A 144,179-nucleotide genomic window follows, 5' to 3' on the forward strand; every position below is an offset into this window, starting at 1 on the left:
TTGGTTGAATAGATGCTATAAATTTTTTAAAACTTTGATTTTCAACAATGGTAAATAGTTGCTGGTCTGTGATAATTCAATTAACAAAAAGATTATGCTTTTCTTGTTGTATATCAACTGTCCAGGGTTTTGCATTAGATTCAACTTGACCTAAGTCTTTATATACATTAAAATGTTTAGCTTTTAAATGACGTTCAAGAGTTGTAGTAGAATTGTTTGCAGAGAAATGGCCTTCACAAATATGACATAAAATATAAGTTTCAGTTTGTTCATCATCTTTTTCAATTGTCTTTTTTTCAAAATATTTCCAAACACGAGCTTGTCTTAATTCTTTAGATCTAATACTAGAAGTTTCAGTTTCAGTTTCAGTAATTTTTCAGCCATTTCTGTTGTTATTTCACTATTTCTTTCTTGATATTCCTCATCCTTATAATCAATAAAAATTTGATCTTCTATAAAGGATTCATATGGAAAAGAGTTGTAATTATCCTCTTGTTCTTGCTCTTCAGCCATAATTCAAAAAAGGAAAAAAAAAATTTAATAAAAAAAAAAATTGCGATGGGAAAAATTTTTTAACTACTGTGCAAGTTTGAACACAGTGATGCATTTTTGCATAAATACAACTAGTTTTATCATGCTTAACTCATATTTAGCTAAAAGGTTATGATTACCAAGTGTTTGATTAAATGAAAATGATTATATGATTGTCACTAATACAATAATAGTAAGTGCATGACGTATGTGATGATCATAAATTCAGGTGATTTGTAAAAAAAAAATTTATATTAAAAATCATCACAATTAGTGTTCATTTATAAAACAAGGCTATTCCTAATAAAGTTAAGGAAGAAAATCTTTTTTTATTTGCAAAAAAAAGAAAAAAGACTGATTGGTCATAAAAAGACTGCGGTTCTTAAAAAGACTAATGGTCTTATTATATGTGATACGAAGGCAGAAGGCTAACGATTAACATTTAAGACGGACCGGTCTGTCCTTTTATGGTGTAGGACCATAGGACCACGATCTTCTAGAACTGATGACCATCCTTACTGCAATTTGACCTGACAGATTAGGTGACCTAACGGGTTGATTTAAAATATTCAGATCAAGTCATCAAATTCATGACCTGATACAGGTCAGGTCAGTGCTAATCGGTACCTGACTTGACATGTTAACCTGACATATATTTGAGTCAAATAAATTAAAAAATACTGAAACTAATAATAATTCCAGTGTTTTTACAGGACCCCGGATATCTCCAAAACAGGTCATAAGTCACACTTTCGGCAGATTGGCCCATTTTTCAGGGGCTCAAAAAATCGTTTTTTGTAAATATCTCGGCATCCAGTGGTCCAATTTTGATGAACTTTTTTTTAAATTGTAGAGCTAAATGAGGGCTACAAAATAAAAAAAAGTTCATTAAAATTGAATTACTGGATGCTGAGATATTTACAAAAAACGATTTTTTGAGTTTCAGCAAAAAGGGGTGTTTTTGGCCAAAAGTCCATTATGACTTTTATATTAGATATCCGGGGTCCTGTTTTTACATGTAAAATCAAAAAAAATGCCAAAACTAATAGTTTTGGCAGTTTTATATGTAAAATCAAAAAAAAAAATGCCAAAACTAACAATTCTGGCATTTTTACATGTACAATAAAAAAAAATGCTAAAACTATCAGTTTTGGCATTTTTACATATAAAATCAAAAAAATGCTAAAACTATCAGTTTTGGTGTTTTTATATATAAAATAAAAAAAAAAATGCCAGAACTAATAATTTTAGCATTTTTACATATAAAATTGAAAAAAAATGCTGAAACTAATGGTTTTAGTATTTTTATACTTTGGAGTAAAGCTAATTTCTTATTAAGGAGTCTTTCAGTATAAAATTAAAAAGAAAAATGCTGAAACTAATAATTCTGGTGTTTTTACATGTAAAATCAAAAAAAAAATATGCTAAAACTAACAGTTTCAGCATTTTTACATGTAAAATCAAAAAAAATATGCCAGAACAGGATCTCGAAGAATACATATACAACTCAGATCTAAATCCAAAATTTTAATATAACTTTATATGCCTAATTTTATTAGAAGCTTTATACAAAATCATCACATAAATTCAAATTTTATTATAAATTATACAATTATAAATTTGAGTTTATATAAAAAAAAAATTTTTAAAGAAAAATTTCAAATAAATTTTATTGAAAACATTATTAAAAATTATTTAAAAATTCTAACAAATACTTAAAAAATTTCTTAAAAAAAAATTATTAAAAAATAACTTAAATAAAATTTTTAAACAAAATTGCATGTTAAAATTTTAAATACCTTATAGATATTGATGCCCAATATGTATAATATAGTAAGTTTTATGCAAAAATTTGAGTGTATACTACAAAATAAAAGAAAATACATTTTGTTATATATCTCACCACCCAGTGATCGTAAAAAGATGAAACACAGCTCGTTGGATTCGTCTTGACAAGACGAATCGAATGGTAGTAGTTTCGTGTTTCTAGGTGTGATAGATGTTGAGCTATACCACACATTGGCACTTTGTATTTTCGTCCACTATGCATTTTTACATTTTATCACATAACTCGGCATCTATCATACCTAGAAATATGAAACTACCACCATTCGACTCGTCATATTGAGACGAATCTAATAAGCTGTGTTTAGTTTCTCTACAATCACTGGATGCCGAGATAGGTAATAAAATGTATTTTTTTTTTAATTTTGTAAATGAATTTTAAAAAAATTTCTTCATTTTTATAAAAAAAATGTCTTTAAACGAACCCTTAAAAACTTCTCAAACAAAAAACAATTTCTACTAAAAAATATTTCAAGTGTTTTTTAAAACAAATAAAAAAACTCTTTATTAAAATATATTTTAAAAATTTCTTAAACAAAAAATAAAAAAAAAACTAAAAAAAATTTTAAACGTACAAAAAATTCTAATATCCGTTATACAAAATGAAAATCTTACTTATAGTAAAAATCATTATTGTTATACAACTGACTTTTTGTGTAACTGCTATTTGGTTATACAATTTTGAACATATGACTTATTAAGAAATTACATAATAAGTTTATACAAAATTGGATATCAGTATTATATGTATTCTTTGAGGTTCTGCCAGAACTAATTATTCTGGTACTTTTACATGTAAAATCGAAAAAAAATACCAAAACTATCAGTTTGGGCATTTTTATATGTAAAATCAAAAAAGAAAAATACCAGAACTAATGATTTCAGTATTTTTACATGTAAAATCAAAAAAATGCTAAAATTATTAGTTTCAGTGTTTTTACATGTAAAATCAAAAAGAAAAATGCTGGCACTAATAATCCAGTATTTTTACATGTAAAATCAAAAAAAATGCCAAACTATCAGTTTCAGCATTTTTACATGTAAAATCAAAAGGAAAAACGCTAAAACAAATAGTTTCAGCATTTTATATATAAAAACAAAAAGTAAAAAATGTTACAAACCGTTTTTTTACTTGAAATATTTAATTAAAACTCTGAACGATTTGAGCTAAACTGGGAAACTGATCCAAAACTGGCTCAAAATTCAGTTTAGTTCAGTTCAGGTATTAGAACTAAAAAACTGGCAGTTCGATTCAGTTTAATCTAATTTTTTATAAAAATGCGAAAAATCAAATAGCTATCCATCTAGAAGTTAAGCCATATATCATTGGATTTGTTTCAACAAGACATATCGAATGGTGGTAAGATCACATCTTTAGTATTGATAGATCATAAGTTAACACACACTAAATGATTTATAAATAATTGGAATTAGCAAGCTATCTATTAATGCTAGAGATATGATCTTAGCACCATTCGATACATCTCAGTGAGATGAATCTAATGAATATAAATTTGTCCATATACAACCACTGGATGGCGAATAATGTTAAGTTTCGCATTTTTTTAAAATTTTTAAATGTTAAAAATTAAAAATTCTGATATATAATTTATTTTTCGTCCAATAATCATATAAATATGAATTAGGACTCATTGGATTTATCTCAATGAGACAAGTCAAATGGTAGTAAGATTAAGGTTGCTTGCTAAAACCTAGGGGTTTAGACAAGATGGCGTTTCGCCAAAAAGTGAAATTCTGCCGAAACTATATTAAAGTTATATTAAAAAACTGGTGAAACTTTGGATAAAGGCGAAACTGCTGAAACTTATTATAAATGCCGAAACTGCCAAAACTCTGCCGAAACTATAATAAATCTATAGTAAAATTTTGATAAAACTAATCATAGGATTTTGAAGAGGTTTAGACAAGCAACCTTAAGTAAGATCACGTCTCTAGCATCAATAAATAGCTTGCTAATAGAACCCCGCTTACTTCTAATAAAGGTCTCTGGGCAAAATTTCAGATTTACTAGTAATTTTACCAACCTTTCTTATCTCATAATTTTACCATATATATAGTAACCTTTTAAAATTAGATTAAATTTTACCTTAAATTTTCAGAGACCTAAATTTTTTAAATATTAAATAAACAAAATATTTTATAATAATTACAATAAATTTTAAAAATTTTTTATTTTTACTAAGTTTAATTCTTATTCTTTAAGATAAATAACTTTTATTAGTAAAAAAAGTTACTTTGAATTACAAAAATACTATAAAAAAATCTTAAAGATACACATCTTTAACTTTACTTTGAAACTATTATTCACTTACTTTCTTTAAAAATATCTAATTAATTTTTTTTAAAAAAAAATAAATTCGTAATTGGTATTATTATGAAAAAATGCTCATACCCTACAATTATTAATCCAACTGCTATGAAAATATTTATCTAAATATTTTCGACCTTGCCGAACAACTTTACTTAAGCATGAAAAAATAATTTCATTTGATCAAAGTGCTCAAATTACACCCTAAAATCACTGATTAGGAAAATAAAAAAAATTAAAAGTGCAAAAATTGCTCGTATTCTGTAAATATTAAACTGATTCTTATGAAAATTAATATTCAGGTAGTTTCAACTTCGCCGAACAATATTACTTAAGCTTAAAAAAGTGATTTCATTTGACTAAAATGCCAAATTACGCTCCAAATTTAATAAACAAAAAATGTAAATTTTAAGTTAATATTAAAATAAAAAAATACTCGTATTCAACAAATATTATGCCAACTGCTATAAAAATTCAAATATAAGTAGTTCGACCTTACTAAACAACTTTCTTAGATAGTAAAATATGATTTGATTTAACTAAAGTACTGAAATTAAATTCTGAAGTTGCTAATTGCTGTACGAATTTTTATATTTTAAAAGCTAATTTTTATAATAATTTTAAAAAGATAGTGCTAATGCAAATAAAACTACAAATATAAAATAGTTTTTACAAGTATAAAAAAGAGAATAAATTTTTTATTTTGAGAAAAAATTATAAAACGTATATTACCAAATATTGTAATAATTGTTGTACAATATTTCAGATTAGTATATATAAGGTAAATATTAAATTTTATATACAATTTTACTTTATTATTTACTGAAACATTTGTAAACTTATATTTGATTTTACTTTATAAAACCAGAAACCTATTTTAACTTTACCTTACATATCCAGAAACTTTTGTTTGTTATATATATAATTTTATCTTTATTTATTAAGAGACCTAAAATTTTTTTTTAATATAAATTTTACCTTATATTTTCAGAGACCCCTATTAGAAATAAGCAGAGTCCTGTTAGAACCCGTTTGTTAAAGTAAAGAAAATTTAATTAAAAAAAATCTTACCGAAAACTTGTATCCAAAGAGCTCTGAAAGAACTACCTAAAAAAAGAAAGTAACAAGCTATTAACCATTTATTAAAATAACCCAATTAAAGAAAAAAAAGAATTTACTGAAATATTATGTTCAGAATGACTAAAGAATTGCCTAAAAAATAAAAGAAATTAACTGTTACAAACCAATTATTAAAAAGTGAAGTAAATAAATATCAAAACTTACCAGAATATCACCTCCAAAGAAATTTCAGTTAAAGTTCCACAGGTCGAAAAGTGAAAAATTAGGCACCAATCGGTCACCAATTAGGTAGCTGATTGGTACCTGATTGGTGACCGATTGGTGCCTGATTGGCATTTTCGCCAAATACTGTTACCAATCAGGCAGTTTGCTAACTTTTGATCCAGTGATCAGAAAAGGATGAAATATAGCTCATTGGAATCGTCTCAACATGAAGAATCTAATGGTAGTAAAATCTTATTTCTAGGATTAATATTTGATGAGAAATTAAGTAAAATATAAAAATAAAAATATATCATTTATATTTTATTTAATTTTTTATTAACTATTAATCCTAGAGATGCGATTTTACTACTATTAGATTCGTCATGTTGAGACGATTCCAATGAGTTATATTTCATTCTTTTCTGATCACTGGATCAAAAGTTAGCAAACTGACTGATTGGTGACTGATTGATACCTGATTTTTCACTTTTCGACCTGTGTTCAGTTTTGTGAACAAGCCAGTGTTCTATAAAAAAAAACAATGTGAAAGAAACATTAGATCGTTTCTTAACTTTAAAATATTAATAAAGTTTTCTTTCTCCCATTTTTTACTTTAATAAACAAGTCTGGTTTCATGTTAAAGCCAACGTTCTACAAAAAAAAATAATGAAAAAGAAATGTTAATTTATTTCTTAAATTTAAAAAAAAGGATAAAATTTAAAAAAAAAATTTTAAAAAAATAAGTAAGTTTCGAAATGAAACTTACATTACTTCTAAGAAAAAGAGGCGTGAGAAAAGGAGAATGAAAAGGGAAGGGAAGGACAAAAGGGAAAGGGAGTGATAAAGGGAAAGGGAAGAACGAAAGGGAAAGGAAGGGATAATAGGGGAAAGGAAGAATAAAGAGAAAAGTTTAAAAAAAGATTGTCCTTTTTTAAACTTTTAATATGCGTAATGCAATATGTGACGTTTAATTAGTGCACTATTCGACCAATGTCTAATTGTAGATTATAGTCAAATTTTTTCCTATAAATTATTTTTATAAATTTATTCACCCATTTGATAAATATTAAATTATCATTATTTAATGCTGCACATCATGATAAAAATCTTATTGATGATGTTCATTAATGTTAAATATTACATGTCTATTTAAAATAATGAATATTATAATATACATGACCTACAAAAATATACATATAATAAACATTTTTCCCATAACTTCCTGATAATAGATCTTACTTCTATAATGATCATTAGTAAAAAATATTATATTACATTGATGAATATAATTTGATCAGATTATTTTTCCATAATTGACTTTAAGAATATACTTAGGTGAAGGTATATAAATTTGGTATGACTACTGATATTTTAGACAATCATCTTTTACATCTTTTAAATGGAATCAATACCACTTTTTTATATGCATTTTTTAGGAATTTTCAAATTAGGTATCTGATTTAATTTGTTAACATTTAAAAAAACATGTTGTTATTTTTTTTTTAATGAAAAATCTTCATTTTTAATATTTTAATAATTATTTATATATATATTATATTTTTATTAAAATTAAATTGCATTTTTAGTTATAATTGCAAAATTTATTTTTTTTAATTTAATGAAAATACTATAAATATTTGTATAATTTAATATAATGATATGTTTGAAAGATTTGTATCTAATATTAAACTAAAAAACTATTTTTAAATTAAGTTTCTAATTGTTAAATTAGGAGTTTATAAATGTAAGCTATAGTACGTGAAAAAAATAATTATAATAAAAATTATATGTTAAAAATCTTTAATAATTCCTGCAATATACATCTGTTCAGCAATAATTTTACTTGATTACACAGTAAACATATTTATATAATAATCATTTTTTTGTTTACATACTATTTATGATTAGTTATGCTTTATTTATAACAATATGAATTATGGAATTTTATGCAATATTATACAAAGGTAGCTACATTATGGGAAAATGGTCTCTATCCTATAAAAAATTTGTGGACCATACTGAAAAGGTATGTAAAAAGACAGGTTAATAAGCTGATAGTAAAAAAAAAAATTAATTACATTAGATATTTTCCAGAATATAATTTGAAAAGAATGGAAAAGAATTGAACTGGAAATTTTTATTAATTTAATTAAAAGTATGTCATTAAGATTATAGCAAATAATTAAGGGTAATGGTAATAAGATAAATTATTAATTAAGCTTAGTCAAATTTTTTCACAGTGTAATAAAGCATATATGTTTAAATTTTTATAAATGTTCAATAAATATTTGTTACATAATGAACAAAAATATTATTATAATTATTTTTTTCATGCACTGTATATATAATATATACTTTGAATTGATTTTATTTTTATTTTTATCTTAACATAAAAGCAAAATACTATATAAGTACTATATACTTCCAAAATTAAGCACCTCCTTTTGACCGTAATGCTAGCCAGGAACAGCATAACGTAGGCTAAAATTAAAATTTTCATAATCCTGGCCAGGTGCTTATTTTCGGGAATACTTAATATCAGAAGTACAGTAGGCGATCAAAAGTATACAGACATTTTGATTTGCCAAAATTATGCCGATCATTACACAATGACATAATATAAACAATACGTCATTTAACGCTTAATATCATAATAAAAAACACCACAGTGTTTTTTTTTTAGTAAACATTCACCAAATATGAGGCCACTCACCCCAAAACCCGATATGCAATTATTTATGGTTATAATTGTGGTCAATCGGGTCGTATGATTGCAGAAAAATTGGGGTGTAGTAAAACTGCCGTTTATGATATACTTAAACGTTTTTGTGAAACTGGCTCTTTCACACCAAAAAAAAAATCAGGTCGGCCGCCACTCTTTAACTCACCAACGCGACAAGAACTCAAAGCTTTTGTTCAAGAAAATGGTGAAAATCATTGACTTTGTTCAAAAAAGATTGCAACTGTTTGGACAGCTCGTAAAAAGCAACCTGCTTCTGCAAGTACCATACACCGTAACCTTAGAAAGGTTGGACTTCGTGCCTGTATTCCCTGTCGCAAACCTGCAATGACAGAAACACATCGTTAGGCTCGCCTTGAATGGGCTCTTGCTCACAGAAATTGGACAACAAGAAAATGGAGAAGTGTGTTTTTTTCTGATGAAAGCACTTTTACCCAGTTTCAACAAGGTCGTCAGGGAAAGGTTTGGCGTGAACCAGGAGAAAGATTGAATCCTGATTGTGTTGCAGTTACCGTAAAACACAGCCCTAGCAGAATGTTTTGGGGTTGTTTCTCCTGGCGTGGACTTGGACCAATTGTTCCGTTAAAAGGTTCAGTTACAGGTAAAACTCATGCTAAAATTATTCAAGATTATGTCATACCTACTTTGGATGAGCATTTTCCATGTGGTAATGGAATTTTCCAAGAGGATAATGCTCCGCCACATCATTCAAAAGTTGCTATGGCCGCCCGTGAAGATGCGAAAATTGTAGTGCTTCAATGGCCAGCACAAAGCCCCGACTTGAACCCTATTGAGAATATGTGGGCAGAAATGAAAGCAATGGTGCGTCATCGTGATCCACCACCATCTAATATTCAAATGCTTGAGAAGTATGTTAAAGATGCATGGGACGATATTCCTCCAGAATATTTTAAAAAATTAATTGACAGCATGCCGCGCAGAATTGAAGCAGTTATTGTTGCAAATGGATATAATATTAATTATTAATATATAATTTTTTTTTACATATAATTAATAAAGGACAATCAGATTAATATATTTACTTAATAATTTTTATTTTTATTATATTATTTTATTATGAAATTTTTATTTTAAAAATGTCCGTATACTTTTGATCGCCTACTGTATATGGTAGATCAATTTCTAAATTCAAATGCGAACAAGATTAGCAAATCACGTAGGGAGAAAAAAATTTGGATTTCCCACGTGAAAATAAACTGTGTACTTCACGAGAGTCAAAAATTTTTAAATTTTATATTATTTAACTCGGACCAGATTATTAATAGTTAAAAAAATTTATCAAGTCCTAAAAATAAAATCAATACTCGTTTTTTATTTATAAAATTTTTTATTTATTATGCCAATACTTTGTGTGAAGATAAAAAAATTATATACATAATTATCATGCATCATCTAAGTGCGGAAATAACAGATTGAAACTTATTAAATTATGGGGGCCAATATAACTAAGATATTACTATGTTTAAGCGAAATTTAAGAACAAAAAATTATACGACAAAGAAAACGTCAATGAGAAGAATACATGGCATCATGGCATCCGCCGAAGTCCATCTCATCGAAACCCAGAAATTTCGCCGAAGAATGTTTCACCGAAGTGCCATTTTGCCGAAATACCATTTCCCCGAATGGACATTTCCCCGAATGGCCATTTCCCCGAATGGCCATTTACCGGAATGCCATTTTGCCGAAGGACATTTCGCTGAAGCCATTTCGGAAAAAGGACATTTCGCTGAAGATATGGAATTTTTTAATTTCCTCTTCTTTTTCAGAAGACAATCGGATTATTTACACATTGTAGGTCACGTTTGTTTAATTTTTTTTTTATTAAAGAAAAATTAATTTTATTCTGTCTTACAGTAAGTTCAAAAAAGCTAACAAATTCGTCGTATTCATTCATCAATTTCCGAAATATTTTTTTTTTCTTTGTATCGAATTGTTAATGATTAAGGAAATATGTTAATCACGGCGAGGTGTCTTTCGGTGAAATATCCCTTCAGCGAAACCTTCCTTCGGCGAGATGAATTCGAAACGTACCGTAACCCCTTTTGAATTTAATTTGTCGTATTTATAATTAAAAGATAGATATTTTCGAAATAAGTGTTATAAAGATTTTTCTTTGAATCAGTCTTCATTTATTTTTGAATAAGCCTCGAAATTTAAATATCAATTTATTAATTGTTAGATTTCAAAATAGACTTTTTTTTAAAAAAGTATAAATTCAAAACACTACTACATTATAATTAATGTGACTTTTCTATTTTAACAATAAATATTATTTGTTTATTTTGTTATATCTGATACAAGCCACCAGTTATATAATTTACTTTATTGGGTTTATTTGCTTATCAATTTTTAATTCTATTTTTATAAAACAAATTTACAAATTGCTGCGCAAACAAATCAATTTACATAATATGAAATAATTGTTACGCCATTTTTAAAATTGCATTACGTTTTACTAATAATGTAACTAGTTAAGGCATAATGCTGGCTAAAATTATAAATGTAATTCTGGCTGATTAGCATTTCCGCCCTGACGATTAATACTTTTAAGTTGTTAATCCTTAATTTTCACATGATTCATAATGTAGAACCTTTAGAGACAAGAATTCAAAGATATATTAGAAATGTAGTTAAATCAATTCACATGAATTTATCTAAATATTTCGTAATAAAGCGTGTGTATAACATATATCAACAGGAATTGTGCATTATATTGATAAGCCCTTCTTATTGTTGAAAGGAATATCAATTAAAAAAAAAGTCTTCCATTAAGAGTGGATTATTGGCACATGTTTTTAACAATTATTTATCGAGCCCCCATCAGTAAAAATAAAGGTTGATTCACATGAAACCCTTTTTTAGAGGAAATAAAAATAGCTTACTTTCAATGACGTAAATGATTGCCTTTGTCACGAGATAACATTATTATAATTACTTTTATATCTATTTTGTGAAAACAAATATTATGCACATATTGCATATAATCATATAATTAAATATATCCAATATTATTTATTGTATAATGACTATTATAGTAATTATAAAAAAAAATTTAAATCTGAATTTTTCTCCTACATTTAAACAAAACCAAAACTTATTCTCTTTCTTGTTCGTAAATTCTTATAATAAAACTTTTTTTTTAAAAAAAATAATCTCGTTTTTTTTTTCTTTACTTCAAAGATGGAATTTTATAAAACATATCACTTTGACACAAAAGGTCAACGAATATCCTCTGCAGCTTACCTTCGAGAATTATTATATTCCATGTTTACTATGCTTCAGCAGACGAGAGCACCATACGTTCCTCATCCTACGCCAAAATTTTCGTCAAAACCTAACGTAAGTCAAAGAGACTCTATTGCTTTTCAAATACTTCTTACTTGGCAAGAATTTCATGAAAAACTTATACAAAGTTTGGAAAAAGAGAATATTTCTTCATGGACAAGAGAAGAATTATTAATATGGTGGAACATGACAAGGTTTCTTCACGCATGTTTAATGGAATTCGCATCTAAAAATGGGTGGGGAACTACCTTTAAATATAATGAAAACCCGGAAAATCTTTATAAACAGTATAAAAATTGTGAAAATACGTTTAGAACAGATACATATTATGCAAGTTCAATTCATCCGAGTTATAATGAATTATTTGGCGGTTTAAGTCCTTGTATCTTGGAGAATGTTAAGGGTCATTTACCAGTGATAGAGGGAAAGGTGTTATTAAATTCTCAACATGATTTTAATTATTTATTTGGCATTGAAGAAAGTTCCCTTGATAATGGAACTAAAGTATCTCAGGAGAATCTTGAAGTTGAAAAGTTAAGAAAATTAGTTAAGATGGTACAAGATCATATTCAACCACTGAAAAAGATTTTATTACGAAATTTTTCTTAATATGCATATAGACAACTACTTTCTTTTTTACATATTTTTTTTTATTATAAAAACAATTTTTTTTTTTTAAAAAAAAAGGGAAGGAATAGACGTAATTTCACATCAATTTTTTTGGCGTAATAATGGCTAAAATTAGTTCAGTCAAATGATATGTCCGGTTAAAACATCGGCCGATGATAATCGTAATCCATATCAGTTTCCTTTTTTGTTATATTTTAATTATATACTCCGACAAAATGAACCACATAAAGAAGGATTCCCGAAAAATAGTTTTATTTCAAGAACATAACGTAATTTATAATTTATGGATTTGATCGTGGCTTCGTGGCGTAATTATTGCATACTTTCATGGACTTTATCCCAATTGTTTCCACATTGATTCCAAATAAAATTTAAACAAAGAAAAAAATTCTAACAGAAAAATATTCACTATTGTACATTAACTTTTAATTTGACAAAGAATAGTAACTTAATTACAATTGTACATTGATTCCAAATTTAACAATTTTAATTTTTAAACAAAGAATTAGGAATTGAAACGCCATATTAACTATTTTAGCAAATGTCATCATACAATAATTCCTTGTTCCACAAAAAAAAATAATAATAATTTTTATTTATTTGTTGTTTTTGGGCTTCAGCCAAGCCATCAGGAGTTATTTCTAATTGGGAAATTTGCCGTAATTAAGATGAGTCCAGATTTGCAAAGTCCAGATTTGCAAAGGGTCCATTTCCAAAAAAAAAGTCATAAATTCTTTATAATGTCCAGACCTTATTTTCCGATGCTGAGCACATAGTGCCAAGTGTGAAGGCTTTTCCCGAACTGAATGAAAAACTTTGATAATGTCAATTCCTAACTAATATTTTTTTATATTTATCAGTTTTATATGAATATGCTGTGAAATTTAAACATATGCAAATCAAAACGCAAACCCAGGAAAGTTGAAAGCATTTCAATAAAAATTATCAGAAGCAATGCATGGAACAATTCTTATTAATATCACACCGCAGGTGATTTTCACCGCATCAGCATTAGAAAATATTAATGGGCAGAGTTTCATGCCATTTTTAATTCTGCCCAAAATTCTATCCTAATTCTGGTAAGGTGATAATGATATTTAGTAACACTATTTTTTAATATTCCTTAAAAAAAAATGAATTACCATATTTACCAAAAATAAGCAAGTACCAAAAATAAGCAACTTGTAAAATTTATTGACAACCACAATATAATAAATGTAATATAATTGAAAATAAAAAAATTATGCTATTCTGACATTAAAATCAATGAAGGGAATGCCCTATTCTGTTATTAAAAGTATTATTATCCTAATTACTTTAATCATTAGTTTTATTGATTACCAATTTCTTAATTTCTAATGTTATAATCTATATTAATACTAATTTTTCACTTTTCAATTTCTGATTATAATAACCTTTATACAATTAGATGATTATAAAATAATGATTTAGTACAGCTTAATGAAAAAAAAAGTAGATTTTGAACAATATATTTGTATCCAAAAATAAGCAACTTTATAATAAAAAAAGGTTGGCAAAGATGGTAAAAATTTTTTAATAATATAAAAAGCTAAAGTAAATAAGTAATAAATTTTTTTATTAATATTTATAGAAATCATATATTGTAAAAGTATTAAAAGTATTAGGTGTTAAAAGGTACTAATAATTAATTATTCTATTAAAAAATCTAAAAAGATGATATGTAAAGCAATAAAATTTAAATTAGTAAAAAAAGAACTACTTTTATAAATAAAAATAATAGTGCAATATATAAATTGCTAATTCAGTAGCTAATCTATTTAGATAAGTTTTTTATATTTTTCATCTTTTTTATTAATTTGGCTAAAATTAAAAAAATTTTATTAAAAGTAAAATATTTAAATTTTAAAGTTTTGCTAATTTGCTTTTTGGGTTAAATAACTTAAGTTAAATTACCCTTCTAAAATTTATATTTTACATCAATAATTTTTTTTTAAAAAAAAATTATTTGTATTATTATTCATTTTACTTTGTATAGATTTTATTTATTTGAATATTATAGAATATAATGACCAAGTTATTTTACATTTTTGATAATAATAATAAATTTTTATATCTTTACATTTTTTTAATTATATAAAATCTATTAATAAGTTAAATTACCCAGATTAAATCACTCTAGGTTAAATTAATCTTATATTAAATTTATTAAATTATAAAAAAAGATATTTAATTACTTCATAAATTACTGATCACTAAAGGTAATCATTATTATATAGTAAATATTTTTTATATAAATTTATATCAAATGGGCTCATTAGTTCAAAATTAACTCAAATTTATGCAAAAAATAATTCAAATTTAAGCCAATTTAAAGCCAATTATATATGGATAAGTCTATTTAGTACAAATTTATACAAAAACTATTTATTGGATTATTAATTAGAATTATCAATTTTTACTGGCATTATATTTTTTTTAATACTGGTTAATTATTATAATTTCAGTTACTAGTAATTATCACCTTCTGGTAATAATTAAAAAATTCTTTAATTTTATTTCAATTAAAATTATCAAATGCATTTTCTTTATCAATTATATAATACTTATTATTTATTTTATCAAAATTTATATAATGATCTATATATTTTGTATCTATAAATTCTTTTAATATAAAATAGTACATAAAATATTTATGCTTATATTTATTTTTTAAAATATTTAATATTAATTGTATATAAGTTAATATATATATTTAATTATTAAATTTATATATAAAAAAATATTCTATAATTTCATATATATCTATAAATTTATAAGCAATTTTGTCTATTATATACCTTATTTAATATATATATAAAAATAATAATAATAAATTATAATAATAATAAATATTTAATTACTTATCTAAATACAATAAGTATTTTTTGATCATTTATTTATATATTATTTATTTTTATTTAATATTTTTAATCTCTTATATTTTATATTATCAAAATTAAAATTTTAAAAAATGCAATTAATTAATTAATATCATAATGAATTTAAATTAAATAATATTATTAATATTATATTTGAATCCTGTAATCACAAGATATTAAAGATACTTTACTAAAAATGGACAATTTTTTGAAATATTTATATAGACCTAAATATAGTGCTCCAAAACGAGTCGAGTTGACTCGTGAGTTGGTCGAGTCGAGTCGAGTCGAGTCGAGTTGAAAATTACAATCAAATCAAATCAAATCGATTCGAGTCGAGTTAATGATTTAATAAAATCGAGTCGAGTCGAGTTAAGCCGAATTAAACATAATTCCGGCCAAATTTATGGAATTTCCTTTTTTGGAAATTATGTTACACAAATTCCGAGACGAAAAATTTTTGAAAATTACAAAAATGGAATTTTGTGGAACGGCTATCGCCAGAAAAGGAAATGATCGGCATAGCCGAATTAAAATCACGTGATTTAATTCGACTCGACTCGATTCGGTTTGACGGGCCAACTCGACTCGAATCGAGTTGAGTTTATATTTTTATAATTTTAACTTGACTCGACTCGACTCGATTTAACTCAAGTCAAATCGAGTTTACATATAACTTGACTCAACTCAACTCGTTCGGCTTTCAAAACAATTGTGCAATTATTTTGTAAAATTTTTAAAATATATCAAGATATATTTGAGGTATTTTTGAGATTAAAATATTAAAATAATATTAAAATTAATTATATTATATTAATTATAATAATAAAATAATAACAAAAACATTAAAAAATTATTGTGATATTATTTTGAGTTATTTTTATAGACCTAGATACAATATACAGTCAACTTTCTTTATAGTCACACATTTGGGACAGTCTATATTTGGTGATTATGTGCAAACAGTCTTATGACTTTATCTTTTATTATAAATTTTAAACGAAAAGTACAATAATCAAATCGAACAATATTACAAAATATAGAAAATTAAACAAAAAATAAAAAAACTAGCTTCACGATTCATACAAGTAAAGAAATCTAAACAAAATAAAATTAAGTAAAGAAAAACTAAACTATTACAGAAACGCATACCCCATCTTTACCCGAAGGCCAGTGTGAGTCAACTATTCAGCATGTCCTAAGATCCAATCCGTTACCAAAAAGAAATCCTAAGTAGAGGCTGAACTGTTAAGCGGCATATTTGGTGATTATAAAGAGATGTGACTATATAAAAAATTTCTTATATTTGTATATCATAATTCTGGCCAAAAATTAACATAATTTTAGCCAAAATTATACTTAAAACTTTATTGTATCGTAACTTCGCCAATATTAATCGTAGAGAGATGATCTTACCGCCATTCGATTCGTCTTGATGAGACGGTTCTAATGGTATAAAATACGTCGAAATCCAATCACTAGATTAATTTCTGAAATTAAAAAAATATTAATGGTTTTTGTGTAATAACTCTGTCAATATTGATCCTAGAAAGACGATCTTACTACCATTCGATTCGTCTTGATGAGATGAATCTAATGGTATAAGATACATCGAAATCCAATCACTAGATCAATTTCCGAAATTAAAAAATATTAAATGGTTTTTAAGTAATAACTCCGTCAATATTGATCACAGAGAGATGAGCTTACCACCATTCGATTCATCTCGATGAGGCGATTCCAACGAGCTATAAATCGTCTTTTTACAATCACTAGGTACCGAGAAATCTAGCAAAATGTTAAATGGTGCAGTAAACGTAAATCAAGAAATATTATAATGCCGATGTTTAACATTTTGTTGAATAACTCGTCAACTAGTGATCGGAAAAGGATAAAACTGCCCATTTTCAAATTCTCTTTTATTACTACCTCCTCAAAAAATCACAACTCTTCTTTGGCGACAGTTTCTCAGGATTCCTGGATTTTTTGGATATCCTCTTCTATAATTCAGGATGGATCATGAATCTCGCACCTGGATTTTCTGCGCCGCTTAACAGTTCAACCTCTTAGGATTTCTTTCTGGTAACGGACTGGATTTTTGGATGTTGGATAGTTGACTTACACTGGCCTTCGGGTAAAGTTGGGGTATGCGATTCTGTAATAGTCTAGTTTTTCTTTGCTTTAATATTATTTTAGTTTAGATTTCTTTGCTTGTATGAGTCGTGAAGCTACTCTTTTTATTTTTTATAATATTGTTCGATTGAATTTTCGAAAGTTAAAATATAAATAAAAGATTAAGTCATAAGACTATTTGCACAGGAAAAGGATAAAACTACCACCATTTAATTCGTCTCAGTGAGACGATCCTAACAAGCTATGATACATTTTTGTACGATTATTAGATGCCAAGTTATTTAATATATTCTTTATATAACTGTGATTATAAACGGTTCTTTTTAATATAAGATTTTTGAGGATAGGTGTGATAGTGACCATAGATAGATTGTGACTATATAGGATAGTTTTTAATAATAAAGTGTTTTGAACATTCAACTGGTGTGACTATATAGTAGAATGTGACTATAACGGGAGTGACTATAGAGGGAGTTGACTGTAATTACAAAATAATAACAAAAATATAATAAAAACATTTTGATGTATTAAATGTATTTTTGTGGTATTTTAAAATTATTACAAAATCATTTCAAAAAATTGGCCATTTTTAGTAAAGTAGAACTTTTATAGCTAAGATAATCTGTTACTAAATAAAGTCTACCTATGGAGTCAAATAATCACTCAATAGTACATATATGAGGTACTGCCAGTATGACAAGTGGTTTGTAGTTTAATTATTTTAGAGTAGTTACACAGGTTGAAAAGTGAATAATCAGGCATCAATTAGTTACCAATCAGGTAACTGATTGGTGACTGATTGGCATTTTCGCTAAATACTGTCACCAATTAGACAGTTTGCTAACTTTTGATCCAGTGATCAGAAAAGGATGAAATATAGCTCATTGGAATTGTCTCAACAAGGCGAATCTAATAGTAGTAAAATCGCATTTCTAGGATTAATACTTGATGAGAAATTAAGTAAAATATAAAAATAAAAATATATCATTTATATTTTATTTAATTTTTTATTAACTATTAATCCTAGAAATGCGATTTTACTACCATTAGATTCGTCTTGTCAAGACGATTCCAATGAATTATATTTCATCCTTTTCTGATCACTGGATCAAAAATTAGCAAACTGCCTGATTGGTAACAATATTTGGCAAAAATTCCAATCAGTCACCAATCGGTCACCAATCAGCTACCTGATTGGTAACTGATTGGTGATTGATTGATGCTTGATTTTTCACTTTTTGACTTGTGTTATTAGGAAATTTTACTTAATATATATTTTCTTAATTTTTTTTACTTTAATAAAACTGCAAATGCATTGCAAAAAAAATTATTAATATTAGGTTAAACAAATTAAATTTTTTATTTTTTATTTTTAAAATCACATATTTCGATACAAGCGTAGATTTTTTTTTATTTTTTATATATATATATAAATCAATTTTATTGGTCCAAATTATTTCTATTTGTACAATAAAATGGGATGTACAATATATTTATAAAGTTATTGAATGTTTTGTAATCTTTCTATTTAATTGTTAATAAAAACATGCAAAAAAAATGTAATAAAACCACATTCTACATGATTATTATAATACATTAAGGTTCTTATTACTGAAGATATCAAATATACCTAATGTAACTTTTGCTAGTTTTTCGTTAAATTCTTTTCAACTTTTATTATATAAAAGTCTATTATTTGAGACATCTGTAATACTGTCTATGAAATTCAAAACGAAGGAATCACAATTATCTCTAACAAGGTCTGGAGCAGTTATTTTTATACGCTCCGCCAGATCCTATGGGATCACAATATTAATATAATACTCTTTGCTGAAAGTGAACTATGGTAATACAAAATACTATTTGCTAAATTACTCACCATAAAAAAGTTATATGCTTCTACTTCCAAAGTTTTCACCATTTCTGAATCTGCATAAATCACTTGACTAGCAAGTGGGATGTGCCATGATAAGTCTGAAGCACTTTTTTTCTTTAAATATTTACAAAAGTAGTAAGCATACAGAGCTTTACTATTTTTAAGATTAGTTTTCAACACATGCAAGTTTGTCTTGATTTCATTTTTAATGAGTGGTTTTTTCTATTTTGATTCTTTGATATTCTTAAAATTACTTACACTTTTGTATGCATCATCAAACTAACGCAAAAGCCTTATATTAGTACTAATGTAGTTAATCTTTTTGATATTAGAATCATGTATGCAGCGCATATCCATCAATATATTTCAAGTAAATTATCAACTATATGTGGCCTGCATACAATTGACAATGTACATGAATGCTATATTTTTTTCTTCATAAACTATAACTAAGCTCCAACTCCCATGTGTCTAAAGAATTAATATGTCTGATTAAACCTGTACTTATATGGCTATGGGTACTCATTTAATTTGGTTATAACATATGTACAGATCTTAACTCTAACTCCAATTTTTGAGACGCAACCCCATGATGACAGTCAACAATTGACACTGCAGTAACACACTGGTAATACTACATCCAAGCATTTTATTGGTTTTAAATTTAACTTAATCAGAATTTTTTTTCACACGCAAATAATATTGTATGCGTTTTATTCATTATTTTTGCAAATGGCTGACCAAGAAATACATAACTAACCTTTTAATCCAGTTATTCAGTTTAAACAAAAGGGACGTAGTTCTCATATAGAATTATAAAAGAAGGCGTCTATCCTAGTAAATCATCACTGGCATATACTCTCCGTCCTAATAAATATCGGATTCCAAATGACTATATAGTAGAAACAACTTGGGGTAGAAGCAAAAATCAGTGTACTGTTCAGTGTTCTATTAGTTATATTGAAAATAAACCAGTTTTTTAAATCCAATTTGGGCAATATTTTGAATATGAAGTTTCTTCAGCTAAATCAGCTATCAATGCTGCAAATTTATTTCATGAAGTATGTTATTTTGGATATTAATAATTAGTTTTCTATTTATTTTTTTATTTTTTTTAATTTTACTAATTTTTTTTTATTATTTTAGAAATACACTTTTTATGAAGGAACTAAAACATCAGGCATTTATTTGTTTGGCCTCCATCTTAAAACATTAGATACAGTAAGAGAAAGAAATGACATGCAGGTATGTTAAAGCAAGTTAATCAATGTGGCAATTCAATCCTTACAAAGCGAACTACAAATATTGGAAAACAAATGTTAATTGAATTCAATGAAAAAGCGCCAAAACTTTACAATTCAGAAGATATACCAGTATTGGAAAGTATCAGTTATTCTGTCAAAAAGCATACTTTTGATGTCAACTATAGGGATGGAGACAGAGCTAAAAAGAAACAAAAAAATGAATCAATGATTAGGGTGTTAGACGAAAGAAATATTTCACGAGATACTTATCGATATTTGTGTGCTATAGAGTTCAACCTACCTCGTGAAGGGGCAATAGCCAAAGAACGCTAAAAAATAAATGAGAAAATGGCCCAACTTATACCAATATCAATAATGGATGTGAATACTGAAACTCAAGTAAATCAATCTGAAGAGGTGGATATAGATGATGAACTTATAGTGCAAGAGGTAGTAGGTGCAGTTAGTAAAGGTGGCTATAGAAACGTTAAAGATATTTTGCAATATCTAATTCCTAATCTTGTTCAAAAAAAAAATTTTAAATCCATATGAGCCAATAATTCATCTTTGGATTTTTGAGGACGGGAGAAATGTTAGAAAAAAAGTCAAACATGTGATGATAACTATAGCTATTTTAGATGATAAACATACCTTAAATCAACCGAATTACCATTATACAACTGTACTTTATCCTGGCTGTGAAGACTATGAATCTTTATTAAATATAACAGCTCCACTTTATCGTGATTTAAAAAATTTAAAAGATCAGGGATTATTAATTAATAATATAAAATGGAATTTTCAATTATATTTCTCATTTAATTGGAAATTCTTAGCAATTTGTTTAGGTTTTAATGGTGTTCACAGTAAGAATTTCTGTCCCTGGTGTACAATCAGCAAATCACAACAAGGAGATCTATTTAAAAAATGGAATATTAATAAAGAAATGGGTAAATTAGTTGAAAAAAGTAATTATTATAAAGGTCATTCACGAAAACCACTTTTTGATATGATACCTCTTGATCACTGAATTCCTGATGAATTACATATAATGCTTCGAATTACTGATCGATTATAGAGTCTTGGTATAGCAGAGTTAATGGAATATGGTTTATTCAACGATTTTGCACAAAAAATTATCATAAAAGAAATGGAAAGAATCAAAGTCAAATTTCAATTTTGGCAGAATCAAGATTCTAAAGCTTGGAATTACACTTCTTTGATAAGGAATGATAAACTTAAGGCATTGCAGTTCTTTGATTTATCAATAATTCTTTCAAAAACACATGCTGATATGATATGAAACCTATGGAATAAATTCTATGAGCTTTATATTAAAATGAAAGATCCTTTAACAAATGCTGAAGAGTTTCAAAATGATGCCAAAAATTGGCTTACTTTGTTTTTAACACCTTCCGAAGGCATTCCAAACACTCAAGGATTTAAAAAAGGCCTGTACCAACCCGATAATATAACACCTTACATTCATGTATTGGTCTATCACATCTCTGAATTTATAATGATTCATCAGAAATGGGGATTAAAGTCGTTTTCCTGTAGTGGTGTTGAAAAAAAAAATCATGAGCATGTATCTTATTTTTTTCGTAAGACATTAAAAGATGGTGGAAAAAAAAATCTCAATCATCAGCAATCATTGAGATTTTACAACACAAAAATCGAACCCTCTTCTATAATCATAACAACACCCCTTTAAACTACCCAAAACCTTAAAAAATTCATGTCAAATTAAAGTAATTATTTTTTATTATTACTTTTATTGAATCATAGCCTGGCTGTTATAAAAATGGAAATAAATATGATCTGCTTGAGTAAAATTACCATTAAAATCAATATTCTTTTGTTTTTTCCATTTCACCACTAACTGTCCACGTTCATATTTTAGTTTACGTGACTTTTTTGTTATTTCAAAAGTTGATGCGGCTTGTGCAATGGGATTTTTCTCATTTTCAATATTATTATCATCATCACAAAGTACGACATAAGTACACTGCTGTTGATCATAATATTTGACTCCCCATGATTGCATTTCTAAAATATTAGCCAATACTTAATTTGATAAATCACCACGAAATATACACTTATAAATACTTTTTGTAGTAGAATAATAATGTATGTAATTTTTGAATACTGCAAAAAATTGGCTTTCAGTAGCAGGTACTGAAACTGTTTGTTTTCCTAATCGTTTGTAACCTCTCGGTAATCGCTTATGAATGTAATGAACTAAAATATCTTTAAATTGCTGTACAGTATTTTGTGGCAAAACGTCAAGGTCTGAACGTAAATCATTGTATTTTGTAACAGTATTAAGATGTCTTGTTAACCCTCCTTTATTTTTAAAAGCTTTCCCACATATATTACACTCAAATCTTGAACTAACAGTTACTGAAGGCGAAAAAATAGTACCAGAAACAATAGATTGACTCATGTTATTTAAAATATGAAAATAAAATGCATGTATTAACTATAGTTTAAAGGAAATTATGCTCAGCACAGCTCATATAAAACACTTTTGCAGAGATGGGTTTTGTAGAAGGGAGATGGGTTTGACGTGACAGTTGTTAATAATTTTTTTTTTCAGGTGCTTTTTTGTATGAACATCAAGTGATCGACATATGGATGTAGTGTAATGGTTACAAGATCACATGTATTTTAATAAGTAATTTGGGGTCTTAATTTAGGTCCAATTCCAATAATCAGCTGATATGAAAATATCATTATGCGCAATCATCATTTGGAATTATAAATCTGATAAATAATAGTAATAATTACTAACCTTCAAGGAAATATCAACGAATTTCAGATATTTTTCCAAAGTTTGATCATAATTTTTTTTTACTACTATAATTGCCTAATGAATTATTTCTTTTAACTTATTTTTTGGATATCATGTATCATCTTCTATTAGTTGAAAAATAACAGAAAATGCGGTAATATAATCTAAGGGTACTGGTCAGAATAGTCCATTTTGGCAAAATTTTAAATTGCTGAATGTTAGACGAAATTTGGTCTGACCTTAGCTGATTAGTACTAAAAAAATCGGCAACTAATTTTATAAACGATTTGCACTGTAACGCCTGCCACTTGTCAACAAATCGATCAGTAAAATTGGCAACAAATTGGTAAAATTAAATTGATGATTGTTAATAAACCTAATAATTATTACCGATTTTTGTACATTTAGCTGATTTTAATTTTTATAATAACAATTTATTGATTAAATTTTATTAATTCGTTTTATTAAAAATTGCATATTAAATTATTATCTATCTATCATTTATATATACCATTTACCATCCACCATCTATCATCCACCTATAATCCTCACCTAACCTGATAAAAGTCTGAAGAAAACTACTAAAAAAAAGAGAAAACGGCCAATAACTCATTTTTTAAATAAAAAAATTGGGTTTAAAAGAAATTTATCCGATCTGATAAAATCCGAAGGGGAAACTTACAAAAAAAGTAAAAAAATGGTTGGTTAACCATTTCTTTTAATAAAAAAAATGAAGTTTCAAAAATTTTTTGAAACTTACCTGAAATATCGGTATCCACACTGGAACTGATTTTCTATAAAAAAAAATATAAAAAATCATTTTTTAGCTAAAAACGTTTTTTTAAGTAAGTTTCAAAAATCTATCGAAACATTACCTGGGAAAATGGTAGAACTGATTCCTTATAAAAGACAATAAAAAAAAACGTTAATACAGTACGCGTCACCTATACTCTACATCGATTTTACCCTTTTTTAAAATTTTATAACCCTTAAAATTCAAATGATATAAAAAATCTAAATCACAAATATGAAACTTTAAGACACAAAGAACAGTTGTTGTAGTTTACTTTTTTCCGATAACAAATCTGTCAATAGTTATAAAGTTTTGAAGTTAGGTCAATTTATTAGTAAAGCCAGAAATTCAGAATCATAATTTTGGCCAGAATTAGTTCAGATTTCGTAATTCTGGCCAAAATTAGTAAATCACGTGAAATGTTATGAAACACATTGCATCTCTTTTTTTTTAATCGATTGCAAATTTTTTCTTTTTAAAACAAAATGACACATTCATCAAAAAAACACCACATTGCTTTAACTAAATCTTGTACTGCCAATGGTATTTTTACTGCTGAAAATCATAATGAAACAAATTTTAAGAAAGAAATAAGAGAAATTGAAAATTTTTTAGAAAAAGATTGGGGTAATGATGATGATAGTGAATGGGAAGAAGATATAGATCTAACGTTATCAGAAGCTAATTATAAAAGGCTTTTGGAATTAGAATTAATATGGAAGAAAGATGCTTACTTGGAAAAAAAAACACGTGGACCATATCTAACTGGATCAACTAAAAAATCTACATTTTATGATAATTATGGACCAAGTGGAAAATAGACTAAAGCTGCAGAGGGCACATCAAAATTAACGAGTTTTTTTCGCCCAAAAAATAAAGAAATAGAAATTCTTACAGAAGATGATGGATGGAATTTTAAAGGAGTTGAAATTAAAATTGAAGATTTAAAGGAAGAATTAAGAAGAGATCAATACAAAATGTCAGTAATTGAATATAATAAAAAAAGAGTAATATTTGAAATGTTAAAATGAATTAAATTTAAAGAAAATGAAAAAGGATTAATAAAAGCAAGTGTTGAAGCTGCAGAATTAGTCTTTATTAAAAGTCGTTTATATAAAGCACGATGTATTAGAGTTTAGGCAAAATATTGGCTTCAATATTTTCAACTGCCATCAACCTTCCAAGGTAAACATCAAAAAATTATTCGATTAGTTGATGATGATGAAGATGTAGCAGCAAAATGTCAAGCCTGGATTCGTAGTCAGGGAGGACATACAAGGACCCCGAACAATATATACACAAGCCTACAATAAATTACCAGATTTCTCTAAAAATGCTTGGTAATTTTCACATTGCATAAAAATACATAAGTTTTTGATGAAATCACTCAATTTTTTTTTTATTTGAAAGATAATCCTTCGTAGATTTTATATTTTAAATAAAAAAAATGTTTATAAGATATAAAAAAAATTATCTGATTATAAAATATGATAACTTTTTGAGGTTATTTTATATATTTATTTGCACATAGATAACTTTTAAAATTTCAAATATGTCAACCATTTTTATTTGCATTTTTAACAACTACAATTGATTATCTTTCAAATAAAAAAATAATTATTATAATCTGTTAAAATTTGACAGACTTGTATATATCTTAAAAAATGCCTATTTTACTATATTTTACTATTATTTTTCAAGTTTATTAGTAATTTTCAGTAAAATTGGCATTTTTCTAGATATACAAAAGTCTGTCAATTTTCAATAGATTTTAATAATTTTTTTTTTATTTGAAAGCTAATCAGTTGTAGTTTTTAAAAATGTAATTAAAATTGTTATATAATTGACATTCTAAAACCTATCTATATAAATAAATATACAAAATAATTCTAAAAAAGGCTGTCATAATTAACAATTAGACAATTTTTTTCCATACTATAAAATATCCTTTTTTTATTTAAAATTTAAAATCTACAATGGACTAGCTTTCAAATAAAAAAAAATCTGAACGATTTCATCAGAAATTTATAAACTTTTATGCAATATGAAAATTACCAAGCATTTTTAAAGAAATCCGGTAATTTATTGTAGTCTTGTGTATAAAGGTAGGTTTTGAGTTTGCTTAACCAACATATAAAAATTTTTCCTATGTGAGATTTATTATTGCTTATTTGATAACATAATTTTTAAATAGTCAGATATAATTATGCGTAGCAGAGTATTAAATTATTAATAGTCAGATATATATTTGCGTAGCAGGATAGAATTTTTTAATATATATATATAATATAATATATATTTACATTTTCACATTAAAAAAATCTAATAAAATATGTAAACAAAGTTATAAACATGTTTGTATAAAAAAAATTTACTATTTTTAATACAAAGAATAAGTTAATTGTATACGTAATACAGGAAACATTTTTAGATGTGATCGTGTAACATGTTTTCGATAAAACAAATACGCGTCTGCATAACATTAAAATCATAAATCATATACGCGTCTGTGTAATATTTAAAAAATATATATTTAAAATAAGAGCAAGAAAAATAAGTGTTTTTCTGTTTTTTTATAATTTTACACTATAAATTTTGTAATAATCAATAAAAGTTATTTCATTTTTACTTAGAAAATTTTTTAAAAATATTTTTTTGACAAATTTTACAGTAAATTTTAAAAATAAAAATTCCGCGTATTGGTGGCGTTACAAAAAACATGAATAAATCCATAAATATCTATTCAATTATGAAAAAAATTTATATGTAAGTAGATTCGAACCTGCTGAACAACTTTACTTAAGAAGGTTTTGGATGTTTCCTTTGACTAAAGTGCCTAAATTACGCTCTGAAGTCACAGAACAGATATACGAAATATTAATAAGAAACATTTATAAGTTGTAATATTACAAAAAAATAATAATAGCTTTATCCATACATTATTTCAAAAATTTTTGTTTTTTTAGTTTTTTTTATATACATACTAGTATTCACCTGTTAACTACGTTAACAGTTAGAGGTAAATCTGCTTACAGTCTGTATAACAATTCTCTATATTTATAGTAATATGCACTTTTCAATCTTATTACTTAAAAATTCTTAAAAAAAAAAAAATATTTTTTATTTATTTCTTTGAGTTTTGCTAAAGATCACCAGTAGTGATTTTCACTAATAGTGAATTTTCACTATATGTAAATTTTATTGGTTAATTTTTTGCATTGTGACACAATTTTTATTTTTTAGTGACTTTGAACTATTTTTATTATGCTCTTTTATTTTTTTGCCTAAGAACACAAAGATCAATAAAAAACGCAAAAATTGAGGATAAGATCAAAGGTAATCACATCCCAAAGATAAAGAACACAAAGATCAATAAAAATGCAAAAATCAAAGATCAGATCAGAAATGTTAGTAGTGTTCTCAAATCGAAAAAAAAAACCAAAAAAGAAACAAAAAAACAAATGCAAATACTCACTTTAAAGCCAAAATCTGGAGTCCAAGTCCATCCCTAAAGAAAAAGAAAGAAAAGGAACATTAGTAGTGTTCCAAATCAAAAAAGAAAAAGAAACAACAAATAACACAAATACTCACTCCAAAACTGAAATCTTGAGTCCAGTAATATCCAAGTTCATTTCTAAAGAAAAAGAAAGGAAAAGGAACGTTAGTAGCGTTTCTAAATCAAAAAAACAAAAACAAACAAAAAACAATTGCAAATACTCGCCCAAAGCTGAAATCTGGTGTCCGGTAATATCCAAGTCCATTTCTAAAGAAAAAGAAAGGAAAATGAACGTTAGTAGTATTCCTAAATAAAAAAAAAAATAAATAAAAAATAACGTGAATACTTACTTTAAGCCAAAAGCTGAAGTCCAAGTTCGTCTCTAAAGAAAAAAAAACAAAAGTTGCGCCATACAAAATCATAGCGTGATGCAAGCTTTTTAAATTTTAAATTTATATAATTTATATATATGGTGTCGATCACCACTGGTGATCTTTCATAGTAAACCTTCGGTACTTTCTTACAGAACAACGCTACGGGATTCTTTTTTTTTTGTAGGTCAGTTTGGTAGGTTCGTTCAGTGTTCTTTTCGCTCTGAGATTCTTTTTTTTTTTTGTAGGTCGGTGTTCAGCATTCTTCTATAGAATTTTCTTTTTTGTAGGTCAGTTCGGTATTCTCTTTCTTGTAGAATGACGCTCCAGGATTCTCTTTCTTGTAGGACGACGCCTTCAGGATTTTTCTCTTTTTTTGTAGGTCAGTATTCGATATTCTTCTATTGGGTTCGTAGGTTAAGTCATTTTCTCTTTCTTTTAATTTCCCTTTCGTTAGAGGATTCTAACCTCTTTTATTTTTTTTTTCTTTAGATCGGTCCTCTTTTCAGCATCGGATTTCAGGTAGATCTATAAAGCCCTCTTTCTTTCGTTTTCCTTTAGTTAGAGGTTGCTAACCTCTTTCATTTTTTTTTTTCTTTAGATTGGTCCTCTTTTCAGCATCAGATTCCGGGTAGGTCTATAAAGCCCTCTTTTTTTGTTTCCTTTAGTTAGGAGGTTGCTAACCTCTTTCATTTTTTTTCTTTAGGTTGGTCCTCTTTTTAACGCTAGATTCCAGGTAAGTCTTTCTTTGTTTTCGTTTGTTCCGTTTTGTTTTGTTTTGTTTCATTTTTCATACGTTTTAACCTTTACTCTCTCCATTTAGGTCTTAGCTCTTTAGCTCTAAGGTGCATCTTGTTTTCTTTTTTGTTTGTTTTGTTTCATTTTTTGTTCGTTCTAACCTCTACCCTCTCTATTTAGATCTCAGTTCTTTCGGCTCTTTGACCCTAAGGTGCATGTTTTTTTGTTTTTTATTTCATTTTATTTGTGTTGCTTGTATTGTTTCATTTTTCATTCATTCTAACTTCTACTCTCTTTCCATTTTGTTGAAAAAAGGGAAAGGAAAAAAAACAAAAGTAAGAAAAATAAAAAAAAAAATAAAAAAATTAAACGCGTAACATTTTTATTAAGATCAATGCTATTGCATCATGTGTGTCCCGCACTGCGGTTGCACAATTTGTAAATAGTTATTTATGTGAGTAGTCTAAACATAACGCCCACGTGATTGCAGTATTTTTTAAATATTAGATTTTATATAAAAAATTATATATAAATATATACATGTCATAAAATAAGTTGCTTAGCAGTGTAAAAAATTTATGGATTAGATAAAAGTTTGCTTAGCAGACATGAAAAATATCTGCTTATTGACCTTAGTAAATTTTGAATTTTTTATCTGACCTATATATATATTGTTTAGGGTCCTGACATACAACACCAAAAAAGTTCAAAGAATTTATAGAACAAACTCTTTTACCTGAAACTGAAATTACTAAACAAAAAACTATTTCTGATTCTACTACAAAATGGTGGTTAAATGTATTAGGTTTTTTTCATCAATAACAAAGGCAAGGAGTATATTATGATGGACACGAAAGAGAAGATATAGTGAAATACCGAAAAATATTTCTAGAAGAAATGGATAAATATGAACCATATATGGCAAGTTATGAAAGAGAAACAATGGATAAAATCTTGCCAAATCTTCAAAATAGTGAAAAAGAACATATTTTGGTAACACATGATAAGTGCATTTTTTATTCTAATGATGGCAAGCGTGAAGTATGAGCAAAAATAGGTGAATTGCCATTATGAAAAAAAGGGAATGGTCGATCAATTATGGTAAGTGAATTTTTAACAGAAGTATGTGGACGGCTTAAACTAAATGCTCAAACAATTGAAAATTACCCTAATATTCCACAAGAAGCTTGCGTTTATTAGGATTACTTTTTAGCAAATACTGCAAGGATTGAGTTTCAAAATTCTGGTGGGAATAGTTGAAATATTTATGTGCCAGTGTGTGTTATAGTGATCAGGCTGTTCTGATAAATTATATTGTTATTTATTTATTTACTAATACACTTTTATTCTTCCAGACATCCCAAAGCATATTTACAATATTAAGTAACTAATCTTTTGATTTTAAAAATAATTTAATGCAAGTACTTCGAGTTGGAAAGGCTCAGAAGTATCTGTTTGAATTTTAGAAGTACTGGTCGAAGGTTTACTGACAATAGTGATGAATTGTAGGGAGAAATAAAATGAAATAATAATAATATCTCTCATCCACTTTCTACTATACATTTTCTGGTTTGAATTTAAAGCAAAAAAAGTAATATTAGTTCAAAATCAACACATCTATCCGGTTTTCTATACACTAGAGATCCGCCGTGATTGTAGCAAAACATGAATGTTCCTAGATCTTCGCTAACAATCCAATTTACTGATCATGAATTAAGATTTTACCCTAAATTGTCCTGCATTAGTATGCAGACCTCTAAATGATCAAAAAATATTAGCATACAGATTCCAGAGTAATCATACCAATTGTTCACACAAAAAAAATATTTGGTTGCGTCTCATCAAAACATTGCCTCCTCAGAGGAGAAAATTCTCATCTTGAAAAGATATTTCTTGAGACTGGTAAATTGAATTAGTTAAGTAATCATGTTTACTATTCTCTTTGATTGGGCTAAAAGGTAATACACTAATAAATACAAAAGATGATGACTTTGTTCATAGTACATATTAAGTCTATCCTAGTATTTGCATCTATTCTACCTTCTGCCCACTCTATTTCATAATATTAAAGAGATCCTCAAATCCTGAAATGAAAAGATACTAGTCAGGTATTAATTTACAGCTCTGAAGACGCTTCTTGCAAATGTATAGCAAAGTCTTATCTCCAGTATTTTTTTTTTACCAGCACTTCTTCACATTGCGATATGTTGTGAGTATGCTGGTCCTATTTGCCTGCCTTCTTGCAAACTCAAAACCAGGAAACAAGTAAGATCATTATTCCATTTCAGTTTGATTTATATTTTACTGGCCAAAGATCTGGAAAGAAAAATTTTGCTGGAAGTATTTATCAAATACTTTTGTAATTCTATTCCTTTAAAATCTTTTATGTAAATACCAGAAGTAGAGCTCTGAAACAAGTCGAGTTGACTTACAAGTTAGTCAAGTTGAGTCAAGTCAAATCAAGTTGAAAATTACAATCAAATCGAATTGAGTTAAGTTGAGTTAATAATTTAATAAAATCGAGTCAAGTCGAATTAAGTCAAATTAAACATAATTCCGGCCAAATTTATGGAATTTCCTTTTTGGAAATTATGTTACACAAAATCTGAGATGAAAATTTTTTGAAAATTACAAAAATGGAATTTTGTGAAATGGCGATTGATAACAATAACTATATTGGAGAAAGTTACTATGGAGACTCCAATTCAGAAGAAGAAACTCCCACTACCGCTGCTAAATGTGAATTTCATATTAATCAACAGCCAGTTATTGCAGTAATTGATAGTGGAGCTGCAGTTAGTATTATGACTACTGTAATAATAAAAATAAATATTAAATAATGTTGTATAGCCGAAGAAAATTACATAATTTAATTTGCCTTAACTTGATTCGGTTTGATGGGCCAACTTAACTCGAATCAAGTCAAGTTTATATTTTTTATAATTTTAACTCGACTCGACTTGATTTGATTTAACTTAAGTCGAATCAAGTTTACATATAACTTAACTTGACTTGATTTATTCAGAGCACTATCCAAAAGAGTCTGAGATCTAAATATCCAGATTTTTACTGAAATCTGCTAAAATTTGTCAGACATGTATGAAGATATTTTTGGCCAAAGATTTGGAATATATCAGAGATTTTGGGTTTTGCCAGAATTTATAATATTATTTTCTCACGTTTAAAAATAAGATCATATGGATCTTTTGCAATAGAAAGAAGGGTAACTGCCAGGAAAAACAAAATTTACATTTATATGCCAAATATGATCTTTATGCTCAAAAATAATATTAACTCAAAAAAAAATTTTCCCAGCCTTTTTTATTGCAAAAAGTCCATATGACAAGTTATGAGATTATAACGTCATACCATACTATTTATGCGTCAGTTTAAACTTTTTTTGGTTATTGTAAGGATGGTTTTGACTCATTTTTTATCATTTTAGTAATTTCAGTATATTCCTAAAAGAAAATTTATTATGCAAATTCCCAAAACAATATGTACTTAAAATGCAAAATTAAAATTCCAAAGTTCTTAAAAAAAGGTTTTTATTTTATTTTTTCAGCTTTCAGAATCATATTGCATTTTCCGTGTTAATATACCAATCACCTACAGAAGTTAAAATGTCCAAAAATTCACCTGTAATAAGTTATTCGCATGAAGAACTTATAAACCTAGAAGATGCACTTGATCTAAATAGTATATCTGAATCCAAAACTCCTGATACTTCAAAACCTGAAGTAAAAAATAATCTCAAAAGCTTCGCTGAAAATCTAGGTCTCAAATTTGCAAAAAAAGAAGATTTAAAGAAATTTTATGGTATATAAAAAATCTGTTCCAGCTTGATTGCATTTTTACTAATGCTAATGTATCCTTGTTTAGATTTCGCTGGCCCTGACTTCATTTGGCCATCTAAAATGAGTGAAAATGATCACCTTGAAATTTTTGAATTCATTGTTGATCCCGAATGGGAAGATATTAGAATAGAGATCGCAATAAATGCTCTTACATATCATCGTCTAGTTGAATCTGGAGCTTTTAAAAATAAGCCAAAAGGATCATATGTGCTAATTGTTCATGGAGAAGTATTAAAGTATTATGAAAAAGATGTATCATCAGAAGACTACGAACAGCTTGAGAAAAAATATCCAGGGAAGTACTTTGCACCTATCACTAGAAAGATTGTTTTATTGCGCAGATTCTAAATGAGTGGCAAGTACATTTATAATTTATACACATTATGGCATTGGTGGATATTGTAGGACCCCGGAAAATACTTATATAGGTAAAGTCCCAAAAATATTTTTTATTAGTAGCTCTAAGCATAGGTTTTTACTATGATCGCTAAGCATTGTTAATATCTAACTTTAAAAATTATATAAAAATAAGCAAATCAATCTTCTAACCTAATTAAATTTTTATTATAACACATATAATTTATAAAATATATTTATTAATTAATATATTTTATTAAATCCAATTTTAAATATGTTGTGAAGCTAAACTAAACATAATATACAAGTAGATTAACAATATTCAATTAATAAAGTTAATAAACAGTAAAAGAAAAATTTGAAATTAATACTATTATAAAAAATGTAAATTTCTCCATAAGTATTATATTTACACCCATAAAAATTAATATGTAGGTAGTTTCGACCTTGCTGAACAATTTTCAATTAATTTAGAAAGTCAATTTCATTTGACCAAAGAGGTGTAATTACGCTCTGAAGTTGTAAACAGAGAAATGAAAAATTCAGAAGTTAGTACCGTTATGAAAAATGCACTTTTCTCCATAAGTATTATACCCACACTCATGAAAATTAATATATAAGTAGTTTCGACCTTGCTGAACAACTTAATTTAGAAAGTCGATTTCATTTGACTGAAGTGGTGTAATTACGTTCTGAAGTTATAAACGAAAAAGTGAAAATTTAAAAGTTATTTCTGTTAAAAAAAATATGCTTTTCTATATAAATATTATACTTAGCCTTATGAAAATTAAAATACAAGTAGATTTAACTTGCTGAACAACAAACTTACTTAAGCATAAATGATAATTTGATATAACCAAAGTGGTGAGTAGTGAAATTATATTTTAAAGTAAAACATATTTATAGTAATTTTATTTAATAAAATAAACATATATAATATAGTAATTTTATATTAAAATAATACATTGAGTTTAATAAAAATTAAAAAGATACTATTGACAGATAATTGAAAAAAAAAAATGAAATTTCATCTTTGTTTATGTATTTATATAAAATTGTGAAATGTAGTACAAAATTAACACTCACCGTTAGTGAAAATAAAATAAAAATTAATTATAAATTCAATATATAATATTTTAAAAAGTTATATAAATATGAAAAATAAGCAACTAAAAACTCTTAGTATTTTAAAATAATACTAAAAATATGCAATTTAATTATCTTATATAGTATAAAATTTTCTTAAAATTAAGCATTTATCGGGAAATTTTTTGGGGAGCAGATCTGTGCAGATTTTCAGAAATTATATCTGCGCAGATCTTATACCCTGGCGCAAAACATTAAAGGAAAAATCCAATAAAAAACTGCGCAGATTTTATAAATAACAAAGTTCTGCGCAGATTTTTAAATAAAAAACCTTTGAAATACCTCAGCAATTTTTTTCAGTAAAAATCTGCGTCACAATAATACAAATTAATTTATTGCATTAATTACTAATTTATTTATATAATCAAAATTACTTTTTTATTATATATTAATAAGTTTACAAATACAATTGAAATCTATTACTAGTCATTGCTATTTATCATCTCTTTACTGCACATTTACATGTTGTTAATGGTTTGGATATTGTTCCAGTTGGTTCGATTCTAACAAACAACAAAATAAAATAGAAAATCGGAGATGTTTGTTAGAAATAAGAAAATTATTTTGAAGTTATTACTTTCAAAATTTTTGACACGAAATCTCAAGAACTAAAAAATAAAGTAAAATGGACGTTAGTAGAACGTTCGTTAAAGAATAATAAAAAAAAATTATAAAGAATTTTGAAGATATACCTTCAAATTCTTTCGTTCAGGAGCTAGAGAAAAAAACAACTGAAACATTAGTAAACGTTTCGCAAATTAAAAAACATGAAAGAATTTCGAAGGAATTTTACCTTCAAAATTCCATCCAGAAGCCATAAACCTGCAAAAAGTAAAAAGAAAACACAAACGAAACGTTAGTAAATGTTTCGTTAAATATTAAAAAAAAATTAATTTCAAAGGTAAATACCTTCGAAATCCTGAAAAAATCTCCAAGTCTGGTTCGTCTAAAGAAGCCCAGCGTCCCTATATAAAGAAGAAAGAACGTTAAAAACGTTTTTTGAAAAAAAAAATAAATTTTAAAGTTTCGCAACAAGAGTTGTGAAACTTATCATTTACCCATTTCGAAAACCTTGGAGTATCGAAACCTACAACAAAAAAGAAAAATGAAACGTTAGCTAACATTTCGTTTAAATAAAAACAAAAAAAATAGAATTTCAAAGGTTACCTTCGAAATTCTGTTCAGGAGCGTTCAGAGAGTCGTGTTCTTACAAAATACAAAAACGAACGTTAGAAAATGCTTCATTAAGTATAATTATTAAAAAAAAATTTTTTCGAAGGTTTTACTTTTGATATGGAAGACCGAACTCATTTTCGGCTTCCTTTATCTAAAAAAAATAAAATACGAACGTTAGTTAACGTTCGTTTAAATAAAAAAGAAAAAAAAATTTCAAAGGTTTTTGATATGGGAGCCCGGAATTCGTTTTTGGATTCCCTTGCCTAAAAAAAAAGTAATACGAATGTTAGTTAACGTTTGTTAATAAATTAAATAAAAAAAAATTTTTTTTACGAAGATTTTACCTTCGTATATGAAAACCTTTGTATGGGAGTTCAAGCTTTATCTAAAAAAAAAGGAAATATGAACGTTAGTTACGTTTGTCAATAAATTAAATAAAAAAAAATTTTTTTTTACGAAGATTTTACCTTCATATAGGAAAACCTTCGTATGGAAGTCCAAGTTTTCAGCTTTCTTTATCTAAAAAAAAGGAAACACGAACGTTAGTTACGTTCGTCAATAAATAAAAAAGAAAAAAAATTTTGAAGGTTTTACCTTTGATATAGGAGTCCAGAACTCATTTTTGGATTCCTTTGCCTAAAAAAAAAGAGATGAAATGTTAGAAACGTTTTGTCAATAAATTAATTAAAAAAAAATTAATTTTTGAAGGTTTGTTTTACCTTCGATATAGAAGTCCAGAACTTGTTTCAGCTTCCTTTACCTGAAAAAAAAGAAACGAAATGTTATAAACTGAACATTTCGTTAATAAATTAATTAAAAGAAATAATTTGAAAGTTTTACCTTTAAACAGAACTTTCAAATAGGTCCGGAATATACCTTCAGCGTTCTGGACCTATAAAATACAAAAACGAACGTAATTAACATTTATTAAAGTTAAATTATAAAAAAAAAATATTTCGAAGATTTTTACCTTCAAAATAAATGTCCAGAGCCATTCTTCGGCTTCCAGGACTTATAAATATAAAAATGAACATTAATTAACGTTCGTTAAATAAAATATAAAAAAACAATTCGAAGGTAAAACCTTTACCTTCGAAATAAGAGTCCAGAGCCATTTTTTGGCGTCAGGACCTATAAAATACAAAAATGAACGTAACTAACGTTTGTTAAAGTTAAATTATAAAAAAAAAATATTTCAAAGATTTTTACCTTTGAAATAAGAGTTCGGAGCCGTTCTTCGGCATCCAGGAACTAAAAACATGAAAAACGAACGTTAGCGACGTTCGTTAAACAAAAATATAAAAAAAATTTGAAGGTAAAACCTTTACCTTCGAAATAAGAGTCCAGAGCTATTCTTTGGCATCCAGGACCTATAAAACATAAAAACGAACGTTAATTAACGTTCGTTAAACAAAAATATAAAAAAAAAATTTAAAGATAAAACCTTTACCTTTGAAATAAGAGTCCAGAGCCATTTTTTGGCGTCAGAACCTATAAAATATAAAAACGAACGTAACTAACGTTCGTTAAAGTTAAATTATAAAAAAAAAATATTTCAAAGATTTTTACCTTTAAAATAAATGTTCGGAGCCGTTCTTCAGTGCCCAGGACCTAAAAATATGAAAAACAAACGTTAATTAACGTTCGTTGAAATAAAATTAAAAAAATATTTCGAAGGTAAACTTTACTTTCGAAATAAACGTCTGGAGCCATTCTTTGGCATCCAGGACCTATAAAACGTAAAAACAAACGTTAATTAACGTTCATTGAAATAAAATTAAAAAATATATTTTGAAGGTTAACTTTACCTTCAAAATAAACGTCCAGAGCTGTTCTTTGGCATCCAGGACCTATAAAATACAAAAACGAACGTAACTAACGTTCGTTAAAGTTAAATTATAAAAAAAAATATTTCGAAGATTTTTACCTTCAAAATAAACGTCTGGAGTCGTTCTTTGGCACCCAGAACCTAAAAACATGAAAAACGAACGTTAATTAACGTTCGTTGGAATAAAATTAAAAAATATTTCAAAGGTAAACTTTACCTTTGAAATAAACGTCCGGAGCCATTCTTTAGAATCCAGGACCTATAAAACGTAAAAACGAACGTTAATTAACGTTCATTAAAATAAAATTAAAAAATATATTCCGAAGGTTAACTTTACCATCGAAATAAACGTCTGGAGCCGTTCTTTGGCATCCAGGACCTATAAAACGTAAAAATGAACGTTAATTAATGTTCGTTAAAATAAAATTAAAAAAATATTTCGAAGGTAAACTTTACCTTCAAAATAAACGTCCGGAGCTGTTCTTCGGCACCCAGGACCTAAAAACATGAAAAACGAACGTTAATTAACGTTTGTTGAAATAAAATTAAAAAAATATTTTGAAGGTAAACTTTACCTTCGAAATAAATGTCCGGAGCCGTTCTTTGGCGCCCAGAACCTAAAAACATGAAAAATGAACGTTAGCGACGTTCATTAAACAAAAATATAAAAAAAATTTCGAAAATAAAGGTTTTACCTTTGAAATAAGAGTTAGGAGCCGTTCTTTGGCATCCAGGACAAGAAAATAATAAAACTGAATGTTGGATAACGTCCGGTAATAAAAAATATTAGTTTTGAAGTTTTACCTTCGAAATAGAGTCCAGAACTGGTACTTTCAGCGCTCTGGACTTACAAAAAAAAAATAAAACGAACTTTAGCTAATGTTTTGTTAAATTTTTTTTTTTTAAAATGGAGTTCAGGACGTATCTTTTGTATTCTGGACTAATAAAACGAACATTTTCTAACGTTCGTTAAATAATATTAATATCAAAGTTTGAAATAGAGTACCTTCAGCGTTCTGTAAAATGTATTTTTTGAAGGAAATAAAGGAGTCCAATATCTTTTTAGTCCGAATCTTCTGCATATTGCAGATTATGTGCCAAATATTAGACGAATTTGCCTTAAAGACTCTGAACCTTGCAAATAAATTTTTTTTTTAAAAAAAAAAATTTCTCTGATAAGTTTCAAAGATTAAAAAACTATAATAGAAATATTTTTTCTTTGGAATCTTTAACAGATTATTTCCTAAATGGTGTTGTAAAAAAAATTATTTCACAAAGTTTTTTCTTTAGTAATAAGTGTTGTAGAAAAATTATTTTTTAAAGTCTTGTAAATTTTTTTTTTTTAAAGAGTATTGTAGAAAAAATCATTTAGGTATTAAATCAAGTTAGAGTTAATTAAAGTTTAAATGATGAAATTGCAGATTGAACTGATATTTTAATAAAAAAAAAGCAAATATCTGCAAAATTGCAGACTTCCGCATAAATTTCACATAAAAAAAAGCAGAAATCTGCAAAATCGCAGACTTTCTGCAAAAATGCATACATAAAAAATCAGAAACATGCAAAATTGCAGATTATTGCATAACTTTATAAAAAATAAAAAGTGAAAATCTGCAAAATTGCAGACTTCCGCATAAATTCACAAAAAAAATGCAGAAATCTGCTAATTTTACAGATCTCCGCAGTTCTGCATCTTAAAAAATTTCCCAATGTTATAAAATTCTTACATCATAAAACTTTTCTATGTTGGCTAAGCACCTTGGTACCTTACATATATAAGCATTTTCTGGGGTCCTGATATTATTTGGATATGTTTTATAATAAGAATGATATCTGCCAATGACCTACTAAAAATGGGTATTCTTTTACCAAAATGAATATGTTAGGTACACATCTGTATTCAAGATAAGGTTGCTTGCTGAAACCTTCTTAATAACTGCTGAAACCTATACGGAAAATGCCGAAACTATATTAAATCATATTAAAAATCCTGCCGAAACTTTGCGAAATGCCGAAACCCCCATTTGCCGAAACTGCCGAAACCCTGCCAAAACTATAGTAAACATATAGTAAAATCTTGCCAAAATTTATCGCAGGATTTTGGAGAGGTTTTGGCAAGCAACCTTAATTCAAGACACATTAAATATTTATAATGAAGCAAGAATGGCAGGTACTAATAATGGATGGCATTTGGTTATAGATACAGAAGCTGAAAAAACCACTATACCATTCTTTTTAAGGCAAAGATTACAAAACTCTCACGATGGTTGGTGGTTAGAATATGAAATGGCAGATGGATATGGGAAAGATTTAAGAATTTATCAGGCCTCAAGGCCATAATTAGTCTGTCTTGATGACAGAACTAACTGGTTAAACTGAATACGAACTCAATCAATTTACTCATAGCAAAAGACTACATCAGGAAATTTTATAGCGTAAAAAATTGCGTAAGTTTACGATTTTGTAAGTTTATGAAAGTTTATGGCATAATATTTCAAAAAATTTCAAAATATTATGTAAGTTTACAATTTCATAAGATTTATGTGATATTATGGTTAAAATATTACACAAGTTTCAATATCGTAAGATTTATGCAATATTACGGTCAAAATATTCTGCAAATTTACAAAACTGTAAACCTGCGTAATATTATGGTTGAAATATTTTGAAAATTTACAAAACTGTAAACCTGCGTAATATTACGGTTAAAATATTTTAAAAATTTATGAGACTGTAAACCTGCGTAATATTATGGTTAAAATATTTCAAAAATTTACGAGATTGTAAACCTGTATAATATTACTATTCAATTGTTAAAGCTGCGTATGCAGTAGAATATATACAAGGGCATGTGATACTATTGAATAATCAAAAATAATATAAACACCTTTTCTTTTATATAAACACCTTTTTTTTTAAGTTTGGGAAAGCAAATTTATTTTTATTTACGAATTTTTTATTATTTACAATTTTTATGTTAAAAATTAAAGTAAATTCTAATTTTTATTATAACTTAATAAAAAAATACACATTTGATACTTGTTCGCTACTATTTTATAAAATAGTACCCAAGCTGTATGACGTGGACGTCAGTATCAGTCATAGTCCAAAAAAAATGTGAGTTTCCAGCCGATATTTGATACAGACTGGGCCTAGCTACTCACTTAATAAATAATAAAAAAATAAAATAATTATCTTTTACAATACGTAAGTAAGTTTCTTCTTGTCCTACGATCATCACACGTGACTAAAATTTATCAAATTTATCAAACATATGTGCCGATTTTTGGAATTAGTCTAAATTAAGATTTTTATAAAAATTTAATATTTTAGTAAGATTAACATTACACAAATCTAAATTAAATATGTGTTACATATTTACGTAACTCAGATTTAATAAAAAATAAAAAAAAATTTTTTAATCAATATTCAAAATAACCACTTCTTTTTCCCCATCACTGCCCATCACTTTTCCATCATTTTTCTATTCACTTTTATTAAATATGACAAAAAAGTTTATAAGCAAATATAGCAGTTATTTTTAAGTGATAAGTAAAAGAAAAAACTTAATATTTTATATACATAAATAAGACATATTTTTTCATAATTTTTAGCTTTAATTTATTGTTTTTTCTTTGTAAAAAATACATGCAAATAAAAAATAATTATGATGTAAAATAGTTGTAAAATGAATAATAAGATATTCTTTTTTTTCAAAATAACTAATTATATATTTGTTTTTTATCTTTTAAAATTATTTTATTAGATTTATTCTACTAAAATCCTTAAATGGCAAATAAAATCTTTTAAATAAAGTAAAAGAATTTGGAATTCTCTTATGAAAGCATTTTTTGGTAAAAAATAAAATTTTCAGATCAGACTTTATGCAGGTGACAAAATCGTGCATTATTATTCCTGGAGATATGCTAACGTCATCATTTTACATTCATTTGAAAGCTGAGAATTTGCTCTATCATAAGAATCAAAGATCAGGAAAATTGGATCACTGGATGAGGCGTAATTAACGATCAAAGTCAAATCAAATTTAAAAATTAAAAATAAATATATTAGACGTAATTATTCACAATCCAGTGATTCAATTCATTCGATTTTAGGCTTATTAGATAGACCTCAATTTTCTCTTTCAAATGAATATAATTTCATTCATGTAGCTTGCATCTACAGGTATTTAATAATTTTTTTTATATTAGATTTTATCAAACTTATAAAATTTTATATTAATAATATAATTGATGATTCCTAAACATCTACATATATTAAACGAATTATTTTAAATTTATTTTAAAGATAAAAGTTGGCATCACCTTAGGGAGCAAAGATCATTCAAATTGAACTACATGTGAAGTAATTAATGATCAAATTTAGATAAAATTCAATAAATATACTGAACATGATTACTGAACAACTAGTGATTCAATTCACTTGATTTTAGATTCATTAGATAGATCTCGATTTTCTCTTTCAAATGAATGTAAATTTATTTGTATAGCTTATTTCTACGAAGAATTATCAATGATTTTGTCATGAGAGTTATATTTGATCTTTTAAATTTTAATGATATCTTATATTAAAAAAAAATTAAAACTTATATAATTAATTAGTTTTTTATGCATTATCTACTATAAATTTATTATTCTTATATAAATGATAATTTATATTTGCTTTAATAAAATTATTTTTGTATAAAAAAATTAGATTTCAAGGATCGGCCCATATGATTTAAAACATGAACGTAAATATTAATTATAAATTTTATTATAGTATAATTACCCAGCCTCTCCCAAAATCTCGTTCTAAATTCACAATAATATCTTTGGCCAGTACGCGTCTACAACCACCGCTCAGGGTTACCATTACGATAAAGGACATAGTTCTAAATATCAAAATCAGTTTGAATATTCGATAAATACATTTAATTTATATAAATGTAATTTTATTTATTTACTTACATAGTAATCCCTGACGAGGTTCCTCCACTTTTGGCTGCACTGTTACCCAGAAACCTTCGTTTAAAATATTCTATCTATTCTAATTCAATTAAATGAATTGGTTAATTTAAATTTAAATTCTTTCTTAAAGAAATTATAGATATTAGTCATATGAACCTATTGGCAACAAAGTCCCAAAAACTATGGCGGCTTCTACCATTAATATCATGATAGGCACGGTTTCTATCTTGGCGTATATCAACAAGTTCATCCATCATAGCTCAGTTCTAATGGACGTTATAGTGGGAACGACGTGAATGTGTGTGGCAAGGTATTATTAGATTAAATTTGATTTTTATAATTTGATTTTGGGATGAGTAAAAATTTAAAAGAAAGTCGTAAAATGCCACTTTAAATAAAATTTGAACAATACCTCTTTGGTTTGATTTTATTTCTCGTTTCAATTAAAATTTAATTTAATAGACTTTTCATCATTTAACATATTAATTAAATCTCATGTGGATATGGATTATCTAAATATAAATATCATGATTATCGCAGTTTTTGAATTAGTGTGATCAGGTGATTTGTTGATCAATTAAAATTATCTCACCGAAAACACTGAAAATCACCAAAAACAAAATTTTTTGAGCGATTATTGGCCAAATTATCTGTGTTTCACTAGTTCTGATCATTTCCCTAATTTAGTATTGATAATTTTAATAGATTTTAATAATGAACACTACGCGAAAAAAGAAGTTGAAATAAATTTCGCGTTTATTATAAAAATTATTCAAATGACAGAACTTAATTGCAAATACCTTCTAGGCATATGTTATTCATGTCAAAAATGCTTATATTGTTTTAAGCTTTCACAGCAAGAGCCATGTAAATGTGATAAAAATAAACAACCAAAAAGAACTAAATATCCAAAACGCAGACAACAAATATATCAACGAACTTATAAACCAGATTCATTATTTCCAAAAGCAAATAAATATCTGTTTGATGCCAATGACAAGTTTGGTTATAACAGTAACTTTGAAGAACCATTTTCTTATACCTTTTGTAGTACTTGTAATAGCCAAATTCAATGGTATAGAAATGCTGACAAAAAAGTCCAACAAATTCAAATAAAACAAAATGATAATAAAGTTACTCCAAGTGATTTATCAAATGAAAAAGAAGTTGAGAACATTGATAAAAAAGAAAATCATCAAATATTCTCTTTGGTAAGTAGTGATACTGAAGAGGAAGATGATGTTGATGATATCGAAGTTGATAATGATGAAGATAGTGATCTTGAAGAATTGAAAGTGCAGATAATTGTTAAAAGTAAAAATATAAAAGCATCTATAGCAAAAACTCTGAATATTGAACCTGCCAGCTATGAAAATATTATGGAAAAAATAAATTCAGTAGTTCAAAAGACTTTGAGGAAAAAAGTCATATCAAAAGATTATATTGTATCATATAAAGCAGTAAATGCACGTGAACCTTCAAATGAACTTGAAGATGAGTCAGATTTTCAAGAATTTATTGGTGAATACAAAAGAGTAGTTATAGCTAGCAAAAAATGTCAATGATAGTAATGGTAAGAGATAAGTTGACAAAGAAAAAAAAATTACACAAGGTAAAGTTTTTTTATGCAATATATTGTGTAATATACAAACAAATTTTTAATGTTTATAATTATTTTAGAGTTCTGATGAAAGTGGATTTTCTTCTGCTGAAGAATTACAGGGTAGAAAGAAGAAAAAATCACGTGCCATTCGTGAAGATGACTTAACAAAAGAAGAAAAAACAAGATCTGAAGTAATTTCTACTTTATGTGAGATGTATAAATGTAATATACATACAACGCCATGTTTTATTCAGGATGATCGGCATTTGCAGCTCAATCCTGCTAGATTACAACTTTGGGCACAAGAAATAGTAAGTTTTTCAACATAAATATCATTTATTTATATAAATTCAAATAAAAATTTATAATTTTTATTTAGATAAATAAAGGAGCTACCTACGAAGTACTTCTATCTTATCCAATATTTGATGCAAAATCAAGTGTATCTGTCAACAAGAATAATTTGACAACTCAAACACAAGTAAGTCAAACAGTACCTGCTACTCCTACTCCTATTATTATCCAATTACCATCCCAACTTTATCCCAATTCTACTCAAAAACAGTCAACATCATGTAATTCTAATAATACAAATAGTAATATTCATTTAGCATCACCAAATACATTACCTTCAATTGGTGATTTTCTCAATAGCTTAGATCAAAAACATAATTGTAATGTATACTCTAACTTTGAGAATGCTTTTCTTGAAGAGGAAATCACTGTAAATGTTATCAGAGATTTATCAGATGATCAATTAAGAAAATTAGGAGTAGTAAAAATTGTGTGGCAGAAAAATATCAAACAAGCAGCTCAACGATTTGAAATATATTAGAATATTGATATTTTTCTATAAATTGAAGTTGTACATTTTATTTTTCTAATAAATTGACTTTCTAAATAATATTTTTCTAAAAACTAATTTTTCTAAACATAAATTGATGCTTCAAAATATGATTTTGCCATTTGGGGTGTTATTTGACTACATGCAACTAATAATGCATATACGGGATCATCACAAGTTTTCATAAAATCATAATTATTTCTAATCTATGATTTGATAGTTGAAAATGCAGTCTCAATGGGTTAAAGTCAGAAGAATAAGGTGGAAAAAAAACAATATGACATTCTAATCCCTTCAATAAAGCCACTAAGTCATTATTATGATGGATTTTTGCATTATCCATTACAATAACACTGTTATCTCCTAGATATGGATTCATTATTGGGACCTAAAATAGCAATAAATTTGTCAATTACAATATAAAAAATAAAATCATTGTAATTGGTGTAATTATTACTTACTACTTGATCAAGAACAAAATCAACAAATTTTTTTTTATCACAAGATCCTTCAAATATATCAATAGCAACAAATCCTTCCATTGTAAGTGCAAGTAGAATGGTATATCGTTTTTCTCATACAAAAACTACTTTTTTTTGAGCACGTGTATTTCTGGGCGAATATCCATATAATCGAAATAAACTTCTTTCATCTTTAGCGCTTTCATCAATGAAAATAAGTTGATTTTGAGTGTAATGTTCACCAATTGTAGCTAGTGCTTCTAACAGATCGGTTCAGACCGGATTTAGCTTAAATCTGATCCGATTTGATTTTTATTTTAATAGATCTGATCTGATCTGAATCTGATCAGATCTGGTTCAATTTGATCCAAATCTGGTTCGGATCCATTTGAATCCGATTTGAATCTGATCCAAATCTGGTTCAGATCTGGTCCTTGTACTAAAAAAAGGAAAGGGAACGTTAATTACGTTCCTTAAAGTAAAAAAAATAAAAATAAAAATAAAAAAACGAACTTACCATAGTTTGTTCTTTTAAATCCTGGTCGTTCAGCTTCGTCTCGCGTCCAGGTTTCCTAAAAATAAAAGAAAGGGAACGTTAATTACGTTCCCTTAAGTAAAAATAAAAAAAAAACCTAAAAAAAAGAAACGAACTTACCATAGTTCGTTCTTTTAAATCCTGGTCGTTAACGTCTTAACGACTTCGTTCGTCCAGGTTTCCTAAAAAAAAAGAAAGAGAACGTTAATTACGTTCCCTTAAGTAAAAATAAAAAAAAAACTTAAAAAAAGAAACGAACTTACCATAGTTCGTTCTTTTTTAAATCCTGGTCGTTAATGGCTTCGTCCACGTCCAGGTTTCCTAAAAAAAGAAAGGGAACGTTAATTACGTTCCCTTAAGTAAATTAAAAAAAAAAACTTAAAAAAAGAAACGAACTTACCATAGTTCGTTCTTTTTTAAATCCTGGTCGTTAATGGCTTCGTCCACGTCCAGGTTTCCTAAAAAAAGAAAGGGAACGTTAATTACGTTCCCTTAAGTAAATTAAAAAAAAACTTAAAAAAAGAAATGAACTTACCATAGTTCATTCTTTTTTTAAATCCTGGTCGTTAACGACTTCGTCCACGTTCAGGTTTCCTAAAAAAAAAGAAAGGGAACGTTAATTACGTTCCCTTAAGTAAAAATAAAAAAAAAACTTAAAAAAAGAAACGAACTTACCATAGTTCGTTCTTTTTAAATCCTGGTCGTTAATGGCTTCGTCCACGTCCAGGTTTCCTAAAAAAGAAAGGGAACGTTAATTACGTTCCCTTAAGTAAAAATAAAAAAACTTAAAAAAAGAAACGAACTTACCATAGTTCGTTCTTTTTTTAAATTTTCGTTAATGGCTTCGTCCACGTCCAGGTTTCCTAAAAAAAGAAAGGGAACGTTAATTACGTTCCCTTAAGTAAAAATAAAAAAAAAACTTAAAAAAGAACGAACTCACCATAGATTCGTTCTTTTTTTTTTAAATCCTGGTCGTTAGGCTTCATTCGTTTAGGCTTCCTAATAAAAAAGAAGGGAACCGTTAATTAAGTTCCCTCAAGTAAAAATAACAAAAAAAAAGAAACGAACTTACCTAGTTCGTTCTTTTAAATCTTGGTCGTCCAGCGTCCGTTCGTCCAGGAAAGGGTTTTTAAAAAAAAAATGAATTTTTTTAAAAAATTTAAAAAAAAAATCTGATCCGAAATCTGTTCAGATCGGATCAGATTTTCTCGTGTTTGATCTGATCCGATCTGAATCTGATCGGATCAGATTTTTTTTAAATCCGATCTGATCTACGGATCAAAATTTTGAAAACCGAACCGATCTGACTCGGATCAAATCTGCGGATCCCAGATCAGATCGGATTTTTTTTGGAGCACTAATTGTAGCTAAATAATATGCTCGTACAATTTCATTTCTTTCTAGTGCTGCTTTTTGTAACTTCATATAAAAAAAAATATTTTTTTAAGATAACTAATAAATTGCATCAATTATTTACAACATATTATAAATCATAATGTTTACCTTTTTTCGTGTAATTCCTAAATATTGAAGTGACCTCCAAAGAGTTGCAATAGACGCTCTTTTCCCTGTTAGGCATTCCATTTCATATACTAATTCGTCTAAATACCAGTCTATCTTTTTTCCAACAAGACTTCTGAGTAAAGTTATATCTCTTCTGCTAAATAGTTTTCTTCGGTCAGGAATACCTTTGAAAGGATTTGTAACACATGCCCAACGGTTATATCTCTTTTTTATCTTATTTATAACGCCTTTACTCAAACGCAATGTATTGGCAATATTCACAGTTGACAAACCATCAGCATGAAGGTAAATTATACGCCAGTATAAATCTTCACTGAATTCTTGAGACATAGTTGAGTTTACCTGTGAAAAATAAAAACTTTTATTACACGTTATATTTGTAATTGTTTTGGGAATTGTGAATCTCCAGAGTCAAATTAGGAATCAGTTTATATGCTACTAGCAAAATGAACGTGACCACGATAAAAAATTATAATGAAAATGATACAACAGTGGCTTAGTATCACGTAGATCAAATAAAATTTATGATTTTATATGTGTATGTGATAGTTATTTTTGTAATTTCAAAATCAACATTTTTATTTAAATAGCAAAAATGCGGCCAATCATACTAATTCGAAAATGACGATAAATCAAAAAATAAAAAAAATCTTAGTTTGATTTCAGTTTCATTTCAATTAAAAATAATTGAAAATCATGTACATGTTTAATTCGTGATTTGCCGATCAGTAACATAAAATTCTCAGTGTAACGTGGGCAAAAATTTTGCCGATCACTAATTAATTCTGGAAAATTACGGAAATTAGCCAATAAGTAACACAAATTTATATGCAATTTTCAGCCACTTCCTTTTTGTAAATACGTCACCATAACCACATGTTTCAATCAAAATGACTTTTCGATAATTTTGTTTTTTAATTTCAAAAAGTTTATTAGTGGACAATGTCAGATTGTTGCCTCTAATATATAGGCTCTTTCATAATTTCGATCTTTACAATTCTAATATTTGTTCAAATTTTGGGGTTATATTTTAATAAACTTGTTCTAATAATAAAGAAAAAGATAAAAAAGTCATATTTTGTTTATTTTTGGCGAATTTTTATTGAAATTTCTGAAAGTCAAACGCAAATTTCATATTATCAAAAAAGGTATTTTTCATTGTAGCAAAACTATTGGTTGTCTGAGATAACCAATTTTAAAATGTAAAATTTATTACAATCTTTTATTCGCAATTTATTTATCAATGCATTTATTCTTCTAAAAACCGTTCTGCATGTTCTTTTTTCGATAAACTTGAATATCTAGTAATCCAATTTTCTATCATTTTTAGAGAAGGTATTACTTCAGTTGTAATTTCGCCATTCTCTGCCATTTCTTTCAACCCATCCAGCATATCCTTTGCAGTGTATCGGTCACTAGGATCACGTTGTCCAACCATAAAAAAGTGAGTTAACGCCGTTACTACTTCTTTTACTAGTCTTTTTCCACTGCCTTTTTTACCATATTTCTGATTGCATTTAAGTGCCCATCCAAGTTGTAGGTGAAATATTTGATTCCTATTATATTTTGAAAGTTTTTGAGCATTTGATCAATTATTTTACATAATAAAACCAATTTTTACTCACTCATCTATATCTGTTTTTGAGAAATCTTCTCTTGATTCTTCACCAATTTGTGATTCTTCTCCTATTTCTTGCTTCAACAAATTCACTAATTCACCTCGTCCCATACCAATATCAAAATGAATATTTCTTCTGTTCAATTCATCTTTTAATTTATCAACTGTCCATCTTCTTAAATCCCAATGATTAGTATTTGTCACTACCAAATGAAAATTGTTCAAATGAATCATACAATAAGTGTGATCTATTAAATTGAAACGCCATTAATGCCATTGAAAAAATAAGCTTGCCTGAAGCTCGATATATTGGCATTGTCCATTTTAAAAAAGCCTTGGAATGTTCACCCACCATTGGTTCAGGCTGTACAAGTTCTGTTTTAGTAAATTTACTCACAGAAAAAGTCATCATTTCTCCAAAATTGGGAAGGTCGCGTGCACAAATATATCCAGCTAAGGGACCCTCCGTTGGCCAAGACCATTCAAACCAATTAGAAATTCCTGGTATGGTTTTAACATTACTTTGACTCCTTTGATCACGATTAGGTTTCAAGTAAGCTATTGCTGTACCACTTAAACCATCTAATGCCTTTTCAATATCTTCACCAGTAGTTAAATCAAACCCTAATCGAACATATCTCTTAATAGCATGTGAGATCTTAGATTGATTGAATTAAAAGAGATGAGAATTGCTCGAATGAATATATTTGTCAAAAAAAGCAAAGTAAATATGATTATTACTTGTGCATGGTGACTATCAATTGAGGTTTTAGCTTCGCCTGCCTCTAAAAAACACCACTTTTTACATTCAATATTATACCATTCTGCCCATTTTGAAACCAATGCCATTGTTTCTGAACAATGGTAGTGTGGGCCATTATCACTCATTACGATAACCCATTTTGACTTTGGATCGAGTAAGGTAAATACTGCATCAAAGGATGAAGCAGTAAACCATGCGTCCTGTCTATTATCATTTGACCAATGGTCAAATGCTTGAATTTCTAATTCGTTGCTTTCTTGATTTTTAGAATATACCAAAACAGTATGCAGTGCCCATCCACGTTTTGCATAGAAGTCTTGTTTTGTTTCTCGAATTCGTTTTGGTAGTATTCGCATCTTATAGTCCACCACAATAAGAATACCATCGTTATTAAGTTGCAAAAGATTTGCATTGAATTGACTGTTCAAATACCCTTTTCTTGTTAGGTGCGCAAGGTAGTATTCTAGCATTTCCTGAAATTCTCTCAATGTTTCTTGTTGTTCATCTCCAAGTAATAATCGCAATTCCTCAAATAAATTGAAGATTTCGTTACATTCAACACACTCTGATATATTATCCTCATTACAATTACCAAATGCAAATGGTAGGCAATGATTAATACAAGGGTCATGCGATACTTTTCCATCACATGTCACATGTAAGTGTTTTGGATAATCACGTTTGAGAAATCGTTTAGAATTTTCAATACTTTTAAGTAAACGCGTCTAATTTACAATTTTGTTATTAGTTTTGAATATTTATAATTATAGAAACAAAAATTGGACGGAATAATACCTGTAGTTCTTGATTTTCAATATTTTGTATAATTAGATTCGCCAAATCCTTAAATACATCATATCCATATGTACTACAAGTACTACAAAGTCCGCCCAAATCCTCTTGATATACAAATGGTCCATTTCTCAATCTTTCCAAAAATGCTGATCTCTTCATTCCTTCAGGGTACAATTTGTGAAATTTTTCCCAAAGAGCTTCTTTCTGATCACTAAGGTATTTTAATGGCAACCCTGTTTTGGCATCGACCTTGTAAGAACTTAAATTCACATTTTCTTTACTGCTCATGAACCATTCGAATTGATCTTCATGCTCTTGAGGCATAATTTTTTTTCGCATTGGTGGCTTAGGTGCAGCTGGACATCCATGGCCAAATATACGTCCATGTATTTTTGCATTGTGAATTGTATGTGAAGAAACCTACAAAAGATAATGAATTAACTAGCGAAAAATTTATTCAAAGGTAATTATAAAATAATTACATGAAGTCTGGTTTGTAATTCCTTTATAAGGAAACTTATCTGCAATTATTGAAAGTATTCTTTGTTTTCCATTAGCGCCACGTTTATTTAAACTCAAACTATGCTCAAAACTTTCCCAGAATACTTCTGTAGCATTGAACATATTACTTGGTATTGTTCGTAAAAAACCATTTTGATAAAGCATATTTATCATTGCTTTATCTGATTCAGGATCAGATGATCGCGTCCAAAATTCATACTATAATAATTGGTAAGAAAATTTATTAGTTGAACATTATTTTTTATTTATAATAGAACAAAATTTAACATGTGCCGTTCATCACAGAATTTATATCACGATATACCACCATCATTAGTTATTACCATCACCACCAGATTCGTGAAATATTAATGCGAGATTTTTGCTATTGAAAGTAATAAATTTGTTTAAAAGCTTACCTCCGATTCTTCTTTATCAAATGGTGTTATATTGATACATCCTGTAGCACGTAACATCGCCCGCCATGCTCTCATTTCTCTTTCTGAGAAAATATAACCATTTGGATATAACGAAGCTAATTGACTATGTAATTCAATTATTGGACAATTATTTTCTTTCCATTCCCGAAATAATAAATACCAATCAACTTGACTACATGTTCTTTTTTGTAAATGATATCTGAATATTTGCTCCATTTTTGAATAATCGTGCCATTCATTATAAAAACATACAAATTTTTTCAATTGTTCTAGTTTTTTTTTTACGTTAGAATTATCTAAGCCAAATAAAGTCTCGCCTAACCATTCTTTTAACATGCCCATTTTTTTCCACACACTATTAGGATCTGATCCATGAAATTCTTCAGATAGTTGGTTTTCTTTGTAAATATAAATGGAACTTTCATTCTCATTGACAGTTTGGAAAAATAATGCACGTTCTTTAGACCTGGTATAGATAAAGGATGATGCGAATCCACTTCCAACTCCTTTGTTTGTTGACGCGCCAATTGAATGTATTGTTATATTGATCTTTTGCATATTTATTGAAAAAGGTAGAAAGGACAAGTCCGATACAATTTCACTTAGAATGTCATTGTCATCCATACCCATTACCAATGTTCCAGAAAAGCGCGTTTCAGTTTGAAATATTTTTTTATAGAGGTTTGAAATAGCACTAGTAGGGTCATTTTCAACTTCTTCATTAGATTCAGATAAAGATTCACAAAAAAATCCCGGTAACAAATTGTTATGTTTATTTCCTTGAACTATTCGAATAATAAAAGGTCTGTTTTTCAGCTCAACCTGCGTTTTCATACCAATTCGAAAAGGGATAGTATTGTTCTACTTTCATTCCGTTCTCCCGTAACGATCTAACATGCCACCAGTTTCTTAAAAAAGGCCCAAAGTGTAAGTCGGGAATAATTATACCAGTAGCAATCAATGTTACTGAAGGTTTCCACCGTTTTGACATGTTTAAACAGTTTGTTATAATATTTAATAACGCGTTGTCAGATTGTTACAAGTATACTCGTTCAAATATATTGATTATCCCCGCCTTGATTATTACATGCATATATGATCAACATCCCGTGATTGGCGAATCACGAATTAATTATTTTAAATATAAATATCAATATATCATATTTAAAAATAAAACAATTTATTATTAGCACATTCTATTGAATTTTAAATATTTCACATACATTTCTTAAAAAAATCAATTTTTTTTTAATCAATTTAATTAAAAACTAGTGTTCACCTGTTGTCTACAACAACAGTTAATATGTAATTCCGGCCAGAATTAAAAGATCTGCAAAGAATTTCCTTTTTTGGAAATTTGAGCAACACAATTTTTTAATTTCTCTGAAAAGTAACAGAAGACAAAATTTCCTTTTTTGAAAATTTGTGTAACCAACAATTCCTTTTATGGAATCCTGCGTAACTCAAAATTTCAGTTTTTCGCCAGAAATAAAATTTCCTTTTTTGGTCTTGTGTAACATTGGCGACGAATAGGAGTAGGGTTACACAATTCAAATGACTTATTTATATGGTTAATCTAAACATAACGCCCACGTGATTGCAGTGTTTTTTAATATATAGAAGATAATTGAAAATCATGAATTATTTTAAATATAAATATCAATATATTATATTTAAAAATAAAACAATTATATTCTGATTAAATAATTCGCGTATATTTCTTAAAAAAATCATAAAAAAAATCTTGTACGTCGTACATGCAATTACTAAATATCATCCCTTTGTGATAAATAAAAAATTACGCAACACAAATTCAACACAAATTCAACACAAATTTATCAAATTTAACAAAATTTGGCCAAAATTAATAATTTTTTACCAGAATTATCAACACAAATTAAACACAAATTGAACATAAATTTCAGTCACGATTTATTTATATCAACACCCGCGTTGTTAATAATTAAATAAATAAATCTGCGATATGGAAAACGTGACTATAAATTCTTTTAAGGATATAATTTTATTAAAATAAATCAAAACTCCTATATCAAGTGACTAAAAAATATATTTATTTACGAAATATTCATTTTGTTTATCAAATCGGGGTACTATGTGAATGACACCATATATACAGTCAACTTTCTTTATAGTCACACATTTGGGACAGTCCATATTTGGTGATTATAAAGAGATGTGACTATATAAAAAATTTCTTATATTTGTATATCATAATTCTGGCCAAAAATTAACATAATTTTAGCCAAAATTATACTTAAAACTTTATTGTATCGTAACTTCGCCAATATTAATCGTAGAGAGATGATCTTACCGCCATTCGATTCGTCTTGATGAGACAGTTCTAATGGTATAAAATACGTCGAAATCCAATCACTAGATTAATTTCTGAAATTAAAAAAATATTAATGGTTTTTGTGTAATAACTCTGTCAATATTGATCCTAGAAAGACGATCTTACTACCATTCGATTCGTCTTGATGAGATGAATCTAATGGTATAAGATACATCGAAATCCAATCACTAGATCAATTTCCGAAATTAAAAAATATTAAATGGTTTTTAAGTAGTAACTCCGTCAATATTGATCACAGAGAGATGAGCTTACCACCATTCGATTCGTCTTGATGAGGCGATTCCAACGAGCTATTAATCGTCTTTTTACAATCACTAGGTACCGAGAAATTTAGCAAAATGTTAAATGGCGCAGTAAACGTAAATTAAGAAATATAATAATGCTGATGCTTAACATTTTGTTGAATAACTCATCAGCAAGTGATCGCAAAAGGATAAAACTACCACCATTCGATTCATCTCAGTGAGAAGATTCTAACAAGCTATGATACATCTTTGTACGATTATTAAATGCCAAGTTATTTAATATATTCTTTATATAACTGTGATTATAAACTATACATGCCACCCAAATTATTTTAGACTGCCGTAATTATAAGTAAAATCCCAAATTCAATTATGGCATCCCAAATTATTTTGGCACTTTACATAGTAAATTATATATAAACCGAATGAATTATGGCATCCCAAATTATAATTATGGCATCCCAAAATAATTTGGGCAGCATGTATATTATAAACGGTTCTTTTTAATATAAGATTTTTGAGGATAGGTGTGATAGTGACTATAGATAGATAGTGACTATATAGGATAGTTTTTAATAATAAAGTGTTTTGAACATTCAACTGGTGTGACTATATAGTAGAATGTGATTATAACGGGAGTGACTATAGAGGGAGTTGACTGTATATATAATTTACTATGTAAAGTGCCAAAATAATTTGGGATGTCATCATAATTAAATTTTGGGATTTTACTTATAATTACGGACGCCCAAAATAATTTGGGTGACATATATATTGTATTCATTCTGAATATAAAGGTTTATGAAATTTGACATTTAAAATTTTAAATTTATTTGATATAATATTATATAATACAAATTTTTTTAAAAAATTAACTTTATTAATAAACAAGTATTAGTATAAAGGATGTATATTATTGAAGAATTTAAAGTGCAACTATATTAAAACTCCAAATGATTCAATTCAGTTCCATTTTTCAGTTTTTTTCTAATTGGTCAAAATCTATTTTGCACAATAATTTACCATCTAGTGATTATAAAAAGCTAATCAATAGCTTGTTGGAATCATTTTATTAAGACAGTTCAAATGGTACCAAAATCATCTTTTTAGTAATAATATATGAAAAGTTATTTTTGCCAATTTTTCATATCATTCGAACTGTCTTAACGAAATGATTCCAATGAGTTATTGATCAGTTTTTTATGATCACTGAATAGTAAGTTATTGCACAAAATGGATTCTGATCAATCAGAAAAAATTAAAAAATGAATCTAAACTGAAATGTTTAAAGCTTTAAACTGTATACATTTGGTAATAATATTAAAAATTCCTGATATCGCTACTTATTTTAGAGAATATAAACATTTCAAAAAACAATCTGCAGAAACTCTTTTGATACAAATTAGTGAATTCTATCTTATACAAATTACCATATGATTTTCAAATAATAGTTGGTGGAGAATATATAAACTTACCTCCTTATATATAATTACTTGCAAAAAAACTAGTTTCTATTGTTCCTCATGCAGTTAACTGTGAGTAAATTTGGTCAATTTGTAGATAAATGACTGAAAAAAAAAAGGATATGATTATCAGTAGAAAATTTAGCAAAAGTTTATTTGTATTACATTATTAATAATACTATAAAATCCCAAATATAAGTAACCTTTTTTTGTTATAGGAGTGCTTAAATTTATATATTTGGTATATTGTAATATTGGCCAAAATTATCATAGTATTGGTAAAGTGTACTTACTTTTGGGTAATATAAAAATCTGGGAGTGCTTATATTCGGAGATACTTATATTCAGAACTTTACAGTAATTCAATAAATTTAAATTAATTAATTATAGTAAAAATTGAATAACTGATAAAATTTGTGCCACTTTAAATAATGCTCATCATCATTTTAAAAAATATGAAATTAATAAATATAATGGAAGAAATAACCATAACATGTTCATTTAATGATAATAAGTAAGTTTCACTTCAAGAATTAGAGATTTCAAAAGTATTTGATTTGGGATTAAATATTTGGAAATAATACAGTGATGAATAAATAATTGGAAATTAATGATGAGTTTAATAAATTTATTTAGAAATCAGAATTCAAAAAAAAATGCATTTCTGAAATTACTACTATATTTTGTATATATTAAAATCTAAAGAATTTTAAGAGGTTTCAGTTTTGATACCCATGTTTAGCTAAGATCAGGGTAAGCATTCAATTTCTTAAAATATTTCCTCTATATATACTTCTAAAAAATCCTAATAATTCTGCAGAACTAAAGATAATATAAGCAGTTTACAATCATTAGAAAAAATAATACCAAATGTATTATTTTAAGGATTATTCAAAAAAATAAAGTTTTCTGTGATTATTTAATAGCCCAAGATTTTATATAAAAGTGACTTCAGAGTTGATAGATGAAGATGATATTCAAGTTATTAATAAAAATTAGAAGCTTACAACTGATATGATAATAGAAGTTGTGCTTGCTTATTCATTTCTAAAAGTGAGTATTGAAAGGAAAAAACATTACTTAGGTTAAATAAAAAGAGATTTTGTGTTACCATTCATATAAGAAAAAGTTTAAAGAAAATGTTTAAGAAATTATTGCCAAAAATAATGTTTCAGATCAGATGGCAAGGAAACAATTATTCCAGGATATGATAATAAAGCATCTTTCTGAAATAACATTGGAAACTTTATGTAAAAGAATTCAAAGGGCTACAGTCAACTCTCTATAAATGCACCTCCCTTGGGACCAGGTATAAGAGTGCATTTAAAGAGGATGTGCATTTATAGAATACATATAAATCTATATGATATTAATCTAAAATTAAGGTAATACAAAAATTTTATAAGTAAACTATATAATAAAATTTTTTGCATTTACAGAATATATATATATATAAACCATGCATTTAGCATTAAGGCCCAGGGTGTGCATTTATAGAGGGTGCATTTATAGAGAGTTGACTGTATAAAGATTTACATACAAACTATTTTAAAAAGATAGAAGTAGATAGAATTAAGAATATCAAGTTTTACCTGTTATAGCATAGATTCTATTTCAAAGTTTACTATTAAGCCTCAAATCCAAATTATTCTGGATGCAAAAATATAGAAAAAGTGAGACCTAAAGTCCCATTTGAGAAAAGTCAAGGGCCTGTCCAAAAAAAATTACCAGATGCCAGGATACTACATCTCAAGCTTCAAAAACCAATCAGGATTCTTCAGGCCCGGTCTCTTGCAAATTACATATTAAAAAAATTTATAAAAAATACTATAATTTAGAAAAATAGTATATGTATAATATCAGATGATTCAATTTTAATGAAAATGATATTTATTAAGATCCCGGTTTATTTAACAGCAGCTTTTAATATATTGTATATGAGTATAAATATAGAGATTTCAGCATACTCTTAACAACAGTTGAAAAAAATTTTAAATTCTCTTTCTAAGACTATTGTCAAATATTTTACCCTTCACCAAACTTTATAATCTTTTTAATGCATATTAAAATCTTGAATAGAAAAAAAAAAATACTGTACTTTTCAAAAATTTTCCTACGCATTATTTACTCATCAAAAATAAATGAACGTGAATATTAGAACTACTATTGAATTGGTGGTTATTTCCAAAATGTTTCTCCTATCATTTATCATCTCATCTTTTATTTTTTACTCTACATTGATGTCGAATTCATTCTCATTGTCAAACGTTAAAAAAAAAAAAAAAGATTTAACAATAATGAATAAGCTATTTCATTTTCTTTCAGACTTTTGTTCTTATCTCTGGCACCTTTGGAAGCGTCTCTCAATTCAACTCCAATACCATATGTATTGGGTTGTACGTATTCTCCAAATGTCATACAAGATCAATTCTGTAATCCTTTCTTCACGTGCTTCAATTCATAATATATATAGAGTATAGACTCATTCTGATGCTTATATAGTTACTTCTAATGTCTGTCTCAGCTTGTCGCAAATCCTTTTTTATCTGTAGTGTGGGCTGAAACACAGACCGTAATTTTATCTGCTTGCCGGAATTATATATGTACTAAATATCACATGACAGATTATTTGATTATTTGAACAATGATTGTTGTGCTATATTACTGATTGAGTTTTGAGAGATATGAATGAAAAGAAGTGACAAAAAAAAAGGTCTAGATGATATATAAATAATTATAACCTTTTTAATGTGCTGTTATTGTCGAATTACAAAACAATTAAAACAATTCCACCAATAAAATTATCGGTTGATACATAGTCGAACGTAGTGCTACGATCCGTAATCCGGTCAATTCGGATTGATCCGTTCATCCGAATTGAAATCGGATATCCGTATCCGATTATTTTTGACGGATTGATCCGATTTTTAATTCTGACCAGCATTATAGTTAGCTTGGGCCAGTACTAAAAGTTTAGGCAGAGCTAACTCTCGTTCAATTTCGCCCAAAATTACAATTTCGGCCAGAATTAAGATTAGTTTGACGATCCGGATTGAATCCGGATGTGCTAATGAGCATCCGAATTCAATCCGGATGGTCTTTTAGAATTCGGATCGTACCTCTAGTCGAACGAACTTGTTTGTACCAAAAACAACCAAAGTTTCACAGAATTGTGAAAAGAAAGAAGAATACAGTGTATTGTTTGGCAAACCGATTTTTTTATAATTAATTGCACTGGATATAACGAAATCACGTAATAAATTGTTATATACCGCATTTTAATATACCAGTTACATATTTAGTGTACCGAACTATCACGTGACTTTAATTCGTTACCGGAAAAATTATTTTCATTTGAATAGCTGCACATAAATTTCAAATAAAACATAGTGTTATGATATCATCCGAACTTTAAATATTATATCTGCTATACCGAACAGTTCGGTATGTAATATGAATATCATATTTTGAATTCACCATATACCAAACCAAAACACTTGAAACGGCAGGTTCGTTATATCCAGTGGCGACTTTATGTTACCAAGACGATATCTTCAGATGGTTCTTACTTCATCCGTGGAACATTTAAGAGTTAACGGGACCATTGTTTTCCCTTGGTTGTTATCCTATTTATTATAATATAATGTTTTGTGGCAGCAAAATATTGATAAAATACAAAGTCAGTCAATTGGTCAAAATTTTTTCATTGCTGTAAAAATTACAACTTCTTAAACTTCAATAAATATAAATATGGAAAATTTAAAAATAGTAATAATAATAAAAGAGAAGGAAAAGGAAATTAAAAAGAAACGTAAAAGTATTTTTACGAGTTGAAACTTCTTTTATTTGATGGAATAAATTAATTAATAGTGCATAATGCATCATACATGCATAAATTTTATTTCCACGTGAACAAAAGTTGATTTTAATAGTTAATAGGTTTATGTCATACAATAGACGATTTTTAGCGATTCTCGGCAAAAAGTTATTGATTTTATCGTATGTAGGCACTATCTTATATTTAAAAAAGATAATTGTGTTTTATTATGTAAAACAACTTTACAAATTTCCATTAGGTGAAACTATATTTGGTAATAGACCTTCAAGGTCTAGCATATATTATTTATAATTTCTATCTTAAATTTTTTACTACAGTAATTATCGTCTTTTAATCAATAAAAAACAAAAGTAAACAAGGGTAAATAATAATTATTCATCGTATGAAAACCATATTACTAATATTTTTTTTTTTTTTGCTGAATAAATGTCTAACCTAATAACCATCCATTATTTCTAACATATTTATTTGTTTTATTGTGCTTTTTGGCACCATATTCTATATAGGTCACAATCAGGTGCAACACCAGATTCAATTTCATCTTTAGCATCTTTAAATAATTTTAAATATTCTTCTTGTGAAAGTTCCATAAATTTACACATAGTTTCAGGCATAGGGTCATTTAAAAAATATCCATCATGTACTTCCATATATGCTTGCCCAGCGTTTCCTCCTTTTTTAGTTCCTAATGATACTGTGGCAATTTTATAATCTACATTTTTTACTGTTGGTGATGATTCAAGAATTTTGATTATTTCTTTAGAAATTCGAATTTTTACATTACGAGAATCGCTTAATGTGATTACTACAAGAGAAAAAAGGACAAATAAAATAAATAATTTAATCAGATAAAAAAAAAACATATATTTTTTTATTCGAGTAAATAAATTTCTTTGACTTACGTGCGTCATAAAATCTTGTAAGTATTGGTCCTGTATTTGTTGCTAGTTCAGGTTCAGTGAATTCTATATAACCACCCGGTTTACATACTCTAAAAAAATCAATAAATTTATAATAAATAAAAAGAAAATAAAAATTTCGCAAAACCATTTTTTTGGGGGGGAAATTTACCTTATTAATTCTTGTATAACAGAATGCCATTCTTCAAAAGTAAATACACTTAACATATTCCCTTGATGAACGTAATCAAAAGTGTTGTCGCTGAAAGGAAGTCCTTTCAAAACATCTCCTTGTGTAAATTCTACATTATCAGGTTTAATCTAATGAAAAATATAATATATAATGTTAATTTCTTTTTGTTGCATTACATTAAAAAAGTTTCTCATATACTTACTTCTGTTGGATATATGGGAAATAAATCAAGTCCAAAGAATTTTGGAAATTTATGAACTGTCGCCAATTCCAATAACCAAGTGCCTGGACCGCATCTATCATATACATGAAAATAAAAAAGAATTATAATATTAAAATAAAATTATTTTTTAAAATAAAATTTTTATTAAAGTTTTATTATATTCTATTTACCCGACATCCAAGATTTTATAATCTTCTTGGGAGAATTTATGTTCAATTGGTGCACTGAAAATACTTTGAAAAAGATAACGTGCAAGAAAGTGTAATATAACCATTATATCGGTATCTTTTACATGATTTGGGAGATAATATTGGAGTTGTTTTTGTTCATTTTGACGATTATTGTTATTTTCCTTGGATTTTGATGATTTTGACGATGAACCTCTCTTCATTTTGCGAGTTTTATTTAATGTTGAAAGGATACTATTTCCCATTGTTTTTTTTGTCGATTACTTATAATTTTTTTTTTTAAAAAAAAATCATCATATATATATATAAAATGATCATATATCATATATATAAATATATAAATAATTATGATCGTCGTATGATATTATTATATATATTTATTTATATTTATAAATTATATATATTATATATATCTGATATGCATATAAATAATATACTGTATGGTTATATATTTGAAAATCTGACCGGGTCTAGGTTTTTATTTTTTATTGATGTACAAAGTCGCTAAGCAATTACCGATCAGACCGTGCGACGAGTTACTCTTTACGAAATGATCATGTAAATGGTCATGTAATAGTCATACACCTCATTTTAAATTCTAATTTTTCTAATTTTGTCGCTAATATCCGATAAGTAAAAAAATTTTTTTATTGGCTAAAAGCTATCCCCGATATACCCAACCAAAAAAAAAGTAGTGAAACGGTTCCGTTCGTTTGTTTGTATTACGAATTAATTATTCATCAAAAAATCTTATCTTTATAAAATTTCGGGAACAAAATTTAATTCCTATTGATCGAAAGAAAATCCGGGATTTTGTGGTTCGATTTTTTTTTTTTTTGGAGAATCAAATAACTGGCCGAATATGGACAGTACAAAATACTGAATATTTGATTGTAATATAATAAATATAATTTATATATAATATAATTTATTAAAAAATTAAAAAAATTACAGTCACCAGGATATTGAATTTTTAAAATTTAAAATTTTTTAAGTAATAATATAATCATAATAAGAATCTAGCTCTAGAGTTTTTTTTTTTAATCTACAAAAAACGAAAATTTTTTCTTAAATTATAAACACCGAGATCATCATTAAAAAAAAAAAATCGTGAGAACCTTTTTTATCTTATATCTTTTGACACCATATTCTATATATTTCACAATTAGGCGCAAAAGTTTCATTAACTTCTTTTTTAGCTTCTTTAAATAATTTTAAATATCCTTCTTTTGTAGTCCCCATGAATTTACACAAAGTTTCAGGCATAGGGTCATTTAGAAAATATCCATCATGTATATCCATGTACGCTTGTCCTGCGTTTCCTCCTTTTTTAGCGCCTAACGTTACTGTAGATATTTTATAATCTACATTTCTCACTGTTGATAATGATACTAGAGTTTTGATTATTTCATTAGAAATTCGAATTTTTACATTACGAGAATCACTTAATGTAACCACTACAGGAGGGAAAAAAAGAAAACAAATAAATTAATTAAATTTAAAATATTTTAAGAATTTCTTTTCTTTTTTTTTTAACTTACATGCATCATAGAACCTTGAAAGTACTGGCCCTGTTTTTACTGCCAATTCTGGTTCTGAGAACTCTATATAACCACCTGGTTTACATACTCTGATTTTCGAAAAGAATAAAAAAGTAAATAAAAAGAAGTAAAATCTTTGAAATTTTATTTAAGAAACTTTACCTAATTAATTCTTGTATAACAAAAAACCATTCTTCTATTGTAAAGACACTTAACATATTCGCTTGATGAACGTAGTCAAACGTATTATCATCATAAGGAAGTGTGTTCAAAACATCTCCTTGTCTAAATTCCACATTACTTGGTTTAATCTAATGATTAATTAATTATATGTTAATGTCACAAACTTTGCTAATTGTTTTTTTTTAGTATTCATTACTTACTTCTTTTGGGAATATAGGAAACAAGTCGATCCCAAAGAACCTTGCTGAACTATAAGTTGCTGCTAAATCAAGTAACCAAGTTCCTGGTCCGCATCTTTAATATAATAAAATTAGAATAATGAAATAAATAATAAAAAAGAAAAAAAAAAATTATTTAATTTACCCAACATCTAAAACTTTACATTCATTAAGCAAACTATTTTCAATTGGTGAACTAAACAAATTTTGGAAAAGGTAACACTCGAGAAAATGAAAAATGACCATTATATCTGTATCCTTTACAAAATTTGGAAAAAAATATTTTAATGGTTCTTTTTCCATTTTTTTTATTTCACGTCTCGAATGACTTTTCTTTTTGTTGTTCGAAAATATATTCCCCATTGTTAATAAAATTGTTTAGAAAAAAAAATAAAGTAAAATAAAATGAAATGAAATGAAATAAAATAAAATAATAAAATGTCGAAGGGGGAAATTTTAATATATTATGAGTATATATATGTAATTAATTTACTAATTATTTACCAATTAAAAAACTTACATGATGAATATAGTAAGTACGTTCAAAGAAAGAGACGATTTTAATTATTTTAATTAATTATCCTATGCTATACTATCCGCTATGTCAAAAAAAGTAAAATCATGTGAATCATGTGATACAGATTCTTTGGTAATGTATTACTAAGCATTTTTTTTTCTTTTTTATAATTATGCGTATGAATTGCTACGAAGTAGCAAATTTTTATTTCATGATAACTTTCTTTCCATTTTACGAAATTTCGGATAAGCTTTATCCTATTAGCGGTGGTAACTCCGATATGACTAATGATCATTACTTTATTAATAAGCCATCTGGTTGTGCAAGTCGCTCATCAATGGTCAATTACCTAAAACTTTACCTAATACATTTGAATCGAGAAATTGGGACCAAAAAATCCTGTTACATCCAAATATTCCGTGTGTGAACAAAAACATACTTTTAAATGGAATAAAGGTGCATACTTAACCGGTTATATGTATTTCATAAACAGACGCAATGCCACAATTTAACCCTATTGTATTACACACGCGAACAAAGAAGGTAATCTTTATTACAAATGCCACAATCTAACCGTATCAGTACTGCATCTGTATCTGCTATAAATCTGGTCCCTTGTTTTTTTTAAAAAATTCAGGTTTTAATTTTCCAGTTAATTAAATCATTTCCCAATTAGTTTTTGTATAATACATTTCTCGTCGTGTTATCCTTTATGAACGAATGTAATTTTTTTAAAAAAAAAAAATTGTAAAACAATTGTTACACCAGAAAAAAATATTTAATTCTATTAGATATTGAGGGCCCACAAATGCTTAATAATACCATTACTTTATACAGAAGATACAACGGAGAAACAAGTTTTTTTAACAATGATCTTCGTAAATCATGTCCTTTTTATTGATTACTATTAAATAATGATGTGCATCAATAGGGACTCATCAAATCAACATCCAATCGTTTTAATAGGGCTTAAAGTATTGTTATACGAATTGATATTTTTTATTTGGAAAATTATTATTTATTAAATGTTTGCTTCGATAATATTTAGAACATAATTAACTGATAATTGCCTGAATCTAGAATCTATTCATGTTTCCTTTATGAACAGTATGCATGCTTAAGTAAATGTATGCTAAGTAAATGTATGCTAATTAAAACATTTGAGTTCGCTCCAAGTTTCATTTTATGAGAAACCAAAAATCTTAGTGTTCATAAATTATGTTATAACCACGCGTTATTAACAGTTGTTATGTAATGCTGATACTTTGATCACTTTTAATAAATAAAAAATCAAATAAGCTTATATAATAATTTACTAAATAATATTAATTATTTGTGAATTTTGGCTATCTCAACCATCTCAGGATCTTTTTAGAAATTTTTATATAAAATAATTGGCTCGGATATATATAAATTTGAAATAATTTTCACATTCTGCTCACTTGACCCTTAAAATATGAATATCCGTTAAACGGCGGATATCTAATTCATTTCACTTTCAAATTAAGTCATTTGGCTAATAATTATTAATAAAAAAGGTTATATTAATTATAGTATCCCAGATTAAAAATATCTTAAAATTTTCATTGGAGATCTGAAATACATTCCTCCACACGTAACATTACGAATTCAATGATTAATTTTGCGTAACAATGTTGGGTGAATATTATTATATTCTCATTTTGGAAAATTTTATGGTTTTAATAGATATAATTTATTATACTTTGTTTAATATAAAAAAAGTTCGGCTAAAAGATTTTATAATTTAAATTTACCTTTCATGATCATACAGTTGTACCATAGTATTGTGTGTATTGTGAGAATTTTTATGGCTTTATTTTTTAAGTTTGTCAATCTCGGAGAGATAAATATGTGTAAGTTGATGATCAGCTTTAGGAGTCCCCGTTCTAACAATTATTATCGTTACATCAAAAAAAAATTTTTTTTCCTTATTAGGTAGATATTCCCCGGTTTTTTTTTGGGTCGGGTCCCTTTTTTTTTTTGGTCGAGTAGAAGTTTTTTTTTTAAAATAAAAAAAATTTGATTTATTCAGATAACAATTTTGTCACAAATAATAAAAAAATTTTTCATTAACAAATGATTTAAAGTTGATATTTCTAGAATCCTGAATTGTACCTAAAATTGATTTTCCGACTCCGGAATTATAAACAATATCGTATCTGAATTTCCAATGTGAACTGAAGATCTATCTTATCAATTTAAATATTACTAGATAAAGTTTTTTTTTTAGATGTTTTCGTCTGAATTTTCGAGAATCAATAATCAACCGATATACTGTAACATTCGAAAATTCAAAATCGACAGCATTAAATATTAATATAACCATGAAATGTAAACTAAAAAACTTATTTTTTATATTTTAGATACTATATTAATAGAATTTTTATATGTTATTTATTAATTTGCTTGCAAGCTTGCAAAGAAATTAAATAAAAATCATACTCAAAAAAAAAATGATATTGTAAATTGTTTATTTAGGATTATTAATTGTTTATTTATCATTAAATAATCATGAGCATTAATCTTGTGTCAGATGATATATTACTAACATAGTTTTTAGAAAGATTTAATAAATTATGTACAGTATCTTTTATCATCAATACAGGTTCTCAAGTTTTGACCGTCCGTTACGTTTACTTGAAATTGGAAGTTATGGATCAGTTGACCGTGGATGATATCAACAGTGGAGGTCAATCCTCTAATCCAGGGAGTGATACAGGGACACAATTGAAATACCGTCATTTATACGTGACAGTCGGAATATTATAATAAAGAAAATATTTATCGTTTATATCATTTTCATAATATATTTACTAAAAATAATTAAGCAATTACGGTAGACGAAATAAAGTTTCTGCTTAATATTCAGCCGATAATCAAACTATAATATATTTAAAGTTTCATGATACTATATATGCATATTGAAATCCTTAATGCACAATATTTATGTTTCGAAATTGCGCAGGAGGGTTACATTTTTTAATAGGTTTGTTGTATAATACTCGCGCCATCTTACGCAATTGAGTAGATCTGCAAATTTTCATATAACACCGACATGCTCATTGCAGTAAAAATTTAAAATATTTTTCCGGAATTATATTTTCACGAATGATTAACAAAAAATCATACTTTTTTTTTATTATTTGCGGAAATACAAATATGATTATGAGTTACTTGGAGATCGATTTCAAATTTCCATTTTACGTATCGTTTTAAAGAATTTCTTTATTTTACAATTTTTCATATTAAAATACAATGATCACACGTGTAGTCGTGTACTAATGAATTAATACGTTTTAAGTAAATTCAGAAACTTGGTTTACAGTATTTATTACACAAAACAGCATAAGATACAGCATATATATAACTTTAAAAAGCTTTGTATCATGAAGTTATGTAAATCTTTTTTTCATGCACAATTTAAATTAAGGTGACAATCTTTACAATTTTGAGTATGATACGAAAACTGAAGGTATAAGAATTTATTCTTTGAGCCCTAAGAGTTGTGGCCTAATAATGGTCTAAAGTCATCAAAAATTTTGTTTATTTAAGTGAAATAAATAAATTTGAACGAGATTTAATAAATAAATAAACGTTATATATATATATATATATATATTATATATTTATTTATTTATTTAAAAATTATACACAATGAAATTCGATATACCGGAACCTTGATATAGCGGAACATAAGTAAAAGTCCTTGATATATCGGAATTGGGATCTGGAACGGATTATCATAATCTATAATTAATTTATCTTCGATATACCGGATTTCTCGATATAACTGATTTTTGTCAAATTTGACAAGTTTTACTAATGGAACGGATAGTTCCATTATATCAAATTTCACTGTGTATCATTTACTGTTGTTATACCATAATTTCATATTTTAGATTATAAGTTTATAACGTGTATATATCGGAATATTTATTTAGGAATTTTAAATCTCGATCTAGATTCAAAAGGGTGTTATTTTTTATTATTTTATTTTTCATAAACAGTAAATGATCATTTATAATACGAAGGCGGAATACTACAATATATATGCTGTAAATTGGTTATCCGGAAATCAAATTTGTTTGATTTAGATCGACATTTAAAATTTATATTCACACACGTGTATTAATGATTTAATACATAATTGTTAAAAAAAAAACTGGTTTTATAGCATGTATTATTCTTTTAGGTATTACGAAAATGATTTAATTCTCGAGAATCCCCACATACTAAATTTAAAAATCATAAAGATCGTCTATCGGAACTCGGATAGAATCTTTCTTTTTTATGAATTCGAAACTTTTAGGATATTAACTAATAAGTTTTTTGACGATATTTTATTTTTAGTAAACATTGTAATTATTTAATAATTGATACTAGCTAAAAAAAATTCTCATATTTTATGTGATCATTTAGTTCATTGATTTTTCAGTGTAAAAAAATACATAATTTCTATAACGCCAAGTTTCTGCCAAGTTAATATCATAACTCTGGCAAAAAGTCACGTGAGATGAAATTTACTGCATAAAGCATCGAACTTGACTATCATCTTACCTTATTGTAAAATATATTATTGCGAGTCAAGTTAGACCTGTCGCACAGGTCAAGAACGATACATTTGCGTCGTTATTCGTTAGTTATTGCAAATTATCACGTGATATTCGTGAAATTAACATCGTTTTCAAGAACTCAAGATTCATAATCGTTAACTGTTATTTGCCTGCGTTATTTTAGGTAGAGTTAGGTTCAAAGACAACATTGTAAAAACTGTGAATGGTTCTGTCCTTTGTATTATGGGAATTTTTTGAATTTGTTTTTTTCTCTATGGAAGAAACATTATTTTTGTCATTCTTATGCGTTATACCAGCGATTTAACGTCATTGCACCACATTACAAATCCTTAATTTTATCTCGTTCTGATCTTATACTGATGTTTATGTAAGAATTGGTTAATTGAATTTGTAAGTGTGAAAATATAACGTAAATTTCATAAGTGATCTACAATTATGATGTAAAAGAGAGAGAAATCATTTCTATAAATAGAATTACCAAACTGGGAAACAAAAGAAGATGATGTTAGAATATTTTTTTGAGTTGATGGATAACTGAATAATTGATAGAGCAGGGTCATTACGTCAAAAAGATGAGGGGCATTCGTAAAGTTTTTTTCAGATATATAAATGGGTATATGTGTTAAATTTTGAAGGAAATTATTAATAAAAAAAAAATGGTTTCTGAAAAACGCGTTATTTTAATAACTGGTGGAAATGGCTTTATAGTATGTTATATTATTCACTTTCTTTAATATAAATCAATTAATCTATATATTTTTTATATTTTTTATATTTAAAATTTTAATCATTTATAGGGAAGTCATGTAGCGAAACGTTTACATGATCAAGGATATTACGTACGCGTAATCGACTTACATGATGATCCAACATTTCGTCTTTATAAAGATACTTCTGAATTCTGTTCAGAATTTATTGAAGGAGATATTCGTTCTATTGAAACTTGTCGTAAATTATTTAATAAAAATGATGTAAAATGGGTATTTCATTTTGCAGCAAATATGGGAGGTGTCGGTGTTATTAATTCAAAAAATAATTTCGTCATATATCAAGAAAATCATATAATGTCTTTAAATATTCTTCAAGTTTCAATGCAATCAAATATTGAAAAATTCTTTTATGCATCGTCTGCTTGTGTATATCCTTATAATAAACAAATTAATTTAAATGAGGATATAAAATTAAAAGAAGATGATAGTACTTGGAATTGTAATAGTATAGATACGAAACCGCAAGAATCCTATGGTGCAGAAAAATTGAATACTGAAATATTTATATCTAGTTTAAGAGAACTCTCCACTTCATCAGAAAATAAAACTACTTCAAAATTTCCTCAATTCAAAATTGCAAGATTTCATAATGTTTATGGGGAAGGTGGAACATGGTATGGTGGAAGAGAAAAGGCTCCAGCCGCTTTATTAAGAAAAGCTATTTGTGCTAGTAAATATACAAAAGAAAATGTAATTGAAATTTGGGGTAACGGAAAACAAAGACGTAGTTTTTTATATATAGCAGATTGTGTTGATGCTATTATTAAATTTATGAAAAGTGATCTTGATTTAACATTAAATATTGGTTCGGAAGAATCAATTAGAATTGATGAACTAGCTTGTGTCGCGTTTGAAACGGTTGGTGTTACCCGTGATAAAGTAACTTTGAAATTTGATGAAAGTAAACCTATTGGTGTGAATAATAGAAATTCTGATAATACGTTGGTCAGCAAATATCTTGATTGGTATCCAAAACATACTATTCGTGAAGGTATGGAAAAAACGTCTTTGTGGATCCAACAAGAACTCGAGAAACAACGTCATCAATATAAAGATGATTCATGGAACGAATTAGTAAGGACCTATCTTGAAAGTAAAGTAGACGTATTAAATTATAACAATGAGACTATAACCTTTGGTGTTCTTTTACCAATAACTTCTCGAGGGCTAACTAAACCTGAGGATTGCCTCGAAAATCTTTCAAACTTTGCAAAAAGTCTTTATGAGACTTCCCAAGAAGATATTCAAGATAGATTTGGTGAAACAAGATACCAAATTAAAATTTATGTCGGAATAGATAATGATGATTCTCTTTTTCATCCGATAAAAAATAATCCCGCAGAAAGAATACTTAATGAACATGGATTTACGGATATTCATACAATGGAATTCGATTTTCCTCCCGGTTCTATATGTGAAATCTGGATAGAATTGGCTCGTAAGGCATATGACGATAATTGTGATTATTTTATTTTATTCGGTGATGACGTAATTATCGAAACTAATGGATGGATGAACAAATTCCATGAAGCTTATCGTAAAATTTCAATTCAAAAAAAAGTTCCGCGTGGTTTCGGATGTATCACTTTTACTGATACATCATTTCATGGTTTTCCAACGTTTCCAGTAATTGGTCGTGTACATTTGGATATATTTAATGGAGAAGTTCTGCCACGAAAAACATTTAAAAACCAAGATGGAGATCCCTACCTGTTTCAAACTTATAGACGATGGGGATGTTCGATGATGTTGGAAGATGTTGAAATTCAAAATGTTGTTGGTGGAAGTTTAGATCCAAGATATGAAAGGACCCATCATCCAAATTGGAGCTTTGATATCTTAAATAACTCAGTTAATAGAGTTGAAGAATGGTTGAAAAAAAATTGTAAAAATCCTATACCAAAATTGCTCACACTTGATGTCATTGTACCAAGTTATAGAGTTAATTTAAAATATCTTGACCCAATGATTAGCCTAAAAAAACCTGTTACAATGTCCACAACGACCATCATAATAGTAGATGATCCGAATTCATCAAATATTATTACTTTAAAAAAATTCTATGAAAAAGATCCATTCATCAGAATTCGAGTAAACAAAACAAACTTGGGGGCAAGTTTGTCACGAAATCGTGGATTACGTGAATCCAATGCTGATTATGTTCTATTTTTTGATGATGATGTAGTTCCAGAAAAAAATATCCTATTTGAATGTGAAAAAATTATCAAAAAGCATCCTAATGCATGTGGGTTTATTGGGAACACAAAATTCCCACCAGCAGATGGAAGCATTTATACAAGTGCATTGGCTTTATCAGGACTCACATTTTTTTGGGGAATTTCAGAACTCTGGGATGACGATGTACCTTGGGGAGTAACTGCCAATTTACTCATTAGACGATTTAATGAGAACATACTTTATGATCCAGTATTTCCTAAGACTGGTGGAGGAGAAGACATTGATTTTTGTTTGAAACAAAGAAATTTTTTTATTAAAAACACGAAAAATGGGAAAGGATTTCAAGCAGCACCAAATGTTATGGCAACTCATCCTTGGTGGAATAATGGCAATAGAGATTACTGGAGATTTTATAAATGGGCGACAGGAGATGGTGCCTTGGTTAAAATGTATCCAGAATTAACGTACAACGACATTGTACCAAACAGCATAGAATTGTTATTTGGAACAATATTATTCTTTCTTGTTTCTATGATATTTTCTTTATTCTTTGCTGTATTTTATAATACACCAATTATTAATACCTTTACAATTTTGACATTTCTATCCATTCCACTTGTAATTGTCTCGAGCATTATTGCTGATATGTATTTACACTTAACTGAACAACCTTACAAGCATACATCCACAGTTGGTGGCTATCGTTATATCTTAGCCATGGTCGAATCTTCACTTATTCGTATAATGAGTGAATTCGGTAGATTGATGGGAATGATCGAAAGAAACGAATGGGGATATATTGGGAAAAGATTTGATTGGTTTGTGAAAAGAAAGGAAGGATCGGTATGGACCGAAAGATATAATAATTTAAGGAAATTTCTGATTTGGGTTAGTTTAGTTGTCCTTAGTTACAGCATTCTTTTTATTCGATAAATTTACTTAGCATCATAGTTTAAGTTAACTGAATTATTATAATATTTTTTTTTTTTAAATACAATAAAAAGTTGTTCTGTTTACACTTTAGTTAAAGTAAATAAAATTATTATTATGAAACAATTTTTATTATGATCTAATACAAATAAGATAAAAATTTGAGATAAATAACGATCACGTATCCTTGAGGTGGACATGACCGCGAATTACCATAACTAATATCCGATATCAAGCATGATTTTATTCATTATTCATCTTTTATTTATCTTAAAAAAAAAAAAAAATTGTACTAATAACTCTCAAAATTCAATCATGGTAGAGATTGGAATCGGTTATAACAAAATAATTAAAATCGATTCTCAAGAATCGATCCTCAACAATTTTTTTACATGTAGAATTTTGCTCTAAAGCAATTTCCCAAGCGCCAATCATTTGCTTACTGATTTAACGTCAGGTTGAAAAAAATCTTCGATAATCGATTCCAATCCCTAATTCATGATTTTTATTTGAGAGAGTTTCTTTTCAGGTTTCCTCATTAAATTTATACACTCCAAGAAATTTTTTAAACTTTTTTTAAACGTTTATTATTTTAAAGAAAGAATTGTTCTAACTATCACCAGGAGGTGATGATCACCGGTGGCTGAAATTATGACGATCGACCAGCATTAAAAAATATAGTGCCGGTAAAAATTGATAACTCTGGCCAACGGGGATGATCACCCCCGGTGATTTGAAGTAAAAAACAAATTTTAAAGAAATTACATTTTCACCGATTTTATAAATTAGATAAAATCGCGATTGCTATTAATCATATGTGCAGTTTGTATTTATAAACTGCAAAATTAGGATTAATTGAACATCGATTATTAATTAATTTACTTTAATACAAACATATTCAATCGTCCCAATCGACCATTAAAAAATATTCAAATTTTTTGAAGCGTTCAGCCATATAAGTGGTAAAATTAAGTGCGGCATAGATGGATAAGCCATCCTTTTTTTTCCACAAATTAATTAAAAACATGTTACTTTTCAATACACTGAATCGTGTCATTCTTTTAATAATTCCTATTTCTATATAAATATGTATATACCTACCAGTTTGTTGTCACCGAAAGCCTCACTGAGGCTTATATGTCTCAGCCGTTTAAAAAACTAGACATTGTGATAATTATAATTAATATGACCTTTTTTAGTGTTTTAAATGATTATGAGGCGCAAGACTTGTTATCGTGAGGCTTTAGAAAAGTATCAAATGGTTTCGACCAACATATTATTTATATTTTTAAGACAAAATTAACGGAATATTGGCCCCTTACATTGATCTTATAGTCAATTAAACAAGCAAGTAACTGGATTATGTTAAATAAATAAATGAAAATATGAGAAAAGCAATCGCTTATTTACACGTTAATACGAAAATTCTCTCGAATTTAAGAAATAAAATGTGCAATTATATATAAGTTTGTAAGTTTTAATAAATATTTTGTTTTTCATCTTTTTTTTTTTTCTTTTAAAAAAAAAATCAAAATTCCCATTTGCATAATATTCATCATGAATTTTGCACAATGGAGGACACGCTCGATATTTTTTTTAACACTTTTAATTCATTTTTTCACATTATCAAATGGATATGAAACTCATGAATTTCTTGATTCTTCATCTATGTATCAAATTTATGATACAAAATCATATAATGATGGGACTGTATTATTACATATGATTAGTGGAAATATCGCAAATTGTTATAAACCCGAATTATATTTTCGTTTAATTTATCCAAATGGAACGGTTAATTCTTTGAATATACCAGCGAAACAAATTCCTAGATTTAATTTTTGTAAAGTGTTAAATGATATCATATATCAACCTAATATTAAAGTTTGGCCTTTTGAACCAAATTTTGTTTATGTTACTTATCTTAATTCAAGTGGTATAGATGCGTCTGTTTATGGTCTTTTAATTAATTGGAGCGGTAAAATTTTGAGGTAAACTGGTAAATTTATATTATACACATATCATTAAATTTTTATTAAAACTTTTTTTTTCTTTTTATAATTAAATAAATTTATATACATATTTTTGTGGAATTATTAGTAATTCATTCATAGATAAAGCTACCATTAATTTAAATGGAATAGTTTTTCCGCCAGGTCCTTTATATTATTCCAAAGGTAATAAAAATAATGGATTCTTGTACGTAAGAAAACAGAACACGAGTGATATTATTTGGAGTCATTATGCTCTTCCGTAAGTTATTTCATTGTTTTTTTTGTAAGATAAAAACCTTTTTCCCCCCTAATAGATTAAAAAAAAAAAATTTTTTTTACCGGATTTTTTTTAATAATAGTACAATCCAAAGTAAACAATCAATTCAACTTTTACGCAAAGGAGTAATTAAAGGAGAAAAAGCAAAAGATGTTAAATTTTTTGGATTTTCACAATTTGCGAATGGATTTTATTTAATTTTAGCAAGATCATATGATCATCCGGATGTAGCTTCATTCGATCTAGCAAATATTAATTTACGTATTGATGCATACTTTATAAATGCAAATGGTATTAAAGAACCAGTACCAAATGTTATTTATCAAAGTCCTGTACGAAATCTAAATGTTACGGCAGTAACTTGTGGAATAGATTATAAAGGTCACGGAAATTCTTGTTTATTTTATCTTTCTATAAAAGAATCTTTGGAAAATTTATTTGGAGTAAGAATTAAATTTAGATCTAATGGGTAAATATTTTTCGTGCACGTGATTTCATTTTTCTTTATAATACAAATCATAAAATCATTTTAATTTTTACAGAGCTACTACAATGGTTAAAGAAGTGCCCGCATTAGGGGTTACGGGAACACCTGAATTGAATCTTAAGTCATTAGTCTCTGGAGGGTAAATTATATGTAATTCTTTGTAGCATAGAGATCAATCTTTCTCAATCATTTTTCTTTTTCAGGTATTTATTTACTGTGCGTTATAATGAAAGAGATAAGCAATCAGTATACGGATATGTTCTTAACGCAACAGGATATATCCAAGGAAAATGGTAAGCGCGGCAGTAAAATCAGTATTTTGTTATAAATTCGCGTTCTTAAATTAAATTACATACCTTTAAATTCCAGGCCTTTACCACAACCAATCAGTACTACAGCAAGAGGTCAAGTCTTTGATATCCTTCCTAATGGTACAATCGTAGCAGTAACAAAACACGATAATAACAACTTTACAGTCATGACATCTGATTTCCCTAAATCTTTGATCGAAGGCGGTAAATGTTCTTATTTATAATTATACCTTCTTTTAAAAAGAGAACACTTAAAACATATTTTTTTTCTCTTAATTAGATGTTGGATATTTTAATCCTTTAATTATTTCAACATATCCTTCTCTTAACGGTACAATTCCACTAAAGGCAACCAAACTAAATATTACTTATTCTGAACCTATTGCTATTTCTTCGCAAAATATTTCGATTTATCAATATTTTAGTGCAACAGGCTTTCATTTATTACGCCAAACATATCCTGCTTCCGTAGGATTTACGAAACTGAGCAGTGATAATAAAACTCTTATAATTGGTGCATTTGATAGTACTTTTAATAAACCTAATTCGAGTTATCATATTATAGTCGAATATGATGCAGTAAGGCTTATGAATAATGGTGAACCTATATTAGGAATTCAGGACAACGTTTGGAATATCACAACTGGTATGTCTATGAATTAAAACTATTCATTATATTTCTTTATTAATTAACATATCTTACATTCCTAATTTAGAGAATATGACAATTGGTCCTATCATAGTAGGAGGTAAGTTTGCCATTATCACGTGTATATTTTCTTTGTAAATAAAGGTAAATAAAAAAAATTTTTTTTTTATTTTAGCATCAGTGGTAGGGTTCGTTCGATTATCTCCAGAGGGCACAGAAAAATTCAATTCCCTTGATGAGAAAGGAAAGCTTAATTTTATGAATAATTTAGGCAAAGAATTAGCATTTATAGTTCCAATTGAAGGAAATCGTATAGTACCATTAAATCGGTACCAAGAAGATCAAAAAACAAAAGAAAAGAGGATATTGTTAGCATATAAAATTGGACCGATTAATAACAATACTACTAATATTACTGCAATTGGTGAAAGTCCTGAAGGCATAATGAATGATTTGCAAGCTTTGATAAGCCATGGTGGACTAACTTTAGTATCTAAATTGGAACATACTAAAAATTTAGATTATAGTTATGGATTTGTTAGAAAACGTAGGTTGATTTATTTATTCGTATTTTTACATTTTGAAATCATTTTAAAAAATTATAAAAATATTATAGGTGACATATTCCGAGATAATAGAACTCAGATAATTCTATTTGCCGTCTACCTCATTGTTGTGCTTTTATTAATATCAGTGGTCTACTGCTTAAACAGACGGGTAAAATAATAATAATTATATTAGATACTTATTGATTTTTATAATATATTAAAATTTTTATGTTATAGGAAAAAATTGAGACAAAAATTGGTGTCGTTTTAAAATTTATTCTCGCACTTGTTACATTCGTATTCTACACTATTCATACTTATGAAGATGCCAAAGATGTAGAAAGACTTGCTTTAGCAAGGTAATTTTATATCATTTTTTCGCATTGTATTAATGATATACAAAACCACTAATATTTTTTTGTATTTTTAATTAGTGTATTACTTTTAATTCTTCCATTTGTTATAAAATTAAGTTTGGGGTTATTTATAATAAGTCGAGAATCTAAAACAAATCCTGCGTTTCATGTTTGGTTAGAAAAACATAGGATGATCACATTCTTTTTTACATTTTTATCAGGTGTAGATTTAGATGCAATAACGGTATTGAGTTCAAAACTGGAAGAATCACTTAAAGCTCCTTTATCAGAAAAAGCAAATAAGCAGATTGATGATATCGAACATGTTGGATTTTTCTTAAAAGACTTACCCCAATTAGCGGTTCTTGTAAGTGTTTAAATACTTATTTTTTTCTTCTATTAAAATGCATAATTATATAAATTATATAATATTATGTTTAATATATAATGTAGGTTTTATATTATATAATGGCTTTAGATTACGGAATTGTTCCCTTTTTTGCCTTAGTTTCATTAATAATTTTAATAGTTTATGTAATTATATGGAGATTATGTGTATGGTGTATTAGGAGAAGGAAAGATAGGAGACTTAAGTTAAGTAGAGTTTCAAGTGATGATTTATTAAGAGAATCGCCCAGTTCATCCGGTTCGAGTTGGTGGAAAAAATTAAGCCCCAGATTTATGACAGGGAAAGGTGATTCAAGTGATGATTTATTAAGAGAATCGCCCAGTTCATCCGGTTCGAGTTGGTGGAAGAATATAATTAGTAAACCAGGTTCATTGCTTGAGAAGCTCGGACTTGGTAGATTATCCAAATTATTTCGTAGAAAACATACTGTTGCTACTACTATAGTTGATGAATCAGGACATGTAATAGGAGAATTATCAAAAACAACAACAAAAACTCCACACGAACAAATGACGATAAGTCCTCAACACGGAGGCGCATCAACTTCTCAACGCGGAGGCATGACAACAACAAGTTCTCAACGCGGAGGCTTGAAAGGTCCTCAACGTATCATTCATAAGGATGGAGGCTCTGAAACTCAAACTATTATTCAAGGTGAAGGAACAGAAGGAGATGAAGAATTTAAACAGCAAATTGTAGAAGAAGAAAAAGAAAAAAATGATAAATGATCGATTCCCAAATAATATGATATCAAATACTGACAGGGAACATATAGTCAATAGAACAGAGGATGATTCCTTATAATAATTATATTTAGTAATCTGTGGTGTTAAAATTTCTTTATAAAAAAACTTGTGATAGTTTAATTAAACATTAATTTAACTTCTTTTTTGTGTATATAACTTTAAAACTAATATATACCGTATATAATATATACAATATTTCTTTTCTTTGATCAATTTTTCTTTACTTCATCTCTACACTTAAATTATTTTTTTTTCTTGACTGTAATAAATATTTATTTCATATGAATTTTCATATATTTGATGGATTGATTCAAAAATCGTTGATATTGACTGTTAATGTTAACTGTTGATTATGAGACAAATATGAAGACAAAAAATAAGAACGAAAAATTTTGAGAGAATAAAGTGAGGAAAATCAAATGATTAACATCTAATTTATATTAATCAACAGTAATATTCCGATCAATCTCTGCAAAATCTTCAAAAAATGCCTGTATTATAAAAGCGTAAATTAAATTAATTAATTTGAAATTGATAACTAAAACAATTATTTTAAATGATGGTTATTACTTTGATTAACTTGATAGCATGATCAACGTCCTTAGTTCCAGCAGTTTCTCTAATGGAATGCATACTCAATTGAGGATTTCCGATATCTATTTAATAAAAAAATGAATTGAATTATTTTTTAGCTAAACAATAAAATCCTCATCTATTGTTTTACACATACCCAATGTCCTCAACCCAAGATTGGCACTAATCATAGGACCAATAGTTGAACCACATGGAGAATCATTCCTAACAACAAAATCTTGTAATGGTACTTTATATTTTTTTGCGACTTGCCTTAATATCAAAGAAGTTACAGATGTAGTTGCATATCTCTAATATTAAAGCAAAGAAAGATATAAACACGTTTATATGAGAAGCCACAAAAGACGTGATATTGTATTAAATCACTCGCCTGATTAGCATTAGTCTTAATAACTACTCCCTGGTTCATCTGTGGACGATGATTCTCTTCATGTTTTTCACTAAATAATTTATGGAAATAATTAATACAAAATAAGTATATTAAATATTTTCTTATCATACCAATAGTTTGGATGAACCGCTATAAGGAAGAAAAGAAAAAATATTAATAAGCTTAGTAAGATAATCTAATAAAACACATTTAACAATATATTGTACCATGAGCCATGTCAGCACTAATCATAAAGCTCTTATGAATTGTTTCTTCAAATATAGTCTATTAAAGTTGTAATGTGGAAATTTAGTTTATGTTTATAATAGAATTTTGAATAAATACGAACATCATAACCAGGTTCAGCAAAAGCGCTACATATACGTCTCAAGGTTGTTTCTAAAAGAAGAGAATTAGCTCCATGAGCAGTTGTACTTCCAATTTCTTCGTTATCAAATAAAGTAATTAAACGAATATTTGAATCATCACATAAAGATTCAGAAATATTTTTTGTGCTATTAATCAATCCCTATAAAATAAAATATTTTTTTTATGGTTTAGTATAAATTAATAATATGCCAAATCCATATAATAACTTACAATCAATAATGCGTACGACATCATCAAATTATCTAAACGGGCAGAGAAAATGAATTCTTCGTAAGCGCCCCCAATAGTTGAAGGTTGTGTGTCATAAAGACACAATTCAAAATCATGGATCTCATTTACTTCTACAAATTGTGTAAAATTGGAAAATTAATAATATATATAATTTATTTACTTTCATTAGTCCGGAGCGTAGCGAAGGACCCTATATGTTCTAGCCGTGGTGGTACAAAATATCCCGTTGTCCGTCCGCTTGTTCTTTGAGTCGACGTTTAATTGGTTCTTATATTACACGAAATTATCTTGATCGGTTAATTGAGCATGTGGTTATCTACCTATATACTGATAAGCTCCGGGCTACGTAACGGTTTACCGTTTCCCTAGTTTAAAGATATATTACCTTTGCATTTAAGTTCTTGAGCAAGAATATCGAGCAGTGCAGGATGATGCTTCTCATTATTTTCTGCCAATCTTTTTGAAGAAATATTTATCAAATAAATTGAATTCATACGTATATAGACTAAATTTAATACTCACTTATTTGAAACGGTTGCGATCAGTGGAGTTAAATGAACTTCATTATTGAATTTAAATCCTTCACGTACATCTCTATCCAAGTGGATAGCTAATGTAGGAATACGAAGAATTGGCCTATATTTCATTTAGAATAAGTTGGGATACAAATACATATATATAATTTTAAAAAAGATTACCTTTCGACCTTAACTAACTTATGTTCAAATTTGTTTTTTTCTGTCTCGACCATCACTCTCCCCGCAACGCTTAGATCACGATCAAACCAAGTATGCCTAATTAAAAGAAAAAAAAATCAAACTTATAAAATTCTAAATTCTAAAAATAAATTTAAATTAACTTTTATTCTTACCAAAGACCACCTCCATAAGGTTCAACCCCAACTTGTAAATATCCTTCTTTTACTTTTTTAGAAATAGGTTTAACCTAAATGAAAGTTTAATTAAATAAAAAAAAGATAAAATTTTAAAAATTTTATTTCTATTATGAATTAATTTACCTTTAGACAAGGGGAATCGGTATGAGCCCCAGCCATAGAAAATCCATTTCCAGGTTCATATTTACCACCTATAGCAAAAGCAACAATAGTACTTCTATTTCTAGTAAAATAGTATTTTCCCTCCTTCTTTAATTTTCCCCTCCAGCTAACACATTCTTTAATTTCCTCATATTTTGCTTCTTTTAAACGTATTATTGCCTCTTCAACTGCATGAAATGGCGATGGAGAATTATTCACAAACTTAATAAAATCGGCGGCAGATGTTGAATTGTTATCCTGAGTTGAATTATGATATTTCATGATTGGATAATTTTGAAAATGGTATAAGCTTGTAATACAAATTGGAAATGAAATTATCCATTTTGATCTTGGACAAACAATTAACTATTGCATGAGAGTTTATTTTTTTTTTATCAAGGTTTATTTAAATTTTGTTTTATGAATAAAATTTATATTGCCTATTAATACGAACCTACCATATATGTTCTTTTTTTCTTTCTCTTTTTAAAAAAATTTAATAAATAAGAACTTACCATATTAATTGAGTATAAATTTTCGTAGTTTATTTAAAATAATAAAAGACGAACTAAAAAATAGCTGCCTTTTGATTTTTCGCTTTTTTTATCAGTGCGTTACTGTAGTGTTACTATTACTGATCTGGTAATGATTTACTCAACTATCAACTTTTTATTGGGTTCAAGATGTGTGTAATTCAATAGACATTTTTTATAAAAAAATACAATTTATCCCAACGAAAATTTAAGGTATAAAATAATAATTATTGCATTGTTAAACATCGTTGCATATGAAAATTAAAGTTTCTGTATAAAATGCATCATATAAATTAGGAAAAATCAATATCGTCTTCTCATATCATTCTAACTAAAGTGGCTATTTTACAATTTCATTGGATATAAGAAGAAAGCTAAAGATATAATGGTATATGTAGCTAGCAACATAGCACCTTCAAACCAATTTGATTTACCATCCTAAAAAAAAAACCATTACTAAGAATTTAAATTAAAAAGAACCGTTTAAACAAATAAAAGAATGCGTAAATTAAATACCAGAATAAGATAATTTGTAATAATAACTGAAATGAATAATACTACAGTTTCAAACGGCTGAAAATACAAAGTTAAATCTTGTCCTATTATCCATCCGAGTATAACAAGGAATGGCGTAAGAAAAAGTGCGATTTGCTAGAGAAAAATTGAAAAAAAAAAATGTTGGCACAGTAAAAATATACATTGCACAATTGTTAGATCACTTACCATAGAGCTACCAGCAGCAATAGTGATAGCAAAGCTCATTTTATTTCTTGCTGAAGCATTAATAGCGGTTGTAAACTAGATAAGATAGAATCACATATTAATGATTTTTAAGAAAAATTTTTCGAGTCTCGATAAAATCGCGATAATTACCTCAGCAGCGTTACCAATGATAGGCAATAAAATCAAACCGATAAAGGTTTTACTTAATCCAGAAGATTCAGCCATTCCTCTAATTGAATCAACTAAATATTCAGCAGATAAAGCTGCAATAAAGGTCACAACAACGAATAAAGCTAATACAGTACTAAGAGATAATTGAGGTTCTTCTTCTTCTTCTTCTATTTGATATAAATTCGAATGGGTTTTCAACTAATAAATCAAAAATAAGAAGTTAAATTTCACATAATAAATACATTGCACCGAAAGATTGGGATAATTACTTGAAAAAAAATATAAAGAATATAAATTATTAATAAAATTATTGCTGATCCATGAGACAAGTCTACAAGTTGTCTAGTACTTCCTCCATTATCATTAAAAGTATTACCGTTGACAGCAAAATTAAAAGCAGCAGGGATTATTAAACTAATACACGCTAAAGTCATTAAACCAGAAGAGGTTTGTGCAATAATCTGATTAAATACTTGTTGGTGATAAATAAATCCTCCTATAACAAAACTCATTCCTAATATTAATAGTAAATTTGAAATAATTGCACCAAGTAATGATGTTTGAACAACGCGTATCTCTCCTTTTGATAATGCTATTATTGAAACGATTAATTCTACTGCATTACCAAATGTAGCATTTAACAAACAACCAATTGACTGACCAACTCTTAAACTAACATCCACCGTTGCAAAATCGTATAATTTGGATAATGGAAGTATAGCTAAAAAATTTAAAGTGAAAATCCAAGTATCGCTCCATTTAAATATATGAGCCAAATATCCAAATGGTATAAATATTAATAAACAATTTATCCATGAACAAGTAAGTATAATTTTAAGAGAATTGCGTTTATTTGGTGTGAGTGGCGAATCATTTAAAACCGCGGGAGTTGATGCATTATTTAAATTGTATGTTTCTTCATTTGGTAATGAACCATAATCTGAATAGTTTAAGACCAGTGGTTGTCCCTCTGCCATATCAAAAGAATTTTTTTTTTAAAAAAAAAACAGTTATGAAAAAATAGGAGTTATTTATAATCAATCAGTAATTTATATATATAATAAATCAAGGCAATTTGCTTTTTGTCATTTGATCCGCGGAATAACAATCGAGGAGTTAAAATAATATTAAAAATTATTCATGCAGATTTTACAATTGTTATTTAGGTCGGTTATCTCATTGTATCTGTATTAGCATAATAATAAAATTATTGGGAGTTTATTATAAAAATTGCATGAACTATTATTGGATGATTTAAACTATATAAGTCTAATGCGGCACTACGTAATGATTTCATGCAGGTTTGCGGAATTCTTAGATTTCCCGATAATACATAATTATCTGTTATTACTTTTTTTAGTAATATTGAAGATTGAAGTAATAATCGATTTTTGATAAATCATTTGTCAAAAAACGCCAAGCTTTTATTTTATCTAAGAAATCGATATCGACTGATAAGGAATAATGGGGAATATTGAGTAATTCAAGTATTCAGCTATTACATTTTTAGCGTTATGATGATATGATCAACGTTTCTCTTGCAAAAAGATCCGAGTTGTCATTTTTATCGGGTCTTTTATTATTAAAAATAAAGACTATCGGATTATAGTATGAATTTATTCAACAAGCGAGAATGCTGCACAACAGTAAGTTATCTCTATAGTTTTTTGATTTCGAACTATTAATTAAAAATTGTTTAAGATCGAGAAAAGATTTCTCAATTATGGAATATTTTTTTTAAGATTAGGCGCTTTGATTATACACAATCCTGTAAACTCTAGTTTTCAATAACAACTTCACATGTAAAACGAATCGAATACGTTGTTAAAGTGCAAAAAAGAAAGATAGAAAATTGTTGCGGATTTTTCGGTGTTACAAGGAGTGTGATTTCTTCGACAATAATCATATGAATCATATCATTCGGTACACAAATTTTTGGTATCACTTTTAGATATGAAGGATTTTAAATGTAAATGTTATTAATGCGAAAGTTGCGTCTTTTCTTTATAATGTTCATTATGGAGTCACAAGTAATTTCGTGCAACTCAAAACTAATATGGCGTGCCTGCGAAAAAGAATTCTCGCTTTTCTTAATTTTTTTTTTGTTAAATGTGGCACGTTAAATACCATTAAAAGTTGAAGCTATAAACAAAATTTGGGTAGAAAATCGTATTTATTGCTCGGTCGTCCTTCCACGTATTATATGTAAGTATAATTTGGTATAATGAATCTCTAACGTCTAGTTGTAATTAATTTATGCTAAATTTTATTAAATATTTTAAAGTGTTGCGTGAAATTGTTCATGAGCACGTTTCTTGAGGAAATGCAAGCATGCCCTTCTGACGATAGATATATATATATATATATATATATATATCGGATTCCGGCCTTGGAATTCTGGACGGAAGGTGGGATTGGGGTTATGGAACGTTAGCAAGACCTTTACTAACGTTCCCTTTTTGAAGCTAATTTTGAAGGGCAACATTAGTAACCGAGAATGAACGTATTGTGGGCTTGTAAAAAATTCTTTCTGAAATATCAAGTTAATGCTGGAGATTTAGGGAAAAGGGAGTTTGAATGTGTATTACCTTCACGTCAAGATCATGTTAAAGAGATTCTTCTCTTTCCTGTCAAACGTAAAACAAACAGAGAGCTTTGTTTTAGATAATAAATTTTGGAAAATAGCCTTAGAAATTGGGTTGGGAAAATTCTTGATGGGCTTATCCAGTGAGCTTTGTCTATTATATTAATTTTGGTCGGAAAGACAATAATGCTTTAGAATTTCATGGCCATTTTCATTCACGAAATAGTAATATGGAACTGAAAAAAGAAAAAAGAGAAAGTCAATAGTTGGTACTTGTAGTAAGATTTTTCCTTTCCAATTTTAAGGTCAGTTCATCCGTTTCATAATCAGTTGTGCTTTTGCTTTTTTAACCAGTCTACTATAGTAGCATAGGAGTTAACTTCTGCATCATAGGAATTATACGTTCCATAATGATCCTAAACAATATTGCTTAAAAAAATTGGAATCTATCCAGTTGGCATGACCACAGCTTGCTGAGCTTGTAGTTATGGTTCCCTTTCTTAACAGTGTTTTGTGCTCTGGCAATGATATTGACCGAATTAATTGCTGTTATTGCTCTTGAAATTTTCTGTGGAATTCATTTCTTCTTTTTGGAAAGCAGGAAAATGAGATGGCTAATATTGGTCAAGAAATATCTGATATAGAAAGATTTTTAGTTTAGATGAAAAGTTGGTAAACCAATGCAATTTGTAGAAGCTAGATCAAATAAATAATATAACAGTTCAATTAAAAAAAAAAAGAATAATTTCTTTTTCCATAGTATAGCTAAAAGATATTGACTTTTTCTGGCTTGCTAAATTTATATTTCAAATAAATTCATATACATATCCCTTAAATTGTAAAGATGAAATTAATTTTAAAAAAATTTGGTTTTTTAAAATATTCAACATCTAATAATCATAAAAAATAGTTTATTAGATTCCTTTTATCAATATATACCTAATAGTAGCAATTTTATATTTTTAAGATTAACAAAATTTTTAGATTTTTAAAATAATATAATTATAATTGGTTAATTTTAATTTTTAAACTCATTTATTTCTAACATTACATAATTCATTATAAAAAATTATTAATTAATAAATTTTTTTTACTTAAAAAAAGCTATAAAATTTATTATAATTTAATATATCATCTCAAAAAAAATATTATTAACTAATTAGTAAAATTTGCAGGTAAATTTAGTTGCAAAATATTTAAAGAAAAATATATTATCTTTATAAATAAATATATTTTAAAAAATTTAAAGTTTTTATTATATTTTTTTTATAAAAAAAGTAATTGGTATAAAAATATAAACTTTTTTAAAAAATTGTTTAATTATATTTAACTTTATAACTTTGAATCTTTGATAATAAAATATTTAATTTTTTATATATTAAAGGTTTTAGATTTAATTTTTAAATAAGTAAAAGTAAATAAATTATAAATTTATTTTAAAAATTACAAAAAGAAAAAATTTTGCTTATTGCTTTTATTTCTTAAATTTAAATAGAATTTTACAATCTATATATTATTTTTTGTTATTATTCATTTTATTTCTTTTGGTGTGAAGTGTTATTTAACAGGACCAGGAAAACTTATAATAAAGATCACCAGACAATAGTAAAATGATGGTTTTGCCCAAATTAATAAAAATTTTTCTTAAGTAATTAAACTAAAAATCCAACAAATCTTATACAGAAATGTCTGAAAAATAAAATGAATCATAAATTATTCTTTTAATATTAATATTAACTGAGATCATTAAATTTTCTGAAAAAATTTTTATAATAACGTGAACCACTTTTTAAAAAATTTATTAATTATGCGAACCATCTTTTTGCATTACACAGAATATATAAAAATCTAAATAGAGTGTATAAATCATGCATTTAACTTTAAACTTAAAACGATAAGTTTAATTCACACATTTTGGCTTTATTAAAAATTGTATATATAAAAAATTCAATGGACTTTACTAATGTGCCAGGTACTACAGTGACCTCTATTATAGGTTTTCACGATCCTCATTTGACACAAGTGTGCCTAGACTATATTTCTCCGTGAATTACATTCTTAGAATGCCGAAATATACGGCAGCTGTGCCAAATCTGAATTGATGTAACCGTAATATATTTAACAGGCGTAATGCATTTTAACAGACGTAATGCATTTCAACAGACGTAATACAATTTGACAGACATATTGTATTATTAAATTACATGTAAAAGTTAATAAAAAATACTTTATTATACGGTTTATAAATAATTTAATCAAATTTATTTATTTATTAGAAACAAGATCTCCCGCTACATATATAACATTTCTTAAAGAAAATAACAGTCATGATTTTTTTTCTGGGAATTCTACATAAAAAAAAATAAATTAATTTAATTTATCAAAAAAAAAATAACGAAACCCTTCTTCCGGTACTTTACTTTGATTACAAAAGTCCGGTCATATTTTTTCATTTGACAATCCTACAAAAAAGAAAAAAAAATCAATTAAATTTATTAAAAAAAAAAATGATGAAAACATCTTCTCCGACCCTTCCTCACCTTAATTTTAAGAGTCTGGTCATGTTTTTCATCCGGAAACTCTATAAATTATGAAAAAATTAATGAAAAACTTTTACCGGTCCTTTTTTACCTTAATTTATAAATCTGTACATATTTTTCGTCTGGCAATACTACAAAAAGAAAAATAAATAAGAAATTTATTAAATAAAAAAACAATGAAAAATCTTCCTCAGCCCTCTCCTTTATTTAAATCCTAAAGTCCAGTCATGTTTTTTATCCGGAAATACTACAAAAAAGAAAAAAATAAATAAATTAAATTTATTAAATGAAAAAACAATGAAAAACCTTTCCTCAGCCCTCTCTTTTACCTAAATTCCAAAGTCTGGTCATGTTTTTCGTTCGGCAATATTACAAAAAAGAAAAAAATAAATTAGTTAAATTTATTAAAATAAAAAACAACGAAAAACCTTTTCCTCAACCCTTCCTTACCTCATTTCTAAAGTCTGGTCATGTTTTTTGTCTAGTAACCTTACAATAAAAAAAAAATAAATAAATTTATTAAAATGGACTTTTTTCCAGTCCTTTCTTACTTCAAAAAGTCCGGTCGTGCTTTTTGTCTGACAACCCTACAAAACAAAAAATAAACTATTACATTTTTTAAATAAAAACTTCCTGTTCAGACCCTTCTTAGTTTTTTACCTCATAATTTTTGTCCGGAAACCTCAATACAAGAAAAAAGAGATCATCAGATAATTTGTATTACGCAATCTGTCTGATAATCTAACTTTCCTGTGCCGAATTGGCATAAATCATTGACAATTCGATAAATTTAGCAAATTTTGGCAATTATGTCTATATAAATTCAATACGACTGTAAAAATACAATACAGCATTGCGTCAAAAAAAAATCCATGCCAAAATTAATTACGGCGTATTTTTACAGACGTAATACTGAAACTGTAATTAATTCGCGGAGAAGTATAGCCTAGATATTCTCATTGCATAGCGGAAGTGAGGACTCTCATCTATTTGATTTCTATACAGTTCAATGTTTTAATAGAGTTTTGACCAATCATACTATAAATAAAAAAAAATATTACTATTAAATTCTTTTTAATAAAATAAATTTAATTATATAAATTTTATTGAATTTGAATTATTAATTAACTAAAAAATGGAAATATATAATTTAAAATTTTAATTTTATATAATTAAGTAAACTTTATATATGATTTATACAAAATGAAAATATAAAGGTTAGAATCGATAACAAAACCACCTTACACTACTACACTCCTAAAATTAAGCTCTACTGATCATTTTGTACGAAATTCCTCAAGATACTTCTAATTTTCTTAGCATTGATCTAATATCAGCTAAAACAGTTAGTTTGTCAATGCTGTCTAAGCTCTTATCAATTTTCTTGGCTCGCTTAGTCTCCTTATATTTCTTGTCTAACTTAATCGTATTAGTATTCTTCTGAGATATTTTAGAATCATCATCTTACTTCACCTTCTAATGGCGGTTCCTTCTTTGCTTCAAATTAGGAGTATAATACCTTTTCCAATCACCTGTAAATTTGTTTAAGCTAAAAGCCTTACCAATGGTTTTATTCAAGTCAGCCCATGATTCGTAGTAAGTTATCAACTTGCAGATTCCCCTATCTTGAATAAGTTTAAATGCTTTACATCCAATGGGTGTATATCAGAAAGCCAAGAGGATTTTCTGTATATAAAGTTGCAATAGTGATAGAAGCAGAAACTCCTATTAACACTACCTGAAATCGTTCTTGTTCTTTCCTTTGTTTGAGATCTCAGTTGACCGAAAACTATCATATGAGTATACCTCAAAGTGAAGCGGTCTAAACTCCACCATTTCATAGATCTAATGCCACCTTATTAAGATCTACTGACACAGTGACAGTAATATATTTTTGTTGCGATTTAAATTTAATCGCAATAACTTGACCCCAGGCCTTTAAGTGACTAAGGACATCAAGTTGAGTTTATCTGGAGAGGATATCGTATACTGTAATTTCATGGATATTGTTCTTAAATTCAGATTATAAATTGTAATTAATTATAACTAAAAATATTAATTTAAATATTAGACTTACATATTCAATAATAGAATTCTTAATAAGAAAAAAAAAAAACGGGGACAATGCCATTCAAAACAATAAAGAATTTGTTTAGCTGGTCTAAACAAAAACTCCTATCGTTGAGGACAACAAACAGAGAAACAGAAACTACACGTAAAGTAGAAACAGAAGAGGGAGATTTTGAACAACGGCCCAACACTCCCCAAAAACAAAACATTCAAGACAGAAACACGACGCGTACACAGCAGACAGAGAATAACTACACGCAACAAAATGCAAATGTATATAACAACAACACATACAATTTAACATTCATGGGACACAACATTAACGGCCTGGGCCCCGATCATTCCAAACTTAATTTACTAATAGAATACTGTTCAAACAAAGGAGCTGATATAATAGGTATATGCGAAACAAACAGAGATAGAAAACACGGAAAATTTTGGAACAAACAAACACTAGAATATACCTCTTTCTGGACTAACAAAGACAATAAGATAAAAGGGTCAGGAGTTTGCATAATGATTAACAAGAAATGGGAAAAACACATTGGAAAAGTCAATAGAATAGGTGCATACTACATAGAAGCTTGGTTACTCTTCAAGAATTGCACGCTCATAGTAGGTGTAATATACATACCACCATCAGACACGAAAATACAAAGTGAACTAACAAGCTATATTAAAAAAGAATTCACTAATCACAGTAAAAAAAATAGGTATTACATTCTGATAGGAGATCTCAACTCATATTTGGACAGAACACTAGATTATAGCGGCCCATCCAAACTCGGAAAAAAACCTTCAAATATAATTACGTGGTTAGACAATGCCTTTTTTACGGACACGTACAGAAAACTAAATCCCAAAAAGAGATGCTTCACATGGAAAAACAAAAATACATCAACTAGAATTGACTACATATGGGCGGATCCTAAACTTGAAGCTAACATAAGAAAGAGTCACATATACCAGTCAATTGACATTACAGATAGTGATCACAACATCACACTCGCAGAAATCTCTTTCACTAATATAATAGTCACTAACAACAAAGGAGGTAGAAGAGCAGAAAAGAGCTCAACACGTATTGTATATGACTATGAGAACACCACAAATGAACAGTGGAACAGATATGAAAAATACCTTAATGGCCTTCTGAAGAAACATAAAGCCTTCAGATACATGAGAACCATGGACAAAATGAGGATACACTAAATAAATTATGGGACATCATATGTAACTGCATACAACAGGCCGCGCTTAAACACATTCCACACAAGAAAATAGGCGGCGTCAAAACCAACTTTAATAGGAATTATAAAGAAATCGAAAACTCCTCTAAAGAACGTAAGGACCTATTATATATTAGAAGTATAATGAGGAAATTATATAAAAACGAATTGAAGGGGTAGAGTTACGCAACGCATCAAAAGGAATTAAATCGTTCAACCAATGTTACGGAACCAACATAGCAGAGATAACGGAAGACACGGACTGGCACACATGGAAATGCGAAACGAGAAACTGGCTGAAAATAGTCAGAAGAATAATTAAAATAAAGGACAAGGCAATCAAAGAAGCATCAATAAAGAAAAGGATAGAAGAAAGAAATAGTATGATTACCAAGGATCAACGGAAAATGATTAATAGCATCCTAGACAAAACATACTCAAAAATCAATCTGGACAGAATACGTATACTCACTGATACCCAAGAAGAAATATTGCTGAACTCTAAAGAAGAAGTCCATACAGAAGCGATTAACGCGTATTCATCCCTATTCCGCTCACGAAATCATAAATTCGAGAATCTCCCAGAACAGTGGAAAGAAATATATGAACCGCGGAAAGACATAAACCCGGAAATTTACGAACACCTAAATGATATACCGACCGAACAAGAGTGGTATGAGATGCTCGAAACTATGAACGATAAATCAGCACCAGGCATCTCTAACATCAGCTATAAATTAATCAAGAAAGCTGGTGCAAAAGCCAATGACTTGTTCAGGCAATACACAGGACTATGTTATTTGTTACAAAACATACCTATGAAATGGAAAATCTCTCAATTGTATCCGATCCCCAAGACTTATGATTGGGATTTCAACCTAGCAAGGACGAGACCAATTTTACTTATTGAGTGCCTGCGTAAATATGCAGTCAAAATTACCACAAAACGCCTAGGAAATATTCTCAGTAAACACGAAATTTTAAAAGGACCAAATTACGCGGGATTACCAGGCGAATCTACATCAGCACCACTTTCAATAATTAATGGTATTCTAGAAGACGCTCGTGAAGAGAATAAGACAGTATGGATAGTGGCTCAAGACATGGCGAAAGCCTTCGACAGCGTCGGAATGGTTCCCTTGCAAAAAGCTCTGGAGAGAATTAGATTACCACCATCCACCATTAATTTCATCATAAATATCTACAAAAACCGTAAGATCAAGATCATCACGGCGTACGGTGTAACCGATACTTTCACAGCATGCGATGGTATAGACCAAGGGGAGGTTATATCCCCATTGATCTGGAGAATTTTTTACGATCCCCTCCTCCATAGAATACAGGAAGATGAAGCTTTAGGTTACTGTATGGAGCTAAATTGGCCGGACAACGTTTTTAATAATAATAAACGGAAAATAACAGTACGAACCGCCGTGTCGGCATACGCAGATGACACACAATGGATCGCCAAAAGTAAAAATGAAGCAGAAGAAATTTTACTAATTGCGGACGAATTTTTTGATATCAATGACATAAAAATTAACGGGGAAAAAACTGAAATTATCGTTGTAAATCCGGAAGAAAGCAACGAAAATGAAAGGTTCTTGGAGATAGGGAAAAATAACGACAAAGTGTTTGTCAACAAGGGATCAGTTCCAATACGCATTCTGGGAGTATGGTTCAAAGCAGACAAAGGAGACAAACACATAGAAGCTATAGTAAAGAAAGAGATATCGACAATAGTAGGGGCGATTAGACACAAACACATAACACATGCGCAAGCGATCTACATTATTAACACTGTTTTACTCCCGCGACTAGAATATAGGCTTAAAACAACCGTGTGGGAAGACAAAAAATATGAGGAAATTTTTAAGCCGGTTATGCAAACAATTAAACATAAGACGCGACTGCCCAGCAACTGTCATGACAACATTCTTCTCCACTCAGCACAAGGCAAATTAAAGAACCTGTGGAGAAATCAAATAGCAGCGCAAATATCAGAATTCCTAGTCACCATTAACTCGCAATCGAAACAGGCGGACGTAGTTAAAATGAGATTAAAAAAGGCGCAACTAATATTAAATATAACGTCTTGCATTTTATTGATGGAGCCGGACGTCACAGTTCTCAACAAAATGCCTAACAATCACGCCTACAACGTAATGAGAAAAGCACACGACTACTTATTTAAATTTCAACCATTAACAGATAACGAAGAATGGGACATACCACTAATAGGACCGAACGTAAGAAACTTTGTATATCAACAAGCGTCAAAGATGCACAGGAAAGACAAAGAATTCATTATAAGAAAAGCTGCATCTATGTCGATCTACGGTGCATTACAATTAGTTAATCAGGACGCTTCGGACACAGTCACATGGCAACAAATCTGTGACATCAATAAAAGACCAGCAAGAGGCAGGACTCCGCAATGGTTTAATTCACTAACAGATATCATACAAAAGGCACCCAACCTAAAAAACTATTATATGACGGATAAGGCGCCCTTTGACTCAGAAAATAGATTAGAAAATGATGGAATGTATTTAAAAAACGCACAGGCGTTCAGGATGCCAAAGAAGTTACCATCTACAGATAATAGAAAAAAAGAATTCGTCCATATGCAACAAGATTATACGTTAACATTTGGACAAATTAACAAAAAACTTCAAACAGGTAAACATACGATACAACATTGGACCACAGCTGACAGTGAGCAGAGAATGGACAACGAAGTGCCATATAAATTAATTAAGCGATGTGGAGGTTGCTCACTAAACGACAGAAGGGTCAACAAAGAAAACCGTGGTTGCTTCTTCAATAAAGACCGCACGTCGTTAACATGTATAAATAGAGTATCCAAATACCGAACTGATCCAGATACTAGAATAATCAAGGACATTATAGAAACCAGAGGCTACCCACAATTACAACAAAATGTAGAGCATAGCCCCAGTTACATACAAATGGTAGACTATGACACGGCTCTAATACAAAACACGTTAGTGAACAATGAAGCCACGACACAGCATATAGCGTTGCTACAACAAATAAGATCAACCTTTAACCCATCTGACATGATTAATATTTACACAGATGGCTCATTAACAAACCGCTTTAACAATAGTTCTAACACTTTTACAAAATACATGGGTACAGGCTGGGTGATACTGAATAGTAAAGACGAAGTAATACTGGAGTGTAGTAGTTCAATCACAGACTGGCCCTCATCCACACGTGCAGAATTAGGAGCCATCTTGTCAGCTATATTGGTTTTACAAACAGGTCAGAAAGCAAATATCCTTACTGACTCACAAGCTGCTATAGATAGTATCAACTACATAAGAACAAATTTAACAAATGGAAAAAACAAAACAAGAATTTGGTGCAAATGCAACAACTACAGCATAGTAAGTTGTATAATTAACCTTATTGACAGCAAACGGTTAGAAATAAAGTTAGTAAAAGTCAAAGGTCATTCTGGAGTCAAAGGCAATGAAGAAGCAGATAGGGTAGCGAAAAATGATACTAATAGTTTAACTTGCATCAAAATTAAAGATTCACAACAAAAAGATTTAATATATGACATTTATTGGGATGGTATAAGAGTTGACAGGCACATCAGAAAATTCATAGATAATTTGTGTGAATCCACATTAGACGCAGCATGGTCCCTCAATCGTACACATAGATCAGTATTTTCAGACACAACTGACACAATAGAAGAAGAAGTCACCTGGACATTATTTAAAAAAAACACAGGATCTAACTGCACAACATCAATGATAAATGACAGATTTATCAAACACTTGAAACTTTTAAATTATTTGCTTCCAATTTTAGAAATCATGAAAGAAAGAAGATATGACTTATATGGAGATGTAAAGTGCAGGTTTTGTCTTGAAGAAAATGAAGATGATGATCATATGATATACTGCAAACAGCTCAGTGATAAATGGATAACTATAGCTAACAATACTGTATGTAAATGTAATCAAACAATCAAGAACTTCTTATTACAAGAAAAAAATATTCAATTAAATCAGGAAGATATACAACAATTACTCATATGGAACAGAAACTTCTTTGCCCATACTATTGATGCTAATCTTGATTTACCCATTCCGCATATTCATTTAATGATAAGAAGTTTCTTTCCAAAAGAAAAATACAGGGAGCTCAAAATTATTGTCAAGACAAAAAGAATAGCATTAACTATTGCAGCCCTCTTTCTAGAAGTATTTGTTAATGAATTTTACAATATTATTTGGCAACTACGTTGCAAGGTAACAGCAGAATGGGAGCATACCAAGGGTATAAAAAAACAAGACTTAAGAAAAAAACCATTAGCACATCAACGTATTGTATATAAAAGGATTCTAACTTTACAGACAGAGGATGGCATATATGATTTGGAAAAGAGGAAAATATTAAAACATAATGAACAATGGTCAATAGCATTAGAAAAAGCAAGACAATATATAAATCAATTTATTAAAGAGGGAAATAGGGTATTTTGGAAAGTATATAACAACAAAAAAATATATAAATATAACATAACCCTTTTTTTTTCTTTGTTTAGAGGGTAGTGGAAGCATATACTGAAATCTTATAATATGGTGATCCTATATAATTCAATAGTAACTATAGAAGGATATAGGTGAATTTTATAAGGTGATGGTAGGGCACAGGAGCAATCTTATGGATGGGGAACTGGTTTGGAGTTTTAATAAATTAGTTATATAACAGATGCTTTTGTATTCTTATATATAATTAATAAACTCACAAATTGCACTACCTTGCAAAAAAAAAAAAAAATAAATTCAGATTATATCCAGTCATCACAGTGCTAATTGTTTTGGGTGCTGATGTAGCTGGTTGTTTCTTGAGAGTTTTATGGCTAGTACTAGACAAGTTAGTTTTTGAAATGGGTGCAGTTTTTTCTTCTTTTTATCCATGTTAAAAGAAGGTAAGCTCGGTCTGCTGGAGTCACTATTCGAGTTCTGTTTGACTACTTTCACATAGAAAATTTGCTTTGTTCCTTTTCCTTTAGGAGTAAAAGGTATAGCATCTGCTTTGAGAATGATTGGTAGATTAATGGACAATTTGTGCTACTTCTGACTCAATTTGTGCTACATCCATCTGTATTCTGTAATAGGACCCCAGAAAATGCTTATATATGTAAGGTATCAAGATGCTTAGTCAACATAGTAAAGTTTTAAGATGTAAGAATTTTATAATGCTTAATTTTAAGAAAATTTTATACTATGTAAGATAATTAAATTGCATATTTTTGGTATTATTTAAAATACTAAGAGTTTTTAATTGCTTATTTTTCGTATTTATATAACTTTTTTAAAATATTATATATTAAATTTATAATTAATTTTTATTTTATTTTCACTAACGGTGAGTGTTAATTTTGTATCACATTTTACAATTTTATATAAATATAAACATAGCAGGCTTTCCGATTTTTGAATAATCACATAATGATCAGCATATGTATTATTTTTAGTTTTTTATTAATAAATTATCTGTTATGGCGCCATAATAAATAACTAAAATTCACATTTTCTAGTAATTTTTAAATGACGTAACACTGACATAATTGTTTGTATATAGATATGTATTTTATTGGCTGGGTATCATATGTATTGCACATATGATAGCTGTACTAATTTATTTTAATTGTGCCACAAAAAATTTAATAGCGAAGGACGATAAAAAAAATTGATTCTTCAGGTCTTGTTTAAACGTATTACAAAGGAATCTGGCTATTGGAAGTGGAATCCAGAAGTTATAAATACTTGAAACCTTCTTATAAAATGAAAATACTAAGTATAGTATGTTTATATTATTTGACTTTACAAAGAATTTTTGACAAAAAATAGTTGGAATCAAATAAAGATATGTTTGAATACTCCAGGTTCTTAACTGTGTATAGTCGGAGACACAATAAATCATCAAGTATTACACGAATATTTCAAATTGAAATTTTTAAGAAATCACGTGATAATCATGATTCTAATTTTTTATTCGTTAAAAATTAAGTAGCACATTAACCATATTGGGAACTATCTTACTTTATTAATTCATCTATATTTTCAAAAATAAAATCCGGAACAGCTCGATGTGATTTATATTTTTTTAATACATAATCAGCTTGCACACCTGTTAAACCCCTTCGATAACATTCCATAAATTTTGCTGATTTTCGTGCATACTTTCGGATATGGCTTAACGGAACTGAATCTAGTGCTTGTGGAACTGTTTCCTGCAAGCCTTTCCAAGTGTAAGTGCAATGCTGCCGAGCATACCTTTTTGCCGCTCCCCAGTACATCTCAATATAGTTGAGTTCACAATGGAACTTCGGATAAAATATAACTTTATGTCCAAGTCCTTCAATTATTTCCTGTAAAATTGGTTTTTGATTAAGAAAATCTTCTTGAGTAGCTAAAACATGACGTGCACAACATCTTGGGTTCTCTAATGATATCTCTTTATTACCACAGAACCCTTTTAATCCAGATCCCCATAAACCACGTTCTTGTAAAATTACTTTCATTCCCTTCGGTTTTCCACAAAGTTTTTCATCTGGATAATCATCAGGAAACACCATACTTTGAACTTGTCCATTAAAAATGGTATCACGCATAATCGGTTGTTTTCCGCCAGGATTGAGATTCATATTTGCTGCATTAAGAGTGTCATCAGCTAATTTTGCATGGCTAGAGGAATTATCAAAAGCAAATACTGCAACCATTCCCGGGTGTGTTTTTTCAAAAATTGGAATTGCTCTAGTTTTGATCTATATTGATTAAATCGGAAATTTTTTAATTAGCTTAAATTTAATTATCTTATATATTAATTATATATTAATTTACTTGTTCAATTAATTGATCTATATTCCACCATCCATCAAAATTTTTTCCTGGATTAATTATAACACGTGCTTCATGTGGAATTGAATCATCCATATCATCATCACTTAATTTCAATCTTCCGATAGTTTCTGTTAAGAAATCACTTACATGGATCGATCGTCCTTGTCCTTTTTTGCGTAATGGCTGCTCATTTTTGGGTCTCCATCCAGATTTTTGACCATCATTTGATTGAAAGGTTGTCTCATCATGGGTTACAAAAATGTGTAAGCGTTCATCACCTTCTAATTCAGGATTAACTTGAGTTTCACATTCCTCACCAATAAACTTTGGCATTAAGCTTTGATACCTATAAATAAAATTAAAATTAATTAAAAAGCTTATTTTTTGTTTTTATTAATAGAAAAATATATTACCTTTCCATAGTTTCAAGAAATTCTTTCTGATATGCAATAACATCATCTCTTTTGTGGCCATCAACATACATACCTTTTGCATAACGGCTAAATGTAAATCCCATTTTTTTTAACCATCGAGTTGCAGTTTTTTCACCGAAATAAAACAATAAGATATTATTATTATTATAGGTATATGGTATGGATAACTTAAATTTTACCTGATTGTTGTTTTATTTTCTATACCGATGGAAGGTAGGATTTCTTCATTGACAAAATTGCAAAAACTATTAACAGTAACATCAAATTTGTGTTGGCGCAAATATGAAGCTACTTTTAATTGAATGTCTTCGTCATCAATAAGACTGCTTCCTTTAAAATATTGTCTACGATTATCTTTGGGAATATCACCATAGTTTTTGAATGCCTTAGCCCAACTTCTAACACAACGTGCAAACCATACTCCACGATTTAACATTTCTGCAACCATTTGACTTGCATTCAACTTTGAATGTCCTCTTTCAAGAAGGTGAAAATAATATTGGGTTGCTTTTAGCCGCATTTTATGTCCTGATGTTAACTGTTGATCTTCGATTTTTAGCTTATCTTCAATTTTTTAAATAAAAGGTATATATTTTATAGGTTCTTCACCATTTTTCTCTTTAAGTTCTCCTTCATTTTGATTATCAATATCCTGTAACTCACTACCTAAATTTTCTTGAGAACTTTTTTTAGATAATAGTTGAAAAAGTGTTTGTCCATTTTTTTTCTGATTTTCTGATGCTTTTATTTTTTTCCGATATTTAGTTGTGCGAGAATTTCCTAAATTAACTAATGGACGCTTAAACTTTTTCAAAGTTTCCATATTTTTCATTAAAGTTGAAAAAATCTGATCTGCCTCATTTTCGATTTTGTTATCAATCCACCCAACTTCATTTTCTATGCTGTTTCCATCATCTGAACTTGAAATATCAGTAACTTCAACAAAATTTTTTCATTTTTTAGCAATATCCCGGCACTGTTGTATTCTTTTATTTGGACGTAGCATGGGAAAAAAAATTTATGATCTACATAATCTGAACTGTGTCGTATTGTCTCAATATATATGATAAATGCTGGCCCGATTTATGAAATTTTGGCTAATTCTGGCCAGAATTATATGTTTCAAGTTCCGTCATTTCTTATAAAAATACCGGAGATTAACAGATTTATAACTTTTGAGCTAAATATCCAATTAGGAAAAACTCAACGTCATTATGCAACTATGGTTAGTATCTATTAAATTACGTTGAGATATTTTAAAAATATGCACTAAAAAACTTTTTATAAAATTTTTAATTTGAGCAAATTTATTTGATGATTTATCATGTCCCAAACCGTACTTTACTAAAAATGGCCAATTTTTTGAAATATTTTTATAGACCTAAATACAATGGCTTTCAAAACAATTGTGCAATTATTTTGTAAAATTTTTAAAATATATTAAGATATATTTGAGGTATTTTTGAGATTAAAATATTAAAATAATATCAAAGTTAATTATATTATAATAATAAAATAATAACAAAAACATTAAAAAATTATTGTGATATTATTATGAGTTATTTTTATAGACCTAGATACAATATAATTACAAAATAATAACAAAAATACAATAAAACCATTTTGATGTATTAAATGTATTTTTGTAGTATTTCAAAATTATTACAAAATCATTTCAAAAAATTGGCCATTTTTAGTAAAGTAAGTTATAAAGTTTTAAATAAGTTTAGTGTCAAAAAAATTCTTTATTGATAGAACTCCTTACCATTTAAAGGATCAGATAGGATTTTTAGAATTTTTTTTTCCTTTATTAATAAACTAATTATTTCTTTCTCTTTTTTAGGAGTTGACTTATGAATTTCATCAGTATATTCTATTAAAAGCTTAAACAACATCCTTTAAATAAAGTGAAAGGAGTTTTATGGCTACAATTATTGGTAAGAACTATAATTTAAATTTTGTGTCAGGTTTTGATTGTAATGACATTATCGTTAATTTATCAACATACACATATGCTAAATGAATAATTTTATATTCCTTTAAAAGGTGTAAATGGGCTCTAATTTTGGAATCAAAAATCATGCAAATTGAATCATTAGATAAGGAGATATTTATGTTCAAATGCAAGAGTTTATGTCAAATTGATAGTAAATGTGTTGAGCGTATTTATTAAGGAACCAATGATTCAATCAATACGATTTTTAACTTTTTGGATAGATCTCATTCTCTCCTTTCAAATAAATATAAATTCATTTTTCTAGCATGCATATATGTTGAGTTATTTATGATTTTGCAACAGGAATTATAATGGATTTTTAATTTATATGGAAGGTACATATTAAAATTCTTGAATTTTATTCCAGATTCTAATAAAATTTTTTTTGCAAATATATTTTATTAATATTTATTAGTTTGCAAGATTTAAAGTACGATTATTATGTGAGTTTTTAAATCTGCCAATCATTTATATTAAAAAATTACGTAAAATGCATTAAATTAAAAGTTACTACTTGTAAAAATCGGTCAATAATAATTCAATTTGAATAAAACTTTGTATGATTAAAATTTAAAGTGCAATAAATTTATTTGCAATATTTGAGGTCATATTAATATGTAGAATTTTATGCAATGTCTTGTAACGGCATTTTATATCATGTGATAAAATTGGAAAATGATCGGCAAATTAACGTGATAAATGAGAAAGCCCGCTATGCTATAAATATATAAACAAAAATTTTTTTTTGATGAAATTTCATTTTTTTTTTCAATGTTTTATTAATTATCTGTCAATAGTATCTTTTTAATTTTTATTAAACTCAGTGTATTATTTTTAATATAAAATTACTATATTATACATGTTTATTTTGTTAAATAAAATTACTATAAATATGTTTTACTTTAAAATATAATTTCACTACTTACCACTTTGGTTATATCAATTATCTTTTATGCTTAAGTAAGTTTGTTCAGCAAGTTAAATCTACTTGTATTTTAATTTTCATAAGGCTAAGTATGATATTTATATAGAAAAGCATATTTTTTTTAACGGTAATAACTTTTAAATTTTTCACTTTTTTGTTTATAACTTCAGAGCGTAATTACACTACTTCAGTCAAATGAAATCGACTTTCTAAATTAATTGAAAGTTGTTCAGCAAGGTCGAAACTACTTATATATTAATTTTCATGAGTGTGGGTATAATACTTATGGAGAAAAGTGCATTTTTCATAACGGTACTAACTTCTGAGTTTTTTATTTCTCCGTTTACAACTTCAGATCGTAATTACACCTCTTTGGTCAAATGAAATCGACTTTCTAAATTAATTGAAATTGTTCAGCAAGGTCGAAACTACCTACATATTAATTTTTATGGGTATAAGTATAATACTTATGGAGTTATAGAGAAATTTACATTTTTTATAATAGTATTAATTTTGAATTTTTCTTTTACTGTTTATTAACTTTATTAATTGAATATTGTTAATCTACTTGTATATTATGTTTAGTTTAGCTTCACAACATATTTAAAATTGGATTTAATAAAATATATTAATTAATAAATATATTTTATAAATTATATGTGTTATAATAAAAATTTAATTAGATTAGAAGATTGATTTGCTTATTTTTATATAATTTTTAAGGTTAGATATCAACAATGCTTAGCGATTATAGTAAAAACCTATGCTTAGAGCTACTAATAAAAAATATTTTTGGGATCTTACCTATATAAGTATTTTCCAGGGTCCTTCTGTAATTATGATTAGGATTCAGGCTATGCATAAATTTTCATATTCATCAAGGTATTATCTGTAGAACTGGACACGTAATTGAATTGTTATGATGACATCATCAAATTTTCCTTTCAAATTTTGTCAACCCCTTGATGAAGCAAAAGTTGAAAATGTTGAGAGTACGTAAGTACAATAAAGAGGAAGTGGTAAAGTTTGATGAGGTTTTTCACTCTAAAGGTATTGAAAACATCTTGAAATTCAGATAAGAGAGTTTCATAAGAGGTTAAATCATTGCTAGCAGTATATTTAATGGTATCTACTATGTGTCTTTCACTTATGTTGTCAGCGATATATTCTCTTAGGCTAACCTTTAAAAAATCAAGAAAAGAACCATCTTTGAGGTTGTTAATAAGTTGTTTAAACCTTTAAATAGTCAACTTGAGGTCAGTTGTTATTGCTGGAAGCCATTTTTAACAAAAAAGTTGCTGATATTTTCTTAGAAAAAAATAGTCTATATGATCGTTAGAAAGAGTTCTATTATTTTCTTTCATAGTAATAATTTATTATTTTTTATTTTTAAGATTTATTAAATTATAATATGAATAATTTTTTATTTAATATGATACCAAAATTCTGTATTTAACAATAATATTTTGAATTTCTAATTTATCATATAAATAACAAATAGTTAATAAAAATTCTTAATTTTAAATAAAATAGTATATAAAAAATAAATATATGAAAATTAACTAAAATTACTAAAAAAACTAAAGAGTTTTAGCAAGTTGACAAAATGCTAAAGTAGTGAAATTTTGTTAAAACTATAGTAAAATTTAGCAAAACTAATTATAAAATTTTGAAGAAATTTAAACAAGATATCTTAAAATTAGCTAAAAAAAAAATACTTAAAATTATATTGATATTAATATTTATTTTTTTAAAATAATATTTAATAAATAAAATCAACCTGAATTATAGAAATTTTTGCAAAATAAAATGTATATATATGGCCTTTTATTTCAAATTTAAATCAATTTAATGAACAATAGTCAATAGCATTAGAAAAAGCAAGACAATATATAAACCAATTTATTAGAGAGAGAAATAAGGTATTTTGAAAAGTATATAACAGTCAGTGGAAATGTCACACAATCGATAAGGAGTTTTTTTGTACTATGATATCATAATAAAAATTTTTAGCGTAACATTGTCTTTAGGTGTATATTACGTATGTAAAATTTTATTGGCTAGAATTAGTTCAATTAGTTAAAAATTGACGATCTTTAAAACATAATGCTGGCCAGAATTTTTGTAACGCTGGCCGAAAGTTTCGCAAATTTATAATGCCGGCTTAAATTTAGTTAAAATCGAAAATTTTAAGTTTGGGTAACATCACATTTGTACAATGTAACACTATTATAAATAATTATTAGCATGTTCGTTAGGGTCTTAAAAATATTTTTATATATTTTAAAAATTCAAAAATTAAGTTTATTCAGTTCAATCTGTCCAAAGAAAGTTACTCATTTTTGTTTGTTTATATAGTAAATAAATAAAACTTTTATATTTTTACGAAAAAGGACATGTTTCTACAATGTAAACAGTTATTTACAAGTTCGTAAGAACTTTTTTATATTTTTAAATTTTATTCTGTTCAATCTTTTCTTCTTTTCATTATTTGTTTATTCGTATAGTAAATAAATAAAAATAAATTAAAGTTTTTATCTCTTTGGTGCCATTTTAACGCGAAGTTAATAAATTTATAATATTTTACAATGTTGAACTTTGAAATTGACAATAATTCTATGTTACCACGAGAATTTGAATTGAAAAATGTTGGAAGGGATGGTGAAAACGAAATATTTGGAGAATTTTTTGAGGTGGATAGTTTTGACCAGCTTTCCTTTAGGTTTAGCAATGCGTTAAATGAAATGTTAGCTCATGAAAATGAAGAAGATAGTGAAATAGAATCATATGCGGGTGAATATGATAGTGAAATTGAGGCAGAGTTATTAGAACAAAACAATAATAGTGATGATGAACAAAACACCAACAATCAATATGAAGGAGAAAGGAATGAAATAATTCCAAATGATATGGATGGAGGACCCACTTGCAAACAATCCAATGTACAATCTGTTTCGTCAATAACACCTTGTGTAATAATTGATAATATTCAAGGTACGATTAAACGATGTGGCGAAACTTACAAGCTTAGAAAGATACGAAATTTATATGGAACATGGCAAATAGATCGAGATGCAGTTCAACAAGTCAACAATAATTATTTAGGAGTTTGTGATTCACATTTTTTATATGATCAAAATCAAATTCACAATCCTAAAGATAAAATATCAAAAGAATTTACAACTTCAGATGCTATAATTCAACATCGAAGATGTATAGGATGCAAACAATATATAACTTTCTATAGCCGAGGGGGAAGGATGCAGTAACCATTCCTGGTTGGTTAATGGACGAAATGTTCAAGTACCCTGCAATGGATTGGTATATTGTAATGCATTGAAGGAAACTTTCCTGTCAGAACAATCTTTAAAAATAAATAAACCAAGATGTATCTGTTGCAGTTGTTATGAACGATTGGGCGGGCATATTCACAAACGTACAGGTCGAGGTAAAAAATCAAACTGTGATAGATTACATGAACAAGATGTCACAAAAGGAATCAATTTTATTGCAAATTGGCTTATTAAGATTTCATATACAGATGAAGATTCAAAAAAAAAAGAAATTTTGAATTCTATTGTAGAAGCTATTCTCCCTTTTCTCCCTACACCTTTAACTAAAACTACATCTTCATTGACAAAATCTGACGAAACTCTTAGCCTTTTCGTCATACAAATTCTTTTTCTTGATACATTTTCAAAAAATAAATTACAAGATGTTGATATAGAAACAATTAATTGTGAAAGTTTGGGACGAAAATTCGGAATTAAGCTCTGGAAATCACGTGAAGCAACGAATGAGAAAAAAGAATTACTGAGCTCACCAGGATCACTTTTTGAATATTATCATGCATTTCCAAATTTCATCACAGAGTTTTTTGGGGGAATGTTAATGGAGATCTATAAACGAAAACTAGCTGTTAATAATAGAAAAAGAAAACAACGAGGATAAGCCATTAAAACTTTGCCTGAAAATATAATTATGAAAATTGTTACATTTTTTGTTTCTGTTCTCACTGGTATAGCATTTCCTTCATGTAATATTTGGTTAACTAATGTGCTAAGCAGTCTGGCACGCAAACCAAAATTATTATCATCACTTCATCGTCTCCTGTCATTATGGAATATAGTAGGACATAGCGAACGTCATGAAAGAAATCTAGAAAAAGAGCGAATTAATAATGCTGTTCCTACACAAAGATTATACCAAAAATTAGATATATGGAATCTTGCAGTCATAGATAACATAGATTTCAAACAAAAAACATTCTCCTTTGGAAATATATATGACACTACAAGAAACAGCTCACATGCAACCTTAAGAATGGCATTCCAATCAGTAATTCCTAATTATCTGGCAACGTGTCAAGAAGAATTAATTACCTTGGAAGAAGACAATCGTATATTTGGTATGAATTTTACTACGCAAGAAGCTCTGGATGGATTTCAAAGTATATTAGAAAATTTGCTAGATTTTCGAAGTACAAATGAAGGCAATTTAGAATACAATCAAAATTTTGATGTGGAAATAATTAAAAAAGCTATACTAGAGAAATTTGAACATGGCTGTAAAGGTTCTTCTTCCCACGTTGTAATTCTTGAACCAGGGGATAATCCAAATTCAGACCAAGCAATTTTAGGAGCTGCCACTATGTACAAAGCCGATTTTAATTTGCAAGAGACTGCATACCTTGATATAGTTGCTGATGAAGCTATTTATCGTCGGTTAGTTAGATGCCAAGAGCAATGGCCTCAATTGAGACCATTGCTTGGACAATGGCACACCTCCAAAGACTTCTGTTCAGTTCTAATTGTGTTGTTCTCTAGTTACGGACTGCTAAATTTAGCAAGAAGATTAGGTGTTCAATTTCTGGACAAGTTTGAGGCAGCTGTTGATTATCGAACGACATCTAGAGTCTTAGACTTTTTGTGGGTGGCAGTTGGAGTTTCAATTAATATATTTACAAAGAGAAAAAATATTAATTTGTCTGAAATAATGAACGAAAATACTGACACCAATATTTTTCTAAAAATTTGGTATCTTTATTATCAGTGGGCTGGAATATGGAAAGCACACCGAATAGGAATGAGAATTGGAAATCATAATTTGCAACGAGATGCTCTTGCTGCAGCATTACCTCTTTTTCCAAGTGCGGGTAAATCAAATTACGCAGTAGCTATCGCTCAACATCTCTCTACCCTAACTAAGTATCCAAAATTGAATGAAATTTTGCAACACGTTGGAGCATTTAGGATACCAAAGAACATTGATGATGATGGAAGTGAAAATCAAAAGCCTGTTTGTTTTGGTTTTGATGAAGCGCTTGAGACCTTTGGAGTTCATTTTATAAAACAAAATATTAGTGGAAATATTATTGATGAAATGAAATTAAAAGCAAATATTAAAGCAGCTCAATCAGAAAGAGAGAGAGTTGACCTACTCCTAAGCGAATATCTCGAGGACACTTCAATTTCTCAGAGTGAACGTGCCATCAATTCCAGAAGAAAGGCCTTATGGGAATTAGTAGAAGACTTAGTTATGATTTTTGACATGACAGATCCATTGTCACATCAGATTTTTAAAGATCTCAAGCCACCTGAAATTAAAGCTCCGAACGGGTCGGTTTGGTCCAGATTATAGACGGTTCGGATTAGAGCCGAAATCCGTAAGAACCGAACCGAAAAACCGGCAGTTCGGTTCAGTTTAATCCGATTTTTATAAAAATGCGAAAAATCGAATGGCCGGCCATCTAGTGATCGTATAAAGTCGAGCCATATATCATTGGATTCGTCTCGACAAGACGCGTCGAATGGTGGTAAGATCATGTCTCTAGCATCGATAGACCACACGTTAACCCACGCTAAATGATTTATAAATAATTGGAATTAGCAAGCTATCTATCAGTGCTAGAGACATGATCTTAGCACCATTCGACGCGTCTCAGTGAGACGAATCCAATGAATATAAATTCGTTCGTGTACAACCACTGGATGGCGAATAATATCAAGTTTCGCATTTTTTTAAAATTTTCGAGCGTTAAAAATTAAAAATTCCGATACATGAATTTATTTGTCGTCCAATGGTCGTACAAATATGAATTAGGACTCATTGGATTCGTCTCGATGAGACGAGTCGAATGGTGGTAAGATCACGTCTCTAGCATCGATAGATAGCTTGCTAATGCCAATTTTTTATAAATTATTTAGCGTGAATTAACTTACGATTTATTAATGCTAGAGACATGATCTCACCACCATTCGACTCGTCTCATCGAGACGAATCCAATGAGTCCTAATTCATATTTGTATGACCATTGGACGACAAATAAATTCATGTATCGGAATTTTTAATTTTTAACGCTCGAAAATTTTAAAAAAATGCGAAACTTGATATTATTCGCCATGCAGTGGTCGTACACGAACGAATTTATATTCATTGGATTCGTCTCACTGAGACGCGTCGAATGGTGCTAAGATCATGTCTCTAGCACCGATAGATAGCTTGCTAATTCCAATTATTTATAAATCATTTAGCGTGGGTTAACGTGTGGTCTATCGATGCTAGAGACATGATCTTACCACCATTCGACGCGTCTTGTCGAGACGAATCCAATGATATATGGCTCGACTTTATACGATCACTAGATGGCCGGTTATTCGATTTTTCGCATTTTTATAAAAATCGGATTAAACTGAACCGAACCGCCAGTTTTTCGGTTCTAATACCCGAACCGAACCGAACCGAATTTTGAGCCGGTTTCGGATCGGTTCCCCAGTTTGGCCCGAACCGTTCGGAGCTTTACCTGAAATACACAAAACAGGATATGAAAAATTACTTGCATGTTATGAAAATGGCTTGGAACGAATGCAGATAATTTACAAACAAGATGTGATAAAAAGTGAACCTCGAAACGCACAGGGAAGACGCGCATTAGAAGTTCGCCGAACAAAGTACAAAGACTATGCTGAAACAAAGAGAAATGAAAGGGAAGCAAAGAGAATTGAAAGGGAGACACAAAGGCGTGACAAAATACCTCTAAATAATGATCAACTGGAGGTATGCTGTATGCGCAAAATTTTGTGTGGACTTAAATCATGCCTAATTCTCCTACACATCTGCCACTTTAGCTACATATTAATGACAATAATAACCAGACTTCCAAAAGACGAAGAAAAGTACTTGCGCATGAAGAGCAAATACTGGAACGTCTGTTGGCTTATGAAAAGATTCCAAGCCATATATATGATGAGACGCTTCAATTACTTGGAGCTGAATGGGATAAGAAAAGGGTATATGGTTGGTGGAATTATCGTATTAATAAATAATAATTAAATCAAATAAATTCTTGTATTATTATTCTATAATATTTACAAAGTTAAATAAACAAGTTATTCTTGATTTAATTTATGTTTTACCTTGTTATCATATATACAAAAACGAAATTTTGCAGTTTTTACAAAATCGGCAGTCAAAACGTCAACTTTTTTTTACGTAAAACGAAAAATAGCTACGAAATACATATATTTGGGTGGTATTTACGAGCTTTCAAATACGTTTAAAAGTTCAATCATCGACATGTAGGTAAAAAAGTGTGTAAAGTTTAAATAATAATATTTTTATTTTAGATATTAAAATAACAAAAAAAATTATAAAAACGTGTCGAAAAGCATATAAAGAATAAACGGTAAATTTTTTTTTTTTATTATTATATATATATAGCTTAATTTACTTAAAGATTGATTGGCATGATAGGTTACACAAACTTTATTTATTAATGATCGTCAACTCATGTGACATTTCCGACGACTGATAATAACAAAAAAATATATAAATATAACATAACCTTTCTTTTTTTTTTGTTTAAAGAGTAGTGGAAGCATATACTGAAATCTTATAATATAGTGATCCTATATAATTCAATAGTAATTATAGATGTCTTATAGATGGGGAACTGGTTTGGAGTTTTAATAAATTAGTTATATAACAGATATTTTTGTATTCTTATATATAATTAATAAACTCGCAAATTGCACTACCTTGCAAAAAAAAAAAAATTTAAATCAATTAATTATATAAAAATTATTAAATTTAAATGTTTATAATTTTTTATATAAACATTTTACATTTTTTTGAAAATTTAATCAGTAAAGCAAGTATAAATAATTAAAACTTAGTAAAATTATTTTAGAAAATTTTTCATTTTCTGAAATTGGTAAAACTGCTAAAATTAGTTTAAAATATTTGATTAGTTAAATTAAAATTTTAAACAAATATATATATATAGAATTATAGATTAAATAAAAATTTCAAAATTTATTAAAATCAATAGCAATTATTTTTAATAATACTAAACAAATTTATATTTAATATTAAAATTTTTTATACTCTAAAAAAATTATTTTATTACTATTTATATTATCTCTCAAACTGTAGAGACTAAAATTAATTTTAGAAATTTTTGAATTTTTAAAATATCTTAAGATCTAATGATCATAGAAAGATGAAATTATATTTATTAGATTCCTCTTATTAAAGTGCATTTAATGATAATAAAATCATAACTCTAAAATTGATAAATAAAAAGTTATATTAATTTATAAATTTTTAGATTTTATAAGTTATCCTATCATATAATATTTGTAGAAAGATAATTTTATTTCTATCAGATTCTTTTCATTAAGGCGCATTAAATAGGGTTAATAGATAAAAAGATATTTCAATTTAAAAAATTTAACTACTATTTGTTATAATTTGTTGATCATTTACTTTCAAAAAATCATTAATCAAATTGAACTTTTTTTCGATTTTTACTTAGAAAATACTATAGAATTTATTACAAAAATATTGGTTTACATAATAAAATATTTTAAGGTATTTAAAATGTCTTTAATTAAAAAACAAAATTGCAGGCAAATTTGGCTGCAAAACAGTTTAAAAGATAAGTTAATCCTAACATCACGAAGTTAGCTTAATGTTAAACTTATATTTATTAAACACAATCAAATTATTAAATAAATATTTAAATTTTATACTTATTAAATACTTAATACTTTATAAATACTTACCGTATATTGCAGGTCACAATACTCCCCCTATGTATAGTATCTTTTTGAAAAATTTTATAAAATTATATAGTACTTAAAAGATATTTTACATTTATCTTACGACCCAGTGATTAGATTTGAGCAATCTTTTTTTATTTAATAGATTTTATTGAGCTCTTCAAAATAAAAAAAGATCGCTCAAATTAAACCAGTAAATCATGAGATATTTGCAAAAAATGGAATTTTTAAATTTTATTTAGTACTTGAAGGTACAGGGTCAAACCCGATTTTTGTAAGATACCTTGAATACTGTAGCCCACGATATATGATATTTATATTTAAAATAAATATTTAGTTATTACTATAGTATATTGCAAATTAAATATTAATTATAAATGCTTTTTAATTGCTGCTTTAAAAAAACATTCAAAAAATATTTTAAATTAATACTTATTAATTACTCTAAAGGAAATTACTATTTATTTGTAACTGGTTACTTAACATTTTATTAGGTGAAAGATCTTATGCATAAATTTTTGTAATTAAAGTAGATCATTATTAAGTCACTTAACTGATTATATATTTGACAATAGGAATCTTTAATGTGTCTGTCAGTTGTGTCTCCAGGTATATATAGGATATTATTCTATACTAGTGTTTCAATTCGTTAAGATATTATTTGCCAGATAATAAATATCTATTAAACAATTTGGATAAAACGGATAACGAATATATTGACGAATTGAATAAATCAAATAACAAATAATAATGAATCAGATATATTGGATGACAAATAATAACAGATTCATCTGATAAATATTCGACAAATTTAATTTATAATGATTTGGATTCTGCTAAATCATGTGATATTATACAAATTTTCAAAAAAGGAAATTTTAATTTCTGTGAAAATGGAAATTCTTTGTTGTTAACGATCAGTTAATGCCAGCTGGAATTATATCTTATACAAATTTTAATGGTATTAACAGATAATCCAGATAATCAGGACCCTGGATATCTCCAAAATAGGTCATAAGTCACACTTTCGGCAGATTGGCCCATTTTTCAGGGACTCAAAAAATCGTTTTTTGTAAATATCTCAGCATCTAGTGGTCCAATTTTGATGAACCTTTTTTTAACTTGTAGAGCTAAATGAGGGCTACAAAATAAAAAAAAGTTCATTAAAATTGAATCACTGGATGCTGAGATATTTACAAAAAACGATTTTTTAAATTTCAGCAAAAAGGGGTATTTTTGGCCAAAAGTCCATTATGACCTTTATATTAGATATCCGGGGTCCTAGATAATCCTTATGCAGATATTCAAATGACGGATTTTTAATTGGATCAAATTAATAGATGGCAAATTCTAATCAGATCAGATAAAATGGTGATGAATATCCTCAGATTGGAATACTATCTTATACTTCTTTTTCTTAAATATGATTAGCTTAAAGTATGATACAATTAATCACTATTAATCACAAATATCTTTAATAAAAATTTATTTTGCAAACGTGAAAAAATAATAAGAATAATTTTAATATTTTTAATTTACTACTTTAAATCAATAAAATACTTTATAATTATATTGTTTATTAAAATTTTAATAAATAGATACAAAAAAATTCTTAAACTAATTTTATCCAAGTACTAGCAGCGTCTAAGTATTATATACCTTCTGCATAGCGTAGTTTTAAACTAAAGTATAAAAATTATTTTGTAAAATAAATAGTATATACACGTACTACAGTAAATTTTATTGCAAAAAATAATAACAGTTTCATAAATATTTATTCAAATGTTATGATAAGGTTGCATAATAAATGTGAAACTTGGTAAAACTATATTAAAAACTTAATAATAAATTGGTAAAACCTAACTATAAAAATTATATATAATGGCGAAACTATAATAAATTCTTATAAAAAAATTGTCAAAACTGAGGTTTAGACGTTTTGCCAAATTCAAAAACTAGTTTAGCTTGCAACTATATGTTATGAAAATTAATATTCAAATTATTTCATGCCTATTAAACAACTTTACTATTTTGATAAAAGCTAGTTTTATTCACTCAAAGTAGGACCCCACTTACTTATCCCTTAAACTGTTTTGCAGCCAAATTTGCCTGCAATTTTGTTTTTTAATTAAAGACACTTTTAAATATCTTAAAATATTTTATTACATAAACCAATATTTTTGTAATAAATTCTATAGTATTTTCTAAGTAAAAATCGAAAAAAAAGTTCAATTTGATTAATGATTTTTTAAAAGTAAATGATCGACAAATTATAACAAATAGTAGCTAAATTTTTCAAATTGAAATATCTTTTTATCAATTAACCCTAGAAATATAAAATTACCACCATTTGATGCATCTTAATGAGAAGAATCTGATAGAAATAAAATTGTCCTTCTACAAATATTATGTGACAGGATAACTTATAAAATCTAAAAATTTATAAATTGATATAACTTTTCATCTATCAATTTTAGAGTTATGATTTTATTACCATTAAATGCGCCTTAATAAGAGGAATCTAACAAATATAATTTCATCTTTCTATGATCACTAGATCTTAAGATATTTTAAAAATTCAAAAATTTTTAAAATTAATTTTAACCCTACAGTTTAAGGGATAAGATAGGTCACCACCAGGCCTAAGGTAAAAATCATATATAAAATTCTTTGCAGATTCTATTATAAAAGGAAATTTTATGTTACATTGTTATGATTTTTTTTCTTTTTAGCTAATTAACCAATAGAATTTAAGAAAAAAATAAGGTAAAAACTATTAGTAAAGGGCTAATTTTCTACAGTGACCTTTATTATAAGTAAGCGGTATCCTCTCAAAGTACTTAAATTATGCCAATAATGCCATAAAGTACCTGTATTGAAATGTTCAAAAAATAAGTATAGTTTGATAAATGCAATCACACCTCCATAAGTGCACCTTAGCAGAAGCAAAAAGTGCTAAATTAATGCAGATCAGTTATGAGTTATATATGTGATGTTTATTAGCCAATGTCAAAATGTAGAAAAAAAATCCTGTCAAAAAGCTGAAATGCTGAAATAATTTTGACATTAAATAATATATCATACTAGATAAGACGATGCAAAGGATTAAGATCTCTGAAAATGTTCAAAGATTATTAACTGGTTTATTTTTAGAAAGGAAAATAAGGTTTTTACCTCAGGAGGTTTAACAGAGCCGTATGATGTGCGCGTTAGTATAGATCAAAAAGAGATCATATCACCCTTGTTATGAATAATATATTACGACCCCTTGTTATCAAGAGTTAAAGGATCGGATTTAGGATATCAAGTTGATGAATGTCAAAAAATAAATATATATAAAAACATTAGTAAACCTTTAGCCTTTAACATTCCAGGCTTGGCATATATGGATGATACGAATTTCATAGCTGACTGTAAAGACAATTTGGAAAGGATCTTCCTATAAAAAATAAATGTCCAGAAAATGTCTATGAAAATATCCAGAAATTGTCCAGAATAAATCTGGCATGTTCAGAAATTGTCTGGAAAATGTCTATTTTTTGCTACAAATTTGATACCTAAAATTTTGACATATCCGGACTTTGTTCAGAATATATCCAGAAATTGTCCAGTATAAAATTTTGGACAAATTCCGGATAGATAAACCTGGACAAATTCCGGATATAGTAAAAATTCAGATAATTTGAGCTGGACAAATTCTGGACGCTACTTCCAAAAAAAGATAAATTAATTTTGTAAAAAAAATGCAAAAAGCACAAGACTGACATTCATAACCTTCTTTGTCATACTAATTAAATTTGCTAAGCAGGCAAAAATACTATATATCTATAATATAAAACTTTAAGTTAAAAGCAATTATAATGGTCACCTGTTGATCATCTTTTTGTACCAAATTTTATGAAAAAATATTTCAGGTCAATTTCCGGACAAATTCTGGATAAAATGAAGTATCCAGAAACGAGTGTGTTTTCGGAACAATTTCCGGACATGGTACCTGGCATTTTCTGGACATTTTCTGGACAATTAATTAGACAAATTTTCTGGACAATTTCTGGACAATTTCTGGACACTTATTTTTTATAGGGTCTTGGAAATTGCAGATTTGTTCTATTCTTTAAACAACATTAAGGTTAACAAAGAAAAATCAGAACTATTTTGAGAAAAAGAAAAATACTTCCAGGAGATAACAAAGTTAATATAAGATTTGGAAGTACAGATTTGAAATTAAAACCAACAATGAAAAAAGGTTCGATAAGAATGTTTGGAGTCTGGTTTAATGCTTTTAATAAGAAGGATCACGTCATAAAACAAATTAAAAAAGAAATAAGAAATTGTTGTCAGTCTATGATCTTACGGAAAAATAAACAAATGTTATATATATTCAATACGTTAATTATACCAAAAGTCAAATATCATACACAACTATTAATTCTTTCAGATAGGCATTTAGGACCATTTTTAAGAATAAATTAGGATTAGCACAAACAGAGCCAAATGATAGTTTAAAAAATTTTCACAATAATCAGTTACAAGCCAAAATTACGAATTTCATACTTCAGCTTAATGATAAAATGAATTAGGAAAGATAACTAAAATTAGGCTATTTAACTTACAAGAATTATTATTATTAGCCGAGAATCCCTTAATAGCTTTGACTTCAGAAGATATAATTAATTTTAAGAAAATTCTTAAAAAACAATTATTTAATTCGTTCATATTTGATAATATAAAATTGATGAAGAACATAATTTTAGTATAAGTGATTACAAAGTCAGTTTATTTTGAGAATTTTATTTCGATTAAAAAGCTGAATATAATTTTTTTAGATCAAATGTTAACTTTAGATGGAAAAAGTTTGTTAACCCACAAAGAGATACTTTACAAAAAATTCATTAAGAAAAAATTAATTCAAACAAATATTATTAAGAATAGATGGTTAAAATTTAGAGATGGTCAGTCGGTCCTGCGGTCTTTGATCGGTCCTGATCGGTCTTTAGGAAATTTTTGGAAAAGTAATAAGGCTGTGCTTCCAATTTTTTGTAGCACAACAGAACTGATTAAAGACCAAAAAGTGGTAAATTTTGGTCTCAATCTAATCACCCAATTTAGAGCTAGGCAGGTTTTTATTTTGCCAAAACCAGTATTTTTTGCTTTTTTCGGTCTTTTTCCAATTTTGCCTCTGCTGGTCTTAAAAAAAGAAGTATAAAGGCCAAATTTTGACATTTATTGGTCTTTAGCCATACTCGCTGCGCCTTAAAAATTCAAGGGTGCATTCCTTATAACTTTCCCAAAGACCGGGCAGGACCGTCCAGGACCGAAAGACCGACTGACCATCCTTATTAAAATTAGAAACCGAATTGGTAGATAATATTTCGATTAATAGGAAATTAAAAAAGATATATACGAAAAAATTAATACACAGTACGCGTCAAATTTAAAATGGTGCCAATAGCAGCAGATCCTCTTGCTAAAAAATTCATTGGGACGATTAAAAATGTTATGTTAGAACAAACATATTATATGGGAAAGTAGTTGGTATGGAAGTCGCTTTAATTAATATAGCGCATTATATTGTAGTAAGTGAGTCAGAAGACTTTAATGTTGTGTTTAATAAATGTATGAATGTGTTTTAGATGATAGGTCGTTATTAGATATGCCAAAATTTAAACAAGACCCGTGTGTCTTTTCGACTGAATTAAAGATACTTTACGATAATTTTTTTAAAAATAATCCAAATAGTTATTTGGCGGACGATATTAGAAATTAAAATTGAAGATGATAATATGGGTGTAGAACACCAAAATGTTATTAAAAATTTATCATGGAAGAAAAATGTAATAACAACTTAAGTAAAAAAAGTAGTAATAACGGAGAAAAATACATATTTATGTTGATGGATCAGTAGTTAATAGTGGAATCGGAAAATATAGTAGGATTAGCAGGTTTGACGAAAATCATAATTTAATAGATGAATTATATGCGACAATCGAGAATTGGATTACGTCGATTAAGGCGGAAACGTTTGCCTTTTTGTTGGAGTTATTTATTGGACATGATATCGAAAAAGTTTATATATATACGGACAGTGAATTGGTTTATAACCGTTTCAATGATTTAGTTAAAAAAAATGATTTCGTTAATGCACGTAAAATTTTCAAAGAACAAAATAATTTATATTATTGGGCTTTGATCAAGTTAAAGTTAAAGCACATGCGGATACCAATTTCATAATATATTGGATGGAAAAATTTAAAAAAAAATAGTCGATATTAATAGAGTTTACACAATAAAAATAGATTTTATTAATATTCCTTCGATTGACTATATAGTTCTTTGGAATAACATAATAGTAGAAAAATAATTACGTCGCTTTATAAGATATAATACGGAAATTTGTAATCTAGAAAATTTCTTCAATTTAAATAGAAATTCGAAATATATCCAAGTGGAAGTGGATTGGTCTTTAACCTTTGAATATTTAAAAGAGGGAGAAAAGGTGTTAACGACCTCATTTTGGACAACAAGGAGAAGAAGGAAGAAAATACAAAGGCTAATTGAAGAGATGCCTACAATAGAACAATGTAAAAAATCAGCGTATGAAATTTATAAGAACTGGAAATGTGTGATAAGAAAAGGTTAAAGGACATTATTGGAAAATCAATAAAATTTCTAGCAAACGAGATTATAAATTTAGAAAAATATAATTGCGATGTGAAAAAATTAGAAAATTTGTTTAACAACGAAAAGTTCGGGAAACTTTTAGTTGACGAAAGTAATTTGACATTTACAGATTTGATTAAAGGTATATTTCCGCTTAAATTATCTGAATTTATATCAAGCGAATTTAAAATGAATATCGAAGATAAAGTCAAAGTGGCTATACGACGAAACCAAAATAATTTGGAACGAAAGATGAGAGTTACAAATTTTAAAAGAAAAAAAAATTGAAAATAAATAAAAAGAAAAAAATAAGTATAGGAGGCAAGGGATATAGATTGATATTTAGAAAAAAATAGAAGTATATCAACGCAAGTGCCTAGACTGGGAGCAGAGGGCTTCTGAATAGCATATATTTCAATAAGAAACCTTCCGGGATATTAAAATTTTATTTTATTTTGTTTTTTTCGTTCTTTTATTTTATTTATTTCTTTCCTTTTGCCCTTTGGAGTAAGTTTTCTTTTTATTTCAAGGTAAAATTTTGAGCCCGACATCCGGAGCGGTATGTCGGATGTCGGATTGTCACGTGAATCAAGATTTATACTAAATGATCAATATTGAAATAAACAAAATAAAAAAGTTCAATTATACAACCAATTATTTCATGCTATCATGACACAATTAATGCTTTCATTACATATTAGATAGCAAATAATTAGAAGACTTGACAACTCGGCAAATTGCTAAACACCTTGGTATTAGTAAGTCAGCTGTTGATCGCGTATGCCAATATTTAAGAAAACATAGAGAAAAGCTTCCTTTATTTTCAACTCTAATGACCTAAAATACCTTGAAGTTCTGCTTAAAGAAAGATTGACTAGTATTTGTATGAACTTCAATCAGAAATGGAACTTTGGATGTGAAGAAGTCTAAGTATTTCAACATTATGCCGAACTTTACATAGACTTGGATATACGCACAAAAAAGTATATAATTTTTATTCCAGAAACATTTATTTTAATAATTAATATATAAATATAAATATGATATGAATCAATAATTCAGTTCATTCATATGATTATATGAGTTACGTTAACTATCGACATACCGGGTTCAAAATTTTACTTTGTCCCGAATAATATGAAAACAGCTTTAATACATGCAAAAAAAAAATAAATACAAAGCTGTGAACAAAGTTCACTGATAAATGACGTTTCTATGCTAATATACATGATTATTTTTTCTTAATTCTTTCTTCCACACGACGCTTCTTAGTCGCGAGTTCATCACTAACTGACGCCCTATCCTTTAATAAACCCACTATAATCCCCAAGATCCTCTCACATTTTTACGCAATTCGGCTGGATCCTCTTCTGTTAGTGAAATTCTATACTCAGTCCTGGCTCTATTTAGCATTCACCCAAATTTTGATTGTTATCAGGAATTTTTTGGCAACTTTCAGAAACGTTTATCAGTGACATTAATACAGTTGCTACTCCTGTTACTATACCAATATTATTACCAAAAATTGGCAATGAAGGAGCTCTAGTAGCAACTAAATATGTACCAACTAAAGAGAAAAAAAGTGTTGCTATAATAAATATGAATCTTAATTTTTGGCAATATTGAAGTATAAGTGGTGTTGATAAAAAGCCTACTGCAGTAATTAATGAAGCACCATATACTTCCCAATGATTAATTTCTTTAAAATCGGGTTGACATTTTAAAAATGGCCAAAAAATCACCAAAATTTTAGCTGCCATATCAACAAGTGGAGAAAGTACGTTAACAAATATTTTTATATATTTTATAGTTTTATTTTCAGTTTCATCTTTACATCCAAAATCCTGAATCGTAGTTTTAAAAAGTACTAACAATAACCAAAATCCTAAGGTTATACCATATTCTCCTTGGCATACTTCTTTACCACACATTAATGGACAAGGCATAGATTTATATTTATCGTAACCGATAACGTTGATTATAACAACATTTTGTATTATAGCAAGAGCTAATTTACTTATTGTTGTCACCCACCATGGAAGAAAATTTAATTTGCAAGTAGTTTTATCATGTTGTTCGTTTCTTTGACAGCAAGATTTTTTGCAAGCTTTAAAAGTTATAGCAAATATTTGTAACAATATAAAGGAAATAGTAACCCAAGTAACAATTCCAGATTGAGCCCAGTATTTCTCTAAAATTGTAAATTCTGTGTTATCAACGTTAGTAGCATTAACATTAGTCGTAGTATTCACATTATATTGCGCTTTTTCAATAAAAACCAGAGCTAAAAACATTTTAATTCTCAGTTAATTCAATGAAATTATCTAGGTATTCGGGTTAGGTAACAAAGACGTGGTATAATGATTTACTAGCTTTAGGTAGTTAGCCTTCATTCTAATCGGACCTTATATATATACGTTCAAACGGATAAGTGAGATGAGATTAACGCCATGAATAGTGGGATCATGAATAGTGAGGCCACGATATGAATAGTGGGATGATTATGCGTTTTTATGTCATACTATTATGTAGCATGATGTGTCCCATTGCAAGATACACTCAGAATAGAATTGTGGATGATATTTATAAGTGGCGTTGTGGTGTCAAAAAATAAATATAATCAGTGCTATGTGACACGCTTGTGCACAAATCCATTTTTTTTTATTATTCAGCATAGAGAAAAGAATGCCAAAAAGCTTGTGCCAAAATACTACAGTTTATGGTTAGACCAGTGTTTGCAATTTGCCCAATTGGGCATTTGGACATCCAATTGGACATATGTTGACTCTATTCGATTTTATCAAATAATGTGTTTTATTTTATATTAAAATTTTTATAAACAATGTAAATCTCTAACACAATAAAATAAATCGCATAATAAGCAAGTCAGACAAAAAGGGTTTACTAACTGTCTTGCCTTCTTTTTATATAATTTGTAGCAGTCCAAGAGTCGAATTTGGAATAAATCTTCAGGGAATTATGATGTCGTCACGGAAAATCAGATCAATGGATTCGCTCAAAGACATAATAAAAGCCTTGATCGCTAACCATATGGGATCGTGCCTCATGAGTATCTGCGGGAAAGTTCGAGAATATTACGCGTTTACAAGATGTTGCGGTTAATTTTTTTTACAATCATCTTAACAATAATTTTCCCGAATATTATAGAATATCATACTGCGCATTTATTGGGATGCAAATACAATCCCTCAATCCCCACAACCATACTATGCGGAATTTATCATGTAAATATATTGTGCTTAATGCATCTTTGCTTTATTGATTGTAAATAAAAAGTACATATCAGATCTTAGATCGTGATACAACTTCGCTTATACACAAGACATGATAAAGTCTTATTGCGTCTATTCTATCCACCTCCTGATACTTGCTAAGTTCATTGTACCATCGCCCTAACCTAATAGTCCGTTTCATTTGTTTGCATTCGTGATTAGTAACGAGATCCTTGGAATGGAAACTAGGTATTAGTCCTAATGACAAAAAAGTACTAAAATCTTATGTCGCATAGCTCTATCCTCTTTGATCTGTTGTTTTGCAAAAAACCTCTAATCTGATAATTTTAACCGAGCTATGAACAGAGCGAATAGCATTTTCCTGATATCATGCTGCACATTCAGGTGATCGATCTCACATGAAGTTTTCGTTATGCTACGATCTCGAACTTAAGTTTATTGCTTGAAGTGTTGCAGGCAAGACAATATTCTATTCCATTTTTATACCATTCGCCATGTAATCCATAATTTCCATGTTTTCCATCACCAATAGGGCATGGTGAGCTTCACGGCTGGGCAGATACAAAATTATAATTATCAATCCCTCTAAAGCTATTTCGGAATTTCAAGTATGAGAAATGCTCTAACACGGATTTGATAATTAACTCTGAATCAGGTTTGGCTTCGATATATCAACTCTGCTATCACTTCCTTATCATTCTGTGGTTGTCCATTTACTTCAGTAACACCCTGTTCCAATATTGCGAGACTGGCCTCAAGCTCCCCGATTCTAGACTTGAGTTCAGTATTCTCAACATCACGCTTGGCATCTTTCTCTATAACCTGCTTTAGAAGTTCAGCATTCCTGGCCTTTCTCAGCCTCGAGCTTAACGTTCTTAGTCTCAAGCTCGCTAATGCATTGTCTCAATAATTCAAGCTCTGATGACATGATCTACAAAACTATACACTGTACATAGCATTCAAAATAAAAAAAAATCATGTGCGCATGAACAATTGTTCACGCCGATCACTTTTGCCAAGAAAAATTTTTATTAAAAATAAATACAAAGGTTCGGGACTTTGCCCGGGATACATGACGATTTTTTCTATGCTAATGCCCTTATTTCTGAAATATTAACTCAAGACACGTCTATCCTAATTATCCATTTTTACCCGCTTTCCATCAACCAATGATGATTTCTGCTGATCAAAAACCCACCTGATTTGCTTCTTGATAGATCCAACTAGGTCATCGCGGAATAATGATGGGTAGTTGACCATCACCATTATCATTCCCATCTCCAATACCACTTTGAACTTTTGTTATTACCTAATCGACGCCTGAAATTGAAATATCAAATAAAAGAGTTAGTAATAATCGCATTGATTTTGATCAAGCAGTTCACATTTTTTCGAATTTGTTTTACAAACATACCAGTTGAGACAATGCAGTACATTACACCTTCATACAAATCAGCGTCATCATAAGTACGTTTTTTTTTGCGATTGCATTGCATAGATGCATGTGCTTGGACAGTACTCTGGGCGATGCCTTGGTTAAGATCTTCTCGTCTTGCTTCAGTTACAGAAATAATTGTGTCTCCCATTTTGATCACCCAATCGATGGGACCCTTTCCATGACTTCCGGCGACTCAATACTGGTGATAAACTTTCACAGTGCCATCGAAGATGGACGCTACACCATATATAATCGCAGAAATAAATTCACAGCGGGTGGCCTCATTTGTGCTAGTGATGGATGGGGACGCCTTATGCATTATTAAAAAAATCCTCAATCACACTGTTCCTGATCTCTTCTGAAGTTGCTGAACTTCCAATCTCAATACATGGTAATTGATCATAGCTATCAGCGAGAAGAAAGTATACGAAGAGAAAGGTTGTTGCGCTATAAAAACATAAAATTAACGGATCAGACATCGAAATGCGAAGTATCCCAGGTATATCAATAACACTTACACGTATCCACAACAATTTCCAGATCCACCTTGGGGTTAGTAGTCCAGATAATTCTCAATAAATCCTCGTCAGCAGAAAATTGAATAACTTTACGCTCTGTCGTAATCTCCACCGTATCACTTTCTATTGTTGCACTCTGGGAACTTGAACTTGCTGTTTTTATTTTTTACGCATTTTGCCTGTTGAAATTTTTCTCTTCAAGCCAGCGCCACCTACTACACGACCTATTACGATATGTTCATTTTCTGTCCCATCCGGGAACGTTAAATATTCACAAAGCTTCTTCTTAAAATCTTCCAATGACACCATTTCTCGGGTCACTGTCCATTGAAAAATCACACTCTTACGATCATACGTTGCGGTACAATGTACTTCTTTCGTTTCAACAGGACTCTGTACGATATATGTATGTGTTCGTCGGTTGGCTGGGAGGGAAAATGTTTGCTAAACTTCGAAAGTGGAAGCAGTTCCACACCACCAAGCTCCTCCTTGATATTAACGTTTATCGAGCTTAAGTTTTTCGTTTTCTTCATCGAGGGAAATGTCGACCTTCCATAACTTGAGGTCTTTTGCCTTAATATTATCGTCAATTTTTTCCTTGATAACTCCTTGAGTTCACTAACCGCCACTGTCTTATTAACTTTTACGTTGAAAGCATTTTCATAAGGGTTTTCACCTGAGAGTGATAGATATTAAAAAAATAGTGTTACGTTAGACCGGACGAAGTAGTACCCTAGCCAGTACCCTAGCCACGGCAAAAAAAAAGTAGCAGCCACGTACGTGACGCCGAAGTCGTAAAATTAAAATATTGACAAATTATTTTGTTAAAATTTGTAAATATAAGTTAATACTTTCGTCTGAGTCAAAGAAATAAAACATTACAGTAAAACACGTTTCAGTACTACTAAATTATTAATTATTTATGCATAAAATCTCACGATTCGCGTTCTAAAATAGATTATTAATGAGAGCATAGCGAACATCCCTTATATTGTCACATTATTGCCGATCATTTGCCGATCATTTATTTATCATCTTTTCAATATTGTCACATAAAAAAATACTATCTGGTTACAGCAAAATTCAAAATATACGGGACACTTGAAAAATTTGATTGTCAGGTTGTCGGGTAGCTGGGTTACTCGGCAGTAGGTTATTTATTAGAAAAGTATAAATAACACATGACATGAGTATAATAGTAGTATATCAGATTATATAATAATCTATTGCCGGCTATCCGACAATCCAACAATCAAATTTCTCAAGTGTCCCATATATTTTGAATTTTGCTGTAATATATAAAGCTGAAATGATGTTTTATTTGACAATTTTGAGGGTAAAATTGATCAATATTAACAGAAATTATATCAATACATGTAAATTTTTATAATTAATAAATAAAATGAAAATTCAAATTTTATAATCTTGAGATCCAGTGAACATATTCTAATGAATTATATACTATTAGATTGGTCTCAGTGAGAGGATTCGAATGGTAGTAAAATCATTGCCATCAGATCCATATTGGCGAAGTTATTGCATTTTAAATTTTGTACTAAATTAAATAGTAATATTATTAGTATTAATAATTGCAAATATTAATTTGGCCATAACTTTTGTGTTACCTAAAATTATGCTGTGTTACTTCGGCCATTAATTTTAAAGACATTAATCTATAACTCATAAAAATTTCAAGTTTTGCCCAAACTTCTGTGGCTTCGCCCGAAGCTTCAAAGTCTGATTAGGAGATAATCAGCATATATTAATTAATTGAAAAATTTGGCCTAAAACTAACTTTGGCATTACATTTTATTTTGGCACAAAATTTTTATATTAAACTGTTGATACTTTAAACTATTAAATAAAATAATTTAATGTGATTTTTTTACACATTTATAGTTTGAAATAATGCTTTAAAGTTAATGTGATGTACCATACACTGGTCAAAATCAATACTATCGGGTACATATCAGGTACCTGATATGTGTATAATATATGTGATATATGTGTATGATATTTAACAATACCACACATATCAGGTACCCGATATGTGTAGTAGAAATGTAGAAAATCGGTGACATATACTGTAAACATCATGTATACATCTTACACATATCGGGTAGTTAAATATCGGTGACATATCTTGTAAACATCATGTATATATCTTATACATATCGGGTAGTCAAATATCGGTGACATATCTTGTAAACATCATGTATATATCTTATACATATCGGGTAGTCAAATATCAGTGATATATATTATAAATATCATATATTTAACACACATATATCGGGTAGTAAAATATTTGTAATACATCAGTTAGTAGCTATAAATTTCATATAAAACCAATAGACATATATCTCTTTTTTTTATTTTAATTCAGATAAAATGAAATTCAACTTTATTAAAATTTAAACAATAATACAAATCTTACTCTATCTACTACATACGTAAAATCAAATAAAGTTGAACATTAAAAATAAATAATTATACTATGTAATATGTAAAGTTCTACTAAAAGTAACAATGATAATAAAATTATCTGTTTAACATTTAAAAGAAATATTAGTGAAAATATTAGTAAGTATATTAATTAATAAGAGAAATAAAAATAGAAATATTAATAAAAACGTTAGTGGTAAATATAGAAAATATTAGTAAAAATGTTAGTAGGAAGAAAGAAAAGTTAGTAAAATAGAAAATATTAATACGAGAATGTTAATAAAAACATGTTAGTAGTATTTAATATTAATAGAAAATGTTAATAAGTGGTAGAAAACATTAGTGAGAGAAAAGAAAAAAAGTATTAGAACGTCAATAGAAAATGTATATATAAAAGAAAAAACAAGCATAATAAAAATATACCTTTATGTTTATTTCTAATATAAAAATAAATAAAAAAATATAATAATAATATTATTTCATAATAACTAAGTAAAGAGTTTGTTTTAAATAAAAAGTTTAAGAGAAAGGTTTTTACGAAAGGAAAAAAAAATAAACAAAGTGCGAAATATAAATACTGAAATCATGTGATCAATCGCCTGATTACAACAACAAATTCTGATTGGGCCATGGATTTTAACCCCAACATATCAATCCGGATTATTATAATTAATAAAATGCATTTATACTATTTATACTAGAATTACACTGCAAGTTAAACTCTTTATTACTTTAAATAATACAAAACCCTACTTAAATATACCAATTAGTCATATATCGGGTACCTATCGGTAGCCTATCATACATATACCAGTCAACAAGTTAAATCACTGATTTTTCATAATATCACAATTATTTAGAATCTCCTTCATCCACTCAACTTACAGTTTGTATTATTATCCAAGAATCCATGTCCCTAATAAAAATGATAAAAAAAAGAAAGGGAACATTATTAACGTCCTTACATGAAGAAATATAAAAAAATAACTTCCTCTTTTAGAAATACTCACCGGTCTCCATTTCCAAGTTCTGGGCTAAAATCTACAAAAAAAAAGAAGTAAAGGAACGTTAATAAACGTTCTTACACAAAGAAAAATTAAAAAAATCTGCTTCCTCCCTTTAAAAATACTCACCACTGGTCACCATTTCCGAGTCCTGGGCTAAAATCTACAAAAAAAAGGTAGTAAAAGAACGTTAATAAACGTTCTTACATGAATAAATATAAAAAAACATTTAGAAATACTCACCGGTCTCCATTTTCAAGTTCCGGGCTAAAATCTACAATAAAAGAAGTAAAGGAACGTTAATAAACGTTCTTGCATAAAGAAAACAAAAAAAACCCCTACTTTTCCAAATACTCACCGGTCTCCATTTCTGAGTTCTGGGCCGAAATCTACAAAAAAATAGAAATAAAAGAACGTTAATAAACGTTCTTACATAAATAAAATAAAAAACCCCCCCACTTCCCTTTTTAAAAATACTCACCGGTCTCCATTTCTGAGTTCCAGGCCGAAATCTACAAAAAAAATAGAAATAAAAGAACGTTAATAAACGTTCTTACATAAATAAAATAAAAAACCCCCACTTCCCTTTTTAAAAATACTCACCGGTCTCCATTTCTGAGTTCCGGGCCGAAATCTACAAAAAAAATAAAAATAAAAGAACGTTAATATACGTTCTTACATAAAGAAAAATTTAAAAATCCGCTTCCTCCCTTTAAAAATACTCACCACCGGTCTCTATTTCTGAGTTCCAGGCCGAAATCTACAAAAAAAAAATAAAAGAACGTTAATAAACGTTCTTACATAAAAAAAAAACCTCCTCCTTCTCAAATACCCACCGGTCCCCATATCCGAATTGCAGGCTAAAATCTACAAAAAAAGAAGTAAAGAACGTTAATAAACGTTCTTACATAAAAAAATCTCCTGCTTTCCCCTCTTACTGATCCTAATTTCAAGTTCACAGGCCGAAATCTACAAAAAGGAAAAAGTAAAAGAACGTTAATAAACGTTCTTACATATGAAAAACCAAAAAAAAAACTCGCTTCCTCCTTTTAAAAATACTCACCGGTCTCCATTTCCAAGTTCCGGCCGAAATCTACAAAAAAAAAGCAGTAAAAGAACGTTAATGAACGTTCTTACATAAAAAACAAAATTTTTCGAGACACTTACCCGGAATCTACAAAAAAAAGATGTGTAGATCGGCCAATCAAATATACCGATATACTGAATACCCGATAGCATCCATTTCCGGTTAAACGATATTGAGTATGAAATATACCTCCGAATCCTCCGATGTTGTATAGTATAGTTGATAAAAATCTATATTTATCCATACAGTATAATTTTTTATCTATACAGTATAGTTTTTTATTTTATACAGTATAGTTTTTATTTTATACAGTACCCCTTTTATCTATACAGTATAGTTTTTTTACACTATACTTCTCTTATTATGACGAAATTAATGATAAATTAACTTTTCCCAATATTATTATAGGGACAAAACATCAAAGATGATTTACCGAATGATAATTATATAAACGAAAAAGATATGAATTGTAAGTACTTGGATTATAATATACAATGAACGGTTTTTAGAATTTTATTACTATACACCATCGGAAGTATATATCATACTCAATAACTATATTATCTTAGAAATTTCTCTATCAAATGATACCTTCAGTTAAAAAATTCTCAAAAAATAATTTTTCAAACAAACTCTTAGAAAATTCTCTATCAAAAAATGTTCCAAATAGTTAAAAAATTCTCAAAAATAATCTCTCCAAACGAATCTTTAGAAAATTCTCTATCAAAAATGCCCTAAGCGATCCTCTTAATTAAAAAATTTAAAAAATAATTTTTCCAAACAAACTCTTAGAAAATTCTCTATCAAAAATTGCCCTAAACGATCTCCTTAATTAAAAAATTTAAAAAATAATTTCCCTAAACGAACTCTTAGAAATTTCTCTATCAAACGATACTTCAGTTAAAAAATTCTCAAAAAATAATTTCCCCAAACTCTTAGAAAATTCTCTATCAAAAAATACCCTAAACGATCCCCTTAATTAAAAAATTCAAAAAATAATTTCCCTATACGAACTCTTGGAAATTTCTCTATCAAACGATACCTTCAGTTAAAAAATTCTCAAAAAATACTTTCCCCAAATAAACTCCTAGAATTTTCTCTATCAAAAATGTCCCAAATGATCCCTTTAGTTAAAAAATTCTCAAAAAATAATTTTTCCAAACGAACTCTTAGAAAATTCTCTATCAAAAAATGCCCTAAACGATCCTTTTAGTTAAAAAATTCTTGAAAAACCATTTCCAAATGAACTCTTAGAAAATTCTCTATCAAAAATGTTCCAAACGATCCCTTTGGTTAAAAAATTCTCAAAAATAATCTCTCCAAACGAATCATTAGAAAATTCTTTATCAAAAAATGCCCTAAACGATCCCCTTAATTAAAAAATTCAAAAAATAATTTCCCTAAACACACTCTTAGAAAATTCTCTATCAAAAAATGCCCTAAATGATTCTTTTAATTAAAAAATTCTCGAAAAACCATTTCCCAAACGAACTCTTAGAAAATTCTCTATCAAAAATGTTCCAAACGTTCCCTTTAGTTAAAAAATTCTCAAAAATAATCTCTTCAAACGAATCCTTAGAAAATTCTCTATCAAAAAATGCCCTAAACGATCCCCTTAATTAAAAAATTCAAAAAATAATTTCCCCAAACGAACTCTTAGAAAATTCTCTATCAAAAATGCCCTAAATGATCCTTTTAGTTAAAAAATTCTCGAAAAACCATTTCCCAAACAAATTCTTAGAAAATTCTCTATCAAAAATGTTCCAAACGTTCCCTTTAGTTAAAAAATTCTCAAAAACAATCTCTCCAAACGAATCATTAGAAAATTCTCTATCAAAAATGCCCTAAGCGATCCCCTTAATTAAAAAATACAAAAAATAATTTCCCTAAACGAACTCTTAGAAAATTCTCAATCAAAAATGCCCTAAATGATCCTTTTAGTTAAAAAATTCTCAAAAAACCATTTCCCAAACAAATTCTTAGAAAACTCTCTATCAAAAATGTTCCAAACGTTCCCTTTAGTTAAAAAATTCTCAAAAACAATCTCTCCAAACGAATCATTAGAAAATTCTCTATCAAAAATGCCCTAAGCGATCCCCTTAATTAAAAAATACAAAAAATAATTTCCCCAAACGAACTCTTAGAAAATTCTCTATCAAAAATGCCCTAAATGATCCTTTTAGTTAAAAAATTCTCAAAAAACCATTTCCCAAACAAATTCTTAGAAAATTCTCTATCAAAAATGTTCCAAATGTTCCCTTTAGTTAAAAAATTCTCAAAAACAATCTCTCCAAACGAATCATTAGAAAATTCTCTATCAAAAATGCCCTAAGCGATCCCCTTAATTAAAAAATACAAAAAATAATTTCCCTAAACGAACTCTTAGAAAATTCTCAATCAAAAATGCCCTAAATGATCCTTTAGGTTAAAAAATTCTCGAAAAACCATTTCCCAAACAAATTCTTAGAAAATTCTCTATCAAAAATGTTCCAAACGTTCCCTTTAGTTAAAAAATTCTCAAAAACAATCTCTCCAAACGAATCATTAGAAAATTCTCTATCAAAAATGCCCTAAGCGATCCCCTTAATTAAAAAATACAAAAAATAATTTCCCTAAACGAACTCTTAGAAAATTCTCAATCAAAAATGCCCTAAATGATCCTTTAGGTTAAAAAATTCTCGAAAAACCATTTCCCAAACAAATTCTTAGAAAATTCTCTATCAAAAATGTTCCAAACGTTCCCTTTAGTTAAAAAATTCTCAAAAACAATCTCTCCAAACGAATCATTAGAAAATTCTCTATCAAAAATGCCCTAAGCGATCCCCTTAATTAAAAAATACAAAAAATAATTTCCCTAAACGAACTCTTAGAAAATTCTCAATCAAAAATGCCCTAAATGATCCTTTTAGTTAAAAAATTCTCAAAAAACCATTTCCCAAACAAATTCTTAGAAAATTCTCTATCAAAAAATGTTCCAACGGTCCCTTTGGTTAAAAAATTCTCAAAAATAATCTCTCCAAACGAATCATTAGAAAATTCTCTATCAAAAAATGCCCTAAACGATCCCCTTAATTAAAAAATACAAAAAATAATTTCCCTAAACGAACTCTTAGAAAATTCTCTATTAAAAAATGCCCTAAACGATCCCCTTAATTAAAAAATTCAAAAAATAATTTCCCTAAACGAACTCTTAGAAAATTCTCAATCAAAAAATGCCCTAAACGATCCCCTTAATTAAAAAATTCAAAAAATAATTTCCCTAAACGAACTCTTAGAAAATTCTCAATCAAAAAATGCCCTAAACGATCCCCTTAATTAAAAAATTCAAAAAATAATTTCCCTGAACGAACTCTTAGAAAATTCTCAATCAAAAAATGCCCTAAATGATCCTTTTAGTTAAAAAATTCTTGAAAAACCATTTCCCAAACAAATTCTTAGAAAATTCTCTATCAAAAATGTTCCAAACGTTCCCTTTAATTAAAAAATTCTCAAAAACAATCTCTCCAAACGAATCATTAGAAAATTCTCTATCAAAAATGTCCTAAGCGATCCCCTTAATTAAAAAATACAAAAAATAATTTTCCTAAACGAACTCCTAGAAATTTCTCTATCAAATGATACCTTCAGTTAAAAAATTCTCAAAAAATAATTTTTCCAAACAAACTCTTAGAAAATTCTCTATCAAAAAAATTCTCTATCAAAAAATGTTCCAACGGTCCCTTTGGTTAAAAAATTCTCAAAAATAATCTCTCTAAACGAACTCTTAGAAAATTCTCAATCAAAAAATGCCCTAAACGATCCCCTTAATTAAAAAATTCAAAAAATAATTTCCCTAAACGAACTCTTAGAAAATTCTCAATCAAAAAATGCCCAAATGATCCTTTTAGTTAAAAAATTCTCAAAAAACCATTTCCCAAACGAATTCTTAGAAAATTCTCTATCAAAAAATGTTCCAAACGGTCCCTTTAGTTAAAAAATTCTCAAAAATAATCTCTCCAAACAAATCTTTAGAAAATTCTCTATCAAAAATGCTCTAAATGATCCTCTTAGTTAAAAAAATAATTTTTCCAAACGGACTCTTAAAAAATTTCTCAAAAAAATCTATCTAAAAGTTTCTTAAATAAAATCCCTATTAAATATTATTCAAATGGACTTTTAAAATTTCTTAGAAAATTATTTATAAAAATTATCTAAAAAATGAATTTAAATAAAAAATTTTAGTTGAAACGGATTATATATAATACAGTACGTTGTACAAAATAAAAATCTTACGTATTAAAATTTACATATCGGGTACCTGATATGTGTAAGATAGATCAATGCCCGATATACAATATCAGTGACTAATAGCTTAGCTATCGGGTACCCGATATGTAAAAATACCCGATATTTATCCGATTAGCCACCGATATATAGGTACCCGATATGTACCCGATAGAATTGATTTTGACCAGTGATATATTATGATCGGCAAATGATCAGTATGTGATAATAAGCATGTTCGCTATACTATTAATGAGAAGGAATCACGCTTTTGTGTATCACATATTTAGATTAATCTCACTTATTTTTACTTTTAAAAAACACTATGCAAAGAAAAGAGTATACATATAAACTGTATTGTACAGTTAGCTAAACTACTGTACTGTATAAAGTGAGAATTCACCAATCAGATTTTATTGCGATAAATAAAAAAAATTTGAAAAGTATACAATGAGTTATGATTGGCTAAAATATTTTCGTACAGTACAGTTTAGCTGACTGTACATTACAGTTTATCTATTTACCTAAGAAAAAGGCAGATTTTACCGTCCTTGTGATGCCAATCCATAGAAAGAATATTCAACTTGCAATAAATGTTATGAAAAATGTAAGAATACGCAAAAAGAAATAAACCCGATCTCCAGAAAAAAAATGAAACTTGAAGACGGCTTAAATGAACTGATTCTTCAAATAAATACTGATTCCAATCAAACTTCCTTTTCCCAACTTATGAATCTTGAACTACGAGATGATGTTATGCAGGATGATGACAATAATGTCAATAAATAACTTGTTCTCAAATTGCTCCTTAAATGGCAAAAGGTTATTTTAAAGGATGTGGGTATTTTTAAAAATAGAAAATATTAGAATAAAAAATATTTTATATAATATTTTTTTTTTATCAATAGAATAAATAGAATAAAATATTTTGAATAAAACATTTTTATATAACGCAATTCATTATTATAAAATGAAATCTATTTATTTGTATTTTTGAACAGCTTTTCGATATTTCTAACCAAGGTTGCTTGCTGAAACTTAGGGGTTTAGGCAAGATGGCGTTTCGCCAAAAAGCAAAATTCTGCCAAAATTATATTAAAGTTATATTAAAAAACTGGCGAAACTTTGGAGAAAGGTGAAACTGCCAAAACTTATTATAAATGCCAAAACTGCCAAAACTCTGCCAAAATTATAATAAATCTATAGTAAAATTTTGACAAAACTAATCGTAGGATTTTGAAGAGGTTTAGACAAGCAACTTTATCTCCAACTGCTATTACTCCGCAAATTTCAAATTGTGTATCATTCAATTTACTCAAATGTTTTACTCTAATTCTTTGTTTTTCAAATCCTTCCAAAAAATTAAAATAATAATCCTCTGTTTTCTCTGGTTCATCTATTTGTCACAAGAATTCAGCCATTGAAGGTATTGATTGTGATGATTGAGATACTATAGAATTATTAGCTATTAAAGAAGATGAAGGTTGTTGAAGAAAATGTGGAGTAACTAATGCTTGTAGAAGGGTAGAAAAAATAGGATTAATCAAATTATTTGAAAATTGAGGTAAATTTGATTGAGATCTATTTTTTGATGAATATGTATACCTAAATAAAGGATGTGTTGGTGATTCTTTAACTGTAGCAAGACCATTAAGCTAAATATAAAAAATTAATAAAATTAATCAATTATAAATATAATAAATAGTTCACCATTTCTGTAGCTCAAGTCAAAAACATCATGTTGCTTATTTCAGCATGGAGTTCACAATCCTTTAAGCAATACCTATTATGAATAGAATACCAAGTTTCCTTTCGTAATTCTATAACATTTTTGGCAATTCTTTGATCAATTATAGAAATATCTGAAACTTTTGGAATTTTATTACTATTGCCACCCTTTGGAATTGATTCATCACAAATTATTTCTTCATCATCTGAATTAGATTCCTAATCAAAAAAATATGTAATTTTAATAATTTTTCAAAGATACAGTGTAATAAAAAAGCATAAAATAAACTTAACCTTTTTCTTTCATTTCACTAGCTTTTCCTTTTTTTCATAGTAACAAGAATAAGCAATAGTTCTTTTTGCTACAGCAAGTTTAACGTATTCTAATCAAAAATTTTAAAATTACATACATCTACTAATAAAGTACCAGCCTCTTGAGTCTTTTCTGATTTGAAAGAAATGTTATAATTATTAGCATTGATTTTATCATCTTTAAGAAGAACTGTAATATTATTTTGAATTGCAAGTAAAAATTCGTCTAATTCAGAAATTATTACTAAATAATTTTTAGCCAGAAGAGCAGAACCATCAGCTTGTTTGATAACAAGTTTATAATTAATTTCCATTTATTGTTTATCATCATCATCATTTTCTGAATCATTGTGTTTAGATTCACTTTGAGTTACTGTAGAGACTTCAGAAAAGCCAGTTTCAAGATCAATAACTTCTGTAGTTTCTGTTCTTTTTGTTCTTCCTGTTTTTTTGTATCAAATTTAAACTATTGGACAATCATTGATAAGAACTATTACATTTTGTACAAAGTGAAAATTAAATATTTTTTGTTAAATCATATTCATATTGGAAATGTTCATTTTTATTTTTAACAAAATCAAATTGTTTAGAATTAAAAGTAGTAGGATCAAATGCTCTTGAAAATGCATTTTTGACAAGAACAGTCCCATTTTTTCTAGTTGGTTTAACTGTTTTTTTGCATTTACATTATTACATATATCTTTTTCTAAATTGATATCACAATATAAACATTTTTGACATCCAAAGCATGTTTTAATTTTGTACTTTTTTTTTACCATTTTTTGCACGTCAAAATTACGAATACGTGAAAAATAATTATGTAAAATTTTAAAATTTTATTAGTTATTAATGTTGATCATTATATAAAATCTGATTACCTGATAATTTTAGCATCATGTAGTATAAAAATTGACTGATTGCACTAATTTAAAAATGGCGATAATTCACTCTAGATATATAAAAATTCATTAAAAAATTGGAAATCTTTTAATTTTAAATGACAGGAAGAGTCTTTAGAAGTGTTGAAAATTTAATTAGTCATAATATAAAGATATTATCATATGTAATATAACAGAATAATATGTATAATAAATATAATAATAAAATTGAATAGTAAAATAATATTAAAATATCAATATTAAAATAGTGTAATATACTATTATTTATTATATAATTAATTTTCCAAAATACATTAGATTGAACTTATTGAATTTTTCTTCAAGTTCTTTCACAGCATTTTAAAAATTTTTGACTTCAGCCTTCTCTTCACCTTTAAATAAGAGTACATTGTTCATCCAACATAAAAAATTAGATCTTTTAGTACCCACCGTTGTTATTTCTCAATCTTTGCAGTTTCTATCAATTTCAATTGGAAGAATTTTTCCTTCAAGACTCTTGTGAAAAATCTGAAGTAAGATTTTAATCAAACTATCTATACTCCAATGTATCATATCTTCTGAGGTATTATTTAAGTTTTACTTTTCAATAATATCTGTAAGTAAATGGGAAATATGATGTTTTGATAGATTACTTCCACATTCACTTTTGTTTATTTGGATTAAATCAGCAAGTTGGAAAAGCTTCATTTTCTCGTAAAAAGATACAGGCAGTTTTTGCGTTAATAGTGCAATAATAAGAGATCTAAATTTATTTACTTCACTTAGGAGTTAAGACAAATCCAAATGGTTTAATAAGCATATTGTAAATTAAGCTAATCCTATCAACAAATATTTCATTATAACTCCGTTTTAATGTTATTTAGGAAATAGTTAATATGTAAAACTTAAATTAGAAAAGCTGGATCATGTTGACTAAATTTATTATGATTCACTTACTAGGTTGTTCTACGATATGAGTAAGGTTACTTGCCGAAACTAGGAAGTTTCGGCATGCCAAAACTGCTGAAACTGCCAAAATTAGGTTTTGGCAAGCAATCAAAAATGCTGAAATGCAAAACTATTAAAACTGTTTTGGCATTTTGGCATAATATATCATATGATATACATATAGTTTTAGCATTTCCGATGTAATATCGATCTGATTTTACTGATCTAATCGGCTGATAATCTCTTTTTTATAAAAAAATATTTTTTTTTTAATACCTTTTTCAAATTGCTGTTCCTTCAAGTTCAGGAAATACGTCAAAAAGTCTATTTCTACAAAAAGAAAAAGAAAAGAACGTTATTAAACGTTCTTATATTATGAATATTCCTTCGAAATACTATACCTCCAAGTTCAGAAAATGCGTTGAAAAGAACGTTCTTAAAAGAAAAAGAAAAGAACGTTATTAAATATTCTTATATTAATATATTAAAAAAACCTTCTTTCTAACATTGCCGCTCCTGAATATCTACAGTGGGTCAGTAATGCTAAGCAACCAAAACCTAAAAAGTAAAAAAAATAAAATTAAATTAATAAAAGAAAAATATATAAAATAAGAATAAAAGAAAAAAAAATAAACTTACCGTTACCATCCAAGAATTGAAAAAAAAATACCGTACTTGTTCATCAATTCACAAGACTAGGAGAAGGGTGTTCTTGATATAAGAATGTTTAATAATGTTCTTTTTCTTTCTTTTTTGTAGATTCCAAACCAGTGCCTTGGAATTGAAGTGACTGGGAGTTTTTTTTTGGTTTAAATTCTTTTTACTTAGATTTTTGAACTGAAACCTTGGAACTGAGCAGGTACTGTATATGGTAGTGAGAGATAAGAGATAGTAAAAAAGGTGCTTCAGAATGTTTTACTAATATTCATTATTTTTTTATTGTAAATTCCATCGTGTTAGACTGAAAATGGAATTTTGGATTAAATAATATATTTTTCTAATTAATCTGTTTTAATATAAATAAAAAATTGCAAATTATAATATAAACTAAATAATTTTTTTAATTTTTGTTTTTTTTTGTTATGTTAGTAATAACTTAAAACAAATTAATAAAAAACCTTTAGCTTAGTAGCGAGCAAATAATTTAAATGGGGTGGATATAAGACCTTGGAAAATGCTTATATATGTAAAGTACCAAGGTGCTTAGCCAATATAGAAAAATTTTATGATGTAAGAATTTTATAATGCTTAATTTTGAGAAAATTTTATACTATGTAAGATAATTAAATTGCATATTTTTGGTATTATTTTAAAATACTAAGAGTTTCTAGTTGCTTATTTTTCATATTTATAGAACTTTTTAAATTATTATACATTGAATTTATAATTAATTTTTATTTTATTTTCACTAATGGTGAGTGTTAATTTTGTACTACATTTCACAATTTTATATAAATACATAAACAAAAATTTTTTTTTGATGAAATTTCAGTTTTTTTTTTCAATATTTTATTAATTATCTTTCAATAGTATTTTTTTAATTTTTATTAAACTCAGTGTATTATTTTAATATAAAATTACTATATTATACATGTTTATTTTGTTAAATAAAATTACTGTAAATATGTTTTACTTTAAAATATAATTTCACTTCTCACCACTTTGGTTATATCAAATTATCTTTTATGCTTAAGTAAGGTTATTCAGCAAGTTAAATTTACTTGTATTTTAATTTTCATAAGGCTAAGTATGATATTTATATAGAAAAGCATATTTTTTATAATAGTAATAACTTTTAAATTTTTCACTTTTTCATTTACAACTTCAGAGCGTAATTACACCCCTTTGGTTAAATGAAATTGACTTTCTAAATTAATTGAAAATTGTTCAGCAAAGTCGAAACTACCTACATATTAATTTTTATGGGTGTAAGTATAATACTTATGGAGCAATTTACATTTTTTGTAATAGTATTAATTTTGAATTTTTCTTTTACTGTTTATTAAACTTTATTAATTGAATATTGTTAATCTACTTGTATATTATGTTTAGTTTAGTTTCACAACATATTTAAAATTGGATTTAATAAAATATATTAATTAATAAATATATTTTATAAATTATATGTGTTATAATAAAAATTTAATTAGGTTAGAAGATTGATTTGCTTATTTTTATATAATTTTTAAGGTTAGATATCAACAATGCTTAGCGATCATAGTAAAAACCTATGCTTAGAGCTACTAATAAAAAATATTTTTGGGACCTTACCTATATAAGTATTTTCTGGGGTCCTAGCAAAATCTTATATAATATAAAATTAAATATTTTTATTGGTACTTAGATTATGAAACTAATATTAGCTAATATATGTTACTACCCTAAATATATTTTTGAATTTTTTTATTGTATTTTATTTGCTTTTTTTATATTTAAAATAATTGGAAGATTTTGAATAAATTAAAAATTCTTTATATTTATTTGCAAAAAATTAATATATTTTAATAATTTTATAATAAATATTCTGGTAAAGATTATTTTTTTTTAAAAGTAAAAAAGTATTTGTTTATTTTTAGTAAATAAAAACAGGAAAATTGATAGTTATACAGATTAATCTGATTTTTGAATATTTAATATTAAAAGCAGTTTTGAGATACAAATATAATATTAAAGTATTAATTTTACATAACTAATATCATTATATAACTTTAAATATTAATATAATGAAGTTATTTTACAAATGGATTTTTAAAATATCTTTTGTATTACAAAAATTTTATTATAATAATGAAATATATCAAAGATGCAGTTATATGGCTGCTTAATAATAAAGTAGTTAGTATTTATATTTATTAATAAGTTATACACTTTATAATATTGTTCATTTTGAGGGTTTGATAAAAGAAGGAGAAGCTTACTACTTTAAATCTTTAAGTACTAATTTGAGAATCAATTCCAAAAAATTTATTTTTAGTAGGTATTACAAAAATAATTAAAGTGTAACCAATACATTATTTGTCACCTTGCACACATTTTACATAGCGAAATTTACCTCTAGTAATAATTACCAAATATTATACGTTCTGTAATGATTAAAATCATACATCTTGATTTGAACGAATAATTTTGTCTAAAATTTTTTACCGTATTAATAAATGAATTTCCATGATTTAATGAAATGTACTGCATATAATAAATAATGAGTGGAATATACAGACTTTATGTTTCGTTACATGACGTAGATTAAAGAGATTAAATCAAAATTTTAAGAGAAGCCTACCATAGTGGTAACGGGTTGAGAAATCGTATAAATGAGTAGCGTGACTCTTCGTTAATTCACTAACCAACTTTGGCAATGTATGACAAACAGGTATATCATATATGTTAGGTGAAACATTATTATAATTATTATTACCCAATTACATGGATGCTTTGACGTAAAATGTATGACTTTAATAAACAATAATGTTCAAGGGTAAAGGGTTTAATATTCAGGAAATTATGCTGCGGAGAAAACCAATTCTCGGGTTTTATGATCAACAAGCACGCTATGATTATCGAGCACTCTGTACTCATTACATGCTTGTCCACTCTCATTGAATCTTTAGCGATTGAAATATTGTATAAAAACAAGATTTGAGTGAGCATTGAACTGTAAAAGATTGGTTTTATTATTTATACTAAAATGATTTTGTAATACATATTAAAATGATTTTATAATAATATACTAAATTATATACTAAAATGATTGTCAATTTTATATATATATATATATAATTATTTCATACTGACAAAAAATATCTATTTTTATATGTCGTATATCAACTTGTTTGTCATCCAATTTTTGATAACAAATGGGTTAATTTAAATATTAATTAAAGAGGCTGTGATTGAGTGGTTATTTATTTGTCTATCTTTTTTGGTCATGATTTTCTCGGGTTACTCAATAGGTCATTGCATGAATTTATATTGTTTAAAATAGATATATATATAGTTATAATTCGTAATTTTTTATTTCGATTGCCGAAATTTTTATTATCGATTTAATTTTTTCTTAAACACTTTCAACAATGGGAGGAAAAGTATTAGGTATACCACCACCACCTCAACGACATAAACCTGAAACCCCATCACAACCAATAGATCCAACACAACCTTCAAGACCACCAGCAACTTCAATAATACCACCTGAATTATTTATTAAAATATGTGAACCGCTTACACCTGACGATTTATTTTCATTATCACAAGTTTCTCGTTATTTTAGAGATTTATTATGTTCACCAAATTCATCAGCTACACAATCTATATGGAGAATGTCAAGGTTAACGTTTTTATCTTATCCTACTTTACCACCTCCTTCTTCTCCACCTCATGGTACAATTAGTCCTGATGGAATGGATGAAAGAACTTATATAATGATTACAAATATAGCTATAAGGTGTCAATTTTGTCATGATCGTAAAAAACAATCACATATTTATTGGGCATTTCAAATTCGAAGTTGTGATGATTGTTTTCTTCACCGAACCATTAGGTAATAATATATATAATATAATATATAAACACTTTATATTTTTATTTAAAATATTAATATTATATTTTTATTTTTTTTAAAAAAAAAATAGTGAATATAGATTATTAAATCATTATAGAATGCCAAAAGAAGCGTTATGTGGACTTCCATATGTATCACCTTGTGATTATAAAATATATTGGAAAGATCATATACCAATAGTACAATCAGATTATTCATTAGCAATAGAATCCGATTTACTTTCAGTTTGGATGATCCAACAAAAAACAAAATTAGAACGTTACATGAACACAATAGAAAATCATGAATGGGAATTTAGAAATGAAATGACGAAATGGTCATATCATAATACATTATCTTTACAAGAAGTAAAATTACGTTCAAGTTGTATGGCAGAAGAAATTGCTTCTGATATGAAATTAGATCCTGAAAAATTGAGAGATTGGGGAATTTATTGGTACCCTATGAATAGTAATAATATTAGAAATTTAAATGAGGATGATTGGAATGATTGGAGAAAAGAGATTGAAGCTGAAAGTAAAAAAATTTTAAGAAAATCTCATAATAAATGGTATAATAGATTTTCGAGAGCCAGTATAATATATTGATTATTACTTTTTAGGGTAGGGGGGGAGTATTTGAAAATTTGTATATATATTACACGCATTTTACATATTATATCCACATATAATTAATATATATTTATAATTATAATTTTTTTTATGTATTATTTAATTTTTTTATCCAAGTAAATACTAGACTAGTATGCAATAAAATTGTACAAAATTCCAAATTCTTTTTGATTGTGTGGCACGGTAAATTATTGTTTACACGCAACGGCGCAACGGCCGCAACGCCGTATGAGTTGCGCATAAACTTGTGCCACCGCGCAGTAAAAGCTTAATCTTTTTTGGAAATACATATTTCATCATTATGTCATTATATATTTCAAAAGATCTCTTTCTTTTGATTATTATGATCTTATTCTTAGATTCTTTTCTTCTATAGAAAAAAAAAGGTAGCATCAAGAATAATGAGGAAATTATCACTCTTATAATATGTAATATAATCCGACTAGCGATAGGATTCAAGACCAATCCGATCATGTAATATTTTTATACCTTGTAATTCAGATCGAATATGTAAAGTTCGATGAATCAATTATACTCCCCTAAAATTATAAAGAATAATCGAGAAGTTTCGCGTACTTTATTAACCACGTTCACGTTCATACTTCTATTTATGATCATAGAAAAAGACGGCTATGTAAAAAAATATATATATAATATATGTATATATTTAGTGAAATTTAGGCACAGTTTATTTATTTATTACCAACTAGAGCCAAAAAAAGCCAAATCAAATAAATCATCAAGCCTCATGGCTTGAAAAATTAATTACATAGAAAAAAAAAATGAAGATATTTTTTCGTTGAATTTACATATGAAAAAAAAAGAGGAAAAAAATTTCATTATTCATTTATTTTCAATTGACAATAATTCCGCATCATTTTTAGAAATTGATTGTTTTGCATAATGAAAAAAAAAATCATTGATATCATTTTTGATATTTTAAATGATATTTTCTTTTTTTATTTAAAGTTGTCGCAAATCATTTTTAATCTTAAAATATATATATATATAAATTATTACTCATCTTAAAACATTTTTATTCATCTATTTTGATCGATTTAAAAAAAAAATTTTTTTTACTTGTCCGACCTACCACTTATTTATTCACACGTTTGAATTTAAATTTAAAATAAATAATATATATATATATATATATATATTGTTTTTTTGAATTTTTTCTCCGTAGAAAATCTCAACAGAAAAAACCAAAGTTCTGTTTTTTTCCCGATAAAGATTTTATTTTAATTTTTTTTTTTTTTTTGACGTAAAATTACATAAATTAAAAATTACCAAATATACATAAAAAAAAAATATGACAAAGAGTGGTAGTGGTATTTCATTTTTTGGTAGCGTGGCACTATTAATCTCATCTATGACAGGTCCCGGTCTCGTCACTAGTAAGTAAAAATTTTGTTACCCTTTTTTTTTGTCATTTATTATCTATTATTTTTACCAACATTTTTATACGTTAAAAGTACCATTACTTTTTCAGACGGCAGGTTGGTTAATGTAAGTAAGATTTAATCCGCCGCAGTTAACTAAAAAAAAAAAATTAATATCCTTATTACGTTATATAGTCCAGTTATTACGTTTGTTGTGGCTACCGTACTAAGTGGCGCAGCATCATTATTTTTATGCGAAGCTTTAAGCTCAGTATCCGGCAATAACAAATTTCAAGTAAGATTGTCAATGTTACATTTTTCATTCAATCATCTAAGATAAAAATTAATGACTTTCCTCATTTAAATCTAATGGTGTATAATTTAGAAACAAGTTGAATTTTCTCAACTTTCTTCTATACTCGTGACGAATAAATATTATAAAAATCTTATCCAAACAGGATTATTCATTTCAATGCAATCATTCAATATAGCATCAATCATATTATCAGCACAAACAATGGATTCATTAGTAATTTCAATAATTGGAAAAACTTGCGGCATTGGAATTCATCCTGATGCTGGATTCTTTTGTGTAAATAGACAAAAAGCAGAAGGAAGTCCATTCGAAGAACGTTATATGCTATTAACTGCCGGTTATCTGGTAAAAAAAATAAATTCGTTTGTAAACTTTTTGAAAAAAAAAGAAAATCAAAAATCTTATTTTCTTTATATATATTTATAGATTGCTTTGTGTATAACAGTTCCTATGGGGATTATGGATCTCGTAGAAAATATTAAAGTACAAATCATATCATTGATGACGTTAACATTTATCGTTCTCACGTGGTTAGTTACGTTTGTTATTCATGGACTTGATGCAGGACTTGTTCCTATGATTGGATATGATAAAAGTCAAGTTATAGGAACTGTTTTATTTAATTACGCGTTTATTATAACAATTCCGAGTTGGGTTAACGATGTGAACCCATCGGTTCCTATTCGAAAAGCGGTTTGGTTTTCTGTGATTACTTCAACGATAGTTTATCTCTTATTAGGAATTATGGGAGGAATGGCTTATAAGATGGGACCAGTATCAAACATCATTTCTACTGTCAATGAATCACCCGAAAAATCTATTATTAGCATCATTACAACTTATCTATTTCCACTGGCTGCATTAACTACAAGTATCCCAGTCTACACGATCATAATTCGATATAATTTATTAAGGACTGGTTATTGCGGAAAAGGTATAATATACTTTCTTTCTTTTCTTTAAAAAATCAAAATAATTTAAATTCAATGAAATTTTTTTTTTTAGTTATGGCGAATTTGTTATCTTGTGCATTACCTTGGATTATAATCATTCCTTTCCAAACAGGATTTTGGTTAAATGCATTTATAAATTGGGCAAGTTTGATATTTAGTAGTTCATGTAATTTTATCCTACCATTCTATTTGTATTATATAACTATAAAGAAACCTTATCTAAAAGATGATATAGTTAAAGTAGAAACAGGAGGTGAAAAACCTGCTATAGAAATTGAAAAAAAGAAATCTGGTATATCAGATACAATATCGATTAAAAGTGTTTTATTAACACTCAATGGGCAAGACATTTCGACTCTCATTAATGATAGTAATAATAATAATGAGATGAACAATTGGCCTTCTTTACCTATTGTTGTAAGTCCACCTTCTCCAAATGAGAAACATCTTTTACCTCCTATCTCCCATTCTCAATTATTAGAAAATAATCCTATACGTAAGAAATCACATGAATCCATTCAAACTACAAGAACTTCTTTGTCTATACGAACTTATCGTTCAAGTCCAAAAATCAGTCCAAAAGTCAGTCCAAAAGTCAGTCCAATAATTATATCAGAAAATCATCCGGGAGGAAATTATTTCGATTTAGTTGTAATAAATACGTCAAATGCAGCAACAGAAACTACAACGCAACATGAAATTGAATCAGAGAAAACTCATCATCAGATAACTTCAGCGAATTATCTTGATATACCAATACCACAACTTATTTTAAGTGGAGATCATTCTCCTTGTTCAACACCTGTTAGAATTCGATCACATTCAACAATGACCGCTGATTATAACATACATCATAATTCTTCAGAAAAGCAGCATTTATCAGCTCCTCCTTCTTTAATTTCACGTAATAGTTTAAAACGAAGAAGATCTCCACATAGGCATGTTATCACGCCCATAATCACTTTGAATAATAGTCAATTGGATTCAAATGTTGATCCACTTGATACTCATTTTCGTCAAAGATTTTGTCATCATCATCCTTCAATTATATCCAGCGATAATACTTGTGATAATTCTCAGAAAAGTGATTTAAATAATTATAATTTTAAGGCATTCCCGTGGATCTCGGAAATTAGTGGCATGAAAATTGCTATTGGATGTAGTGCAATTTCTATCATGTTAGTTGGTGGTATTATAATTTATGATTTAATTTTATTGGCACTGGGAACGAATGTTTTTAGTATACATCATGATACATCATGATAAAGGAAATAAGATTAGATTATTATTATATTAATATTAAATATTAAAATTTTTTTATTCCCTTCACCTATAATCTTATACAAATTTCAATTACGAATAAAATTACTTAAATCTTCGTCTGTTTCGTATGTAAAAAGACATCATCAAAGGTAGCTCCTAAAATTAAAAAATAAAAAAATTTAAATTAATTGAAAAATATCATCTTGATTCGTCGTCGTGTCAATCATTGTCTTCCCTTTTTTTAAAAAAGTCCGTCCTTACAAGGCCATTGTTCCATTATACCTAATAATTATGAAGAAATTGAAAACTTTCATTATATAGAAAAAGAAACGGCTAATGAAACAAAAATGAAGGAACGAAAGTGAAAATAAACTTGCAACCTAAAACGTCTAGTAAAAAGACCTTAAAAAAAAGGATGTCATAGCAAAATTATAATTTTGCCTACCAGAACTAATTTTCTACCTAGGCAGAAAAAAAGATGAATTCAATTTTCATCATTTTTAGAACTTCATGTGATCGAAAAAAGAAATAATATTATCACGTGATTGATTGATTAAAAGGCCAGACCAATAAAATCAATGTTGTTTTATCGAACTACTTCTTCTTTTGACCAAACAAGAAATGTAACTTGGCCTGACCTTTACATGCATAAATTATTAATTTTATTTTTTGTGCGAACCAAAGAATCCCGATTACGCTACTAATACAGTAATTCTGTAAATCTGTTCGATCGATTAGGGCTCGATATCACCAATAAATTTTTAATATTGGATGCAGGTACATTAACTGTATTAGTGTATTATAATGATCGAACTAATAATATTACTTCTATATCGACCACATGGTTCTTTATTGATCCTTTTCATTGATTATTGGTGAAATGACCAACGCATGGTTCACATAAATTGTTTATTGTTTACCAATCTATTATTAAAATAATAAAAAAACAAAAACAAAAAAAACAAGCTTAATACACGTTTAATTACAATTCTATTCATGCGTTGTAATCGGGGCAATGTAAATATTCTTACCTGAAGTTAAAATTTTCCGATTTTTAACGACTTTTTTTTTCTTCTTGATATATATATATATTGTTCTTAACTAAATTAAAAGAAAAAAAATAATTATTATAAATAATAATAAGATAATAATTACCATTATTAATAATGTGTTTTCGACCAGTTAAATCATTTGATCTTTTTTTCATTTAATAAAAT

General features: G+C 27.7%; 28 protein-coding genes across 28 annotated transcripts; 16 read left to right on the plus strand and 12 right to left on the minus strand.

Annotated features, from left to right (window-relative positions):
- The first annotated feature begins 11,734 nt into the window (after window positions 1-11,734).
- Window positions 11,735-13,063, plus strand: OCT59_011234 (uncharacterized protein). Its single transcript, XM_025314489.2, has one exon. The coding sequence runs from the start codon at window positions 11,934-11,936 to the stop codon at window positions 12,645-12,647; it is 714 nt and encodes a 237-aa protein (XP_025185122.1). The 5' UTR covers window positions 11,735-11,933; the 3' UTR covers window positions 12,648-13,063.
- A 7,761-nt stretch (window positions 13,064-20,824) lies between these two features.
- Window positions 20,825-21,154, plus strand: OCT59_011235 (uncharacterized protein; the record flags this gene model as incomplete). The annotated part of the gene is made up of 1 exon (XM_025324660.2): window positions 20,825-21,154. The coding sequence occupies one exon, from the start codon at window positions 20,825-20,827 to the stop codon at window positions 21,152-21,154; it is 330 nt and encodes a 109-aa protein (XP_025185123.2).
- Window positions 21,155-21,196: 42 nt separating this feature from the next.
- On the plus strand, window positions 21,197-22,124 carry OCT59_011236 (uncharacterized protein; the record flags this gene model as incomplete). The annotated part of the gene is made up of 3 exons (XM_066136366.1): window positions 21,197-21,293; window positions 21,451-21,771; window positions 21,913-22,124. 3 exons carry the CDS (start codon window positions 21,197-21,199, stop codon window positions 22,122-22,124), a joined length of 630 nt encoding a protein of 209 aa, XP_066000993.1.
- Window positions 22,125-22,160: 36 nt separating this feature from the next.
- On the plus strand, window positions 22,161-22,535 carry OCT59_011237 (uncharacterized protein; the record flags this gene model as incomplete). The annotated part of the gene is made up of 1 exon (XM_025324662.1): window positions 22,161-22,535. One exon carries the CDS (start codon window positions 22,161-22,163, stop codon window positions 22,533-22,535), a length of 375 nt encoding a protein of 124 aa, XP_025185125.1.
- A 2,358-nt stretch (window positions 22,536-24,893) lies between these two features.
- On the plus strand, window positions 24,894-25,229 carry OCT59_011238 (uncharacterized protein; the record flags this gene model as incomplete). The annotated part of the gene is made up of 1 exon (XM_025310192.1): window positions 24,894-25,229. The coding sequence occupies one exon, from the start codon at window positions 24,894-24,896 to the stop codon at window positions 25,227-25,229; it is 336 nt and encodes a 111-aa protein (XP_025185127.1).
- Window positions 25,230-32,636: 7,407 nt separating this feature from the next.
- OCT59_011239 (uncharacterized protein) lies at window positions 32,637-33,218 on the plus strand (the record flags this gene model as incomplete). Its single annotated transcript, XM_025324665.2, has 2 exons — window positions 32,637-32,832; window positions 32,896-33,218. The coding sequence occupies 2 exons, from the start codon at window positions 32,637-32,639 to the stop codon at window positions 33,216-33,218; spliced, it is 519 nt and encodes a 172-aa protein (XP_025185129.2).
- Window positions 33,219-34,841: 1,623 nt separating this feature from the next.
- OCT59_011240 (uncharacterized protein) lies at window positions 34,842-37,717 on the minus strand (the record flags this gene model as incomplete). The annotated part of the gene is made up of 20 exons (XM_066136367.1): window positions 34,842-34,876; window positions 34,951-34,981; window positions 35,066-35,088; window positions 35,167-35,195; window positions 35,283-35,338; window positions 35,432-35,460; window positions 35,541-35,579; window positions 35,910-35,934; window positions 36,033-36,068; window positions 36,144-36,185; window positions 36,426-36,441; window positions 36,759-36,800; window positions 36,878-36,919; window positions 37,000-37,040; window positions 37,119-37,160; window positions 37,238-37,279; window positions 37,358-37,399; window positions 37,477-37,518; window positions 37,595-37,636; window positions 37,715-37,717. 20 exons carry the CDS (start codon window positions 37,715-37,717, stop codon window positions 34,842-34,844), a joined length of 699 nt encoding a protein of 232 aa, XP_066000994.1.
- Window positions 37,718-43,123: 5,406 nt separating this feature from the next.
- On the plus strand, window positions 43,124-44,785 carry OCT59_011241 (uncharacterized protein; the record flags this gene model as incomplete). Its single annotated transcript, XM_066136368.1, has 3 exons — window positions 43,124-43,882; window positions 44,028-44,261; window positions 44,330-44,785. 3 exons carry the CDS (start codon window positions 43,124-43,126, stop codon window positions 44,783-44,785), a joined length of 1,449 nt encoding a protein of 482 aa, XP_066000995.1.
- A 2,478-nt stretch (window positions 44,786-47,263) lies between these two features.
- On the minus strand, window positions 47,264-47,644 carry OCT59_011242 (uncharacterized protein; the record flags this gene model as incomplete). The annotated part of the gene is made up of 1 exon (XM_025324667.2): window positions 47,264-47,644. One exon carries the CDS (start codon window positions 47,642-47,644, stop codon window positions 47,264-47,266), a length of 381 nt encoding a protein of 126 aa, XP_025185132.2.
- A 919-nt stretch (window positions 47,645-48,563) lies between these two features.
- Window positions 48,564-52,265, minus strand: OCT59_011243 (uncharacterized protein; the record flags this gene model as incomplete). Its single annotated transcript, XM_066136369.1, has 7 exons — window positions 48,564-48,870; window positions 48,940-49,135; window positions 49,281-49,590; window positions 49,674-50,420; window positions 50,491-50,910; window positions 51,097-51,210; window positions 51,411-52,265. The coding sequence occupies 7 exons, from the start codon at window positions 52,263-52,265 to the stop codon at window positions 48,564-48,566; spliced, it is 2,949 nt and encodes a 982-aa protein (XP_066000996.1).
- Window positions 52,266-59,536: 7,271 nt separating this feature from the next.
- On the minus strand, window positions 59,537-61,157 carry OCT59_011244 (uncharacterized protein). The gene is made up of 5 exons (XM_025314490.2): window positions 60,837-61,157; window positions 60,646-60,739; window positions 60,423-60,571; window positions 60,254-60,342; window positions 59,537-60,156 (listed from the first exon to the last, which is right to left on the minus strand). Exons 1-5 carry the CDS (start codon window positions 61,097-61,099, stop codon window positions 59,825-59,827), a joined length of 927 nt encoding a protein of 308 aa, XP_025185133.1. The 5' UTR covers window positions 61,100-61,157; the 3' UTR covers window positions 59,537-59,824.
- Window positions 61,158-61,982: 825 nt separating this feature from the next.
- OCT59_011245 (uncharacterized protein) lies at window positions 61,983-63,099 on the minus strand (the record flags this gene model as incomplete). Its single annotated transcript, XM_025310194.2, has 5 exons — window positions 61,983-62,311; window positions 62,396-62,484; window positions 62,558-62,706; window positions 62,779-62,872; window positions 62,942-63,099. 5 exons carry the CDS (start codon window positions 63,097-63,099, stop codon window positions 61,983-61,985), a joined length of 819 nt encoding a protein of 272 aa, XP_025185134.2.
- Window positions 63,100-68,564: 5,465 nt separating this feature from the next.
- OCT59_011246 (uncharacterized protein) lies at window positions 68,565-71,789 on the plus strand (the record flags this gene model as incomplete). Its single annotated transcript, XM_066136370.1, has 2 exons — window positions 68,565-68,615; window positions 68,706-71,789. The coding sequence occupies 2 exons, from the start codon at window positions 68,565-68,567 to the stop codon at window positions 71,787-71,789; spliced, it is 3,135 nt and encodes a 1,044-aa protein (XP_066000997.1).
- A 1,554-nt stretch (window positions 71,790-73,343) lies between these two features.
- On the plus strand, window positions 73,344-77,857 carry OCT59_011247 (uncharacterized protein; the record flags this gene model as incomplete). The annotated part of the gene is made up of 13 exons (XM_066136371.1): window positions 73,344-73,777; window positions 73,887-74,039; window positions 74,140-74,526; window positions 74,600-74,683; window positions 74,748-74,837; window positions 74,914-75,059; window positions 75,136-75,501; window positions 75,572-75,604; window positions 75,680-76,051; window positions 76,121-76,221; window positions 76,290-76,411; window positions 76,487-76,775; window positions 76,862-77,857. 13 exons carry the CDS (start codon window positions 73,344-73,346, stop codon window positions 77,543-77,545), a joined length of 3,261 nt encoding a protein of 1,086 aa, XP_066000998.1. The 3' UTR covers window positions 77,546-77,857.
- On the minus strand, window positions 77,821-80,754 carry OCT59_011248 (uncharacterized protein). The gene is made up of 14 exons (XM_066136372.1): window positions 80,700-80,754; window positions 80,167-80,442; window positions 80,020-80,093; window positions 79,847-79,942; window positions 79,671-79,784; window positions 79,534-79,604; window positions 79,128-79,258; window positions 78,877-79,056; window positions 78,755-78,812; window positions 78,659-78,677; window positions 78,528-78,597; window positions 78,294-78,447; window positions 78,134-78,219; window positions 77,821-78,054 (listed from the first exon to the last, which is right to left on the minus strand). Exons 1-14 carry the CDS (start codon window positions 80,700-80,702, stop codon window positions 78,004-78,006), a joined length of 1,383 nt encoding a protein of 460 aa, XP_066000999.1. The 5' UTR covers window positions 80,703-80,754; the 3' UTR covers window positions 77,821-78,003.
- Window positions 80,755-80,832: 78 nt separating this feature from the next.
- Window positions 80,833-82,588, minus strand: OCT59_011249 (uncharacterized protein; the record flags this gene model as incomplete). Its single annotated transcript, XM_025324668.2, has 5 exons — window positions 80,833-81,155; window positions 81,234-81,368; window positions 81,441-81,515; window positions 81,591-81,809; window positions 81,881-82,588. The coding sequence occupies 5 exons, from the start codon at window positions 82,586-82,588 to the stop codon at window positions 81,063-81,065; spliced, it is 1,230 nt and encodes a 409-aa protein (XP_025185138.1). The 3' UTR covers window positions 80,833-81,062.
- A 1,130-nt stretch (window positions 82,589-83,718) lies between these two features.
- Window positions 83,719-85,291, plus strand: OCT59_011250 (uncharacterized protein). The gene is made up of 2 exons (XM_066136373.1): window positions 83,719-83,816; window positions 83,896-85,291. The coding sequence occupies exon 2, from the start codon at window positions 84,109-84,111 to the stop codon at window positions 84,277-84,279; it is 171 nt and encodes a 56-aa protein (XP_066001000.1). The 5' UTR covers window positions 83,719-83,816; window positions 83,896-84,108; the 3' UTR covers window positions 84,280-85,291.
- Window positions 85,292-93,431: 8,140 nt separating this feature from the next.
- On the plus strand, window positions 93,432-94,655 carry OCT59_011251 (uncharacterized protein; the record flags this gene model as incomplete). The annotated part of the gene is made up of 3 exons (XM_066136375.1): window positions 93,432-93,450; window positions 93,533-94,551; window positions 94,623-94,655. 3 exons carry the CDS (start codon window positions 93,432-93,434, stop codon window positions 94,653-94,655), a joined length of 1,071 nt encoding a protein of 356 aa, XP_066001001.1.
- A 1,467-nt stretch (window positions 94,656-96,122) lies between these two features.
- Window positions 96,123-98,184, minus strand: OCT59_011252 (uncharacterized protein; the record flags this gene model as incomplete). The annotated part of the gene is made up of 5 exons (XM_066136376.1): window positions 96,123-96,851; window positions 96,928-97,273; window positions 97,341-97,427; window positions 97,541-97,907; window positions 97,971-98,184. The coding sequence occupies 5 exons, from the start codon at window positions 98,182-98,184 to the stop codon at window positions 96,123-96,125; spliced, it is 1,743 nt and encodes a 580-aa protein (XP_066001002.1).
- A 4,686-nt stretch (window positions 98,185-102,870) lies between these two features.
- On the plus strand, window positions 102,871-104,233 carry OCT59_011253 (uncharacterized protein; the record flags this gene model as incomplete). Its single annotated transcript, XM_066136377.1, has 2 exons — window positions 102,871-103,495; window positions 103,587-104,233. 2 exons carry the CDS (start codon window positions 102,871-102,873, stop codon window positions 104,231-104,233), a joined length of 1,272 nt encoding a protein of 423 aa, XP_066001003.1.
- Window positions 104,234-104,263: 30 nt separating this feature from the next.
- Window positions 104,264-105,922, plus strand: OCT59_011254 (uncharacterized protein; the record flags this gene model as incomplete). Its single annotated transcript, XM_066136378.1, has 1 exon — window positions 104,264-105,922. One exon carries the CDS (start codon window positions 104,264-104,266, stop codon window positions 105,920-105,922), a length of 1,659 nt encoding a protein of 552 aa, XP_066001004.1.
- Window positions 105,923-107,146: 1,224 nt separating this feature from the next.
- Window positions 107,147-107,607, plus strand: OCT59_011255 (uncharacterized protein; the record flags this gene model as incomplete). The annotated part of the gene is made up of 2 exons (XM_066136379.1): window positions 107,147-107,338; window positions 107,410-107,607. The coding sequence occupies 2 exons, from the start codon at window positions 107,147-107,149 to the stop codon at window positions 107,605-107,607; spliced, it is 390 nt and encodes a 129-aa protein (XP_066001005.1).
- A 9,803-nt stretch (window positions 107,608-117,410) lies between these two features.
- Window positions 117,411-118,298, minus strand: OCT59_011256 (uncharacterized protein; the record flags this gene model as incomplete). The annotated part of the gene is made up of 1 exon (XM_025314491.2): window positions 117,411-118,298. One exon carries the CDS (start codon window positions 118,296-118,298, stop codon window positions 117,411-117,413), a length of 888 nt encoding a protein of 295 aa, XP_025185142.1.
- A 2,735-nt stretch (window positions 118,299-121,033) lies between these two features.
- Window positions 121,034-121,523, minus strand: OCT59_011257 (uncharacterized protein; the record flags this gene model as incomplete). Its single annotated transcript, XM_025324671.1, has 3 exons — window positions 121,034-121,143; window positions 121,215-121,367; window positions 121,439-121,523. The coding sequence occupies 3 exons, from the start codon at window positions 121,521-121,523 to the stop codon at window positions 121,034-121,036; spliced, it is 348 nt and encodes a 115-aa protein (XP_025185145.1).
- A 3,379-nt stretch (window positions 121,524-124,902) lies between these two features.
- Window positions 124,903-125,994, minus strand: OCT59_011258 (uncharacterized protein; the record flags this gene model as incomplete). The annotated part of the gene is made up of 9 exons (XM_066136380.1): window positions 124,903-124,937; window positions 125,022-125,052; window positions 125,145-125,175; window positions 125,267-125,297; window positions 125,390-125,423; window positions 125,500-125,523; window positions 125,602-125,632; window positions 125,727-125,756; window positions 125,831-125,994. The coding sequence occupies 9 exons, from the start codon at window positions 125,992-125,994 to the stop codon at window positions 124,903-124,905; spliced, it is 411 nt and encodes a 136-aa protein (XP_066001006.1).
- Window positions 125,995-131,416: 5,422 nt separating this feature from the next.
- Window positions 131,417-132,367, minus strand: OCT59_011259 (uncharacterized protein; the record flags this gene model as incomplete). The annotated part of the gene is made up of 3 exons (XM_066136382.1): window positions 131,417-131,618; window positions 131,797-131,960; window positions 132,152-132,367. 3 exons carry the CDS (start codon window positions 132,365-132,367, stop codon window positions 131,417-131,419), a joined length of 582 nt encoding a protein of 193 aa, XP_066001007.1.
- A 5,534-nt stretch (window positions 132,368-137,901) lies between these two features.
- Window positions 137,902-139,196, plus strand: OCT59_011260 (uncharacterized protein). The gene is made up of 2 exons (XM_025314493.2): window positions 137,902-138,416; window positions 138,508-139,196. The coding sequence occupies exons 1-2, from the start codon at window positions 137,950-137,952 to the stop codon at window positions 139,022-139,024; spliced, it is 984 nt and encodes a 327-aa protein (XP_025185147.1). The 5' UTR covers window positions 137,902-137,949; the 3' UTR covers window positions 139,025-139,196.
- A 1,164-nt stretch (window positions 139,197-140,360) lies between these two features.
- On the plus strand, window positions 140,361-142,962 carry OCT59_011261 (uncharacterized protein; the record flags this gene model as incomplete). Its single annotated transcript, XM_066136383.1, has 6 exons — window positions 140,361-140,445; window positions 140,524-140,557; window positions 140,626-140,725; window positions 140,816-141,091; window positions 141,173-141,680; window positions 141,752-142,962. The coding sequence occupies 6 exons, from the start codon at window positions 140,361-140,363 to the stop codon at window positions 142,960-142,962; spliced, it is 2,214 nt and encodes a 737-aa protein (XP_066001008.1).
- Window positions 142,963-144,179: the final 1,217 nt, after the last annotated feature.

Source organism: Rhizophagus irregularis, chromosome 19 (assembly GCF_026210795.1).
Source record: "Rhizophagus irregularis chromosome 19, complete sequence".
In the NCBI taxonomy this organism is placed as follows: domain Eukaryota; kingdom Fungi; phylum Glomeromycota; class Glomeromycetes; order Glomerales; family Glomeraceae; genus Rhizophagus; species Rhizophagus irregularis.

What these genes read in the sequence shown, in the direction of transcription:
- OCT59_011234 (XM_025314489.2), top strand. Translation starts at nt 11,934, where the DNA reads ATGGAATTTTATAAAACATATCACTTTGACACAAAAGGTCAACGAATA.
- OCT59_011244 (XM_025314490.2), bottom strand. Translation starts at nt 61,099, where the DNA reads ATGGGAAATAGTATCCTTTCAACATTAAATAAAACTCGCAAAATGAAG. An exon ending in TATAAAATCTTGGATGTCGG is followed by an intron (nt 60,740 to 60,836) that starts GTAAATAGAATA and finishes TGTATATGATAG; the next exon opens with ATGCGGTCCAGGCACTTGGT. An exon ending in TTCCCATATATCCAACAGAA is followed by an intron (nt 60,572 to 60,645) that starts GTAAGTATATGA and finishes ATTTTTCATTAG; the next exon opens with ATTAAACCTGATAATGTAGA.
- OCT59_011248 (XM_066136372.1), bottom strand. An exon ending in TCAAGAACTTAAATGCAAAG is followed by an intron (nt 79,259 to 79,533) that starts GTAATATATCTT and finishes CACAATTTGTAG; the next exon opens with AAGTAAATGAGATCCATGAT. An exon ending in ATGCTATCAAGTTAATCAAA is followed by an intron (nt 78,055 to 78,133) that starts GTAATAACCATC and finishes TTTATAATACAG; the next exon opens with GCATTTTTTGAAGATTTTGC.
- OCT59_011250 (XM_066136373.1), top strand. Translation starts at nt 84,109, where the DNA reads ATGAACGTATTGTGGGCTTGTAAAAAATTCTTTCTGAAATATCAAGTT.
- OCT59_011260 (XM_025314493.2), top strand. Translation starts at nt 137,950, where the DNA reads ATGGGAGGAAAAGTATTAGGTATACCACCACCACCTCAACGACATAAA. An exon ending in TTTCTTCACCGAACCATTAG is followed by an intron (nt 138,417 to 138,507) that starts GTAATAATATAT and finishes AAAAAAAAATAG; the next exon opens with TGAATATAGATTATTAAATC.